The sequence below is a fragment of the Eubalaena glacialis genome, chromosome 7 (genome assembly GCF_028564815.1).
Source record: "Eubalaena glacialis isolate mEubGla1 chromosome 7, mEubGla1.1.hap2.+ XY, whole genome shotgun sequence".
NCBI lineage: Eukaryota > Metazoa > Chordata > Mammalia > Artiodactyla > Balaenidae > Eubalaena > Eubalaena glacialis.
Window position 1 is genome coordinate 63,955,471 of NC_083722.1, and position 121,896 is coordinate 64,077,366.

At 38.1% G+C, this 121,896-nt stretch overlaps 1 protein-coding gene and 1 pseudogene across 4 annotated transcripts; both read left to right on the top strand.

Annotated features, from left to right (window-relative positions):
- The first annotated feature begins 6,953 nt into the window (after positions 1 to 6,953).
- On the top strand, positions 6,954 to 118,217 carry GOLGA4 (golgin A4). Of its 4 annotated transcripts, XM_061196489.1 has the most exons (26): positions 6,954 to 7,311; positions 21,131 to 21,220; positions 32,834 to 32,932; positions 36,937 to 37,002; positions 45,524 to 45,838; positions 50,316 to 50,363; positions 51,645 to 51,701; positions 60,623 to 60,721; positions 61,669 to 61,798; positions 63,278 to 63,465; positions 63,754 to 63,837; positions 66,027 to 66,174; positions 77,013 to 77,191; positions 80,328 to 80,456; positions 82,986 to 83,141; positions 84,594 to 88,819; positions 89,380 to 89,501; positions 89,904 to 90,034; positions 96,119 to 96,232; positions 98,402 to 98,422; positions 98,602 to 98,670; positions 99,951 to 100,026; positions 102,372 to 102,475; positions 107,885 to 107,971; positions 114,656 to 114,718; positions 117,574 to 118,217. In XM_061196489.1, exons 1-25 carry the CDS (start codon positions 7,240 to 7,242, stop codon positions 114,683 to 114,685), a joined length of 6,840 nt encoding a protein of 2,279 aa, XP_061052472.1. In that variant the 5' UTR covers positions 6,954 to 7,239; the 3' UTR covers positions 114,686 to 114,718; positions 117,574 to 118,217. The 4 variants fall into 4 exon arrangements, with proteins under 4 accessions (XP_061052472.1, XP_061052473.1, XP_061052474.1 ...); XM_061196490.1 differs by lacking the exon at positions 114,656 to 114,718; XM_061196491.1 differs by lacking the exon at positions 63,754 to 63,837.
- On the top strand, positions 46,158 to 48,463 carry LOC133094901 (ATP synthase F(0) complex subunit C2, mitochondrial-like; annotated as a pseudogene).
- Positions 118,218 to 121,896: the final 3,679 nt, after the last annotated feature.

The following is a 121,896-nucleotide window of genomic DNA, read 5'->3' on the forward strand; positions in this document are numbered from 1 at the left end:
GCGGAGCAACTGAGCCCGTGCGCCACGACAAGAGAAGCCACCACAGTGAGAAGCCCGCGCACTGCAACGAAGACCCAACGCAGCCAAAAATAAAATAAATAAATAAATTTATAAAAAAAAAAAGAAAATGTCAGTAAAAAGTCTTTATTTTTTAGCTCTAATTTTCTTAAATCAGAAGTATGATCCTTGGACTTCCCTGGTGGCACAGTGGTTAAGAATCTGCCTGCCAATGCAGGGGACACGGGTTCGAGCCCTGGTCCAGGAAGATCCCACATGCCGCGGAGCAACTAAGCCCGTGTGCCACAACTGAGCCTGAGTGCGCTCTAGAGCCCGCGAACCACAACTACTGAGCCGGCATGCCACAACTACTGAAGCCCGTGCGCCTAGAGCCCGTGCTCCGCAAAAAAGAGAAGCCACTGCAGTGAGAAGCCCACACACCGCAATGAAGAGTAGCGCTACCCCGCTCGCCGCAACTAAAGAAAGCCCGCGCGCAGCAACGAAGACCCAACGCAGCCAAAAATAACTTTAAAAAAAGATCCTTTCAGGATTATCGATGACAGAAAAAGACTTAGTGTTTAGAATGTCCTCTCTTTCTCCAAAGGAGGCAGTGCCTAGTAACCACTTTTTTTGGCTAAGTGCAAAATCAACTTCCTGTCACAATTGCCTCTCCTGTCCAGGACAGACTTAAGTGATAGATGTGGGGATGGAAGACTGGGGAAGTGGGGCAGGGGAAGCGCTGCTTCAGGAAAGGAGAGACAGATTGCCAGAGGCCTTGGAGCTGGTGGAGGAGGGTGGGGTCAAACAAGGCTGAGGTCCACATGGGGAGATTAAGACACTGACCACAGAGCAGCAGGTAGGGTGGTTTGAGGAGAAAAGAGATGCTTAATAAGATTATTTGGAGTGAAATACCGTGCACTAGACAATGTAAACCATGACTTTTGTTCTCCCTAGAAAATCTAGACTAGAAATTCTAGATTCTGGAGTAAAATATCCACATCTTTGGTGCTGGGTGTTGTATATATTTTACATCTTAAATATTCAAAGCATGAAGAAACACACAAAGCAAAAAGCGATATTTGTACTTCCCCTGTTTTAATTAATCCCAGTGTTCAGAGTTCACCTATCCAAAGCTAATAGTTTGATGTGTATCCTTCAGTAGTTTTCCTAAGCATTTATGGACATGTACATGATTGATTAATAATTTGGCTCAAAAAAAATGAGATTGATGGAGAGAAGGGAACCCTCTTGCACTGTTGGTGGGAATGTAAATTGATACAGCCACTATGGAGAACAGTATGGAGGTTCCTTAAAAAACTAAAAATAGAACTGCCATACGACCCAGCAATCCCACTACTGGGCATATACCCTGAGAAATCCATAATTCAAAGAGTCATGTACCACAATGTTCATTGCAGCTCTATTTACAATAGCCAGGACATGGAAGCAACCTCAGTGTCCATCGACAGATGAATGGATAAAGAAGATGTGGCACATATATACAATGGAATATTACTCAGCCATAAAAAGAAACGAAATTGAGTTATTTGTAGTGAGGTGGATGGACCTAGAGTCTGTCATACAGAGTGAAGTAAGTCAGAAAGAGAAAAACAAATACCGTATGCTAACACATATATATGGAATCTAAAAAACAAACAAAAATATGGTCATGAAGAACCTAGGGGCAAGACAGGAATAAAGACGCAGACCTACTAGAGAATGGACTTGAGGATACAGGGAGGGGGAATGGTAAGCTGGGACAAAGTGAGAGAGTGGCATGGACATATATACACTACCAAATGTAAAATAGCTAGCTAGTGGGAAGCAGCCACATAGCACAGGGAGATCAGCTCAGTGCTTTGTGACCACCTAGAGGGGTGGGATAGGGAGGGTGGGAGGGAGGGAGACGCAAGAAGGAAGAGATGTGGGGATATGTGTATATGTATAACTGATTCACTTTGTTATAAAGCAGAAACTAACACAGCATTGTAAAGCAATTATACTCTAATTAAGATGTTAAAAAAAATGAGATTGAAAACAATTTCTCTTCAAAATTTCAAAGGTATTGCTCCATTGACTACTTTTTTTTTTTTTGCATGTTAAAATTAATTTTTGAATAGTAAATACATGTGTGGGGGATGAATTTGAAAGATAAAAAAGGATACCACTAATACTTCCAGCTGCCTTGTTTCCTTCACTGGTGGCAACAACTGTCACTGGTTTCTTATGTGTATTTCCAGATATATTCTGTAATATCTATGTGTTTACAAATATACATACACACATATGTTGAACCATATGAAATTGCCATTTTTGAAGTGAAAAATCAGCAACTTCACGCAATTTAACCTAACACAGATATATATGAATATAATTTTTAATCACACTAATGATAATGTGCTGTATACACTGTAGTGCACTTTGGTTTCTGACTTAATGAAACATCTTGAGATCTCCCCATAACTGTATGCATAGAGCTGCCTCATTCTTTTTTAATTTTGTGCCTATTTATTTGTTTTCATGGCAAACTGTTATCATTTTTAAATTTATATATAGTAAAATTGAATTTTAATTTTGATGTACAGTTCTTTGTGTTCTAACATCTGTGTACCCACCACTACAATCAGGAAACAGAAATATTTCAAACATATCTATGTCATCACCACCAATGACAAAGAATACTACTGGCAGGCACCTCAAACCTCCCTCCCGATTGTTACGCCTTTCCTACACCCCAAGACAATATTTCTCTTGACTTCTAACACCGTAGGTTAGTTTTGCCTACATGAAGTAAAGGAGTATACATTCTTTTGTTTGCCTTCTTTGGCTCAACATTATGTAAGATTCATCCATGTTGTTATGTGATTACTATAGAACAATGAATTACACAATATTTCATTATTTTATAGCATTTTTTTGGCATGCAGAATAAAAAAAAAAAACCTTTCATATAAACTTTTTTTTGTAATGGTTTCTGGATTTTGTGCTATACTTAGGAAGGCTTTTAGCACTCCAGGGTTATAAAATAAATCTTCCAATGTTTTCCTCTAGTAATTTAAAAATTTCATTTTTTCAGGTGTGAGGAATGAATCCAACTTCTTTTTTTCAAGATACTAACTTATTATCCAAATACTCATTTAATCTTCATGGGAAATTTATGATGGATACAATGACATGTCTTCATTTTACAGATGAAGAAACTGACACATACAAAAGTTCAGTCATTTTCCCCCATCACAGAACTAGTAAATGACAAAGATGCGACTTGAACCCAGTCAGCTGAGTTTAATGCCTTTGTGCTTATTCACTATACTACCCAGGCTTTCCACCCACACAGTATCTTGAGTATGAGGCAAGGATCCAAACATTTGCAAGAGTGAATTTGTTTACTTAGGAGACTGATTATCATATAGTTATTCAGTAGGAGCAGAGAATTTGACACTTCACCTCCAGTCCCTCAGCCCTTCTCTTTGTTACCAAGAGGCCTCATTCTTGAAATAAGAGTTTTTTTTTTCTCAGCCCAGTGTTGGGTTTTCCCTTCCAAGGACTCTTCTCATTAGATTGTTGAGTCATCAGCTGGGTAAACAGCCCTAGGACATGTGTAAACAATTACAAAACTGTTAAAAAATTGAGCAGGGTGTGTCTCAGAGAAGAGAAGGAAATGTGAAACATACTACAGTTGGAGACCAGGATAAAGGGCAAGAAGCCTGAGGTCAGTTTCCACTTCCATCACTGAGATCATATGACTCTGGGAAGGTCACTTTTTGGCTCTTCCTTTTGCGATAGCAATAATAATGTAGCCCTTCACTTTTCCTTAGTTTCCTTATTTCTGCCTACAATGGGAATTAAATTAAAAACAAAGATACCAAAAAAACCCAAACATTCTTTAAAGAGAAGGCCCCAGGCTGAAAAGTAAGCTAAATTCCCGGGAGAGTCACAAAGTTTAGACGCTGATGTGCAGACCTTTCTTCGATGGGAGGTCTTCCAACTGTTTTATAACTTTAATTTTTTTAGTAAGTTTTTGGCCGTGCTACGTGGCATGCAGAATCTTAGTTCCCTGTGGAGTCTTAACCACTGGACTGCCAGGGAAGTCCCCATATAAGTTTAATTTACGTAGCCATAAGATGTTCTTTTGCAAAGTAAATATTAAAAACATACTGTGTTTCAAAGTGTTCCGGTGAAGTACATTAAAACAGGATAGGAATACAACTATTTCAGTCCGCTCCAGATCTGTTACTTGCTATAGCCAAAATATGTATGCATATATATTATATACATATATATCCCCCCCAACCTTACAAATGTTGGCAAATCTGGTATGTGAAGAACAACACAGCTGTAGCACTTTCACATTTGTGGATAAGTGCTCTCAATGTACAAAATATTTTTTCTTTTCTTTCTTTCTTTGCAACCAGGAAAGAATATATGCTGGTGAGGACACTGGATATCAATCAGTAAATCATTTTGGAGCAAAGTATTGGAGAACATAGCGAAATCAATGTCAGTGGTAGTCTATGCCACCATGGTAAGGGATCCAGAGGCAGTGTGGGTGGGTTGTGTGGGCATGGGCTTTAGAGCCATGAAAGCTCTGGGTTCAAGTGCTGCCTCCACCATGTCCAAGCTGTGTTACTTTGGGTGAAATTCTCAACCTCTCTGAGCCTCAGGTTTTTAATTTCCATTTTAAAGTTTTCATACAGTGAAGTTTAGTGTTTGTGGTATATAGTTTTCTGGGTTTTGACAAATGCACACAAAGTTGTATATCTACCACTGTAGTTATGATATGAACTGTTTCATCATCCCAAAGATTCCCTCATCCTGCCCTTTTGCAGTTAACACCACTTCTACCCCAATCCAGTCCTGGCCCACTCAACTCCTAGCAACCACTGGTCCATTCTCCCTCCCTATAGCTTTGCCTTTTCATAATGTCATATAAGTCGAATCTGTTGGGCTGCATCCCACAGGCCTGCAAGCCTTGTACTTGCCCAGCTTCAAGACCAAAGAGAGTCCAGAGTCAGTGACAGAGACATCAATGGTTTAATGGATGGAGGATCTTACACGTCTGAAACAAGGTCCTGTAGCGACACCCCACGGTGTGCAGCAGGACACGGCACTAGTCTTTGCTTCCGGGCAGAGGGGAGGTTACCAGTTATAGGGAGAATTGACTTCCGGTTGGCTCATCGGTTACCAAGGAAACCAGCAGAGGAGCGTGCCCCTCACCTCCCCTTTGGTAAACTATCATAGTGGCGAGATTCTGATCTAAAGATGAGAACAATCACTAGTTGGAGCTGGGGGCAAGTATGCAGGCATTTACTGATGAAGATCTATGACTACGAGGGGAGGTCAGTCAAGTGAGTAGGGTGTAGGTGAGGCAGGGACTGTACAGAGAGCAAGATATATATGTATGGCTTCTTTTGGGTCACTCAACAAAACTTAAGGAGATCCATTTAGGTTGTTATGAATATCAATACTCTGTCCTTTATATTTCAGAGTAGCATTCCATGGTATGGAAGTACCACAGTTTGTTTATCCATTCACTGACCTAAGGGCATCTGGGTTTTGATAATTTGTGTTAGATATTCCCTTATAATATCTGTAGAATCTGTGGCAATAAGCCCTCTTTAACTCCTGATATTGATAATTACTGTTTTTCTTTCTATGAGTCTTACTAGGGGCTTACCAATTTTATTAATCTTTTCTAAGAACCAAATTTTAGTCTTGTTGGTTTTTCTCTATTGTCTGTTTTCTATTTCACTGATGTTTTGCTCAGTATCTTTTATTTCATTCCTTCTACTTACTTCGATTTTAGTTTTTTCTTCTTTTTCAAACTTCTTAAGGTGGAAGCTTAGATGATTGATTTTCAATCTTTATTTCCTTTGTAATACAAACACATAATGCTATTATTTTCCATGTAAGCACTGCTTTAGCTGAACCTCACAAATTTTGCTATGCTCTGTTCTCATTGTCATTCTTTTAAAATATTTTCTAGTTTCCCTTGTGCTTTGCTTTTTGGCCCATCAACTATTTGGAACTGTGCAGCATAATTTCCAAATATTTGGGGACTTTCTAGATATCTCTGTTATTGATTTCTAATTTAATTACTTTGTGGTCGGAGAACACACTATATGATATTAAGCCTTTGAAATTAACTGAGACCTGTATTATGAATTAGCACACGGTCTATCTTGGGGAATGTTCTATAAGTATTCCAAAAAAACCCGTGTATTCTGCAGTTGTTGGGTCTTTTCGAAAAAGATCAATTAGGCAAAGTTAGCTGATCCAAGTTCTCTATATCCTTACTAATTTTTTTGTCTACTTGTTCTATCAAAGACTGAGAGAGACCCCCAAGGACCTGGCACTTAGAATTAAAGATTTTTGAAGGAATATATGAAAATATACGCTTTCTGTGAAATAAAAAATAAATAAATAAAGGCGATGTCCAAAGGACTGAAATCTTACAATATCGGCCAGAAACATCTGGACCCTGGGAGACCCGTGTCAGGCACTTCTTGAACCCTGGAAGAGTCCAGCGAAGGGAAGAGGGCCCCTCGGGGAAGCAGCAGGAGTACGAGACACTGAGGGCAGAGAATCCTAACCACAAATACTGAACAAAACTACACTATCCTTCAGAGCCCTCGGCAGTCTTCTCGCACCCCGGACACCCACACATACGGTTCTTTGCGGCAGGATTGTCAGCCTTGCCGTCCTCAAAAGAAGCAGCACCCTCCCCACCAGACTTCGCAGCGCCGAAGCCCCGGTGTGCGTCAGCGTAGCGCTCCGACGAGCCCGGGCTCCGGATCTGAGGGCATCTAGGCACGCAGTGAGCATACACAGCGCAAACCCCTGGATTTTCCGGGAGCGACCCTGGAGCGCGCATGTGCGGGCCCGACTTCCAGCTTGTCCCCTCCGGCGCTCCGTAGCGCTCCCTCGGCGAGCTCCACGTAGGCCGCGCAGGCGCCTTGGGCACACGCTCACCTGGTGCCGTTGTTGTCGCCGCCGCCGCCGCCGCAGGGGCTGGATGGGGGGCCGAGGCCAACCGGTGGCACCCAGAAGAGAGAGACGCGGCGGCGGCGACGCCGACACCCGCAGGACGAGTGTGCCGACCCGCCCGCGAGGCCAAGGAGGAGAGGCGAGGCCCGGCCCCCGCGGTCCCTGGTGTAGAGAACCCTCCGTCGCCGCCGCGGCCGGGTTCCTGAGAGCACTCGCCCTCAGGTCTCATTCACATTCAGGAACCCGCGTTGCGCCATGTTCAAGAAACTGAAGCAAAAGATCAGCGAGGAGCAGCAGCAGCTCCAGCAGGCGCTGGCCTCTACTCAGGTACTATGGCCGCCGCGCTCCCCTAGTTCCCTGACCTTTGACCTCTAACCTGAGGCTTCCCCCAGACCCCGGACTGGGAAAGAGCTCAAGGCGGTCCAGGTCCTCCGTGACTCCTGACCCGGGTCCCCCATCCCAAAACTCCGTTCTGGTTGTGGGGGTGGCTGGATTTGTGACACCTGACCTCTGGTAATTTCCGCTAATGCCCAACTCGGTCTGAGAATAAGTGAGAAGGGCTCCGATCTTGCATGATTTTTGACCCATATCGAAGGTTCCACCAACCATCCGAGACCCCAACTCAAGAGTGAGGGCGGAATGGGAAAACCAGGGTCCCTTGTAACATCTGATCTCTCGACTTAAGTCCCCTCTCTGATCCCCGACCCGAGATTGAGTACGGAGGGGCCCCTGGCCCGTGACGAAGTCTAATTCCAAACCCTCGTCCAGGCGTGAGGGCCAGGGGTCGAGCCATTCCTGCCCAGGCTGCTTGCAGGAGGATTGGGACCTGAAAGAGGTGGCGGTGTGGCCGGCGTCCAGCGCCCGCGGCTGTCACGAGTTAGTCACTTCGCATAACTTGGTTGATCCGGGACGGGCGGAGGGGCTGACACTGTGCGGCCCAGCAGGGCTTGCGCCTGTCCACAGCTCGGCTCTGTTTCTTCAAGTCTCGTTAATATTTGTTTTTCACGAACGCTGTTGCTTCAGGAAATGACGGTTTTCAGGAAAAAGGGGGCGTGTTAGTAGTGTTAATTTAAAGAAGCAGAAGCAGTTTGCTAAGCAGCTGTGATCGTGTGTTTGGGTGCTGGCAGCACGTGGTCCCTTCAGCAGAGGGGAGGGCTTCTGCTAAACTCCTTCCCAGCCTTTCAGAGTCTCAAGAGATGGAGCAAATCTCTCTCTTAACTTTAGAGTTTCTACAAGAAATGCTGAGTTTTGACTAATTTGGAGGCATTTCTAAATATCTTTAACATAACATTTATCATATGCAACTTTTAAATATAGCTAACTAATTAACAACTACTAAATCAAACAACTATTGCATTTATTCTGAAACTGTAAATTGAAGTTGTTCTCTAAAAATGTAAAGCTCCCCTAGAGTGAAACAGTGGTTGAGATACATAGGTACATGGTACCGAAAGCTTGTTCATTCTCCCAAGTGAAACGTAAATAGTGATTAAGATTTTAGTACTAGAATTTTACTTTTCATACCATTTACCGCAAGCTTTTAAATTTTACAAAACACCATTATTTAAGAAACAAAGGAAAAACTAAAAATTGAGGTACAGATGAGGAATGTGGGGAAACAGGCGTGGTAGTGAATGTAAGGAACTCTATACATATCACTGATCCAGGATTCCACCTCTAGAAATTTATTCTAAGAAAATTTAGGATGTATTAAGCAGTTAGCCACATGGATTTTCACTTCAGTGTTGTTTTAATAGGTAAAATCTGGCCAAAAATGTTCAACGCTAGAAAATTGGTTAAACACGTTACATTAGATAGTTATTCCGCAGCCTTAAAAAAATGCCGTCATTTATTAGGTTCTTACTCTATGCTAGGCGTTTTGCTTGTATTATTTTGTTTAATTCTCACATAACTCTACAACTTAGAGAATCTTTCATACATGGAGTGAGGCTCAAAGGGGTTAAGTAACCTGCCTGATGTCACACAGCTAGAGTTAGAGCCTACAGAGACATAGGCTCTAACTTGTAGTAAAAGACAGATTGAAAAACAGTGTGTAGGGGTTTCCTTTGTGGGGAAAGTATGTATATAAGTGTGTATATGTATATACACAGAGAAATAGTGAAAATAGTTTAAGAAGAATATGCTCCAAGGTGCTCATTCTTTTTCTTATTTGTAATATTATCTTTTTTTCATGAGCTTTAACAAAGGGAGGATGTCTTTAGAATAATAGTAAAAGAGCTAGTTAAAAGATAATGTATTAGAGCTCCCAGTTTCTATGGGTTGATGCCTCTGGTGAGACAGTGCATGTGGAGCAAATAATATCACCTTGTATACAAAAGATTTAAAACAATCCTCTTTGATAATGTATATTTATTTATTCAGAATGCCAGAGTAAATTGTTAGTGATCAACTGCTGATAGAAACTTGATTATTTTCTGGTCTTGATCCTCAGCTATTCAGAACCCTTCAAGTTGAGAAGTTCTGGATTTATTTGTTTATTTATTTTGTTTATTTATTTTTGGCTGCATTGGGTCTTTGTTGTTGCGCGTGCGGGCTGTCTCTAGTTGTGGCGAGTGGGGGCTACTCTTCGTTGCGGTGTGCAGGCTTCTCATTGTGGTGGCTTCTCTTGTTGCAGAGCATGGGCTCTAGGCATGCGGGCTTCGGTAGTTGTGGCACGCGGGCTCAGTAGTTGTGGCGCACGGGCTTAGTTGCTCTGCAGCATGTGGGACCTTCCCAGACCAGGGATCGAACCGGTGTCCCCTGCATTGGCAGGCAGATTCTTAACCATTGCACCACCAGGGAAGTCCCGAAGTTCTGGATTATTGTTTTCAGAGTTAAGGATTTCTTTCAAGTATGAATTAAACAAATATTTTTTGATGGGACAGTCCTTTTATAACAGATTATGCATATCCTTGTTTTCTTGTGCAAAGGATCCTGAATTTGTATAATATTATCAATGTCTTCATTTTTGAGTATGAATTATTTTGTGATGAAGGCACCATGCCCTCAGGAATTTAATGGGGTGTGAAAGACAATTCCCTTTTACCCACTCAGGAGGATTTATTTGTTTTTGGTCTACTTTTTGTAATTACTTTGTAGCCTCCCTTGCTATCTGCCCAGTGTCGTTCTTCCAGCTTCTGAATTGTTTGGGCTTTAAAATCAAGACAAGACACTAAACTTCTAAAATTTTGTGTAAAATAAGGGCAAGTACCTAAGAGATTCCTTAGTGTATGTTAGTGTATTAACACAAATTTTGAGACATTTGTTTTGAGATTTTGGAGGCCTGTGTGTGCATACTTCCTGGTTCTTAGCTTGCTTTCCAGAGGGGAGATTGCCTGATAGGGATGTTTCAAGTAGAGTGAGTTGTCAGGTGTTCATAATAATGGGAGAAATGAATGATTTGCATCATAATATTTGCAAAACTTTTCAGTAATAGTAATAGTGATGGTGTTAGTAACACTGTAAGGGTCCCTTAAGTTTTTGAAAGCATTCAATAAAAAACAGCCTTCTGTAGTCCCCAGTCACTTCTCTTTGGTTGGTGCTAAGATTATTTGAATCCTTCTTTGGCAGATATTATTTTAAGTAAACATTTGTTCAATTCTGATGATGACGTGAAGCCTAATCACTAATTAAGAATAAAATTTAAAAATTTCAAATCAAGTTCCGTTTAATATATATTTTTTTAAGATTTATTTATTATTTATTTATTTTTGGCTGCGTCGGGTCTTAGTTGCGGCACGCGGGATCTTCGTTGAGGCATGTGGGATCTTTTGTTGCAGCCCGTGGCTTCTCTCTAGTTGCGGTGCGCGGGCTTCTCTCTAGTTGTGGTGTGCAGGTTTTCTTTTCTCTAGTTGTGGCGCGCAGGCTCCAGAGCGCGTGGGCTCTGTAGTTTGCAGCACACGGCTTAGTTACCCCGCGACATGCTGGATCTTAGTTCTCTGACCAGGGAGCGAACCCGTGCCCCCTGCATTGTAAGGCGGATTCTTTACCACTGGACTGCCAGGGAAGTCCCTCCATTTAATATTTTTTTAACAACAAATATCTACTTAGATTTTTAAATTCCTTACAGAATGAATGTGATAAAAATTATTAAAAAGTAATATAGAATACTTTCTAACTTCTTAGGATATATGTAGTGCCATGAATAAAAATATTTTTTTTAACATTTTCAGCCTTTTTCAAATATTACTGAAACTTAAAAATTATAAAAAGCACAGGCGCAAATGGACAATTGTATGATTCCACTTGTATGGGGTACCTAGATTAGTCAATTTCATAGAGACAAAAAATAGAATGGTGGTTGCCAGGGGCTGGAGAGGGGAGGGGGAAGTGGAGAATTACTGTTTAATGAGAACAGAGTTTCAGTTTGGGAGGATGAAAAAGTTTTGGAGATGGATAGTGGTGATGGTTGCACAACAGTGTAAATATAATTAATACCACTGAACTGTACACCTACAAATGTTTAAAATGGTAACTTTTATGTTATGTATACTTTACCACAATAAAAAAAAATTAAATTAAAAAGAAAGCAAAATGTGGGCCTACCCCAAACCTGCAGAATTATAGCTTTTTTAGAGTGGGGCCTCAAAATAATAGTTTATGTAATAGAAATTTTTTAAAAATTCCACAGACAGCAGAGGAAAGAGTCGCCTTCTGAAGGAACATAGGCTTTTTGTAAATGCCACTTGGCAAAATAATTAGCCTCAATCTAAAAAGCATAACTCCCAGAGAGAATATTTAGATCAGAAAAATCAGAATGTCTTGAGTGTTTATAAATCTGTATTTTGACCAGGGAGCATATAGTGGCTATTTGTATTACTTTATATAGAATATACATTAAGTTCTCATGTTTTAAATAATTTAAACATATATATAAACAAACTTGTTCATGTGATTTAAAAAATCTTTGTGAAACTTGAATAGGGTAAGGGCCATACGAAGTTCTCTCATCTGTTTCTTAGTTTGATAGGAAGAGCTGGAGGAAAAAATTCTGAGAGAGTCTTTGTCTCTGTAGCTTTTGGGATGAATTAACCCAATTTGTTAAACTGTGATGTTCAAAGACCCCAAGACATAGATGCAAATTATACATACCTTAACTTTACATCCCACGGAAGCTGTAGGCAGATTCAAAAGTGCATCCTCCTGGGCCCAGGTGAGAAAGCAGGGCTGGAAACTTTGATGTAGAAATTCAGTTAATGTGTTGATAAAGGTCAGGGCTCTTAAAAGTATAGGATTTTAACTAACAGCATTTGGCTTCTTCACCTTCTAAATCACAAAATATTAGGAAGACGTTCTCACTTAAACATTTATTTGGCTAGCTATTAAATTCCAGGTTGAAAAATTCCCCTCAGACCGTTGACTGTTTTTCTTCCTTATCTTCTAGCATCCTGTGTGCAGATGAAAAGTCTAATTCCAAATTGTTCTTTCTTTATTGGTAGTTACTTGATCTTTGAATCTTTTCTTTTTTCCTTGATGCTAGAAAATTTCCAGTTTTCTTCTTCTATTTTATTTTAGTCCCCCTCCTTTTTTAAAAAAATATTTATTGATTTATTTATTTACTGGCTGCGTTGGGTCTTCGTTGCTGCACTCGGGCTTTCTCTAGTTGCTGTGAGCGGGGGCTACTCTTCGTTGCGGTGCACGGGCTTCTCATCACAGTGGCTTCTCTTGTTGCGGAGCACAGGCTCTAGGTGTGCAGGCTTCAATAGTTGTAGCACGCGGGCTCAGTAGTTGTGGCTCGCAGGCTCTAGAGCACAGGCTCAGTAGTTGTGGCGCACAGGCTTAGTTGCTCCGCGGCATGTGGGATCTTCCTGGACCAGGGCTCAAACCCATGTCCCCTGCATTGGCAGGCGGATTCTTAACCACTGTGCCACTAGGGAAACCCTAATCATATATTTAATTTCCACAAATAATAACACTAGTCAACACTGGATAGTTATTTTTAGCCAGGTGCTTTCTTGGTGCATTGCATGTATTAACTAAATTAATACATGAAATAATAAAAGGTGTGGATTTGTATTATCCCCATTTTACAGATAAGAAATTGAGGCCTAGGGAGGTTAAGTAACTTGTCTTTGGTAGACAGCTAGTACGACACAGCTAAGTGGTAAAGTCGAGATACGAACCCAGGCAGTCTTGCTCTAAAGCCCATTCTCTTAACCAGAGTACTATGCTTGTTGCTTTGTTTCAGTTTTCAGTAGCAGCTTGTGTTTTAACGGAAACTAGAGCTTCTCAGAACTCTTGCAGGATAAGTGTTATATATTATATTTACATACATATTTAAGTTCTCTTCCTTGATTTATCTGATTGCTCTGGGTTACTTGTTATACTTGTATTTCTTCATACTTGTCATCGTTTATCTTTTTTCTTTTTTTTTGAGAAAAATGTCTTGTTATTATTGGTTGTTTGTTTATATTTATGAAGACCTAGTGGGTGGTTTATTTCGGTAGCTAACATGGGTTTTCTCTGCTCTTACCTGCTACTCTCCTGTGTGGAGGGCCAGCCAAAACACAGAGAGTCCTGCTTTGAAAGGTGACCATACGATTTATTATCCAAACGTTCTTATGAATGAACGGGGACGCTACTGGCAGTTATCTTGGAACATAAACTGGCATGAACTGGGTGGGACTGGGATTGCCTTGGTCAGACTGGGGCGTATTGTTACCCTGCTGCTTTGTGGTACCAGCCCCTGCTATTGGAGCGCTAACTCCTCCAAGGTGTTGCTCTTTATATTTGGCTGTTACTGTTGTCTGGAGATCTATTTGGGTTGGGGGAGGCTGACCCCACGTACCTGTTTGTCTTGCAGACACTTAACACATTGCTGAGAGCAGTAATCTCCCTTTAGAGTGTCTAAAACTGTGATTTTTTTTCTTCCTGTTGCAGAAAGTTGCTGCTGCCTCTCCCGCAGCCTTCTGTGCATGTTTAGGGTTATGGCTACCTTTGCCCTGATTTTTCCACCAATTTGAATCCTTTTGCCTTTGAGTCTTCAAAAATTTATTTTCTTTTTGCCTGTGGTGTTCTCTGTCTTGTTCTAGAGTGTTAATCTGTGTGCTTTTCTAATTTTTTTTAACCTTCATTTCAATGGGTTTTGGGTTTTTGGGAGGAAGAGAAGTAAACAGTGTTTATTATTGCATTGTGCTGGACACCCAGTGGACGCTTTAAGTGTGGTGACTCCTGTGCTTAAATTCTTGGAAACTTTTAGGTATTATTTCTTTGATAATTCCCTCCCCTTTGTTTTTTCTCTTCTGTCCTGAAAGTCCAGTTAGTTAGCTTTTGTGCCTTCAGGATAGATTCTTATTTATTATTTTTTACCCTTTATGGTCTATTTTTATTTTTTTGTTCTATTTTTGAGAGTGTGCTTCAGTTTAACTCTTCAGTTGAATTTTTTGTTTTATATATTTATTTATTGAAGTATAGTTGATTTACAATGTTGTGTTAGTTTTCTTCAATTGAATTTTTAATTTTGGCTACTCTATTTTTAAATTTCCCAAAGCTGTTTCTTATTGTCTTTTGCTTTTTCATAGCATTGCTCTTGACGTACTGCTATATCTTTTCTCTCTCTGAGAATAATGGGGATTTTTTTTCTTTTGTTTTCTTTTAATCTTTATTGTGGTAGGGTTTTTTTAAAAAAAGTTGTTTATTTATTTATTTACTTATTTACTTGGCTGCGCTGGGTCTTAGTTGTGGTGTGCGGGATCTAGTTCCCTGACCAGGGATTGAACCGGGACCCCTGCATTGGGAGCGTGGAGTCTTAACCACTGCACCACCAGGGAAGTGCCGTGTTTGTTTTTTGGTTTTGGGGTTTTTTTTCTTCTTGTTTTTGGCCCCCTCTTACATTGGAAATTTTCTTTATTGAGTGCTCTGGGCTATCTATTCATATTTAAGGGCGAGGCACTAACAATCTGATGCTATTTGGAAGTAGCATGTGATTGACACTGGGGCTCACTGGTGGGTGACAAGCTGTAAACTGGTTTTATTGTTGGGAGAAATATCTACATGTTGGTAACCAGAGGCCTAGCTGCCAACTTTCTGGAAGCAGGTCTGAGAAGGACTGCTGGAGGTTCCACTGTTCACTGTGCAGAATATCGCCTAATCTGCTCAGTTTAGTCACACACTTTGCCCTTCTCTCCTGTCTTACTGTGCTTGGTTTCACCCAGTTTGAAGCCTCATTGGCTCCAGAAAATAAACCTCTGTTTCTTCAGAGGCTGTATAAGGTGGGACAGGGGACCTGGGGACTCTTTCAGCCAATCTTTCTGGTTTTGATCCTGTCTCATCTTGCTTTATAACTTTTGCTTTAAGTCCTAAGTCTTTTTAGGGTTCTGGGGATGAAAATAGGCTTCTTCTCATCACTATTCCCTTCTCCATGGGGTTGTAGTGGTGTCAGCAGTACTGTTACTTTAGTATTCTTTCATTCACATCCAATCTTCTGAAAATTGGTTGAAATTTAACTCTTTGGGAGGGAGAGAAAATAGGAACATATGTAGCCAATCTACTATGTTTAACTAGAAGTCTCCTTAAATTACTTTTGAATGAGTGGATTTCGCCACATTAAAGGGCTGTTTTTGAGAGGTAAGCATTTATAACATAAACAGCAATGTTTCATTTCCGGCACTACTATTTAGATGTCAGGATGTGGAAGGTACTTTATTACAGACATAATAGAAAGCTCTAATAATTTTGGTAACTAGTATATAGAGGTTTATGTGACGCATTAACTCCCAGTTACTTTGGCCATTCCTTTATAGCTGGGATGTCGGATGGATTTGGCAGAGACTTTCAGGAGTGCTGTGGTGAGAAGGAGTCTATGGCTATGTCCTTGCCATGATTGATTACCATGGGTGTGGGAGGGAGAAGTGACGCCAGATGTTTGTTATGCTTGTGTAAGAATAACATCTCATCTATTGGGGGCATAACTTGAGAACTGAGTAGTGTCAAAAGGCCTCTAAGCAGCCAAAATTTTAATGTCACTAACTTCACATTCCATAGTTAATGTATGTTGTTCATAAGAATACTTTAAAAAATCCCTCACTTAGAGCTTCCTTATGCTTATTTTGTCTGCAATTCCAATAAATGTAGTTATCTAGCTTCTAAACTAGTAGCAGGCTAAAATGGACAGAGAAGATATACTACAAGTAGCATATTGACAGGAATGACAACTGACCTAGAAAATGTTAAATTATATTCAATTTCCTTTTATATTTGAAAACTAGAATTAGTTATTTTCGGAAAGGTGAAACCTGATTTCAGAAAAGTGTAGATTCAAAATGGTTAAACCTCATTGTTATCTCCAAACCCCTTCAGGTATTAGTGAGGTTTAACCATCTTGAATTTGTAACTTTAGATAGATATCTATCTAACAATTCAGCTATTTTGAGTAATTCTTTCTATGAAAACTCCCAGATAATAGAGCCCCTTATGGAATAAACTATGATTAACATAGTTTTGACTTTAATGTAGAACTTCCCAGTAATGTGAATGTCCAAAATTTGTGTTTTTGTTATCTTTAGATTTTGTTGTTCAACCTAGAATTAATGCTTTTTAATTTCTGTTTTGTGGTATATTTAAAATATATTAGATATATTTGTTGTATTCTAGATTTAATAGTTAGTGGCCATGTTTATCAACATTGTTCTTATACAGACAACATGGTATGATGAAAGCAGTTCAGGTGGGTTGTGGAATCTGTGGATTGGGATCAGCTTTTTTTTTTTTTTTTTAAATGAAAGACTAGGTTAGGTCAAAATGTGGCATCTTATGTTGTAAAGGTTAAGGTTTCGTAAAACTTTTAGAAGTGTCTGTGTGAAAAGGATGTTGTTTTTTTACTGTGGGTCCCACTGAGAAAAATTTGAGAAACAGTGATCCAAAGAATACTGGGGAAGTGGATGAGGGGCTCAGAAGACCTGTTTGCTAACCCAGATGTTGCAGTATGCAACCTGATCAAGCCACATAAGCATTGTGAGCTTCTTACTTTCTTGTCAGGAAATTGGGGATGATAACTGTCCTGTTTACCTTTCAGATTGGTTGTGAGAATCAAAAGAGAAAGTATTTGAAAGCATTTGTATTTATAGAACGCTTCTTTATTTAACAGAGCCTGCTAAGGTGCTGTGCTGGTGTTGCATTTGTCTTGAAGGGTAGATGTAGTCTCTGTACCATAGGGTTGAGAGACAGTTACTCCTGGTGTGGTGGGAGTGTGAGAGGATCAGGGTGACATCTGATAGAGTCTTGATGGGTAATGAAAAGTCATGGTGTTCAAGGCTTATTATTCCTAAAGGTGACTGTACTAGTTTCCTAATGTTACATAACGCATTACCACAACCTTGCTGCCTAATAACCCAGTTATTGTTTCACAATCTGTATGTCAGAAGTCTGGCATGACATGACTGGCTTCTCTGCTCAGGGTCTCACAAGACTAAGATCAATTATTGTCCAAACTGTGTTCTCATCTGGAGGTGAGGGTCCTCTTCCATGCTCATGTGGTCGTGGTAGAATTTAGTCCTTTGTGGTTGTAGGACAGAGGTCCTTATTTCTTGCTGGCTGTTGAGCGGGACCGCTTTCAGCTCCTAGGGCTGCCCACAGTTCCTTGCCACTTGGCCCCCACAGGCCTTTTGCTTTCTTTCAGGGTAGCAGGAGTACATCTCTCTGCTTTCTGCTGCTGCCTCTGCACTCTGGACTCATTTGAAGGGCTTGTGTGATTAGGTTGGACCCATCCAGACAATCTCCTTTCAGTTAACTCAGAGTCAACTGGTTAGTAACCTTAAATATACCTGCAGAAACCTTTTTGCTATGTAAGGTAAGATAATCAGGGCAGTGATAATCTCATATTCACAAGGTGAGGGTCATTTGGGGTCATCTTCAAATTCTGCATACCACAGTGACTAAAATGGGTTTTTTAATACTGAAGTTGAGGGCTATGGTCAATTAATAATCAGTTAGTTGGCAATAAAAATATTAATTGTGAGCCTGGTTATAGCCATCAGATTTTTTTGGTAAATAGCCATGAGAAATCTGAAGACAGATTTCTAAGCTATGAGAATTAATTAGACCAAATTTAGTTTGGAGGAATCTAAATCCTTATATATTTTGAAGTGAGGATAGCCTGTTAAAGATCCAGGACTTTGGGATAAACACTCAAGTACAGTTAGTTTTTTATGCATGTTTTATACTTTACAGTCATATCCATTCCCTCATGTGTTCCTTACTTTTGCAACTCCAGAGGAAGATCTACAAGCCATCAGGCCAAACCTTGCCACGTGGTACTACTTTTCGGAGGACAGTGTGTGTTAGAACCTATTCTTTAACTTTATAAACCCCAACATTTGATTTTGCCGGTTTATCCAGAGCTGATGAGGCTCCAATTACGATTAGGCTCACATGAGGCCAAAGTAAAAAGACATAGTGCCACTTAAAAAAATTCACAGTGGAGGTGTACTTTTCAAGTGATTTCAAGGTCCCTGTCTGAAGTAGCCCTGTCCTGGCATCTGGGCATTTGGAAAGCTGAGTTATTAACCCCCAAATTTTTTGGATATGATGGCATCACAACAGAGAGGGTTAGCTAAGAGCTATATCCTTTAGCCTAGTATTACTTCTCTAATCACTTTCCTAACTTTTTGCCCTCTCAGTGGCCCTTTTATTTTATTTATTTATTTTTTGGTCTATTTTAAAAAATATTTATTTATTTATTTATTTAATTTTTTTGGCTGTGTCGGGTCTTATTTGCAACGTGCGGGTTTCTCTCTAGTTGTGGCGCGTGGGCTCCAGAGCATGTGGGCTCTGTAGTTGGGGCACGCGGGCTTAGTTGCCCCGTGGCATGTGGGATCTTAGGTCCCCAACCAGGGATTGAACCCGTGTCCCCTGCATTGGAAGGCGGATTCTTAACCACTGGACCACCAGGGCAGTCCCGGTGGTCCTTTTATTAAAGGAGATATTACATACAACCATTTAAAAGTAGATACAAATGGAGTTTCTCCCGGTCATAGTGGTAGTGTTTGAAACATCTACAGCCTTTGAAGCTGGCATGGTTTGAAGTTTATGGCTCTAGGTGTGGGAAGGGTTATTGCACTTCCCTCAACTTCAGTGAGAACTGTTTCTGAAGTGCTTTGAATACTTGTGGTTTTTGTTTCAGTCCTGGGTAAACTCTGTCCAGTGACTGCTTTCCCTTCCCATTTTCTAAGCACAGTGTTGGCTTCATACATTTTCTAGACATTTAAAACATTGATAAGCTTCAGCTTTATTTCACATTCAACCATTTTGTTGCTTAAAATTCTAAGGCCTTACTGTTTCTGTTTTATCTTGATTGAGAAAGGGATATCTTATCCCCTAAGGTAACTGCTGCACATAGCTAATTCCTTCTGTCACATGTTGATTTTTCTGGTTCATCTTTTAGAAGGTATGTGTGTGCTGGAATTCTACGCTGTAAGCAACAGAACTCAGTCTAGCTAGTTAAGCAGAAAAGGGATCTATTAATGAATAGTTGGTGACTTACAGAATTTTCAGGAGGGCCTGAAAGTCTGGGCTGATTGCTCTGCTCAGCCACACTTGGGGGGCTGCACTAATAAGAATGTTGCAGCCGCCTCAGTTTGGCAGCATTGCATCTTGCACTGCACAGCTCTTGTGAACGACTGCATGAAGCTCCGTGTCTCCATGTTCACCAGCTGATGAACTTTATTAATTTTGCATGTCTGTTTTCTCATATTACCCACTTATGACTCAGAATCTCGTGTGGGTATGTTCATTGATGGAGTTCAGGTCACCTGCCTAGATGAAAAGAAGACTAGGGTGGTGAGTTTTCTGAATTCTGACTTAAGCACTTACAAGAGCTGTTTAGAAAAAAAGGTTATTAAACTTTGTCATGTTTTGTTGATGTTTTCCCCTCCTCCCAATTAATCTATTCCTTTTGATTTCTGCTTCTGACATAAAAATCTCTTTCGCATTCAGAGATTATAGAAATAGACTCTCATATTTTCTCTTATATTTCAATTAAAAATCATTTAAATCTTTAATATAGCTTAAGTATGAAGTGAGGATCTGATTGATATTGCTCCCCCATATGGATGGCCATTTGTCCCAGCACCGCTTATTGAACATCTGTCTTGAATAGAAATGTTAGACTTATTGTAAACTGAATATGTATATGTGTATGTAGAGTTTGTGTATGTGTGTGCAACATTCCTCATGACCTCTCTGTTCTAGCATAGCCACAGCAGTATGTACTGACTTGACAGATTAGCGTTCCATTTGTTCATTCAATCATTTATTGAACAAATATTTATTAAATGCCTTTTTAGGTAGTGCTGTACAGACTACAAAAGGGTAAGACATTGAGACATTTCTTTGTGGAGATGAGTTAAGATCTGTCTTGTTATGGGTGATGGGGGGTCTTGAAGTTTTGGTTTTACACTTTTTGGACTGTTTTTAGCTCACCTTAGAGTACACCTCAGACTCCTAGAGAGTTTTCATATACTTCTCACCTGGTTTCAGTTTCCCCTAATGTTATCATCTTTTAAATAAAAATTTATTTATTTATTTATTTTTGGCTCTGTTGGGTCTTCGTTGCTGCTCGTGGGCTTTCTCTAGTTGCGGTGAGCGGGGGCTACTCTTCTTTGCGGTATGCGGGCTTCGGTGGCTTCTCTTGTTGCGGAGCACGGGCTCTAGGTGTGTGGGCTTCAGTAGTTGTGGCACGCAGGCTCAGTAGTTGTGGCTAGCGGACTCTAGAGCGCAGGCTCAGTAGTTGTGGCGCACAGGCTTAGTTGCTCCGTGGCATGTGGGATCTTCCTGGGCCAGGGATTGAACCCGTGTCCCCTGCATTGGCAGGAGGATTCTTAACCACTGCGCCACCAGGGAAGTCCTAATGTTATCATCTTATGTTATCATCATGACCTTATTTTTGAGGTTAACGTTAGCCCTCAAAATGTTAATTTAGCTCAGATCATAGTTCTAGTTGGTGGCAGAATCAGACCAAGGACCCAGTAGGTAGCCTGGGTCTGCTAGTTGATTATGTTTCAGTTATCCTTTTCTGTTTTTCATGTATTTGCTCTTTTCCTTCCTTTCACTGAGTTCTTTGGGCATGGACTGTGAGAAGGACTACCTAGTACATACATAGCGCGCTCATCAATGTAGTCTTTCTAATTTGTGCAATAATTTTTAAATCTAGGCTTCCTCCAATTCTTCAACGCCAACGAGAACCAGGAGCCGGACGTCTTCATTTACAGAGCAACTTGATGAAGGTACACCCAATAGAGAGGTAAGTTTGGAATTTCTTCTTCAATAAATCTTTTATAAGAAGCTTATTAATTTAAAATGTAATGTTACTGTTGATAACAAAATGGGAAATTACTTAGTTCCTAGGTATTGTTTTTTTTTTAGTAACAATTTTTTCTTTTTGCAAACAGTAGTGTTGCTTTTGTAAAGTGTGTTTTCTTTGAATATCTTAATTTGAGAGGATAATATACTTTGCCTTTAATATTTGAAATTTTCAGAATGATTTGATAACAATTTGTTCAGCATAGCATTATGTGGGGAGAAGTCCTATATTTTCAAGCTAGTGATTGGAAGCTGTGAAGTAACTCCTAATTCCATGTGACTTGGAGCTGGCACTATAACTCAGATTAGATTTTTTTCCAACTTTTTTTCTTTCTGTGAAGGAATGTAAGAGTCATGCAAGTAAAACATAAGTACACAAATCAGGGTAAAAAGAGGGTAAAAGAAAAAAGGGTAAAAAATAAATGCATAAATCAGTGAATTATTATGAAGTGAATCCCTATGTGACCACCACCCAGGTCAAGAAAAGGAACACTGCCAGCACTAGAGTGCTGCTTCCCTTCCCCACAAAAGAGTACCATCATCCTGACTTCTTGATATTTGCTTCCTTCTTTTTTTAAATTTTTAAAATTTTTATAGTACCACTCAAGTATGCTTTCTGTTGTAAACCTTATAGTTAAACCTTTGGGTTGTCTAGTTTTTGGCTATTATGAATTATGCTGCTGTGAACATTATTGTATATTTCTTTTGCTACACATGTACCTGCATTTCTTTTGCTATGTACTTAGGAGTAGAATCACTGGGTTAAAGGGTATACATAGTTTTACCACTTTAGAAGGTAATGCCCATTGTTTTTTAGAATAGTTGTAGAATTTTATCTTCCCACCAGGAGTTTATGAAAGTTCTTGTTGCTCTATATCCTTGCTAGTCTTTAATTTCAGCCATTCTGGTGGGTGTGTAATGTTCTCTTATTATAGTTTTAATTTGCATTTCGCTGATGACTAATAAGATTGAGCATTTTTCATCTGTGTACTGATAACTTCTTTTGCGAAGTGCTTACTTAAGTCTCTTGCTCATTTTTCTATTGGTTTATCTTTGTCTTATTGATTTGTAGGAGTTCTTTTTTATTTAGTGTGGATAGGAGTTTTTTATTGGATACATGCCTTGCAAATATCTGCTTCCACTCTGTGGCTTGCCTTTTACTCTCTTAATGGTGTCTTTTGAACAGAAGTTCTTAGTTTTAATGCATTCCAATTTATCAATATTTTTTTTTTTGGCTAGTGTTTTTTGTTTTTTAGTATTCTTTTCTTACCCTTCAGAGTATTTCCCGTTATTATCCTGTTTTACCTTTCACATTTGGATCTATACTCCATTTGGAAAAGATTTTTTTCAATATGGTGTGAGGTAGGGATCAAGTTTCACCACCGCCCCCCTCCCCACATAGCTATCCAGTTGTTCCATTCTTTCCATACTGCTATACTGTGCTACCTTTTTTTCAGAAACTAGGTGTCCATATTTGAGTGGATTTCTGGACTCTTGTTTCTGTTCTGTCATTTGCTTTGTCTTTGATCTGATCCCACACTGTCTTCATAACTATAGTTTTATATTAAATCTTGCCCTCATTAGAGCAGGTCTTCCCTGTCTTAGTTTTAAAACCAGAATTCCATAGACTGGGTGGCTTAAGCAACAGACATTTATTTCTTAGAGTTCTGGAGGCTGGGCAGTCCAGGATCAAGGTGCCAACAGATTCAGTACCTGGTGAGGGCCCTCTTCCTGATTTGCACACAGCTGTCATCTCATGATGTCCTAGCATGGCCTTTCTTTGTTGCATGCACCTAGGGAGAGATGGAAGAGTGGGGAGGCAGCTCTCTTGTCTCTTTCTCTTTTATAAGGACAGTAATCCCATCATGAGGGCCCTGTCCTCATTACCTTTTAACTGTAATTACCTCCCAAAGGCTCTGCCTCCAAATACCATCACTTAATATCCTTGGGGGTTAGGGCTTCAATATATGGATTTTGGGGGACATACGCATTCCATAGCACTCCTACCCGGTTCTTCTTGAATGTCTTAGTAATTCTTGTACCGTTCCATATAATTCCATATAAATTTTAGAATCAGATTTTCAAGTCTTACAAAACAAACCCAAAACAAAACAAAATAAAATACAGCACTGACAACAAAGAAACAAACCTGTAGAGATTTTTACTGGGATTGCATTGACTCTATAGATTAGTTTGGGAAAAGTCTGAATATTATGAGTCAAATTTTATAATCTTTTCAATATTATACGTAGTACTGGACTGAGCATTTTACATAATGCATAAGTTACAATGATGTTATTCTTTAGGACAGATTTCTAAGAGTGGGATTGCTGGGTCGTAGGGTGTATGCAAATTAAAAAATTTGAAAGATTTTTCCAAACTGCCTTGATGTTACTTTAAAACATAATTTTTTAAAACCTTTATTTAATAGATGTTGATAGCAAAATAAACTTAAAAACTTCATAGTAGTTTTTGCATTCAAAGTTAATGGCATATATACTGTGTCTTTGGTTTATGTATTTAAATGATCTGACAAAGTACATAAGAGTATAAAGTATATGCATACTTTCTTTGAGATCTTATTTTCTTATGCATTATTTGCAATATTGCAATTCTTTAACTTTATGATTTCAAGTTTAATGTTGTTGGACTTAGTTTATATGTGTAACCAGTTGGAATGAAAGCTGCAGTACTGAGTAGTGAAAACACTTTTTGCAGTCAGTGTTAATGGCATCATTCCTACACTTACTATATTGGTTGATATTATGGTATATTGGTTTACATATAATATAGTAGAAACCTTGAAAACAACTTGTTGATTGTTACTGTTGCTTTTTAAAAAAAGATTTATCTAGGATGCTTTAAAACATTAAAATTGAATATATCTTTACAAAATAATCCTTTCTGAAAGGGATGGTTTGAGCATTCTTTTACAGCAGGCTAAGTAAGCTAAAGGTTAGTTTTTATTTCTTCCCAAATTTCAATACTAGAGGTCCTGTGCTTATAGGTATAGTTTAAGAAATGGTTTCTGATTGAAAGCCAAAGCAGTATCATCACTTTGTCTCGTTGCTTTTTAAGCATTTTCTAACAACTCTAAAAGATATTTTTGACCACAAAGTGAAGTGTAAACTTTAGTTCAACTTATTTTACAATAAATAAAGGACTTTTAAGTTTCATGATCAACTTATAGGTTAAAGGACATTACATAAAATTATCTTGTTATACAGAATGGACCTGAGGACATGCGGAGGGGGAAGGGTAAGCTGGGACGAAGTGAGAGAGTGGCATGGACTTATATACACTACCAAATGTAAAATAGATAGCTAGTGGGAAGCAGCTGCATAGCACAGGGAGATCAGCTCGGTGCTTTGTGACCACCTAGAGGGGTGGGATAGGGAGGGTGGGAGGGAGACGCAAGAGGGAGGAGATATGGGGATATGTGTATATGTATAGCTGATTCACTTTGTTATAAAGCAGAAACTGACACACCATTGTAAAGCAATTATATACTCAAATAAAGATGTTAAAAAAAAATAAAAAAGCTTGATGGATAAAGTCTAAGACAGATCCATCTTGTACCATAATCCACCTTAAGGTAAATGGTAAATACAGATGTATCATCTTAACCTAATGTAAAAATCCAGATTTACAAAACAAGTCAATGAAAATATAATTTTTTTTCCTGTTGCAAAAAAAAAAAAAAAAATTGTTAGTCACCATGCCTCACCCCCCCCACCCCCCGCCCCAGGTTTTTCATCTTGTTAAACCTCTAAGATGGAAGATACTCTGTCAGTGATGGGATCCTCACTTTTAGTTTTAAGTTTCTTTTTAGCAAAATGTGGAAGTTTAATTCAAATTATAAATATTTGTCCCATCTCTCCAGTAGGTACAGTAAAGTCTATGTAATCTAGAATGCTTGGGAAGTAGAATGGTTTCATTAAGTTGATATTTCCATCAGTTAAATGTTTTACCTTTTTTCAGCTATTGCTGAAAATCCTAATGTCTATTTTCCCATATTAGTAAATATTATATGTAAATCTAAATAAGTCTGTCTTTGATTGCAGTGCCTCAGGCTTCCTTATAGGGCTGTAAAAAATCATCTATATGATTGTAGACTTTAAAGGCAAAGGAGAGTAGGGTGATGTGCGCTGACCCTGAGGTCTGCGGGTCTCTGGCGCTCTTTCATCCTGCACAGATGGCATATCTGTCCAGTTGACCTGGTACTCTCTCCTGGGGGTCCTAGGCATAGCCTCATTACCCTCATCATAGGGCTTCCTTCCCCTTTGTGTTGCTTGAGATGAATCTTTTTTGCCTCTAGAGCTGGGTGCCTTTGAGCAATATGGAGTGTGGCATCATGTAAAAGACTAACTAGGCAAATGACACTAACTGTCCTCCTGCCCTCTGCTCCACTCTGGTTTTTTTTTTAACTGAGGTAAAATTCCTATAACATAAAATTTACCATTTTAAAGTGAACAATTAGGTGGTATTTAGTACATTCACAGTGTTGTGCATCCATCATATTTGTCTAGTTCCATGATGTTTTCATTACCCTAAAAGGAAACCCCCTACTCATTAAACAGTCACTCCCATTCTCCCTTTCCCCCAGCCCCAGGCACCACTAATTTGCTTACCTACTGTATGGATTTACCTATTTTAGATATTTCATTTAAATGAAATCACACTATGTGACTTTTTGCGTCTGGCTTCTTGCACTTAGCATCATGTTTTCAAACATCATGTTTTCAAGGTTCATCTATATTGCAGCATGTATCACTACTTCATTCCTTGTTATGGCTGAGTCTAATGATTTTTGTAAGAGAATGAGAATATGTTTATTTGTTTGGAGTAAGACCTGGAATAGACTAGTGAGAAGGGGTTGGTTTTTGGAGTCATCTGGATTTGCTGGCTGAAGGATCTTTGAAGGTTAACTTTTCAGTGACTGAGGTTTTCTCACGTGTAAGATGGGAATAATAATGCCTTCCTTGTGGTATTGCGGGGATTACCAGTAGTACAGCAGGTAACTCTCCTCACGTCGTGCCGTGCATGTGGTAGGTGCTTACTAAGTTGTTACTGGGGCAGCCACGGAAGACGGGAAGGGCTGCTCCACTTTCTCTGCGTAGGTCCCCTCACGAGGGGAGGGAAACAGATGTACCATTATGTGGATTGGGGCCCTAGTGGTGTTATTGCGCTGTCTTTGCCTGCTGAGCTTTCGAAGGAATGATATTTTCACTTTCCCTGCTACCCTGTTCTCTAGTTTGCTCTCTTGTGGAGGCACTTCCTCATAGATTGGGGGTCAAAGTAGGCATGTCCATTCTTTCCCTGGAAACTCATCTGTTCAAATTTTTCATATTATTTTAAAATTAAACTTTAGAAATCAGTTTATTTTCATATATGTATTTTGGCTAAAAAATGCATAGAAAGAAATAAACTATTCTAGTTAATCGATGGATTCTGTTCTGTTTAGTAGATGTCTGTTCATATATACTGTATGCTTTTTTTGCTTCCCTACATGCAGAGAGAGAGCCTGGAGTAGTAGAAGGATCCCAGGATTCCATCCCTTACCTGCTGTGTGGCTTTAGGCAGCTTTCTTTAACTTCTCAGAGCCTCAGCTCTCTCAACTTTAAAGTGTAGTGAAATGAATATCTACTCTCACAGGGTTCTTGTGAAGGGCAAGTGAATTCAGAAGTATGAAAATACTCATAATTTGTGTATCACATACAAAAGACCGTTATTATACAGAAAAGAAAAGGCTTCTTCTGTACTCACCAGCTCTTGAGCAGCATGGATACTGCATTTTGTGTTAAGAGTGACATTGTAGGGAAAGAAACAATGAAGCGTCAGGCTGCTTTGGAGTAGATGCTTTCCCAAGCTTCAAGAAAGGTGTCCCTTTTTCTTTTTTATTCTCTTAATCTGAGATATTTTTTAGAAGCAAAATGCTGCCTCTTACCTTAGTAGTTGTCTTTGTATTTCCAAGTCAATTTTCACTGTTCCGTGTGAGGGCCCCTAACAGGGATTCTTGATACTCTCCGATTTTGACAATTCTTTTTTTGAATTTTGTTCAGTTTTTTGGAATTTATTCTTTGTTTCAGGGCTTCTAAAGGCATCGTTCTTTAGGAATTATTAAGAAGTATCTTCAAAGTAATGGGTGAGAAATGTTTCTTCCTAAGTTTGGAATTAATTTTGCCCCTAAATGGATTGACTTACAAAGCTGGATATGCTTTTTTTTTTGTTAGATGTTAGATTATAACCTACCTACCCTCTGTCAGTTAATCAAAGTAAAAGCCATGCCTGTTAGATTGTCTTTGGTATCTATTCAATTCGCATATTTTTCCTTTTGATCTAATGATAGGATATGAATTATATTAATAGGTTTCCTAATATTAAGCCATTCGTTCATTCCTTAAATCAACTCTGCTGGTCAGAGTGCATTTTTAATATACCGTTGTTCTCTGATACTCATGTTATTAACATTTTCTCTGACTCTATTTGTAAGGAGAGGGGTTTAATAAATTGGAAACTTTCTATCTTCTCCTCCTGCTCCTTTCTTTTCCTTCTCCTCCTCCATTTATTTAGGTCTTCTTTAATTTCTTTCAACAAAATTTTATCGTTTTCAGAGTTTAAGTTTTGTACTACTTTTGTTAAATTTATTCCCAAATATTTTTTTCCTTTTAATGTTAACATAAGTTGAATTGTTTTCTGAATTTCATTTTCAGTTTTCTTGTTATTCTACAGAAATAAAATTGGATTTTTATAAATTAATCTTGTTATCCTGTAACCTTGCTGAACTCATTCCGTAGTTGTAACCGTTCTTTCGTGGATTACTTAGTTTCTTCTTTGTACAAGATCAAGTCATCTGCAAATAGAGGTAGTTTTACATCTTCCTTTAATCTGGCTGCCTTTTATTACATTTGCTTGCCTAATTTTCCTGGCTAGAACCTCCAGTTGAATAGAAGTGGTGAGAGCAGACATGCTGTCTCTCATTCCTGATCTTAGGGAAAAGGCATTTAGTCTTTTTGTCATTAAGTATGATGCTAGCCATGGTGTTTAATAGATTCCCTTTCTCTTGTTGAAGAAGTCCCCTTCTGTTCCTAGTTTGTTGAATGTTCTTAGCATGAAGCAGTGTTGGATTTTGTCAGATGCTTTCTTTGCATCTTGAGATTGACATTGTGGCTTTGTTTTACTCTGTTGATACGATGTATTATGTTAATTGGTTTTGGATGTTAAACCAGCCCTGTATAGGATAAATTCCACTTGTTCATGGTGTGTAATTTTATATTGCTGGATTTGATTTGCTGGGGTGTTTTTTGAGGATTTTTGTGTGTATATTCATAAGAGATGTTGGTCTGCAGTTTTCTTTTTTGTGTGTGTGTGATGTCTGGTTTTGGTGTCAGGAAAATTTTGGCCTTATAAAATGCGTTCGGAAGTGTTCCCTCATGTAATTTGTGGGAAAATTTTGAAGATTAGTATTAGTTCTTTAAATGTTTGGTATAATTTACCAATGAAGCCATCTGATCCTGGGCTTTTCTTTGTGAGAAGTGTTTTGATCACTAATTCAATCTTTTCATTTTTTATAGTTCTGTTGATATCTTCTGTTCCTCCCTGCATCAGTTTTGGTAATATGTGTCTTTCTAGGAATTTGTCTGTGTCATCCATGTTGTCCAGTTTGTTGGCATACAGTTGTTCGTAGCATTGCCTTATAATCCTTTTTATTTCTGTAAATGCAGTAGAATTTTTCCTCTTTTATTCCTGATATTAGTAATATAATATGAATCTTCTCTCTTTTTATTTTACTCTATCAAACAAAATATGAACCAGTGTTTGATTCCACTTTCTTGATGAGTGTAGTGAGCATTCTCAGGATTGGAGTGGCAAGCTGATCTTTGATGACTTATTTTTCTCAAGTCCCAGATTCCCTGGGACTTAGCAGAAATTACTTGAATCTGTTTTGTTACTTTCCTGGTTTTCTGGCCTGATATGTGTTTTTTACCATCTTTATATAGCCTTGGTCTTTTCAGTGCTCGTCGGTCCTTTTTTGCTATCTTTTTTGTTTAATGGCTTTGTATGTCTTTAATTTTATATATAGTGGAAATATCCATATAGACAAAATAGGGCCTTAATTCGTGACCTTAGATTTGATCAAAATGATTTAACCACAGTCTGTACTGCATATTTTCTCACCTGCTGCTACTACAGGCAGTTTTTTTCTCGTATCTTCTGCTGAGTATATTGTGTACTTCTTAAGGTATACATTATTGGGAATAAGAAGGAAGTGAATTTGACTCAAAAAAGTAAGTGTTGCTACTAACAGCTATATATAACAGTGTCTGGGAAGATAGAAACAGGACCTCTTCTCTTCAAGGCAGAGATACTAACAGATACTAAACTTTTTAGGGTCCCTCTCCTAATAGGAGGTACATTAGTACATAGGAGACATATTAATTCACTACATACAGTGGATGCTAGGTAGCAGATGCCTTTCGGCTGGCATTAGGATTTAATTTTCTCTTTGAACTCTGGTTGAGAAGGACTGGGAGGGTTCTGTGCTGCCAGAGTTTGATTTGGTGCTGCAAGGCAGAGGCTAAAGTGGGGCTCATGGCACTGGTGAAAGGAGGTTGAAAAAAGCGTTTCCCAGCTGATGCATAGAGCTCTCTGTGGCCCATTGTGAGAAGCTGCTGTCTCTAGGGAGGCTTCGTGACCAACAACTGAACAAACCTCGCATCAGCTTAGTGACTGAGTCTGTGATAACCTGTGTTGCGATAGGGCAGGAAACCCAAACTGGGGCCCAGGGAATCAGATTGACTGGATAAGGAGGGATGAGCACAGGAGGAAGGAGAAGGAAAATACCTTCCTCAAAATGAGCCTGTAAATGAAAATGCTAAAATAAATGCTAAGAAGACAGCCAATCAAAATAGGAATTGGGATATCAATTTATTCCAGGTGAAATTAGAATAATTAAAAGGGCAGTCTGGATAAGACTTTGAAACAAGTATTTTCAGTAGGATAAATGAAGTAATAGTTTTCTTAAAAAGAACAGAGAATTGTGGGGAAAAAACAGGCCAAAAAATAGACGAGGTAGATATGAAAAAGAACCAATTAGAAATCCTGGAAATAAAAAAAAAATGATATAAGAATGTAAATCAGAATAAAACTCAGACTGGTCCCAGTTCAAGGGAAAATTAGGGAATTTGAAAAGAATACTGAGTAATCCCACCAAAAACACAGAGATAGAGATAGATAATTATCTAAGAGTAAGAGACATGGAGGATAGATTGAAAGCTTTCACCACATATCTGATAGGAGTTTTAGGTAGTCGTCATGAATGTTGAGACACATAAAACTTTAGTCAATGTTAGTTCAACTGATGGGACCACACAGAAGAGGCGAATTAAATTCTTAGCAGATTTGGATTAGAATTTCAACAAAGTTTGAAAGAGTTGAGACAGACTTATTGAGGATTTTTGAGAACTGAATCTTGGGAGACTTTGATAGGCATAAGAAGCAAATGACAAGGACCACAAGTGGGGAGGAAGCCTCTTTAGGCTTTGAAATAGCTGTCAGTGGAAACTAATTTCGACACACTTTGCTTTTTTACTTGGGCTATGGCATGGAATGTAAATCGTTGTTTGGTAGCACCTTCTTTTGAAATGTTTGGTCAGCGTGTGTTTCTATACTGGTTTCTATACAGCTTTTGTGTTTTTCTCTTAAAATTCCAAATCTACTCTTAACTGTGAAATTTTAAATTATTTCCTTATGTGATATGAAGAGTGACTTCATTTCAAAAATTAACTTTGGAAGCCTAAGAAGAGTGAATTTGTATAGCATTTAACTTAAGATAACATCCACCTAAAAGATGACCTTTCTGAGTTTCCGGGAGTGTAAGATTTTCAGCAGGAGTGGAAACTTGAATAGAATGATACCCTAGAGCCAAACAGGCATCTAGTGTATTTTAGTATACTACTGACACTAAATTTTAGGGTTTAGTGTAAGATCGATTCTTGAATCCTACCCAAAGAGTACCAGTTATTAACATAACCAAAAAAGACTTAAAAAAATTTGTCTCATCTGTAAGGTGGGCTCTAATGTAGGACCAGATGAAGAGTTAGTGAAGGCTCTAGTCGTTATCCAGAACTCTAGAGCACTGAGATGAAAAGTGTCAGTTTTTAAACTTTTGCAGACATTTATTTTATGACATAATTCTTTATTATATATTATATAATAACATACATTAACTGCTAAGTTAATGTTTCAAAACTTTTGTTTTTTAAAGTTTTTATTTTGAAATAATCGGATTCATGGGAGGTTAAAAAATTTCTTTTTAGGGAGGCTCTGTGTACCCTTTATCCAGTTTCTCCCCAAGGTAACATCTTTTTTTTTTTTTAAACTTTTTTTTTTTTAATTAATTAATTAATTAATTAATTTATTTTTTTGGCTGTGTTGGGTCTTTGTTTCTGTGCGAGGGCTTTCTCTAGTTGCGGCGAGCGGGGGCCACTCTTCATCATGGTGCACGGGCCTCTCACTATCGCGGCCTCTCTTGTTGCGGAGCACAGGCTCCAGACGCACAGGCTCAGTAGTTGTGGCTCACGGGCTCAGTTGCTCCGCGGCATGTGGGATCTTCCCAGACCAGGGCTCGAACCCGTGTCCCCCGCATTGGCAGGCAGACTCCCAACCACTGCGCCACCAGGGAAGCCCCCAAGGTAACATCTTATATAACTATAGTACACTATCAAAACAAGGAAATTGACATTGGTAACCTCTGTGACATCCACAGAGCTTATTCAGATTTCACCTGTTTTATGTGTGTGTGTGTGTGTGTGTGTGTGTGTGTGTAGCTTTATGCAGTTTTATCACATATGTATGTTTGTGTAACCCCCACCATGAAAAAGTTCATTTTAATTATGATTTCTTTTACATCTAATTCATGATAACTAGTATTTTGGTATATAGTATACAGTTTCTGAAAGAAAATTGAAGCTCAGAAGAGAATATATATCAAAAGAGCTAGTATAATAGAATTTATCCTTAAAACTTATTATAAATTTGTTTCAAAAGTTTCTTCTGTACGTATTGGAGAAAACTGTATTTGTATATAAGTAGAAATAAATGATTATTTAAAGTTTTATGTGTTTATACTTCCCATAAATTTCCATGCTGTCTTTTTGAATATATAAAAATGAGTGGCTCAATATTTGTTATACTAAGGCTTTGTGTTCTTTACCATGTATTGTTCTTACTGGTATAGGCTCTCATACTGAATTGCCAGATGTGCTGTGTGCTGTGGTGCCTGTTGCATATATCATTTGTATGCCAATAAGCAAGTTGGTTAAAGTTGAGTTTTGAGATCCAAAACAGCTCACCTCATCTCCCTTCCTGACCTTTCCCAGCAACTTACTGTTTCTATGGGTGGAGTGATGGGTGGCAGCAGTGGTGGTAGCACAAGGCCATTATAGCGTTGTGTGTGCTGTGCGGTGAGAACACGTTGCAACATGCCCTTATGATTTGTCTTTCATCCTTTGTTTTATTTTTATACCTCTGCTCATTACACTGAATGAGACAGCTCCTAGCCGGGATGATAGCAGAGCCTGCTTTTCTCTCTGAGTATACTATCTTTGCTTTGGATTCCTCCAAGCAGCCTAAAACCCAGACTGACGGTGTGGTGAGTCCTTCCACCGCTTTCTGCATTCCCTTTGTGGGGAAGCAAAGTAATTTGGTAATTCTAGAAGCAGATCTCACGTTGCTTGTCACTTACCATCTCTCAAAGCATCTTCAGTGCCCTGTTGCTAACCTCGCTCTAAAAAATCAGAGAGTAAATTGCTGAATTCTGATGGCTGGTGTGTTTTTTGCTAGCTTTTTAACAGCAACAAAATAACACTGTTTTCATTAATGTAGTGCAGAATACTTTCACTTGGTCTAAACTCTTAAGTTTTCTCCCTAGGGAATGTTTGCTCATTAACTAAAAGAGGTACGCATTGCTAGGAATCTGTTGGTAGGAGGCCAAGAATATTTTGAGATGTGACTCACATTTTTAGGAAAGAAAAATGCATTGTATGTAAATCCGTAATTAAACAACATTGAGTAGGCAGGTGGAGTCTACTGTAACAAGTAATTGCATCTTATTTTGGGAGAGTACCAGTTTTCTGAGTATTCAACATTTGAAAGGAAAAAGTTACCTCTATTTTTCAACTGACTGAATTCATACAATTTTGAATCTTGTATATATTGATAATTTCACTTGGGGAAAGTAGACTTTCTTCATAAAGTATCTAAGTTCTTAATTTAGCAAATTAAAACTTAGAGATGTTTGATTGCCTAGTAAGGATAGCTTTTGTTGTTAGAATGGACACCGACTGAACTGGGATTGAGATTTTTTTAAACAGTGAGAATTGGTTTAATTTATTAAGTGGCTGGTAATGAAGTTAGAACATTTCTGTATTTATCCATGCAGCCAGTAAAGACTTGGTCTGCATATGGCCAGTAGCAATCTTATATTACATTCTAAACTTGGTTTTAGAAAAGGAGGCAGCTCAGAGTTCTCATAATGCCTTAGCTTGGCTCTCAGGTATAGTGGTCTCTCCTTGGTTCTGGCTACAAGTAACACCTCACTGTTTTCAGTACTGGTTTGAGAGGGAGACAGGAGTCCCAGTTAGAGATAACTTACCAACTTATTTTAAAAACATAAAAGGATATTACGCTTCATGTAGTAGTAATAGGGCCTAAAAAACAACAACAAAAAGGAGCTTCTCCCAGGCCCACTTCCGTTAGAACATAAAATGATTTGTATTGAGTGACTATCCTATTGTGAAAAATGCTAATAATTTTAAAATGGAGGCTTTAGAACTATTTAAAATAATTTAAGTAGGCTGAAAGTCTACGTTAATCTTATTTAAATTTTGTTTTGTTCCGATAAAAACTTATTTCTCCTCACATAAAACCATAGCATAACCTATAGTAGAATAAAAATTTAGTGAGCGTCTAATTCATTATTTTATTTCACCAACTGCTGACTTTTCCTTAATTCAGTTTTTTGAAAAATGCATCTCTTTACCCCAAATTCTAAAAGTTGCTGTATCCTTAGTGCTCGGTAGTCAAAAGTAGTTGTTGAAAGATTGAACAAAACTTAATTGAAGGGAATTCCCTGGCTGTCCAGTGGTTAGGGCTCAGCGCTTTCACTGCTGTGGGCCCGGGGTTCGGTCCCTGGTCGGGGAACTAAGATCACGTGAGCCACGCAGTGCGGCTGAAAATTAAAAACAAACAAACAAAAAACAAAAAAAACCACACATACACAAAACACCATAATTGAAGACAAATCTGGCAGGGAACCTGTGTGTGCTTTTAAGTTAAATGCACTTTAGAAATGTTTTCCTGTTATCTAAGAATTGCCTCCAGGAGAAAGTGTTGGTGACTGAGTAGTGACATGTGTTGAGCTAGTTCTTTAGGCTTCTTTCTTGAGGGAGGCCTTCAGAAGTCCCCTTACACTGAAGGAAGTAACTGTATAAAGATTTAACAAGCAATTACTGAGCCTCTACTACAGTCAGGCAAAATGTAGGGTTCCTGCCCTCTGAGCGTTTATAGTTTAGTATGGAGACAAAGATGTCAGAATACACTTAACAATGCAAAGGAATTAAGTCTTCATAGAAGAAAATACAGGCATAGGAAATGTGTTAGCCCCTCAGGCCAGCCATATGAAGCTTCACAAAATAAGGGGCATTTGAAAGTTGAAAGACAAATAAGAATTTGCTGGGCAGAAATGGAGAAGGCATTACAGGTAGTGATAAAATCTCTAATTTTGTTTCTAGAGATTCCTAACTTAGATTTACATGGTAACAGAGGCCAATACTTTCCTTAGCTGTCTTGCATTTATTTAGATATATAGTATAATAAGTAAATTGAAATATAGATGCAGAGATGAAAAGTTTTTAAATGTTATGCTGTTTGTTTGGTAGGGTGATATTTCAGACAATTGTAGAATAGCTTTTTTTGTATGGACCACAATCATGTGTCAAGTAATTTACTTCAAATAGAATATGGACTCTCTTGCCACTCTTCTTCCTAACCTAAATATTTTATGGAGCCCTTTGATTTGCTTTCTCCATAATTTAACAGTAACTTACTTTTCGGTATACTGCCTGGCAGAGAGACTTGCTGATTTCTCTGAAGTATGTTTTTTATTTTATAGTGTGTAGTGTAGGATATTTTTAGGGCTGGAAAGCATTAATTATGATGCTACACAAATAATATGCCACGTATACGACTTCTAATTCTTTGAAATGGCAGACAGCAGGAAGATAAAAGTTAATTCCTGTGTTCCCCCAACCGTTCTCCCCTATGTAACTTTAAGGAAGTGTCTTGGACTGATAAAATTTGATAACTCTTTTTATGTCAGAGGGAGAAGGTATTTAAACTTTTATGAGGAAAAAATTCAAATGTATTGCAAGAGTGAAAATAGTAATGAGTCACATAAGATTTCTTCCCCCTTCCCCAGTATCCATTATCCAGTGTCAACAATTAATAAGTCATGGCCATCTTATTACCATCCCCTCATACCTCCCTAACCACACCACTCCCACCCTCCCCACACATGCAGATACCCTCTGCCCATTCCCGTGGGATTATTTGAAGCAAATTTCAGATATCTTATCTAAATATTTTGGTATATATTTCTAAAAGATAAAGACTAAAAATATATAACCACAATACATTTATCACACCTAAAATTATTTCTTAGTATCAAATACCTAATGAGAGTTCAAAAATTTGAGAACACTTTTGCAAAGCTGAGTGCCTTCTCCACTTGTATTTAAGAATAAGAAGAGTCATATATTTGACCCTTTCTTGGTTAGCCCTAGAGTTGTAGGGGAAATGTATTTTCAAGTTACTGAAACATAGTGGCTAGTATTTGGTTGAATGCTTTTGTTTAAAACATGGAAGTTATTTTATCATGAGCTGCTTCTATAGCTTTAATTTTAGACACGTAGTGTATTATGAATGCAATGTAGAATTTTGAATCTCGAAGAATATCATCCACTATGGAACTCACGCCGGTATGATGTAATCAGTAGAATGTTGTGTAACTTGGAGCATTTGTCATACCAACAAAACAAAACAAAAAGCTTTCATATGTGGAAGAAATTATTTTTAATTATAAGTTTTTCTGAAAATTGTCATAACAATTTCATTTAGACTGCTGGCTTCAAATGAATGAGGCATTTCCATTTCTTGTTACCAAGATATTTTTCAGAGCTTAGCCCAAATAACTTTAAATATTATTTTACTGTAAGGAACAATTGACGTTACTTTTTCTGGATAGCTTTCTACTTGAATGAGTTTTGCTAATTGAATCGCTGATGTTAACTTCATATTGAGGGAAAAAACTGGGGAGATTGTAATGGGGAGAGGTATGTGATTAGCTTGAAATAAATTTGGCTGCATACTAATCTTTGCTATTTAGTTACAGATATTATAGCAAAATGAATTTTCTAAACTACTTACCATACTAGTTTTGCCTTGCATGAAAAATTCTAATAAGTGAACAATTACTAATTTTGTTTAACAGATAAATGTATCTAATAGGTTTTGGTACTTGGCCTTTCTTTGTTCTTAACAGTTTTAAACTTTTAGTTTTCTGATCCTTTCTTTACAATGTTTCTTTCTTTTTCTTAGAATGCATCTATCCAAGCCATGAAATCTCCCGACAGTGTTAATGGAAGTGAACCCACAACTCCTCAGGTCTGTTATTAATGTTATTTAAAAGAAAGAGCAAGTCATTTCAGGATGTCAGTCAATCTGTATTATTAGCATTTGACTTTACATTGAAACAGTGATGTCTGAACATTGATACAATGTCTACGGTAAATCCAGGTTTGTTGGTGGTTTCTTGGAAAAAGTTTAAAATGAAAGCAATACAGGTATATATATACCAGTCATGTAAGATTCCATTATTACTCATTTAAAAAACTAATGGCACTGAAGAGAAAACTTCGGGAAAAAAGACTCTGATTTTATAGTAAAAGATTATGGAGTAAGTCATATTGAAAGACATGTTGAGTTACATATTCTAGAAGGGAGTTGTGAAGAAAATGGGATTTCTTTTAAAGTTTGTTCTAATGCAGAATATCTTACTACCAGAGAATTTAGTTTATCTTTGATTTTAAAAAGTTATTTGGAGAGTGGGGCTCATGTAACATTCTTTTGACTCCTTCCAAAAAAGAAAGAAAGAATTTTTTTTAATTCATTAAAAAAAATCTTAATGATAGCAGTGTCTGAGATGAACATTTATTTTCTTTGGCTTTAGTGATTATTATCATTAACCTGGCTGTTCTCAACAGTCTCTGTGTAGAGCAATAACATTTCTGATTCTGTGAACCTGGAGCAGGAACATAGGCAATTTCTGAACTAACTCATGTAGATTAAACATTCTAAAGTATTGTCTAGCTTTCCAAACTCCATGAACAGGTTACCTGTGAGCTGAGGGTCTCATTCTTTTCAGGGAGGCCGGTCAGGTTCTGGGCATAGTCCACGTCCCTGGGCCTTGAGCAGCATCCCCTAAGTCCTCTACAAATAAATCATTTTCTATTAGTGCCTTGAGGTAGGGGTAAAATATTGGGAGGCACCAATTTAAATGGTACTGGACAGATCCAGTGATCTTGAAGGAATATTAATTAGATAACCAGCTTTATGATCAAATTCAGGAGAGATTTAAGTTTAATTAAGGTGAAGAATGAACATGGGTGATATTCAGGAAGTTAATTGTGTTTATTGAGTTTACTGTGTGTCAGGCATTGTTAAGCATTTTATGTATATGATCTCATTTAATTCTCATAACAAAAAGACACCTTCACTCAGAGTCTCTTTACTTTTATACAAATTCCTGACAAGTTGGTTGTTGGTTGTTGTTAGCAAATTAGGAACAGTGGGTATCCCCAAAGGGGGTAGAATGCTTACTGTGGTTGGGCAGCAGGAAATCAGAGTTGACACCAAGGTAGAAGAGATGGTGAAAAGCAAGCCCAAGAGTTTATAAAGTGTAGCTGCCCGTGACCCCCTTACTACTGGGTAGAACATCCTCTGTAAGCCAATAGATTTTGGCACACAATGTAATGATTGTGGTGGGGGTGTCATTAAAAAGGGTTACTCACTGTCCTTATTTAAGAAGGCAGAAAAGTGCAGTATACCTATCTCAGAAAAATTTCTGTTAAATAGTTAACTCTTAAATTGTTTAATGCAGTACACAAAATTCAGCTAATCAAAATGATTCTTCATTCATTTCCAAAGGAATCAGGTAGTTGACATTTTACCTCAAACAGACTTATAAAACTCAGATATTTGAAAATAGTGTATGCCACCATGTAATAGAGAAAAATATATTTTGCAAAACAGGTATGTATGAGCATTCATCCTTATCTGAGAAGCTGTGAAATAGTTTTATTGGATCATAGTTTTAGTGTTTTAGCAGTTTAGGATGAATCTAGGATCTAGTATTACCCTCTTATTGTGTAGATGAGCTATCAGGCATGAAACTTTAAATTATTTGCCCAAACACCAGTGGCTAGTTATTGATAGTGGGATTATCATAGATAGACAAAAACATCAGTCTACCCCGCTATAATTTTTTGCCATGTATTGCCTCATTTAAGTTTATATGCTGTTAAAACAAAATGAGAACAAACTAGTGGTTGCAGGAGCTGAGGAGGGTGGGGAGGATGGTGAAATAGGTGAAGGGGATTGAGAGGCACAAACTTCCAGCTATAAAATAAATAAGTTACAGGGATGTAATGTACAGCACAGGGAATATAGTCAGTAATATTGTAATAACTTTGGTGTGTAATCTATAAAAATATCGAATTACTATGTTTTATGCCTGAAATGAACATAACATTGTAAGTCAACTATACTTCAGTAAAAACAATAAAAAATAACAACTGAATTTTGTTAAATTGAATAGAGCAAATCATAGGGATTTAAATGACCATTCTCATATGCTATTAATTTTTTTTAACTATAGGAAAAAGTCTGGTTTTGAAAATCATTTATGATTTTTTTTTAAAAGCAAGTCAACCTCTGTCAATTTAAAAAAATTTTTTTTTATTTTATGTATTTATTTATTTTAATTTTTGGCTGCTTCAGGTCTTAGTTGTGGCACGCAGGCTTCTCTCTAGTTGTGGCGTGTGGGTTTTTTCTCTCTCTAGTTGTGGCATGTGGGCTCCAGAGCGCGTGGGCTCTGTAGTTTGTGGCACATGGGCTGTCTCCTTGAGGCACACGAGCTCAGTAGTTGTGGCACGCGAGCTTAGTTGCCCCGCAGCATGTGGGATCTTAGTTCCCTGACCAGGGATCGAACCTGTGTCTCCTGCATTGGGAGGCGGATTCTTTACCACTGGACCACCAGGGAAGTCCGTATGAATTTTTTAAAAAGAAATTATAGTAGTATAATTAAATTTTGAAATTTCTGTTGCCGTTTTTTGAATACTGCTTTTAACTTTAATTTTATTTTCAACAGTTTGTTATGAAAAATTTCAATCACACAGAAAAGTTGAAAGAACTTTATAAAGTGAACATCTGTATACCTACCACCTAGATTCTATCATTGACATTTTACTTTTCTTTTTTTTTTTTGGCTGCACTGCACGGCACGTGGAACTTCCCTGACCAGGGATTGAACCCATGCCCCCTGCAGTGGAAGCTCAGAGTCTTAACCACTGGACCACCAGGGAAGTCCTGTACTTTTTTTTTTTAAATCACAAATCTGTCCATATATTCATTCCTCTATTCGTCCCTCAATCCATTTTATTTTTTTGATGCCTTTCAGAGTAAGTCGCAGGCCACAGTACTAATGTTTTAGTATGTATATCATTATCTAGAGTTCAGTGTTTGTAATTTCTATTTTGAAGTGAATTTTATATAAAATGAAATATACAAACCTCAAATGTACATTGACTGATTTGTACATCGACACATACATTTGACAAATGTATGTGCCAAACCCATGCACAGGTTATAGAAGATTATCAACACACCAGAAAGTTCCCTTATGGTCCTCCCTCTCAGAGGCAACCTGTTGTAATTTTTTCCACCATACAACACATTAGTTTTGCTTATTTTAGAACTTTATATAAGTGACCTTATAAGTATGTGCTCTTTTGTGGAAGACTTCTTTCACTCAGCATTATGTTTTTGAAATTTCATCCATGTTGTGGTTATCAGTAGTTTGTTCCTTTCTATTGCTGTGTAGGATTCGTTTGAATGAATATTCTGCAGTTATTTACCTATTGATGGACACCTGGGCTGTTTCCAGTTTTCTGCTATTACGAATAAAACTATCATGAACGTTATTGTAGAAATCTTGTGGATGTATGTTTTCATTTTTTCCTTCTTGAGTGTTATTATGTATTAATGCTTTTTGATGATTTCTAGAATAAGATATGCTATATATAAAAAGTGATACATATCATTTTGATCAAGCATTGAGTATTTAAAGATCTCCCATTAGATCATCATTATCATATTGCCAGGTTAAGGTTCAGCTGAACAAATGTGTACTAACTACCTACTTTGTGGAAAGCACTGAGGCAAGACTACAGAGTTAGAGAATTTGAATTCTGTTCTAAAAGAGCATAAAGTCTGGGGTGAGGGTGTGTGTGGCAGATATAATGATAGGAAAATGTATTTAGTGCTTCCTGCATATGAGGCACTATTTTAAATGCTTTTACTCATTTAATCCTCATAACAACCTACTAGAGTAGTGTTGTTTTATAGATGAGGAAATTGAAACAAAGAGGTCCTAAAACTAGTAAATGGTAAAGCTGGGATTCAAAAAATGGAGTTCTGGTCAGAGTCTGAGTCTTAACCACTGTGCTGTATTGTCTCTGTAGTTGTTCTAAGGCATAAACAATTCAGTTAGTTGTTAAATCAGCAAGTAAGTAACTAATGGTGAGTCAGAATGCAGTATGTGCTCCAGTAGTGGTCCTGGTAAAGTGCTTAGGCCATTAAGAAGGGTTGTTTCTGATGGGTGAGATCTGAGGTTTCCTGGAAGAGCAGAAACTTGAGCTCACTTTTGAAGGATGTCTGAGTCTCCATGCGCAGGGAAAGTTTGGGTGATAGTACAGAGGCACACAAGGATGCATTTGTTCAGGGAACAGGAAGTTACCTGTTAGAACTCAAGTTTTTGTTACATGAAGGGGTGGTTTTACAGAGAAATGGGTCTTGGGAAGTGGGAACCTTGAGTATAAGCTAAGGATTTTGAACTTTATATTTAGTGGGAGTTCAGTTTAGGAATTGGAATGAAATGATCTGAATTATGTTTTAGGAAGACAATCCTGGTGACCATGTGGCAGGGGCAGATTGGTAGGTAAGAGATTTGAGGCAAGAGAACAGAAGGCTGCTACAGATATCCAGCTGGTAGAGGATAAAGGTCTGAACAACAACACTGTTGGGGAAATAAAAAGGAGGAATGCAAACAAGGTAAAGTGGGGGAGACAGAAAGGAGCTAAAAGTAACTCTGTGTTCATTTATTTTCATTTATACATTTCTCCTTCTCTAACCCCCATCAGCTTTTTAAAAAATGAGTTATAAATCAGTGAATGTCTTTGGTACCAGAAACCTGACAATAGTTGGAGCCAATGGGAGTTTAGTTTTTCACATAGCAGAAGGGCTAGAGACAGGCAGTCATTAAGGACCCTTCTCTGTTTGGCTTCTTGTCCCCCCCTCCTTTACCTTCTCATCCTCCCCACTGCCTTTCACCCTCACAGTTACAAGTTTGGCCTCCAGGAATTGCATCTCCATTGTTGACAGGACAAAAAGCATATTCCTTTTTATCAGGAAAAGAATATCTCTCCTAGAAGGTTCCATTCATTTTTTTTTTGGCCACACCATGCAGCTTGTGGGATCTTAGTTCCCCGACCAGGGATTGAACCCGGGCCCCAGCACTGAAAGCACGGAGTCCTAACCCCTGGACCGCCAGGGAACTCCTGAAGGTTCCATCCTTTAGATTCCCACTTGTAGTGTACATTATTGGCTGAACTTAGGCACATGGCCCACTCCTGGCTGAAACAGAGTCTGGAAAAAGCTAATTAAAAAATATCCTTTAATTGAAATGTAATATATCACAATGTAATAATGTATACAGAAAAGTATCATGTATTCCTTATACAGTTTACTGAATTTTCACAAACCAAACACAACTTTGTAACCAGCACCCAAAATCAAGAAACAGAAATTACCAGCACCCCGGAAGCCCTTGTGCTCCCCTCTGCTCTCTGCTCTCACCTCCCCCCACCAGGGGTAACCACTATCCTGACTTCTAACTCTATAGATTAATTTTGCCTGTTTCTGACTTTATGTAAATGGAATCAAAAGTGGTTATTCTTTTGTGTCTGGCTTCTTTTGCTTAATACTCTGTTAGTGTTAGTGAGATTCATCTATATTCTTGCTTGTGGCTGTAAATCTTTAATTTTCATTGCTATCTAGTATTCCGTTAGTGAGCGGATGACAGTTGACTTATCCCATCTGTTATTGATAGGCATCAGCTGTGGTTTCAGGTTTGGCGCTATTTTAAACAGTGCCGCTATAAACTTTCTAGCGTATATCTTTTGTTGAACATATTTATACATTTCTATTGTGTATATACTTAGTAGTGAAATTGCTGGTCTGGAGAGTACGTGTGTGTTTAGTTTTAGTAAATACTGGTAGTTTTCTGAAATGGAGTGCTCCACATCCTCACCAATACTTGGAATTTTCCATAGTTTTAATTTTAGCTATCCTGGTAGATATGTGGTAGTATCTCATTATGGTTTTTATTTGTATTTGAGAAGGTGAATGTTTTAACCTGGCTGTATTGTCACCCTGCACGAAACTGGCATCTGGTGGGAAGGAAGAAGGGAGGATTGGATATCAGGTGATAGATAGTATTGGTTGTTCAGCTCAAGCCAGTCATGATGCTAAGTGCTTCACATGTATTAATGTAGTACTCCTCACAAGCGCCCTACGAGGTGAGTGCTGTTGTTTTCCCCAATTAACTTATGAAGAAACAGAGGCACAGAGGGACTATGTAACTTGCCCAAGGTCATATTGCCGGTAAACCGTGGTAGGAAGACTTGAGCCCAAGAAGCCTGGCTGCAGAGCCTGTGCTCTTAGCTACTGCATCTTATAGCCAGAAGAGTCTGCCACATAAGCTTGCGTATAACATTCTTATTTGTATTTGTCTTTTGTTTTGTTTTAGTCTTCATTCTCTAATAATAATGATAATTGTTAACGTTTATTGAGTATTTGCTGCATTGTGAGCAATTTGCATGTACATATTAACTCATTCAGTCCTTGTGGCATCCATATGAGGTGGGTGGTATTATTATTACCATCATTATTATTTTTATCACCCTCATTTTAGAGAGGGGGAAACAAGACTAGTGAGGTTGAGTAACTTGGTCGGTGTCATGAACATCGTGGTGGAGCTGGGATTTAAACTTAGGCAGCCTTACTCAGCAGCCCACAGGCTGAATCACAACCCTCAAACTCCCAAGCAGAGTAGATGTGACAGTTACTCAGTTTATGAGCTTCTGCAAATACATGTCTTTGAAATTGTTCATTACCTCCTGGCTCACCCTAAAATAACAACTGTTTCTAGTGTTATTCAAACTTACCGCACTTGTTTCTCCTAAGGCAATGTACAAGGAGATTGTCTGTAAGAGCTGAAAAGCACTTTTTGCATGGGTCAGAAGTGGATGGTAATGGAATAGCGGTAAAGTGGTTCTTCAAGTTTTTGAGCATGAGGGTCCCTCCTCTCCCTTAAGACTTTCTCTACCCCATCCCAGTATAAAGGTAAAACTTGCACATTATGAAAGAAAAATTTTGGAAAGTACAGGAAAATAGAAAAATGAAAATAAAAATCACCTAAAATCTTACCACCCAGACCCACTCACTGTTAACTTTTGGTGTTTGTCCTTTAACAACTTGATTCTAAGGGTGTTTGTGTAAACATGCATACAAATTCAAAAGTATATGTAACTACGTTAAATCAAAATGAGTTCACAGTGTATGTGTTATTTTATAACCTGAGTTTTCCCATTAATAGTATGTCTTGAACCTCGTTACATACATTGTGGTTTATATAATGTATCCTCTAGTGGTGAACATTTGGGTTGTTAACCACTTTTTACTGTTATGAACGTCCTGTGATAAATCTGTGCGTATGCAGGGGGTGGGCCCCTCTTACTCCCACCTTGCCAAATACTATTATTAAATCTCTAAAATCTATGAATAAAGTATTCCTGGTCTGATTTTTTTTTTCTTGTATATTAAAGAGAATCTTTTTGTTTTCCTGTAATCTTTGCCTATACATGACCTCAGTCTCCCCTGAGCATTTCATTCCTGGCATCTTTGAGATCTTGCAGTGACCCTATTGCACTAATGAGAATGAGTTTCTAGGAAACACCTGAAGTACTGACTGCTGTCACGTGAACAAAAAAATGCAGCTTACAATAATGCAGGTTATTGAATTATATTATTTTCCATTGCTATTGTTCAAAATAATGCATCATTATTAATATTAATATTCTAATTAAGAGAACAGCTCTTGCTTATCACTGTTTCTAACATCAGACTTACTGATCCGTGTAGAGGGACTCTAGCTCAGACTTTTTAATGGTCCTCCATGATTTTTTAATGCTTATTTTTATTGCCGGTAGACAGTGATAAGTAGAGCAGAGTTGGATATCCCTAGTCAGCTCTGCCTGGCTTTCTGTTATTGAGCAAAATGGGTTCACTAAACATTACCCTCTGCCCGAGAAGAGTGATGAGGAATCTGCACAGGCCTTCATGCAGACTCCAGATGCAGCCACACACTTCACAGTACATACCCACATTTTAGGCACTGGGTGTATACTGGTGGTATAGATGACCACTGCCTCCAAGGGTCCTACAGTTTAGTGGACAGATCTCACAACACACCTGTGAGGTCGGCTGGGAAAGTATGGCTTCCTTCTTTTTACAGATGTGCAAACTGAAGGGAAGTGACTTAGTGAAGGTCATTCCACTGCTCGGTGACAGACCTGGGACCTACACCCCAGTCCTCTGACTCTAGGTCCAGCGCCTTTTCACAAATAAACAGGTGTCTCCTGTTTGTCAGAAAACAGTGTATTGTGTAAAATGTCAGGAATATAAATTAAATGTGTTAGCTTTCTATAGATTATTGCTGGTGATTAGGGAATTATAGAAGTCTAAATATGTATTTTAACCCACATGTTCTGATGCGTTTTGGTTGCAGTCAGGTGACATGCAGTCTTTTGCACAGAAGCTTCAACTCCGGGTGCCTTCCGTGGAGTCTTTGTTTCGGAGTCCAATGAAGGAATCTCTATTCCGATCTTCCTCTAAAGAGTCTTTGGTACGAACGTCTTCTAGAGAGTCCCTGAATCGACTTGACCTGGACTCTTCTGCTGCCACCTTTGATCCACCCTCTGATATGGAGAGTGAGACCGAAGATTCACTAGGGAATTTAGACAGTCTCAGCAAAGAACATTTGATCCAGTGGTTGCGAAGAATGGAACGAAGGTTGAATGGCTACAAAGGAAAATGTTCTGAGGTAGGAGCATGACTTTTTTTTTTTTTTTAACTCCCCGCTCCTGCCCCGCCCCCGCAGAGCTGCTCATGGCCCACTCGCGGCTGCGCCGTAGCAGCGTGGCACCCACCATCCCCCCTCGAAAGGGGGAGCCCTCGCCCCGCCCTCAGCCAGTGTTCGCACCTAGGCGGACAGAGTTCGGATTAAACTGGGGCACCTTAAACTGCAGAGCCGGACAGAATCCAGCCTTGGACTGTGAACAGGGATAGGTGTGGAATAGGGTCCCCTGCAATTCCTAGGCTGGTCGCGGTGCCTGGAAATGGCACGGAATTGATGCGGTGCCATGCCTGATGTAGTGGGATCCCACTTCCAGGGGAAACCTGTAGCCACCAACCCCTGGGACGCCCAGGGAGATGGCAAGGGTCATTGTGTGGAATCCCATGCGGTTTGGATTGCTCTCTGTGCCCCGGGCGCCGACCAGTACCTGCTGGAGATGCCTGCAGGCCGGAGCGCCTGTGCACCACAAGCACCTTGCGTCCATTGCCACTGCTCGCGCGGTGCATTCAGGAGCATGACTTTTTTGTTGGTATGAAAAGTTCCTCCCCGTATTCTCTAATTCATATTACTCTCTGGCCTTTATGCCTGTCGTTGGCTGAACTGTCGATTCCCTGGCTACGCTGGATACTGATGGTGGATAGTTTGTGGCAGTATCTAATTAAAGACCTTCAGTGGTACTGAGGCCCTTTGACAATACTCTTAGTAAAATTTTGGAGCAGATTGTTGCCCATTGCCTTTTGATTCTCACATGCTGTGCCCCTCTCTCCAGGGTTGCTTGGACACCCAGCTCAGAGTTCATTGTCTTTCCTCCTCACATCCCTTCCCTTGTTCATATTCTAAGTGTTGTGGCTCCAAAATGACCTCTTCTGCCAACCAGATTCCATTATTTCTGACCCCAGTTATGTGCACATTTGGTGCATTCTCATTGGACCTACATTTACAATTTGCCTCAAGTGAATCTTTTAACTGCTGGACCCCTTGATAATGTTTGGTCTAAGAGAGGAAGGAAGTGGTGCTGCTCCTTCACTCCTTTCGTTCCTTTAGGAACATGGCACCTTCCCTTTGGGCTGATTGTATTAGTTGCCCTCGCTGTCCTGTGCAGTTAAAACGTTCTTCCTCCGGAAAGCCTTTCTGGACAAAGTTGCCCGTGGCTTCCTTTTTTTAAGAAAAAAAACAAAAAACCCCCCAAAACCCCATGGGCTTCTCTGGTGGCGCAGTGGTTAACAATCCGCCTGCCAGTGCAGGGGATGCTTGTTCGAGCCCTGGTCCAGGAAGATCCCACGTGCCATGGAGCAGCTGGCCCCATGCGCCACAGCTACTGAGCCTGCGCTCTAGAGCCTGCGAGCCACAACTACTGAGCTCGCGTGCTACAACTACTGAAGCCTGCGCGCTGAGAGCCTGTGCTCCGCAACAAGAGAAGCCACCGCAATGAGAAGCCCGCGCACCACAACAAAGAGTAGCCCCCACTCGCTGCAACTAGAGAAAGCCTGGGCACAGCAATGAAGACCCAACAGCCAGAAATAAATAAAAAATAAATAAAATTTTAAAAAGACCCCATAATGTTTTATTGTCTTAATGCTGATAAATCAGCATTGTAGTTAATTTTAATTAATGAATAATAAAGTTCAAGGTTAGAGTATAAAGTTAGCTATTACTTCTATTTCCAGTTTGGCTGTAATATGGGTAGTTTTACCCTGCAGCCAAAAACAACAAAAAAAACTCCTAGATGAAATATCTTTTTTTTTTTTTTTTTTTAAGCAAGGACTCTCTTCTTTTTTTTTTTAAATTTTTATTTATTTATTTATTTATTTATGGCTGCGTTGGGTCTTCGTTTCTGTGCGAGGGCTTCTCTAGTTGCGGCAAGTGGGGGCCACTCTTCATCGCGGTGCGCAGGCCTCTCGTTATCGCGGCCTCTCTTGTTGCGGAGCACAGGCTCCAGACGCGCAGGCTCAGTAATTGTGGCTCACGGGCCTAGTTGCTCCGCGGCATGTGGGATCCTCCCAGACCAGGGCTCGAACCCGTGTCCCCTGCATTGGCAGGCAGATTCTCAACCACTGCGCCACCAGGGAAGCCCAAAATATCTTTTTAAAAGTACAAAGTGCTCCCCTCTCTGTCTTCTCTGCACTGGGACCAGCTCTCCTGCCGTGGCCTCTCATCCTCTGAAAACGTACTCTTGTGCCAAGTTCGTCTCCACACGCTCCTTGATCAAGAGAACCTCTCCACTACTGAGCTGATCACTGTCTACAGTGATGCTGAAACAGCAGGAGACACTGACAGATGAGAGCCACAGCAGCTTGGCAGCCCCGAGTCCCCTGACCACCTCACTTATTCCTAGCCGCACCTTCCAAACCAGTGCCATTTCAAGGGACATTGACACTGAAACCAAGTTCATTGGAGCTGGGGCTGCCACAGTAGGGGTGGCTGGCTCTGGGACTGGGATTGGGACTGTGTTTGGGAGCCTCATCATTGGTTATGCCAGGAACCCTTCTCTGAAGCAACAGCTCTTCTGCGCCATTCTGGGCTTCTGCACTCTCGGAAGCCATGGGGCTCTTTTGCCTGATGTTGGCCTTTCTCATCCTGTTCGCCATGTGAAGGAGCCGTCTCCACCTCCCATAGTTCTTTCTCCTTTGTCTCATCTGCCCTGTATGTTCCTTTTCCTGTACCTCCCCAGGCAGCCTGGGGAAAGTGATTGGCTCAGTGTTTGACAGAGGGAAGACAAATGAATACTGTATTAATAAGAAAAAAAAAAGTACAAAGTGCTGACAAAATAGGAAGGAATTACTAGGTTAAAATCTGTTGGCCAGCTGGAACCCAGAGATGTACACAGGGCATTAAGGCCATGTATCTCATAAGGCACATGTGGAATCAGGCAACTTTTTTCTTTAAATTTTAAAAAAAAATTTTATTTTTTATTTCTATCAAAGTTAATAATGGTCCTGAATTTTTTTGTTTAGATTTATGTTATTTTCACTAACCCATGGCTTTTAAGTTTGAAGCTTGGGCAGCCGTATAGTTAGTATTTAAATGTACAAGACACTGTGCATTTTATGTTTATGGTGTCATTTAATTTTGCACCATCTCTGTAAAGTAGATATTTATTAGCTCTGTTTTGCAGAGTAGAGATTATAGACTCATAGAGAGTTACTCATAGAGATTAAGTAACTTGCTTATAGTCACACAGGTAGCAGTTGACAGACTCTGCATGGATTCTGGGTCTTTCTGGTTGTTTCCGCTATTCTGTACTACCTCAGGTAAAGCTGTGAGGCTTTTTAGGGATGAAAAGAGCCCATCATCTTTGTCTCCACCTTTCCTTGCTACTGTAGGTACCTAGGATGGTAGTGCTGTAAGTGCCATTTGATTGTTGTGTTACTCTTCCACTCCCACTCCTCCCCCCACCCCTCACCCCGACGTTGAGTACCGGTTTCCTAACTGGTCTTAAGTAATAAGAAGGGGAGGATCCTGGTTTAAGGCCGAATTTTGGTTTTTTACATCCTTATCCCTGTCACTGGACTCGCCTTCCATTGCTGCCTGCCTCTTGACTCAAGACATCAGTAGACACATTCGATTTGAGGGCACACAGCAACCTTCCAAGGAAAATGGCAAGGCCAGAATCGGGAGTGCTTTCTCCTGAAGCTGCAACCTGTCTCTTCAGAGCCCACTAGCACCTCTAAAGTGGGTCCAAATAATGCGGTGGAGCCATGTGCTTAGCCTTCCGATGAGAAATGCTATATAATTTATAGGTTTAAAGGTTTATTACTCTGTAATTTCATCAAGTTTTGCTAGAATGTTTAAATATCAGTTTTAGGTTAAATGGTTAAATATGTCTTTAGGACCTGACATAGCAGTTTTCCTCTGTTGGTTGTGAGTTGCTTCCCTTCAGATTTTCATAGAGCCGCAGTCACAGGTCCTACACCAGAGGAACTTTTAGAGATCAGTTACATGGTCTGTTACGGCCCAAAGCAGAAAATCACCTGAGGAGCTAGTCAAAACACACATTGTTGTCTCTCCGCCCTCCCTCTGCTTCTCATTCAGTTAGTTTGGGGTGGGGCCCAAGAATTTCTGTTTCTAGCAAGCTCCCAGGTGATGCTTTTGCTAATGGTATTGATCTGTGACCACAGTTTGAGTAGCCTTTAAGCAAGTTGTCGCTAATCTCCACCTATAAATTAGGTACTGAAATTTAAAGAGGTGTGTGTGTAAGGTGAAATCAAATGGAGATTTAATATCTTTCTTTATAGAGTCATTACATTTTATTTTTTAGAAATATATTTCCTATGTTATTTAGTTTCAACCGCATATACGTCTAATTGGGTTGAATTGTCTATAAAAGGATTGCTTTGATTTATTTTCTGACTTTCATAATGAGATGTTTTAGCAGAGTTTAGAATAATTAATTGCATTTATGTAGGAATGACTGGTGTTACTAGTGACTTTTTCTTTATTTTAGCTTGTTACAGCTTATCAGACTCTTCAGAGAGAGAAGAAAAAGCTACAAGTAAGTGATTTGTTGGCTGTTATATTGATTCATATATAATTTTAAAAATAGAAAGGATCTTTTAATAAGATAGTTCTAACGCTCACTTTTAATAATTCTTCATATGACCAAAGTATTTAAGCTGTTTTCCCATTGGGGATTTTGATAAAGAGAATGAGTGAGAAATCTCAGATATTTAACCTCTGGTAGGGATGGGCTTCCTTGAGTTCTGGATCCCTGCAGTGTGTAAGAGGTTTGGATTTAAGGCATGTTTGCCTCTTTCAAGCATCTTTCCTGGTGTGCCAGTGTGCAGGCTGCATCTTTGTTTTAGTGGTAAAGAGATGTACAACTTCGAAGCTTTCCCTTCTACTTTTTAAAAACCTGCAGAGATCTCTGTTTCTTATTATATCAGGGTCCAAAAATAAGCATCCTCTCTACTTCCTGAGGCTGCTGCTTGTAAAGCCCTTGGTTAAGTGTGTGGAGAGAAGAAGCTATTATAGCTCTTCTGGTGACTCACCTCCACACCTCTATGTCATCCTGTTCATGACTGGAAATTTCCCAACAGGCACCTCAGGTGATAATTCACATGTCAGAGCTAAGGGGAAATACCCACTCCAGTTCACATGGTGCTGTGTTATTTATAAAATGCAGATAGTCTTATTTTTTACAATAAAAGTCATTTAAAACAGTTTAGCGTCTTGTCCCATTTAAAGACACTAATTATATAACCAGAAAGTTATTTGTAAAGTGAGATTTGGTAAAATTAATTTCCCCGTGTACATTATTTTAAAATACCGAATCTGCCATAACTATCAGTCTCCTTTGAGTACAACATTAAATTTTCTGGCTTTGGTCTGGAATATAATCAACTGAGAATGATAACACCAGTTACTTATTGCTGATTCAGTGTTCTAATTGTCCATAACAAGTGTGAAAATTAGATTATTACAAATAAAGTTTTTAGTTTAATATTTTCTTAAACATGTGGTCTATAGAAATTGGGGGTAGTTCCCATTTAATCCATTGTACTATTAATATTCCATAAATTCATTCTCAAAAGGTCATTTTATTCCTAAATTCTTTGAGTACCTTGCTTGTGTTTCTGTGAATTGTCTGATGGATTTTTATTTCGAGATGTACATAATTCTACCACTAGGTGGCAGTAGAGAGTTTTGGTTGCATAGTTGCAAAAGTAAAGGGTGTTGGAGATAAAATTCAATGATTTGTGATCTTTTAAACTTGCTTTTCACTACTATGTCATGTGATTGTTTGAACCAGCTTCTTTTTCCTTTTAAATTAAAGGATATATTAAGTCAGAGTCAGGATAAAGCACTTCGGAGGATTGGAGAGTTAAGAGAGGTAAGTTGTGACTAGTACTTTGAGAAGAGTAACTCAATCTCTCATATTTATCAGAACTATTGTATGTATTCGGATAGTTTCATATCTACTACGTTAGTTACAGTGAAAATTAACCAGTCTAAGCTACAAGAACAGGGATCAATTCTTTTAGTTTTTATTTGTGTGGTTTCCCTAACATCTGTTGGTGGAATTACAGGCAGACCTAGTTTTTTTTTTAACATCTTTATTGGTGTATAATTGCTTTACAGTGTTGTGTTAGTTTCTGCTGTATAACAAAGTGAATCAGCTACATGCATACGTATATCCCCATATCTCCTCCCTCTTGCGTCTCCCTCCCACCCTCCTTATCCCACCCCTCTAGGTGGTCGCAAAGCACCGAGGTGATCTCCCTGTGCCATGCAACTGCTTCCCACTAGCTATCTATTTTACATTTACACATAGTGTATATATGTCAATGCTACTCTCTTACTTTGTCCCAGCTTACCCTTCCCCCTCCTCGTGTCCTCAAGTCCATTCTCTACGTCTGTGTCTTTATTCCTGTCCTGCCCCTAGGTTCATCAGAATCATTTTTTTTTTTAGATTCCATATATATGCTAGCATACGGTATTTGTTTTTCTCTTTCTGACTTACTTCACTCTGTATGACAGACTCTAGGTCCATCCACCTCACTACAAATAACTCAATTTTGTTTCTTTTTATGGCGGAGTAATATTCCATTGTGTATATATATATGCCACCTCTTCTTTATCCATTCATCTCTTGATGGACACTTAGGTTGCTTCCATGTCCTGGCTATTGTAAGTAGTGCTGCAGTGAACATTGTGGTACATGATTCTTTTTGAATTATGGTTTTCTCAGGGTATATGCCCAGTAGCGGGATTGCTGGGTCGTATGGTAGTTCTATTTTTAGTTTTTTAAGGAACCTCCATACTGTTCTCCATAGTGGCTGTACCAATTTACATTCCCACCAACAGTGCAAGAGGGTTCCCTTTTCTCCACACCCTCTCCAGCATTTATTGTTTGTAGATTTTTTGATGATGGCCATTCTGACCGGTGTGAGATGATACCTCATTGTAGTTTTAATTTGCATTCCTCTAATGATTAGTGATGTTGAGCATCTTTTCACGTGTTTGTTGGCAATCTGTATATCTTCCTTGGAGAAATGTCTATTTAGGTCTTCTGCCCATTTTTGGATTGGGTTGTTTGTTTTTTTGATATTGAGCTGCATGAGCTGCTTGTAAATTTTGGAGATTAATCCTTTGTCAGTTGCTTCATTTGCAAATATTTTCTCCCATTCTGAGGGTTGTCTTTTGTTTATGGTTTCCTTTGCTGTGCAAAAGCTTCTTAAGTTTCATTAGGTCCCATTTGTTTATTTTTGTTTCTATTTCCATTTCTCTAGGAGGTGGGTCAAAAAGGATTTTGCTGTGATTTATGTCAGAGTGTTCTGCCTATGTTTTCCTCTAAGGGTTTTATAGTGTCTGGCCTTACATTTAGGTCTTTAATCCATTTTGAGTTTATTTTTGTGTATGGTGTTAGGAAGTGTTCTAATTTCATTCTTTTACATGTACCTGTCCAGTTTTCCCAGCACCACTTATTGAAGAGGCTGACTTTTCTCCATTGTATACTCTTGCCTTCTTTATCAAAGATAAGGTGACCATATGTGTGTGGGTTTATCTCTGGGCTTTCTATCCTATTCCATTGTTCTATATTTCTGTTTTTGTGCCAGTACCATACTGTCTTGATTACTGTAGATTTGTAGTGTAGTCTGAAGTCAGGGAGCCTGATTCCTCCAGCTCCGTTTTTCTTTCTCAAGATTGCTTTCTCTATTCAGGGTCTTTATGGTTCCATACAAATTGTGAAATATTTTGTTCTAGTTCTGTGAAAAATGCCATTGCTAGTTTGATAGAGATTGCATTGAATCTGTAGATTGCTTTGGGTAGTATAGTCATTTTCACAATGTTGATTCTTCCAATCCAAGAACATGGTATATCTCTCCATCTGTTTGTATCATCTTTAATTTCTTTCATCAGTGTCTTATAGTTTTCTGCATACAGGTCTTTTGTTTCCTGAGGTAGGTTTATTCCTAGGTATTTTATTCTTTTTGTTGCAGTGGTAAATGGGAGTGTTTCCTTAATTTCTCTTTCAGATTTTTCATCATTAGTGTATAGGAACGTAAGAGATTTCTGTGCATTAATTTGTATCCTGCTACTCTACCAAATTCATTGATTAGCTCTAGTAGTTTTCTCGTAGCATCTTTAGGATTCCCTATGTGTAGTATCATGTCATCTGCAAAGAGTGACAGTTTTACTTCTTCTTTTCCAATTTGTATTCCTTTTATTGCTTTTTCTTCTCTGATTGCTGTGGCTAAAACTTCCAAAACTATGTTGAATAATAGCAGTGAGAGTGGGCAGCCTTGTCTTGTTCCTGATCTTAGAGGAAATGGTTTCAGTTTTTCACCATTGAGAACGATGTTGGCTGTGGGTTTGTCATGTGTGGCCTATATTATGTGGAGGTAGGTTACCTCTATGCCTACTTTCTGGAGAGTTTTTATCATAAATGGGTGTTGAATTTGTCAAAAGTTTTTTCTGCATCTATTGAGATTATCATATGGTTTTTATCCTTGAATTTGTTAATATGGTGTATCGTATTCATTGATTTGTGTGTATTGAGGAATCCTTACATTCCTGGGATAAACCCCACTTGATCGTGGTGTATGATCCTTTTAATGTGTTGTTGGATTCTGTTTGCTAGTATTTTGTTGAGGATTTTTGCATCTGTGTTCATCAGAGATATTGGCCTGTAGTTTTCTTTTTTTGTGACATCTTTGTCTGGTTTTGGTATCAGGGTGATGGCGGCCTCATAGAATGAGTTTTGGAGTGTTCCTCCCTCTGCTATATTTTGGAAGAGTTTGAGAAGGATAGGTATTAGCTCTTCTCTAAATGTTTGATAGAATTCTCCTGTGAAGCCATCTGGTCCTGGGCTTTGTTTGTTGAAAGATTTTTAATCACAGTCTCAATTTCAATGCTTGTGGTTGGTCTGTTTATATTTTCTATTTCTTCCTGGTTCAGTCTTGGAATGTTGTGCTTTTCTAAGAATTTGTCCGTTTCTTCCAGGTTGTCCATTTTATTGGCGTATAGTTGCTTGTAGTAATCTCATGATCCTTTGTATTTCTGCAGTGTCAGTTGTTACTTCTCCTTTTTCATTTCTAATTCTGTTGATTTGAGTCTTCTCCCTTTTTTTCTTGATGAGTCTGGCTAATGGTTTATCAATTTTGTTTATCTTCTCAAAGAACCAGGTTTTAGTTTTCTTTATCTTTGCTATTGTTTCTTTCATTTCTTTTTCATTTATTTCTAATCTGATCTTTATGATTTCTTTCCTTCTGCTAACTTTGGGGTTTTTTTTTGTTCTTCTTTCTCTGATTGCTTTAGGTGTAAGGTTAGGTGGTTTATTTGAGACTTTTCTTGTTTCTTTAAGTAGGATTGTATTGCTATAAACTTCCCTCTTAGAACTGCTTTTGCTGCATCCCATAGTTTTTGGGTCATTGTGTTTTCATTGTCATTTGTTTCTAGGTATTTTTTGATTTTCTCTTTGATTTCTTCAGTGATCTCTTGCTTATCTAGTAGCATATTGTTTAGCCTCCACGTGTTTGTATTTTTTACAGTTTTTTTCCTGTAATTGATGTCTAGTCTCATAGTGTTGTGGTCGGAAAAGATACTTGATACGATTTCAGTTTTCTTAAATTTACCAAGGCTTGATTTGTGACCCAGGATATGGTTTATCCTGGAGAATGTTCCATGAGCACTTGAGAAGAAAGTGTATTCTATTGTTTTCAGATGGAATGTCTTATAAATATCAGTTAAGTCCATCGTGTTTAATGTGTCATTGAAAGCTTGTGTTTCCTTATTTATTTTCATTTTGGATGATCTGTCCATTGGTGAAAGTGAGGTGTTAAAGTCCCCTACTATGGTTGTGTTACTGTCGATTTCCCCTTGTATGGCTGTTAGCATTTGCCTTATGTATTGAGGTGCTCCTATGCTGGGTGCATAAATATTTATAATTGTTATATCTTCTCCTTGGATTGATCCCTTGATCATTATGTAGTGTTCTTCTTTGTCTCTTGTAACAGTCTTTATTTTAAAGTCTATTTTGTCTGATATGAGAATTGCTACTCCATCTTTCTTTTGATTTCCATTTGCATGGAATATCTTTTTCCATCCTCTCACTTTCAGTCTGTATGTGTCCCTAGGTCTGAAGTGGATCTCTTGTAGACAGCATATATACGGGTCTTGTTTTTGTATCCATCCAGCCAGTCTATGTCTTTTGGTTGGAGCATTTAATCCATTTACATTTAAGGTAGTTATTGATATGTATGTTCCTATTACCATTTTCTTAATTGTTTTGGGTTGTTTTTTTGGGTCTTTTCCTTCTCTTATGTTTCCTGCCTAGAGAATTTCCTTTAGTGTTTGTTGTAAAGCTGGCTTGGTGGTGCTGAATTCTCTTAACTTTTGCTTATGTGTAAAGGCTTTAATTTCTCTGTCAAATCTGAATGAGATCCTTGCTGGGTAGAGTAATCTTGGTTGTAGGTTTTTCCCTTTCATCACTTTAAATATGTCCTGCCACTCCCTTCTGGCTTGCAGAGTTTCTGCTGAAAGATCAGCTGTTAACCTTATGGGGATTCCCTTGTATGTTATTTGTTGCTTTTCCCTTGCTGCTTTCAATATTTTTTCTTTGTATTTAATTTTTGATAGTTTGATTAATATGTGTCTCAGCATGTTTCTCTTTGAGTTTATCCTGTATGGGACTCTCTGTGCTTCCTGGACTTGATTGACTATTTCATTTCCCATGTTAGGGAAGTTTTCGACTATAATGTCTTCAAATATTTTCTCAGACACTTTCTTTTTCTCTTCTTCTTCTGGGATCCCTATAATTCGAATGTTGGTGCATTTAATGTTGTCCCACAGTCTCTCAGACTGTCCTCAATTCTTTTCATTCTTTTTTCTTTATTCTGTTCCCTGGCAGTTATTTCCACAATTTTATCTTCCAGCTCACTTATCCATTCTTCTGCCTCAGTTATTCTGTTACTGATTCCTTCTAGAGTATTTTTAATTTCAGTAATTGTGTTGTTCATCACTGTTTGTTTGCGCTTTAGTTCATCTAGATCCTTGTTAAATGTTTCTTGTATTTTCTCCATTCTGTTTCCGAGATTTTGGATCATCTTTACTATCATTAATTACTCTGAATTCTTTTTCATGCAGGTTGCCTTTTTCATCTTCATTTATTTGGTCTTGTAGGTTTTTACCTTGCTCCTTCGTCTCTAACAACTTTTTTTGTCTTTTTTTTTTTTTTTTTGATGGCTGGTGCTGTATTCCTGTCTTACTGGTTGTTTGGCCTGAGACATCCAGCACTGGAGTTTGCAGGCAGTTGGATAGAGCTGGGTCTTGGTGCTGAGATGAGGACCTCTGGGAGGCCTCACTCTGATTGATATTCCCTGGGGTCTGAGGTTCTCTGTTAGTCCAGGGGTTTGGACTCAGACCTCCCACCACAGGAGCTGGGGCCGACCTCCAGCCTGGGAACCAAGATCCCACAAGCTTCGTGGCATGGTTAAAAAAAAAAAAAAGAAAGAAAGAAAGAAAGAAAAAAAGGAGCAGTACAATATCAAAGAATAGAAGACAAAATAAAATTAGAAAGATAAAAAATATAAGAGGAAAAATAAAACTATACTTGAAACAACTGCAACAAGGTAAAGTAAAACCACAACAGAACAAAGAAAAAAAAGGGGGGGGGTTACAAGCCAAAAGGAGAGATCACCGGTCCCTGGGGGTTCCTCCTGTCCCCTTAGGTGTCCATGGTCCCCAACCGGTGCCTGGTCAGTGCCCCAGTGGTGAGGAGACGCGAATTCTGTGTCCTCCTAGTACGCCGTCTTGAGTCCACCCCACCAGACCTAGTTTTATTGCACTTCACTTTATTACGCTTCAGAGATCCTGACTTTTTACAAATTGAGGGTTTGTGGCAACCTTGCGTTGTCAGATGATGATTAGTATCTTTTAGCAATAAAATATTTTTTAAATTAAGGTTAGTACATTTTTTAAAAAGCAGAATGCTGTTGCACACTTAGTAGATTATAGTGTAAACATAACTTTTATATGCACTGGGAAACCTAAAAATGTGTGTGACTTGCTTTATTGCAATACTTTATTGTGTTGGTCTGGAACTGCATCCACGGTATTTCCAAGGTGTGCCTGTAATGATCCAAGAATGTCTTATTTAGCTATAGAGTATCATTTGCCTGCATAAACAGTCAGTGGCAACTTCTAAGGCTAACCTGTCCCTTCTGTTAGGTATTTCAGGATCTTTTTGTTTTTCCTAACCAACAATCTTTTTGGTGAAGTAAAATGAAAATTATGTTCATTGTAATTTGGGGGTGGTTAACAGACTCTTGCAGCTATAGTGGGGGTAGGGATAGAGGTGGTGAGAAATGGTCAGGTTGCTATCTACTTTGAGGGTTTGCTGATGATTGGACATGGGGGAAAAGAGAGGAGTCAAAATTGACCCCAAGAATTTGGGCTTGAGTGATGGCGAATGGTGGCATCGTTTGCTGAGACAGGGTATAGTGGGAGAAGATTAGGTTTGTTGGGAGAAAAATCAGGGTTTGATTTTGCCTGGCTTCAGAGTTTGGAAGTACTATCACATGGAAGAAGGATTAGATTTGTTCTTAGTGACCCCAAGGGTCTAATCAGAACTTCCTGAAAGTGGAAGGTAACCCCAGATAGTAGGGTCTAGTTCTGGAGCTAGTGAAATCTCTATCATGGTGGTGTTGGACAGCTGGCTAGCTAGCCTGTGGGCTGTAGTCAGGATATAAGTTGACAGTTCTTAAGTTCCTTTATAACTGTGGTCTTTATTGTTTATGGAGTACTTATTGGTTGAATAGTCTAATGTAGCAGGAGGAGGGAGAAGGGGACATGATTAAAAGATGTTTCTGGGGAATTCCCTGGTGGTCTAGTGGTTAGGATTCAGCGCTCTCACTACCATGGCCTGGGTTCAATTCTTGGTCGGGGAACTGAGATCCTGCAAGTCGTGAGGCAAGGCCAAAAACAAAAAAGATGCTTTTGTTGTATCCAAGGACTTCTTAACCTAAGATGAGGAGATGAAAACATTCAAAACCGGAAAATCATAATATAAATTGAGAAGTTTTTGTGGGCTGGTAGGGATGCCATGTAACAGAGTCTAGTATGGTAGAATGTAGGAAATTATTTGGAAGAAATGAATTTTAAAGAAAGTAAAGGACTGCATTGCCATTAAGGAGATGTGCAGCTGGTCCTTACTAAAGAATTGGCCTGTGCAGAGTCATGGGTGGGGGGGACGGTGCTTTCCAGACTTTTGGATTTCAGGGACTGAGAAATTACCTTCCAGTTCCTTTCAGAAATGGGGGAAAGGAGACTTGTCATAGGGCTACTTTTATTTTTTTCAAGTGAGGACATTGAGAATAAGGAACCAGATTCTTTTATTGTCATTATTTCATGCAAGAAAGTTTTTTTTTTAATAATAAAAAGAATTAGGAAGGACACAGTCTCAGAATAAAGTACAGTTGTTTAGATGGAAGAAATTTAGATCTAAGAAAAACATGTCTTGATCTGAAGACCAGCATTTGGAGACTCCTACTGCCGGGGGAGGTCAAGCCAGGAGTCTGTAGTGAGAGGAACAGTAAATGTGCTGAGATCTTGGGACCATGTGGGTGTGGGGGAGAGTAGAGGACAGTTAGTACCTCAGTGTTTTGAGAATTAGTAAATTTGAAACAATTCAAGAAGAAGGCGTTGCTTATAAGTCCTTGAAAGTAGTGTTTGAGGAAAGTTTTTTAGCAAATGTGTGAGGGATGGATTAAATCAGAGGTAGACTTGAGGTAAGAATTCTCTCTAGAAGGCTACTGAAGGAAATTAATCATCAAGATTATTAGAGATTGGGATTATGGATTTGGATGTGGAAAAAGGACCTAAACATTGTAGAGAAAGTAATGAAAGAATTTGGTTATGTGCAGAGGTCAACAAAAGATAAGTAAAATGTGACTTTGAATATTTTGAGCTTAGAGAATTAGAAAAGTAGGAATCCCAGAAAAATTGTGGGGTTTTGATGGGATATCCACTATGTTCCAGGTGTTAATCTGCAACATTCTAATGGAGCAAGTGTAAGGGAGAAGCCCTGAGGACACAGAACTGAGCCCAGAGGGATATTTGCCGAGAGAATCAGTGAAGGGCACAGTGGAAACTCTGAGAGACAGGAATATAGGTAGGAGCCCTGAAGCCGCAGAAAGCAGGTACCTCAGTTGAGGAGGTGATTATTAGTGACTGGTGTAGTGGAGAGGTAAAGACCATTGGATTTAGTTAGGGAGGCTCATTAATGACTTAAGGAAAGCAGCATGTCAGGAAGTTGAAATTTCACTGTTTGGTGATCAACTAGGTCAACCTTTTCATTTGAGGAGGCTTCTGATTTTGACTGTTGATCACTTTCATGTATTGGGAGGAGGAAGGTTCTATTGATTATCTATTTAGTATATAACAATTCCATTTTAGATCAAGTGAATATAAGATAGCACAAGCAGTAAGATGTCTTAAAGTAGGATAAAATTTTACCTTTATCTTAAGTAACTAATTTTTTTAATCCTCTCTACGTAATTATCAATTCAGCAGTGATTACAGATCTATAAGTATACTTTTTCTTCTTGGATTTTCATATTCTTTAAGGAACAGAATTATTTGTTGGGGTAAGTACTAATGTTTTAAATGCTGATTATTCTTTAATTATTGTTGCTCTTACCTTACCTTAAGAGTAATGCAAATCTGGATTGATGAGTTTTTAAACTTTGAAAATTTCAGGTTTGTATTTTTTGTTTTATACTGAAAACTGCTTATGAATCGTTTACGTTTTAGGAGCTCCAGATGGACCAGCAAGCAAAAAAACATCTCCAAGAGGAGTTTGATGCATCTTTAGAGGAAAAAGATCAGTATATCAGTGTCCTTCAGACTCAGGTAAAAAAAGAAGTGTGGAATTTTTGGATAAAGAAAAATAAAGGGGTTTTGATGGAATATCTAATAGGTTCCAGATGTTTAAAAAATGGCCTTTTAAAACATTTATTTATTTATTTGGCTGCATCGAGTCTTAGTTGCGGCATGCGGGATCTTCATTGCAGCACGCAGGATCTTTCGTTGTGGCGCGCGAGCTTCTCTCTAGTTGTGGCTCGTTGGCTTCAGAGCGTGCGGGCTTAGTTGCCCTGCGGCATGTGGGATCTTAGTTCCCTTACCAGGGATTGAACCCGCATCCCCTGCATTGGAAGGCGGATTCTTAACCACTGGACCACCAGGAAGTCCCAAAATGGCCGATTTAAAAAACTCTTTGCTTTTCCTCAATTAATTTTAAGGATAATTTTTTTTTTTTTTTTTAAGAGCTAAGGGTCTGGCTTTTTTTTTTTTTTTAATTTATTTATTTATGGCTGTGCTGGGTCTTCGTTTCTGTGTGAGGGCTTTCTCTAGTTGCGGCAAGTGGGGGCCACTCTTCATCGCTGTGCGCGGGCCTCTCACTATCGCGGCCTCTCTTGTTGCGGAGCACAGGCTCCAGACGCGCAGGCTCAGTAATTGTGGCTCACGGGCCTAGTTGCTCCGCGGCATGTGGGATCTTCCCAGACCAGGGCTCGAACTCGTGTCCCCTGCATTGGCAGGCAGATTCTCAACCACTGCGCCACCAGGGAAGCCCCTTAAGGATAATTTTTGATTTATTGTATCGTCTGGCTAAGCTATCATTGAAAATAGCAAATATCAAAATCAGCAGCATTGGGAGTAAAGTTTTTATTTTGATTCCCTCCCCCCCCATTATAGCAAAAAGGGTATCTTTTACTCTATTCCTTCTCTGTTTCAAGGAAAGCACTACTGCCAAAGTTTCTCTTGGTTTTTTTCTAATGAAGGACATTTTTTTATTTTAGGTTTCTTTGCTGAAACAGCGGTTACGAAATGGCCCGATGAATGCTGATTTACCAAAACCACTCTCGCAGATGGAACCAGAGGCTGAAGGCGTCACTAAAGAGAACACAGATGGTGATGTAGAGCCAGTAGGTAAGCTTCAGCTTGTCAGAAGGTTACGTTAAAAACTAGAGGAGGATGGTGAGTGATTCTAGGGCAGGAAGTAGTAGACATGGACTGAGGTAGAAGTAAAGTGTCCCTGACCCTAATATTTCCAGAAAGGTTCAACTGAGTCAATTTTAAAGATCTTATTGACTTAATTAGACCATTCATGAATCAGGCAGTACCCCTTCTAGCAGATAGAAAAGAGCTCCTGGGAGCTGTACAAAATGAAAGACTTTCACAGGCAGAAGGGAGTGTGACAAGGAAGTTATAGTAGCAAAAAGTGGATTGATTGTGACAAAGTCCCTTTCCTTTAGGGGATGCAGGGGTCTGTCAGGCATGTGACCTCCCTAGTGTTGACCAGGTGATTCCTGATGGACTGGTTTCAGATTCCATTTCTGGGAGAGGCTGAAACTGTAATTAAGTCTCAGTTTGGTGATGTGGGGCTTAGCTTAAGCCTCCATTTTGGACCTGTTTTTAGCAGATGCAAGAGTTTTGATGGTTTTTTGGGCTCTTTGTTTATTGTTTTCCAGGAGAAAGTGAGTAATTGTTTTGACACTTGAAAGTCTGTGAGTAGCACCACATTTTCATTGTAATTGAAATTCATTATATTATACTGTTTTACTGATAGCAGTAGCTAGATTTCATACAAAAAGGTTAAGTCTGCTCAAGATTAAGGAATATGCTCTTTGTCACTATTTGTCTCTTTTAGTTTTTAAGTATTATTGCTTACGTATTTCTACATTCAAAGATGCCAATATTTGCCCTATTATTTGCTTTGTAATTGTAAAAGAAGGAATAGTTAAATTATGTTTTAAAATCCAATTGTAGCCCTCCCTACTCTTTGAGGCTTTGTGGTACCTATTTAGTAAACTTCCCACTTTTTATTTACTAGCTTTATCACAAAGAGATTTGTGATAAACTTTTGGTCCAGCCAGTGCCGGAGTAAGGTGCTGAGCAGCCATTTATCTGAGCAACCAACCTGTAAGGGCTCCTGAAACATCCCTGGGCTATGTCATAAATGTAAGGAGATGGAGAAAGCTGTACTTGCCAGAACTCCTCTCTGGATGAGATCAGAATGCTTTGGAAGGAATACTTTAGTGATCCTTTGGGGATTGGCGCTAAGACATGGGAGGCACTTGTAAATAGCAAAAGATGGTCATCAAACTGTCTTTTGAAGGAGGGTGGATTCAGTTAACGTTAGTTAACTCTTGAGTGTTTTGTGCCATTTGGGTTGGGGTTGAACCACAGAAGAAGAGGTGAATGTACTACACAGCTTCTTCAGCAGCAGATCACACAAATAGTGGCAGAGTAGAGGTTTGGAAGGGCACCTCTCTCTTCTCAATCTGACTCAGGGTATAGCAGAGTGTTGGAATGAGAATACAGTCCTGTGCACTAACAGAGTAGCTGTTCCCAGGGAGCCCTTAGATTCCTCACTGACTGCCCCTGCTTATGCTGCTTTATTAATAGTGGGAGATGGAGCTTCTGCTAAAACACTGGAAATACTTCAGCAAAGAGTTAAGCGTCAAGAGAATCTACTGCAGCGCTGTAAGGAAACCATTCGGTCGCATAAGGAACAATGTATGCTGTTAACCAGTGAAAAAGAAGCCCTGCAAGAACAACTAGATGAAAGACTTCAAGAACTAGAAAAGATGAAGGTAAAAGAGAAAATGATTGTGGTTTAACGCAGCCCTGTGATGCTAGATCCACAGGCCCCAGCGTGGCCTGCACCTCCTCTGGAAAGCCTTCCCCCTTCCTCCGTAGACAGCATGGAAAGGGCTCCTGAGTGCCCTGGGCTTCATAGCATTTACCATCCTTTTGACACATCCTGTGTTCTCTTCTCCTATTAGACTTGTAGGAGTATTCAAATTAGAGAAAATGTTTAGAGTTCTCATATGAGGAGAAGCTTTATTAGAGATGGAAATGAACTTTTAAAATTTTTTTAGGAGCTTCATATGGCTGAGAAGACTAAACTTATCACTCAGTTGCGTGATGCAAAGAACTTAATTGAACAGCTTGAACAAGATAAGGTAAAACAACATAACTTATGATACTAAAATTTGTCAAGGGGCACCCCAATTCATTTTTGGAAGCAATTGGAAGCATTCAGACTTCTGCTTTCCAAAATTATTACAGCTGCTTCCATGAAAAATCTTTTTGTTTTAATTTCTAGATTTATATAACCATTAGCATTAGTTTTGTATCATGTGAAGCTGAATCTGTGATTTCTTGATCCCAGTCAGCATTTTGATTTATAGATTAGAATACTGTTGCAAAAGAAATTTGTTTACAGAACATAACTACTTTTTAGAGAAAAGTTAAATTATTTACAGTTAAGCCATTGCTAAATGTGAATGATATAAGTATTGTCTTTCAAATATAATGGAAACAGATTAATCTCACAGATAAATTGCCTAAAAAGTAAAGAAGTAGTAATGTATACGTTAGCGTAAACAGAAATTTCTGCAAATAAACTTTAGAATGTGTAGGTGAGATTGGCATTTTAGAGTTGGAACAGAAACTTTAGCTATGGAAGCAAAGACAGCTAAAAAATTCATGGGCAAAACAGTTCTGACCAAAGCCTTTCAGCACTGGGTTCGTGGGTCCTTTTTTTAAAAGTAGCTTCCAGTTAGTTCCACACCATCCACCGTGTTCTTTAATATGGTACTTTATAGCTGCAGTATTTTAAGTGGCCATGTAATTAAGAACATGTTAGAGCTGTTCTGCTATTGAAATGTATTGGCAGTTTTTTCATCCTATTCATTTTGCTGGATTCTATTCCATAAACTTCATGAAGGCCCTCTTTAAAAAAAACAAACAAACAACTTTTTATTATGAAAAACTTAAAACATTTACAAAAGTACAAAGATTAATAAAAGGAATTCCTATGAACCCATCACCCAACTTCAACAGTTAACATCTCCTGGCTAATTTTGTTCATCTGTACATTCCCAGCCTCCAGTACCCTCATCCCAGGATTGTTTTAGAGCAAATCTAAGAAATCTTATCATTTCTTCCATAAGTATTTTAATGTATATTTAAAATAAAGGTCTTTTTTTAAATAAAAATATAACCACATTATCATGATCACATCTAAAAATTTAATAGCAATTCCTTAGTACAATCAACTACCTAGACAGTTTCAGATTTTCCCTTTTGTCTCATACATTTCTTTCCCATTTTTATGAATCAGGATCCAAATGAGGTTCTTTCATTACAGTCGGTTGATGTGACTCTTAAGACTTCTTTTAATCTATAGATTCCACCTCTCTCTCTCTCTTTTTTCCATTGTGCTTTGGTTTTTGAAGAAACTGAAGGCCCACAATTTTCTTTTGGAATTTTGTATAATAATGCCCCACTTACCTGGTTTTTAATCTGTTCATTAATATTAGCCATCTGAAAGAGTCATACCCTAAAGCAAGGGTTGACAAACCCTGGAAGTAAGGTAATACTCTGCTTAATATCATAAAATAGCTGTCACAGAGTCTTATGTTTCAAGAGACAAGTTGAACCACCCATTTTTTGTTAGTTGCAAATGACTGATTTAATATATACTATTTGATTATATTTTCCCCCTAGCGACCTTCATGTCTTGTGTAGATTATCCAGAGAGTGGGAAGACTGTAGCAATTAGCAAATTGGAGGAATGCCTCACTGACAGTAATAAGGAGTGGTGTTGGGACCAGAGACTGTCGCAAGAGGAAAGAGAAAAACCAGGTAGCTCTGTACCGCAGTCTTGGTCCATCCAGTGTGGCAGCAATAACCTTATACTCTCAGCAGCCTCTGGGGCTTTCCCCATGTTACAGTGCAGTTCAATAATTGTAGTTCATGACTGGTTCTGAGCCAAGTACTAATGGCTATATTTTGTTCAATGTAAACTGTTTACTAAGATAGGGAAAATTATAGTAAACATTTATAAAGATTATAAAATAAATCTTTTAACTAAAATGTGTTGTTAATAATTAAAAGATTAAAGTTATTATTAAAATAATTTTTTATATTAAGAATACGCTGATACGCCAGGTAACTGAAGTTATTGTAGTATATAGTGTAGTATATACACAGGACACAGACTTCAGTTTGTGAAATACTAAAATAATTCGTATGTTGTACTTAGTAAGAGACATTATGTTTTCTGCCCTTTAAAGTAAGTTTGATATATGCTATTGATAATGCAGTTTTGTTACGCAAACGCTTTAGAGTCTGCACTTCTGTTTAGGGGATGGTAATAGCAGAGACAAAACGTCAGATGCATGAAACCCTGGAAATCAAAGAAGAAGAAATTGCCCAACTTCGTAGTCGCATCAAGCAGATGACTAGCCAGGGAGAGGAATTACGGGAACAGAAAGAAAAATCTGAAAGAGCTGGTAAGAACTCAGGGGTTACTTGTTTTACGTTAGAAATCAAAAGTCATGTAAAGTGCTTGACCAACCAACATTTAGAAAAATTAGTTAAATATGGATAAAAATGTTTAACTGTAGAGACTCTTTATAAAGACACTGGGACTGTTCCTCAGAAGAGGCAGGGGTTGGTAAACTATGGCCTATGGGTAAAATGCAGCCCATGCCTGGCCTGTTTATGTAGAGCCCTGCAAAGCCTAAAGTATTTATTATCTGGCCTTTTATAGAAAATGTTTGCTGACCACTGCCTTAGACTATCAAAATTCAGGTTTACAACTTTGAGACTCCCAGGTAGGCACAGCATGGTACATATTAAATAACTGCTACCTTTTGGATGCTCTAGGGTAAATAAAAAGTATAAGATGTAGTCTGCTTTTTAAGAGAATGATGGAATAATTCAGTGTTATACATAACTGCATTATGTTTTGACCCAATAAATGCTAGACTGTAAAGTGTAGAGACCAGTATTCAGCAAGGTATGATACTGAATAATGCTCGGAAAGAAAGTAGAGATGCTAGAAAGAAGAGAGAGCAGGGTGAACTGGTGCCTTCAGGTTAGTGAGGATGTGAGTTGACTTGGGCCTCAGATAATGAATAGAATGGGCCTAAACAGAGAGATGGGGGCAGCACATATTTCAGATTTAAGATCATAAACGGGCCCAGTGACCATAGGGTGTGTGTGTGTCAACTGGAAACCATTCTTGCTGAAGTGGGAAATGAAGTTGGATTGTGAAGGAACTGACTGTTAAAGTCTGTAAAAGTGAGTAGCTGAGTTTAGACTTTGGTAAACAAGGAAACCAGTAATAGGAAAGCGTAATGTGATGGAAGCCAGTGTTGTATGTAGAAAAGAAATGAAGTGGAAAGTCAAACTTAAAGGCAAGGGTAGAAATACAGGCTTTGGGAACTGAGAGCTTTGGCCACCTTGACTAGGATGGTGAGTCTGGGAAGGAGAGGAAGAGTCAAATTTGCAGAATTTGGTATCCAGTTAACTTGGAGGGGCAGAAGAAAAGTAGGAGTCCAAGATGACGCCAGAGTTTTAAGGTTAGGAGACCGAATGAATCAGGTGAAGTCAGAATAGGAAGTCTAAATGGGAACGCTGAGGAATAGAGTGAAATGGTGAGTTTGCTTAGATTCTTTGAATTTGGGCCTATCATGAGGTTTCCAGATGGAATTGACCTGTAGGAATTTGGAAATAAAAAATCGGAACATCTTTTAGGAGTTGTTAGCCTAAGGTTGAAGCCTATGGTTCGATCTGTAGAAGAGGCTGATTTCTCTGAAAGATTGTTTTACTGGTAGTAGAAGCGGTGGTAGCCTTAGCGGCTGCTGCTACTAATAGCCAGCACTTACTTTATGCAAGGCTCTGTCATGAATGCTTTGCTCGTATTCACTTGTGTATGTATTTGTATTTAATCCTCAAATTTCTATGACTTGGGTATTACTATTATCCTCATTTCACAAATAAGAAAGGAGACAAGAAAACGTAGGAACATAGAAGTTAAGTAACTTGCTTACATTCACCCACAGAGAGTAAATGTATAGTCAGGATTTGAATCCGGGCATTTTGAGTCCAGAGCCTGTGCTGTTAACACAGAGATATTGAGTTTGGCAAAGAGACATAAATGAGAACAAAAAAAGTAACCTGAGAAGTCAGAGGAATTGCAGATACTTATGCTTCCGGGGGAATATAGGAGGCATTTCCAAAAGTGGGGGAGGTAGGATGAAGATTTTTTAAATGTCTTTTAATTTGCATGAGGATTTGATTCCCAGGATGCAGTTTCAGAAATGATTTTAGAAACCAGAGTGTAAGGTTTAAGGAAAGGAATGGGTCTGGATAAGAGAGGCAGTTGGTTGTGCTCATAAATATCTCCTCATCTCCTTATAGTTGTTTTATTTCTTTCTTTCTTTCTTCCTTCCTTCCTTCCTTCCTTCCTTCCTTCCTTCCTTCCTTCCTTCCTTCCTCCCTCCCTCCCTCCCTCCCTCCCTCCCTCCCTCCCTTCCTTCCTTCCTTTTTGGCTGTGTTGGGTCTTCGCTGCTGCACACGGGCTCTCCCCAGCTGTGGCGAGCAGGGGCCACTCTTCTTTGCAGTGCACGGGCCTCTCATTGCGGTGGCTCCTCTTGTTGTGGAGCACGGGCTCTAGAGCACAGGCCCGGCAGCCGTGGCGCACAGGCTCCGTTGCTCCGCGGCATGTGGGATCCTCCCGGACCAGGGCTCGAACCCGCGTCCCCTGCATTGGCAGGCGGACTCTCAACCACTGTGCCACCAGGGAAGCCCTAGTTGTTTTATTGACAAGTGGCTGGGAAATTTAGAAATTTGCTCCCGCAAAGCCTAAGATTTCCCTTCAGAGAGCATTAATAGGTAGACTCTCTCAGATTCTAATCTCTAAAGACTTCACTGAAGCAGCTGTAGACTGGTGAGACGCTGTTAAACAGGTTTGCTTTCCGTGAGCAGAAAACCTAATGCAGAGTCTCAGCTTCTCATGTCAAGCCTTTTCATTTTTAGGACTGCTTTTGTTGACTCTTGTAGCCAGCTGAGAGAAAATAATGCTGGTCAGGTATTACATTTCCTTTTAAAATTGAGGTGCATCTTGTGAGGAGGTAGAAACCCATGAATAACAAGTAAAAAGGGGCACATGATGAAAAGGCAGACAAAATATACAGTTAATTCATATGTAAGATAAAAATTTCCCAGGCTGCTGTTCCAGTCAATTCTTTTGTAATAGTCTTCCTTCTCTTGCTTCTCCAAAACACAGATGTATTTTGTCTTTATTTATTTATTTTTACAATTGAGGTATAGTTGGTGTACAATATTACATAAGATTCAGGTGTACAACATAGTGATTCACAATTTTTAAAGGTTATACTCCATTTATAGTTATTACAAAACATTGGCTGTATTTCTTGTGCTGTACAATATATCTTTGTACCTTATTTATTTTATGCATGGTAGATTGTACCTCTTATGTATTTTGTCTTTAAATGTGATTTTCATAAAACTATATTTTTGTAATATTTCATAGCCTATAAGTTGAGAAACTTATCTGTTAATAATACTGTCAAAATATTTAAAGTTAATAAATACTTAAAGAGAGAATTAAGATTTACAGTTATTTAATAGATATATTTATTTTGGAAAGTCTTTGGATAACACAGTTATGAGTGCTTTTATAGATATTTTCAAAATTATATTTGTAGTCATAATTATTGAGGTTTATGATAGAAAGTTGTAACAGACTGATTCCATATTGAAGATGTTGCCCTTTAAATCTATAATGAAAGTTAGTTTTGTGCATCAACTGAATTTCATCTAATGGCTTTAGTTGAGTCTGAACAGAATTGTTCTAATATAATGTGATTCTTAGTTCAAATATAAAATGCATATGCCAATTGACAGAAAAGTCCCAATTTAGTACTAAAAGTAAGAAAAGGTCTTTGTAAAGGAAATAGAGTTTTCATAAATTTTTATAAACATCATTTGGCTCTTGGAGAATTCAATTGCTCTGTTAAATGTTTGTCTTTCTCTTTCTTAGATTTAAAATTCAAAGGCTAAAAAACACATAAGAGCTGGCCATGTGAAGGAAACACTAACATTAAAGTTTGTGGTTGTTAAAGTTTTTAGAAATAAATGTGTCTACATAAAATAATTATCAAAGGATCTGAACTCTCCTAATGCATTTTTGATTGTAAAAAATTTAACTCATATATTTAGCAGTTCTTGACATGTGGCTATTAGTAGACAAATAGCTACTTTTGGGGGCTCACTTATTCTGGAGATCAAAATGCGGCTCAAATACATTCCTCACTACTTTTCTTAGAAAACAGTCTATTGCACTGCTTCTCATAGTTTTTCTAGACAAACTGTGATGCTTCTCATATGTTGGAGGACAAAGGAAATCTGAGTGTCTCTGATTTTAAAAAGAATAGTACTGTCATAAAATACCAAGACTATGGGAATATGGTAACATGCCTATTTGATGCTGTATCACCTTGTAGTACTTATTCTACTCTACAGTGGAACTGGTAGGCATGTTTTCTGAAGTACAATACTATAGCACTTTTGTTAAAATTATTTCAGTGAATAAAGAAAACCAAAAATAAATGTATTTGTTACAAGCATTTTACTACAACTGTTGATAGTATTCCTTTCTAGGTGTTACTTAAAAACAGATGGTCATATCTTCAAGTAACCAGATTTTAAATTTGGAGAATTCTGGTGATTCAGCTTAAGTATGTGATGGTGTTTTTTTAGGTACTAGGTATTATTACTGATTGTCTAGAATATTACCTCTTCAGTGCAGCACCCGTGCAGAATGTTAATGCTGCTAAAGTTCATGCTAGGTCTTGGGTATTCTTTGTGTGCATGTGTGTGTATGTTTTACCTGGGATAGGAGGGAGAGTAGCTGGCTAATCATTAATGTAGTATATTACCCAAAAATTGGAAAATAGAGGAAACGAAAGCACGTTGCTGTTGTTTCAGTACACTTCCATTTAGTCTTTTCTCAATCCTTATTTTATACGATTGTAATCATAATTGTCCATATAATTTTGTATGCTCCTTTTTCTTTATTTAACATTATATTAGGAGTAGTTTTACATGTTGCTAAAGTACTAACATTTTAATGGCTTTGTCAGAATGCATGTACATGATTAACCATCTCCCTATTGATCAGCACCTAGATTATTTTCTATTTTCACTTTTCTGAAGAATACTGTAACAACTTTGTAATACAGCTTATTCCATCCTTGAATTTTTTCTCCCGATAAAGTCTTACCCATAGACTTTTAGTCTTTTTTGTTAATTGCCTTTAAGAGATTTAAATATAGCCATTACAAAAAAGAACCCATTATCATAGTATTAATACCCTGTCCTTAAAATGTTCTTGCCCACAACTGTGCAAAATGAATAAAATATTCTGCTCGGATTAGGAAAGTTTCCAGAGTGCACTGACTTTTGTAAACCCTGTTTCCCTTTCATGTACCCTGTCTTTGCTGAAGTTCTGTGTTTTATATGATTGGCTGCATTTTAAAATGTAGATTAACTCACAACATTCTTTGCTTTTTTATTGTCATGTTGTGTTTGTGCAGGAAATAAGTTTCTTTTTCATTTGTATAGTACAGACCTGGTATACCAAAGACATTCAGTGGAACATTTATTTGAAGGACCCTTTAGAATAGAGTTTATTTTTAAATAATGTGTAAGATTTATGCATATTTATATAACAAACAAAAATCACATGTGTATTTAAGTGCTTTGTTAGTTGTTGATAATTTATGTAACAGAGTTTTCTTGGAGTCTTAAGTCTCACAAAACATCTTATTTTTGTGCATCCACACATGCCAATAAGTGAATCATGGTGCCTTTCCCAAGCCTTGTATGAACAGGACTGGGGTAAGGGCTGTTTTTTCTTATCATGGGTACTTAGAATAAGCTTTACAAAGAAAATTCCATGTTTCTCAGGCAAAAGAGTATGAATTAAAGTTGAATTTAAGTATGCCATGTTAGGTGAGTAGTATGTACACATTTTGGCACTGAATGAACACCTGATGGAAAATTTTATTATTTTAAATGGAATTAGATTTTAATTTAATATAGGTTTTTTATTTCATAGTCGTGTATTTGTAGGTGCTTGATACATTTCTACAATAGTAGCTGTACATACATACCTTTAGAAAGTCATTGTCAGCCTGCACTTATTTATGTCCCTGGAAATGTCACTGTTACTGGAAAGCACCAGCAACTAGAGGAACACATTTCTTTGCTACAGAATCATATTTTCCATTTAATTAAATTTACTTAGCTTTAGCCTAATATTTTTCAAGATCATCCTGATGTTTTCAAAGTATTTGATAGTTAAATTTGCATGGTTAATGTAAGGAGTGCATGAAATTTGGATAGATCTGTAAAAATTTTAAAGGTCAAAGCATAGTTAATCCTTAGAGTGAATCCTGTTACGTATTTTGGGAAGTGGCTTGAAAAGTAGATTTCCATTGCACATGTGATATTTATTAAATTTCTGAAGGCCCCAACTTATAAGTTTTGCAATATCTGGTTTATGCCACTGGGTGGTAGCATTATTTTATTTTCATTTATGTAAACTCTAGACCAGTGGTTTTCAAACTTTTTAATCACAGGGATCTCCTTACACTCTTAAAGCTTACTGAGGTTTCCAAAGAGTATTTGTTTGTGTGGGTTATATGGATTGATATTTATTATATTAGAAATTAAAACTAAGAAATTTTTTTAAAGTTCATTTTAAAATAACAATTATAAACCTATTACATATAAGTATTGAATACTTTTATGAAAATTACCCATATTTCCCAAAACACAATTTAGTGTGAAGAATGGCATTATTTTACATTTTTCCTTATCTTATTGTTTGGCTTAATAGAAGATAGCGGGATTTTCATGCCTGTTTCTACATTCAGTCTGTTGTGATATATTATCTTGGTTAAAATATATGAAGAACATCCGCCCTGATGCAGATGTGTATCTAGAAACAGGAGGACCTCATACACCCTCAGAAAGGGTCTCATGACCCTAGGATTTGTGGACCACACTTTGAAAACCGCTGCTCTAGACTTTTGCTTTTATTCACAAGACACTTGATGATTGGATGGGAATTCTGATAAATCTTCTTGTTGTTTTTTTCTGTTAATTTGCATTTCATTCATTTCATAGTACTAGCTGTGTTTTTTTGGTTTTATATCACATGCATTTTAGCAGCTTTTTTGCTGGGATAAAGAAATAAGCACTGGCTTACTTATTCATTCTTGATGTTATTAATTAGCTTTTTAATCTAGAGGTGGCAGCCTTTCCACATTTCTGCCTCTTTGCTTCTTCCCTGCAGGGGGAGTAGAGTGGGTCTTGTTATTTTTACAGTAAAGTGTCCCCTGGGACAGTGCAACAAAACAATAATGCTGCCTAGAATCTCAGAATTCCAGCATTTGTTATTTATTATGATTGGTTAGGGCGTTGAGGATGAGGAGGGGGAAAGACAGTGAAGTGGCAGAAGCAAATGCCACATTCTTCCTAGCTTAGCCTGACGATTAGTTCTTTTATACACCTCTCCCCCACCCCCCACCTGCCTTATTACTTCAACTGTCTTTTTGTGAAATATTTTCTTTATATCACCCAATGCCTAACATATGCTTGGCAGATGTCAAACATCTAATAAATATATGATGAATGAATGGTTGGATTATTGAGCTGTAGATTGCCACCCTTTCTCATGTAACTCATATAGTGAGCATTTGTCCATTTTCATAATTCCCATGGACGTGAGTAAACCTCATCTGAAGGGGAAAGTGATGAGCCAGCAATAAAAGGTCTGCCCTGTGTTCTTAACTGACAGAGGACCATTCTTAAGGTACATTCAATTTTTTCTAGAAATATTTTCAAAGTTTTTTTTTTTTTTTAAAGCAAAAATTGCCTGAGATACATTGAATTTTGCTTTGGAAGAACACAACGTGTTCTTGCAACATTTGGCGGCAGTTCGTGCTTAGCCTTCCTGTTGATGTGTGCTGTGACCATGGTTTCTCTGTGCACTCTTGCATGTTGGCAGAAGACTTGTCAGCTGGGGCTGATGCACGCTTTCTTTCTCCCCACTCACTTATCCTATGTTGGTAATTGGAAGACAAATTATGTAGACATTCAGAACGTACTTCTTTAGTACTCAACATTAAAATCCTAGCATAGTTTTATTTTGGAAAGAGTGGGGAATTCACTTGAGAATATTACAGGCTAAGGACACCACTTTACTATGTGTCGTGGTTGCAAGATCAGAAGGTGAGATGTTTCTGGTTAGTAAGTAAGCTCTCAGTATATCCTCCTTCAACATTGAAATGGGACTCATTGTTGGACGCAGACTTCCTGTAAGGAAGTGGCTTCATTTGTGGTAGAGTGTAGAGTGGGTTTGAAATAAGTTTTCTGTATGTGGATATAGAAATGTGTTTTATTGCCTCTTTAAAATTTTATTTTATTTTGGGGGGACTTAACATTTTCGTAAAGCAAGATGGAGATGGAAAGCAGTGAGTTTTTGTATGTCTGTCAGAGGTATAATAACATGCTGCATTTTGTTGAGAGTTAGAAGCCATCAGTAATTGATTGGTTCAGAAATTCTGGTTTAGTAAGGTATATTATTGGTCAGCTGAGCTTGATCAATGTCAGCATTCTTAGTTTTAAAAAATAATGCAAGTTAAGGATTGTTCCTTAAAACCTGTATATTTAAGTTGATTTATCATCTGAAGGAGAAGTTGGATGACTCAGTTCTTGCATTTGAATGAGGACATCTCAAAGGTGTCTTTTTAGGTATAAAATTATATGGTTCTCTGACAAGGTGGCAGAAAGTAGGAAGAAAGGATTAAATTTAGATGAAAAGAACTTTGGAACCAGATCTGTCCTACCTTAATCATTATATGATGGATAATCAAGTGACTTAGGAAAGCTATTTTGGAGGATTAAACACTAAAATTAGAATATAATATAGGAGAATATACTAAAATTTACTGAGTATGGTTAAAAAAGTTAACTATTGGAAAATTATATCCAAATAGGAACTTTGTGGCATAGATTTTTTTGTTGTTATTTGAGAAAGTGAGAGCACTACATCTATTTTTATACTATATTGGATTCTGGAATTTAAAGAAAACAATGAAAATTCACTTGGTATTGACTGTGTACAGTTTTGTTTTATTTTGCTGAATTGACAAAAGTTTTTCATTTAAAACTCTGTCTTGCTGGAAGAATATCAAAACTATCTTCAGGTTCTCTAGAGCCTGATTTAAGATACTTCTGTGAAGTGCTTAGAAGTGCTAATGTAAGTGCAATCTTACATGCCGAATATTAGCAGTAAGGAAAAGATTGTGATGACATCTAATAAGCATTTAAAAATATCGTCATTCCTTTTTTCCATGTTTTTCTTTCCCAGATTTAAACCTTCAGCTCAAACTAAGCAGTAAGCACTCTGTTACAGAATTTCTTTCCTGTAATTGATCAGTTTACTCCACTCATTTTTGAGAAATTAGGAAACTAATTTCTTATTCCTAGCAAGAGATGCTTCTTAATGCTCGACACCAGAATTTATAGTAAAAGAATATCTAACTAAAACAAAGAGCATTTCCCTTTAAATACTTTATTTACCAACGTATTTATGTCTAAGGATTATCATCTTGGTGTTTGCAGCCAAATATCAGTAAAGTTGGAGTAGGAATCTTTAAAAATAATTTCAGCTAATTAATATGCCTTTGATATTTAGACCTTATTTGAGCTATAGTTTTATACTTTGTGCATATAAAATGAATAAATTGGGTAGATTTTTTAAATATCAAAAACATGGTTGCCAGAGAAGTGTTTTTTTTTGTTTTTTTGTTTTTTTTAACGTAGTGAGCAAAGTAAGTTGTGTTTCCCGGTTGTTACCAGAATTCAACCTTTCTCTTGCCTTTTTCTATACCTACTACAGTTCATCATTAAGAAAATGCTTTAGAATACGTGTTTGCTTCAGGTATGCAATTCCTTTGCCCAAACCACTGTCTGTTAAGTCAAATTGTGGTTAATAAAGGGGCTTTTAAATGAGATATCATAGGTTGAAGTTCCACATTTCTTATACCACTGGGAGTGAAAATACTGCACATGTCAATGAACTGTCACCTCTGGATATATGTTTCTTAAAAGGATTAAAACCCATCTTGAAAATTGATGTTTTATTTATAGTTCATCTCTTTGGTAAAGGGAAGTCTGGTGTCTTCTAGTCTGTGAGGACTAAAGGAAATAGTCTAGGATGATAATAGCCGTAGGATTTTCACAGGATACTATTCTGTCAGTAGAGAGAGAAAGAAAGGGAGAGAGAGGGAAAGTGTATGTTTGCACACATATGCAGTGCACACATGCATACACAAATACATATATACACACACACGCATATACACACAAATATACATAAACACACACACATACATTTTTGGTGTCAAGTTACCCAGCTCTTGCACCCATCATATCTGATTTTGTTTGATACTGGGTGAGCTGTCCTTAAAGATCTTACTACTCTAGCCTAGATGATTGTTTTTTAAGGGCCTGAATTCTTACTTATTTCACCCAAGAACTCCCTGCTGGTAGTACCTTTTTATACACGTTGACTCAGGTAAAGATTTCTTTCTAGTTAACTACACTAATTCGAAACTTACACAAGTAGTAGGTTTCATATCAAAATACATTGTTTAAATATGTGATTCAGACAGTAAATATTAAAAAAAAACCAACCCTGCTGTTATCATATGGTTAAGAGGTTTTCAAAAATAAGATTAGTCAAAGAATAATTTTTTCATTCTTAAAAATGTCCTAGTGAGTATACAATAGTATTACCTAATTATTGATAATAATTAGATAATTATTAGATAATTGATAATAATTAGATAATTAGATAAGAACTGCATCACAAACAAAAAAGCAATTGGAATTATATACTACAGAAGTAGGTACAAGTCTTCATTTCTTTGAATTTGCTATCCATAAGGACACTTGTGGGGAGAGTGGGCAATCTTTAGTAATTTAATATTTTTTCTAACTTCTGAGCTTAAGTTCATATAAGCAGTCTTAAGATCTGAATCCAGAACTCAATGACAAATTGCTTTCAGTGACTGGACATTTCTGTGGCTTATAACTACTCAGATATCTCTTGGCTTAAAACAGTGATGAGTTTTTTAACCTCTTCTGCTACTGCTGCTCTTAGTTCCCATAAATTGAATGTAAAACACTTTAGCTCAATGATAGTATTTCTTGAGATACTTGTTTTCTGCTGTTTTCATTATAGCTTTTGAGGAACTTGAAAAAGCCTTGAGTACAGCCCAAAAAACAGAAGAAGCACGGAGAAAAATGAAAGCAGAAATGGAGGAGCAAATAAAAGCCATTGAAAAAACAAGTGAGGAGGAGCGTAACAGACTTCAACAAGAATTAGGCCACGTGAAACAGGAGGTGGTTGATGTAATGAAAGTAAGAATAATTCTGGATGGAAATGGGCTACGGCAGTGTTGAAACTTAAGTCTTATGCTTTTCCTACATCTTTGATAGTAAAGAAGAGTTAATTTGTATTTTGTTTGAGACCTTGATCATTTCGTGATGTTTAGGATATACATGTTTAGGATATACATATATGTATAGGAAAAAAGCACTTTGATAGAGAAATGAATGTGTACCTTTTTGGCTATACTTCCCAGAGATAGTCTCTGCATATAATTTCTCTCTTATGTTTTCTGATCCTCTCTTTAATTAATTAACTAAGTTATTTATTTGGCTACGTTGGGTCTTACTTGCAGCACATGGGATCTTCATTGTGGCGTGCGGGATCTTCCGTCGCGGTGCGCAGGCTTCTCTCTAGTTGTGGTGCGCGAGCGCGCAGGCTCAGTAGTCGCGGCACGTGGGCTTAGTTGCCCCGCGGCATGTGGGATCTTAGTTCCCTGTCCAGGGATCAAACCCACGTCCCCTGCATTGGAAGGCGGATTCTTAACCACTGGACCACCGGGGGAGTCTCTTTATTTTATTTTTTTTTAAACACAAACGATGGCATGTTATTTTTACTGATCTGTATTTTGCTTTTCCACTTAATAATCTGTCTTGGAGGTTGTTCTTTATTATTGAGTTGATAATGATGCCCCATTTGTTTTAAGGACTGCTCAGGACTTAATTGTATGAATAGCTCATAATTAAATCAGTCTTCTGCTGATGGATATTTAGCCTTTCAGTTTTTACTGTTGGAAATTGTGAATATCCTTATCGTATTTGCTCACATCTGTGTTTCTTTAGAATAGATTCCTAGAAGTGGAATCTAGGAAAAAATTACGTGTATTTATACTTATTGGATAGTTGCTACAAGCTCAATGGAGGACAGTTTATACTCATGAGCAATGTATTAGAATATGCTCCCCCCCCATGAGCAATGTATTAGAATATGTTCCCCCCCCCACAAAGATGGTATTACCTGAATTTTTTTATCTTTCCAAGCTAAGTTAAAATAATGACATCATTGTAGTTTTTTTTTTTAATAAATTTATTTATTTGTTTATTTATTTTTGGCTGCATTGGGTCTTCATTGCTGCGCGCGGGCTTTTCTCTAGTTGTGTCGAGCAGGGGCTACTTTTCATTGCGGTGCACGCGGGCTTCTCACTGCAGTGGCTTCTCTTGTTGTGGAGCATGGGCTCTAGGCACGTGGGCTTCAGCAGTTGTGACACGTGGGCTCAGTAGTTGTGGCTCGCGGGCTCTAGAGCGCAGGCTCAGTAGTTGTGGTGCACAGGCTTAGTTGCTCCGCGGCATGTGGAATCTTCCCGGACCAGGGCTCGAACCCATGTCCCCTGCATTGGCAGGCGGGTTCTTAACCACTGCGCCACCAGGGAAGTCCTGTAGTTTTAATATGCATATCTGTTACCAATATGACAAAGATGTTTTTGTATGTTTACAGGAATTTATAGTTTTCCTTTTTGAGTCGCCCGATCAGATCCTTGATTCATTTTCCTCTTGGGCTGTTGGTCTTTTTCTTACTGATTCATAGAAGCTTTTTACTTATAGTAAGAATTAGCCATTGGATATAAGGTGCGTTTATCCAAATAATTTTCTCAGTTTGTTATTTGTTGTCTTTGTTTATGATTTGCTTTTGTTTTGGGTTTTTTTTGGCTATGCAGAAAGTTTTCTTTTCCTTAAATGCTATCTGGATTTTTGTTCTGCTTTAAAAACACATTCTCAGTTGAGATTAAAAATTTTTTTTAATTTTTCTCATCTAACACTTTTTTTTTTTTTTTTTTGTATCCTTTGACCAACATCTTCCCATTTCTCCATCCCCAGACCCTGGTAACTTTGCCTTCCATCACACCAAGTTTGTTTTTTTTTTAATTAATTTATTTTATTTTATTTATGTTTGGCTGTGTTGGGTCTTTGTTGCTGTGCACGGGCTTTTCTCCAGTTGAGGTGAGCGGGGGCTACTCTTTGTTGTGGTGCGCAGGCCTCTCACTATGGTGGCTTCTCTTGTTGCAGAGCACGGACTCTAGGTGTGCGGGCTTCCGTACTTGTGGCTCACGGGCTCTAGAGCCCAGGCTCAGTAGTTGTGGTACACAGGCTTAGTTGCTCCGCGGAATGTGGGATCTTCCCAGACCAGGGCTCGAACCCGTGTCCCCTGCATTGGCAGGCGGATTCTCAACCACTGCGCTACCAGGGAAGCCCTCTCATCTAACACTTTTATGTTTTCATTTTTTATGGTTAAATCTTTGATCCAACTGAAATTTATTTAGTGTGAGGAGTGAGGTAGGGATCCAACTTAAATTTTTTCCAAATGACTACCTAGTAGCCTTAAAATCATTTCTTTAATAACCCATGTTTTCCCTTCTGACATGCCATACTACCTTTATTACATACTAAATTATTGTAGTGCTACATATGGACCTTCTGGATTCTCTGTGCTGTTCCACTGCTTTGTCTGACCATGTGCTGGTATTACACTAATACCAGTTTTATAATATGTTTTAGTTTTATAATGTTCTACTATTTGGTAGCCTCTCCTTGTTACTCTTATTTTTCAGAAGAGATCAGCTATTCTTGCATGTTTATTTTGTCCAGTGGGCCTTCCCTCATTTTGTTTTATTTGATTATATTAAATTTTTGAATATATTTAGGGTGATTTGACATTTTTGTAAGATTGAGTCCTCCTATTCAAGAAAGAACAAGGTCAATACTTTTTAATAAGTCGTAGTACATGCCTGGAAAGCTAGGCATAATTAGATGGGTGTAGCCAGAACACCTTGACCATGGTGGAGTGCCCCCTCTGAGAGCATCCTTATTCCCCCTACTGTGCTTCCCTATCCTGATTGGTGGGGAACATCTTTGTATGATGTGGAATTGGAGCTTCAACCCCATAGGACTGACCATTGCAGCTGCAGCTCTCCTTGTCTTAAATGAGGAGCAACACTTTACTGGTTTTTCTTTTAACTCTCAAGAGTTTGGTGACTTTTGATTTATGTGGGAAATGTGTTCCAATTTTTCCTCTTAAGAAACTATTAACTTGATTATAATAAGGTATTATTTAGTTGTAGAGTTACATATTTTATTCTGGGTGTCTCACTTTAACTATTTGGTTGCTTTTCAGAAATCCTCAGAACAAATTGCAAAATTACAGAAGCTTCATGAAGAGGAGCTGGCCAGCAAAGAGCAGGAACTGACTAAGAAGTTTCAGACCCAAGAAAGGGAATTTCAGGAGCAAATGAAAGTAGCTCTTGTAAGTACATATTTTGGTTTGGCCACATTATAAAGTTGTCAGCCCCTCACCCCTGCCTCCCAGCTTGAGGTCACGCTACTGGCAGCCTTGACATTTGAGTTTGCAGAGAGGGTTGGCCGTAGGCAGGAATGAGGCTTTCACAGCTTGTTAATTTAGTATTATCTGAAAATTAAATTTTCTCATCCAACAAGCTTTCATTAATCAGTTTGTTTATCATTCCTCTCACCCTGGCTGTAGGCTGTGATTAGGGAGAAGTAAAGGGGAACATAGGGTAACTGAAGCAGCGACTGCGTAACTTAGGAAGAATGTCTAAAAACTCACCAGACTGAATGTATCAGAGCTTAAGGTTCAGAGAGTTTGCCTGAATGCATTTTAAAGAAGGCAAAATGAAAATAACCAAGTAGTTTTCATTTTAAGTAGAATAATTTCAGTAATTTTCAATCCATGTGATGTTTAAAAAGATAAAGTAAAATGAGAAAACTGACTGAACTAACTAAAACAATAACCAGAAAAGCAAAGATAAGAAAGATTTGTTGGAATAATATAATTTGGAAGTTTAAAGCAAAAAATTTTTTCTCTTGAACTGTGAAGTGTTAATGCTGAAAATGTAGTTTACTGTGTTTATATGAAGCTATTATCCATGAGATATTGTGTATAATTAAAAAATGCTTTTAGTGTGAAAGGATGAGAAATAGTTTTTATAATTTTAATCTCCTTTTTTTTTTTTTTTTGGCTGCATCGGGTCTTAGTTGTGGCACACAGGATCTTTGTTGAGACATGCGGCCTTCTCTCCAGTTGTGCCGTGCGGGTTTTCTCTCTCTGGTTTTGGCGCGTGGGCTCCAACGCGTGTGGGCTCTGTAGTTGGCGGCACGCGGGCTGTCTTGTTGTAGCACGCAGGCTCAGTAGTTGTGGCATGCGGGCTTAGTTGCCCCCAGCATGTGGGATCTTAGTTCTCCGACCAGGGATCGAACCTGCGTCTCCTGCATTGGAAGGCAGATTCTTTACTACTGGCCCACCAGGGAAGTCCCTTTAATCTCCTTTCTTTTACACATTTTTTTTTCACTCTCAGCTGGACCTGGGGCTCTGAGGATTTCCAGCAGCTGTGATCCTTGAACTGAGTCAGGGAGTTCTCTAATCTCTGTGGGGCCAACAGGCACATGGTTTGACAGTGCTGTTGGCTGAGGTTAGCGGTTTAGTCCGTGGTTGTGAAATGTACACCTGTATGGGTACATATTTGTATTCTTTGTTGGTCCAAAAAGGATTTAAAGTTGTTTACAAGAGTACTTAAAAACTATAACACGATAGCATACATTTAAAATAGGGACAAGGAAATAAAGGAATAAAGCGGGACATTAAGGACCTAAATGAAGCTGGGAATGGTGCTAAAAATTCAAGTCATAAAGACCTGCTGTGGGTTTTCATGCAAGAGTAATTGGGGGCACTGAGCCTTGAACATTGGCCTTGTTAATACTGTGTTCTGGGAACTGATATATTCAGACATATTCCCACTAGCGAGCACAGGACACAGACACACGTAAAGTACACGTATGTGCACATGCTCTCGCCCCCTTCCACTCCCCTTCCTACCTAGTTTCTCAAAGGAGTTAGCTTGGAGTTGAGAATCAAAATTCTTCAGACTATTAAAATTTCCTCTTTTATATTTATGGATATATATAGAGATGCATTTAACATATAGTTTACATTAAACAATATAACATTTTTAAATGATGTTTTAAAATTGATGTTATAGAAACTAATATTTTCTTATCAATCTACTTATAATATGGTACAAAATCTTTACTTAAGGCAATATGCTTCACCAGAGTGAAATGGACTGAAAATATTACTGTTGGCCACATGAACCCTAAACAATAGGTATAGATAAGTATACTTAATTGGAGTCCAAAGTCACTAAATGTTAAAAGTGCTCTCTGGAGCTTCTCTTTTCAAAACAGTAAACAGTATTAATATGAATGCTGACATATACTAAGGACAGTCAAAGAAGAAGCTTGTCAGGGCCAGACCATCTGAAGAGTTATATAGGCTTTTATAAATATTTCCTTGATCTAATCCATATATTCACATGTAATCTTCTGATTTTGATTTGCTTTTCTGTGTGGGGTTCCCTATTATAGTGAGGTATTTCTCATAAATCATATAAATTTCTCAGCCTAGAGTTGAAATACCAAACTGGCATGCAGAGAAGAGGTAGTAACAATTGTGTGACCCTGCACATTCAGTGATATTTTGCAAAACATTTTAAGTAGTGAAAAAATAGCAGACATAGTAGGGTTACTGGAACAAAATTTTTCATATCAATAGTGATTGTGGCAAAGATTGGCCAGACCACACGGAAAAAGCCACAGTGCCTTATTTCTGCAGACCAGGGTGTGGGAAGAGAGGTAATGATACTGCCTACCTCGCAGGGCTGGTGTGCAGATCAAATGAAATGAATGATTCCTGTGGCAGTGCTTTGGGAATGCTGAAGATCTACGTGGGTCTAAGGTGGTGTTACTGTTTTTGGCACAGGAAAAAAGTCAGTCTGAATATTTGAAGATCACTCAAGAAAAAGAACAGCAAGAATCTTTGGCCTTGGAAGAGTTAGAGCTGCAGAAGAAGGCAATCCTCACAGAGAGCAAAAACAAACTTTGGGACCTTCAGCAAGAAGCAGAGACTTACAGAACTGTAAGTTTAAATACTCTTCAGTTTCCACAGCTGTGGAACTGCTTGTATAGGAAAACTGTTGTTATCTCTGCAGTCAATATAAGGTTGTAGAGAAGCTTTTGTTTTAGATTTACATATACGTACACTGCATTCATTATTAGGTAGTAAGAGCTGTTCATGGGAGTGGTTCTGATGTCTGCTACATGGTGCTCCTGACCTGCCTTTAGTTGGCTGTATTTCTGTCAGCCATTCGCTCCGATTCTTTGCCCTCAGGCTGTGCAGCATCTTTGCTCCACTGCTTATTCACCTTTCATCTTTAGGAAGTGGCCTCATTTTGTATGCAGCACTTGCCCTGACACCTTCCTGCCTGTTCAGCTTCATCTCGTGCCACGCCCTGGACATAATTCATTCTCTGTTTATATCACAGTTCAGTTACCCCATTGCTCTACTTTGACATTTAACTTTTCCCCAGTTTTCCCATATTAAAAATAGTCCTATGGTGAGCATGTTAGTATATATATCTCCATGTGCACATTTTTAAGGCCCTCTGTCCTTCCCCTGAACAGTGTATGAAATGTTCGACCTATTTTGAATAAACTGACTGATGTTATTTAGACTTTTTAGCCTTTTTGCTCTGATTTAGACAGTGACACAGTCACACTTCTTACCCCTGTTTCTAAACTGTATTTTATTTTCCCACTTCCAACATTTCTGTAAGGTGGCATGGTAGAGAGGAATGGGTACTCAGGAGGCCTAGATCTTTCACTTACTAGCTTTGTGAATTAATTATACCTTAATTTCCTTACCTGTCACCTGAAGAGATTGATATTTGGTAATTTCTTAAGACCTTTCCAGCTTTGACATTCCTTGGCTCTGCCGTACATTCCTTACAATGCCTTGACATTCCTTAGCTCTTTTCCTTTCAGTCAAGATTGATATTTTCATGAGATAATCATTTTACTATTACTTTTTGTAAATTACTTTGGTAAAATTTGTGTAAGTTCCTTCTTTTTGAAAAATATCTTCTAAGTAATAATTTTTGGGGTAAGAGCCAGATACGTTATTTTTCTTCCAAAATTAAGTTATGAAAGTAATAGAATACTATTATAGGCCTTTTAAAAAAACAGAAAAAATACTCATCTTTCTACCAGCAGTTACTATTATCTATGTTATGATTTATTTCTTTTTCACTATCCATTCAGAATATTCTTGAAAAAACAGGTAGTTGAAATAGCTACCCAAATAGGTAGAAAGAATCTGGTATTATGAGTTGTGTAAAAAATAGAATCTTTTCTTTATTATATGATTCGTTTAGGAATTGAGCACAGATTCTTTGTCCTTTCTAGTGTTTGGTAAGATATGTAAAGTCGTTTATTTAAATTTTAATCTTTAAGTAGGTGTAGACATCATGTCATATATATCATTGCTAACAAATATGTACTTTAATAAAAACACATCTGTTTTCATTAACAGAGAGTTCTTGAATTAGAAAGTTCTTTGGAAAAAAGCTTGCAAGAAAATAAAAATCAATCAGAAGATTTAACTATTCATTTGGAAGCTGAAAAAAATAAGCACAATAAAGAAATTACAGTCATGGTTGAAAAACACAAGACAGAATTGGAAAGTCTACAGCATCAGCAGGATAACCTTTGGACTGAAAAACTCCAAGTCTTGACGCAACAGCATCAGACCGAAATGGAAAAACTGAGAGAAAAGTGTGAACAAGAAAAAGTAACATTGTTGAATGACAGAGAGGTTCTCTTTCAGGCCCACATAGAAGAGATGAATGAAAAGACTTTAGAAAAGCTTGATGTGAAGCAAACAGAATTGGAATCACTATCGTCTGAACTGTCAGAAGTATTAAAAGCCCGTGACAAGCTAGAAGAAGAACTTTCTGTACTAAAGGATCAAGCAGATAGAGTGAAGAGGGAATTAGAGGCCAAGCTGGATGAACAGAAAAGTCATCACCAGCAACAGGTTGACAACATCATTAAAGAACAAGAGATGTCTATCCAGAGAACTGAGAAGGCATTAAAAGATGAAATTAACCAACTTGGGCTTCTTCTGAAGGAAAAGGACAAGCATTTAAAAGAGCATCAGGCTCATGTGGAGAATTTAGAGGCAGATATTAAAAGGTCTGAAGGGGAACTCCAGCAGGCGTCTGCTAAGCTGGAGCTCTTTCAGTCACTGCAGAGCACCACGCGTGAGCAGGTAGAAACATACGAGGAGCAGTTGGCCCAGTTGCAGCAGAAGTTGTTGGATTCGGAAACAGAAAGAATTCTTCTTACCAAACAGGTAGCTGAAGTTGACACTCAAAAGAAAAATGTTTGTGCTGAGTTAGATGCTCACAAAATCAAGGTACAGGACTTAATGCAGCAACTTGAAAAACAGAAGAGTGAAATGGAAGAAAAAGTAAAATCTTTAACCCAACACTATGAGTCCCAACTTAAAGATAATATAGAGCAGGAACAGACAAAGCAACTCTTAATGGAAAAGGAAAATGTAATTTTACAAATGAGAGAAGGACAGAGCAAAGAAATTGAAATACTCAAACAGAAATTATCAGCCAAGGAGGACAGTATTCGTGTTTTGCAAGAGGAGTATGAAACCAAATTTAAAAATCAAGAGAAAAAGATAGAAAAAATTAAGCAGAAAGCAAAGGAGATGCAAGAAACGTTAAAGAAGAAACTGTTGGATCAGGAGGCCAAACTTAAGAAAGAGCTCGAAAATACTGCTCTGGAGCTCAGTCAGAAAGAACAACAGTTCAATGCGAAAATTTTGGAAATGGCACAGGCTAACTCAGCTGGAATCAATGATGCAGTGTCAAGATTGGAGACAAACCAAAAGGAGCAAATAGAAAGTCTTACTGAGGTGCACAGGAGAGAACTCAATGATGTCATAGCAGTCTGGGAGCAGAAACTTAACCAGCAAGCTGAAGAACTTCAGGAAAAACATGAAATCCAGTTACAGGAAAAAGAACAAGAGGTAGCAGAACTGAAGCAAAAGATCCTCATATTTGGGTGTGAAAAAGAAGAGATGAACAAGGAAATGGCATGGCTGAAGGAAGAGGGTGCTAAGCAGGATGCAGTGTTGACGGAATTACAGGAACAGTTAAACCAGAAGGCTGCTCACATGGTTTCTGTCTCACAGAATGAAGCTAAACTGAAAGCTGAACTTGAAAAGCTGGAGGTTGACCTGAATCACTCTCTGAAGGAAAATACTTTTCTTCAAGAGCATGTAGTTGAACTGAAGATGCTGGCAGAAAAAGATAAGCTTAAGGTCTCTGAGTTGACTGAGAAGCTGAAAACCACAGATGAAGAATTCCAGAGTTTGAAATCTTCACATGACAGAAATAAGAAAAGCCTAGAAGACAAAAGCTTAGAATTCAAAAAACTGTCCAAGGAGCTAGCAGTTCAGCTGGACGTTTACTCCAAGAAAACGGAAGCCTTATTACAAGCTAAAACAAGTGAGCTCATCAACATTAGTAGCAGTAAAATTAATGGCATTCTCTCTAGGGTCTCCCATTGTCAACACCACACAACTAAAGTTAAGGAGGCACTACTAAGTAAAACTTGCAAAGTTTCTGAATTAGAAGCACAACTGAGACAGCTAACAGAAGAGCAGTACACACTAAATAGTTCTTTACAACGTGCTACACATCAGTTGGAAGAAAAAGAAAGTCAGATTAAGAGCATGAAGGCCGATATTGAAGGTCTTGTGACAGAAAAAGAAGCCTTACAGAAGGAAGGAGGAAATCAGCAACAGGCTGCCTCAGAAAAGGAGTCTTGCATCACTCAGTTGAAGAAGGAGTTATCAGAAAACATCAACGCTGTCACCTCGATGAAAGAAGAGATTAAAGAAAAAAAAGCTGAGATCAGCAGTCTTAGTAAACAACTAACTGATATGAGCGCTCAACTTCAGAATAGCATCAGCCTAACTGAAAAAGAAGCAGCCATTTCATCACTAAGTAAGCAACATGATGAAGCGCAACAGGAATTGCTGGATCAGGTGCGAGATTTATCTTTGAGAGTTGAAACTCTGAGTAAGGAGAAAACTTCTGCTATTGAACAGGCCAACAAATTCTCAGAATGGAAGAAGAAAGCACAGTCAAGATTTACACAATATCAAAATACTAGTAAAGAATTGCAGATGCAGCTTGAGTTAAAAACAAAGGAAACCAGTGAAAAGGATGAGCAGATAACTTTATTGAAGGAGGACCTTGATCAGCAAAAGAAGAGATTTGAATATTTAAAGGGGGAAGTGGAAGATAAGAAGAGCAAGATGGAGAAAAAGGAACGTAATTTACAGACGGAGTTAAAAACTCAAACAGCAAGAATTGTGGAATTAGAGGAGCATGTCACTCAGAAAACAATCGAAATTGAGTCCTTAAATGAAGTTCTTAAAAATTACAATCAACAAAAGGATATCGAACGGAAAGAAATGATTCAGAAACTTCAGCACATTGAAGAGTTAGGAGAAGAAAAGGACAACAGGGTTAAAGAGGCTGAAGAAAAAGTCTTAAGCCTTGAAAAGCAAGCATCTTCCATGAAATCTGAACTTGAATCTACGAAGAAAGTATTGGAACATGTGAATTCAATTGCGAAAAGCAAAGAAGAGGAGTTAAAGGCATTGGAAGATAGACTTGAGTTAGAAAGTGCTGCAAAATTAGGGGAACTGAAGAAAAAAGCTGAACAAAAAATTGCTGCCATCAAGAAGCAGTTGTTATCTCAAATGGAAGAGAAAGAACAGCAGTATAGAAGAGACAGAGAAAGCCATCTGAGTGAGCTAAATACAAAATTGCAGGAAAGAGAGAAGGAAATTCACGTCTTGGAAGAAAAACTTAAGTCGGTGGGAAGCTCACCACAATCAGAAACATCAGTTTCACCCAGATCGGCAGAAAATGAAGCAGCATGTACTGAGCAAGAAGAAGCAGATTCCCAAGGCTGTGTGCAGAAGGCATGTGAAGAAAAAATCCGTGTTTTACAAAGAAATTTAATTGAAAAGGAAAAGCTATTACAGAGGCTAGAGCAGGAAAAAGAAGACACAATTTCTTCTCATTCTGAAATGCAGTGCAAATACCAGGAGCTCTTAATAAAGACAGAACAGGCTGAAGCAAAGCAACATGAGGATCAAGTGATGATAAAGCATCTTCAAGAAGAACTGGAAGAAAAAAACAAATACTCCTTGTTAGTATCCCATCATGTGGAAGAAGAGGGAGGTAAAAATAACATAGGGGCAAAGCAGAACTTGGAGAATGTGGTTGATGGTGTGCAGAAAGCCCTCCAGGAGGAGGACTTGACCTGTCAAATCTTGGAGCAAAAGATAAAAGAGCTGGATTCCTGCTTATTGAGAGAGAGGGAAGGACACAGAGTTGAAATTGAAGTGTTGACCTCAAAACTTGAAGGATTACAGGCTCTACAACAACAGATGGATGGAAAAAGTAAACCCATGGAAGTTTTGGAAGAAAGTGCTGAAGAAAAGTCCAAATCTCATGTGGTCCAACCCAGCTTGCTTCGTAACATGGAGGCTGAGCACAATGACCTGGAGTTTCAATTGGCAGGGGCGGAGCAGGAGCAGCAGAAGCTGAGCCAGGAGGTGGTTAAGCTGCAGAAAGATCTTCGAATGTTGCGGAAGGAACATCAGCAAGAACTGGATATAATAAAGAAAGAGTATGAACAAGAAATGGAAGAGAAAATCAAGTAAGTTTTTTTCAGTATGAATATTTTTAAGGCAGTCCTCCTTAATGAAATCTCTCTTTTTTGTGTCTAATACAGTTAAGTTTCACAACCTAAATTTGTTAGTATCGAACATAAATATAATAAGTTAAATACCGAAGAGGAATAAAAACAATTTAAGGCAAGAGGCAGTGTTATCCATCAGTTTAAGGGGAAAAAAACCTTTTCTTGCCTATGAGATCATGGTTATTAGGTACATATCCCAGTAATTATTTTTAAAATTATTTTTATATTGTTATTATATAACATAGATATGTATGGTGAAAAATTTTAAGTCGAAAGTAAAAATTCTCAAATCCTCAGGACGATTCCCTACAGTTAATCATAGTTTACTTACCCTTCCAGAAGTTTTCTGTGCCTGGAGACACGCACACGCACACGCACACGCACGTGGACGCACACTCCCTTAAAAATGGTTGATATTGGTGAGGTCATACTTTATACACTGTCGTGAAGACCAGGTAACTCTTTACAGCTTGTTTTTTGTATGACAGCAGTTAGCTCTTCCTATTTTTGGTACTCAGACAGGAGCAGGAAGATCTTGAGTTGAAGCACAATTCCACACTAAAACAGCTGATGAGGGAGTTTCATACACAGCTGGCACAAAAGGAACAGGAGCTGGAAATGACCATAAGAGAGACCATTGGTAAGTAAACTTTTAAATTCAATAAAAAAACAAATCAGAATCAGCAGAGACTATTTATAATTTAAGCTTATTCTTTTCACACTGTGCTAAGTGCTTAAAGTAATTATAAACTGGAGAAAAAAATGATTCTTGCCCAAGAAAGTTCTCTGATGGGAAACTGTGCTGCCTGAAAGTGGCTTGCCTGTCAGAGGGGATGAGCAGGTGGAAGAACCTGAAAGCATTACCTGATTAATTACCTAATGAAGACACTTCTGCTCCGTGAGAAGGGTACATTTGGTCAGTTTGGTCACTTGATTTTAATCAAATTTAATTTGGAACAAGGGTTCTTACAGAAATTGGGATACAGATATTAATTCTTAACCTAATGTGTTTTCTTGTATGTGTCCATTTTTTATTTATTAGATAAAGCCCAGGAAGTGGAGGCTGAACTTTTGGAAAGCCATCAGGAGGAGACAAATCAGTTATATAAGAAAATTGCAGAGAAAGAAGATGATCTAAAAAGAACAGCCAAAAGATACGAAGAAATCCTTGATGTACCTTATTTTCTCTCTCTTGAAATTTAGCTGTAATAGATTTCATGGTAGTGCTAAAGAAGATTGGCTGTCAGATTTCCTGTTTTTTCTAGTGTAGAGGGTTTTTTTTGGGGGGGGGTTTCAATATTATTCAAATTAGTATTTCTCTACTGTTTGCAGATTTATAAGGAGTCTAATTGATTTCTGCTAGGATTGTAGTTTTCTGATCAGTTTCTGCTAACCAGGCATATAGGCCACTTGAAGCAACAGTGAGTTAGTAAGGGGAAGAATGGATTCTCTTCTATGTCTTTCTCCCAAATTCAGACCAAATTGTGAGAGCACCAGACTAAGAATTGAGAGCTTGTGCTTGGGACAGGTAGTGTGTGTATGAGCTTTAGCTGGGAACTTTCCAGGAGGGCCAGTTAACTTTATTTCATCCCTCCCCAATTTGCATAGGTTTTGTTGCTCTCAAGGGAGAAAAAAAGATAGAAAAAAAAAAAAAGAATACATCAGCCAAATCTTTTATATGTAGTTTGGAAGCTAAATTCAATGTACTTATTCTTCTAGTGGTGGATTAGTATTGTCATTTTTGTGTATGAAGATAAGCCATGAATGCTAGTGAGTATTTGGACTGCAGAACATTTTTTAATGTAAAGCAGTGTAAATTATTCTTTGCTGGATTACAGATTCTTTTTTTTTTTTTTTTTTAATTAATTAATTTATTTATTTTTGGCTGCGTTGAGTCTTCGTTGCTGCGTGCAGGCTTTCTCTAGTTGCGGCGAGCAGGGGCTACTCTTCGTTGCGGTGTGCAGGCTTCTCATTGCGGTGGCTTCTCTTGTTGCGGAGCATGGGCTCTAGGCACTCGGGCTTCAGTAGTTGCAGCACGTGGGCTTCAGTAGTTGTGGCTCATGGGCTCTAGAGCGCAGGCTCAGTAGTTGTGGCGCATGGGCTTAGTTGCTCTGCAGCATGTGAGATCCTCCCAGACCAGGGCTTGAACCCGTGTCCCCTGCATTGGCAGGCAGGTTCTTAACCACTGTGCCACCAGGGAAGCCCTGCAGATTCTTTAGTTACTGCAAGCCTTATTTCACTATGTGCTAAAAACCATTTGATGATTAGGAATGTATAAATTAGAGAATCATGCCTCAGCTGACTATGGCAGCAGTAGAAGTCTGAGCCAGGAACAGATTCTAGTAGTAATTATTTTATTTTATTTTATTTTTTTAAGTTTTATTTATTTATTTATTTTTGGCCGCGTTGGGTCTTCGTTGCTGTGTGTGGACTTCCTCTAGTTGCGGCGAGCAGGGGCTACTCTTTGTTGCGGTGCGTGGGCTACTCTTCGTTGCGGTGTGTGGGCTTCTCATTGCGGTGGCTTCTCTTGTGGCAGAGCACAGGATCTAGGTGCGGGGACTTCAGTAGTCGTGGCACACGGGCTCAGTAGTTGTGGCTCGCGGGCTCTAGAGCGCAGGCTCAGTAGTTGTGGCACACAGATTTAGTTGCTCCGTGGCATGTGGGATCTTCCTGGACCAGGGCTTGAACCCATGTCCCCTGCATTGGCAGGCAGATTCTTAACCACTGCACCATCAGGGAAGTCCCAATTATTGTAAATGTATTTGAAAAAGCTGAAATTACCTGATACATAAATCTAAATGTTACCTTCGTGTAATTTTTGAGCTTTAGACCTCACTGTGAAGGAAAATTTGAACGATTTCACATTTTCCTATACTTCCCTAGAGTATATTATGCGAAGCTTTAAAAAACACTGTTGTTTCTTGAATGCTTAGAGAATGTTGGGATTGGAAGATACATTACAGCTAGTTTAGGTTCATCTTCTATTTTTGTGTTTTTTGTGTGTGGCAGAAGCAGGAGAGTGAGTTCAGCATAGTCAAATGATCTCCCTAAAACTACACATGACGAGTGGTAGAGCACTGATTCTTCATTAGCTTCATATATTTTATAAAGGCTTCTCCCTAAGGAAAGAACTTGGATAGTTAAGTCAGGGAGCTTCGTTCGCAGGGGATAAACTGTGTCACGGCTGTAGTGTTCCCTTTTGTGAACTACTTCTGTCTCTGAACGTGTGTATATGGGGGTGTGGAGGTAGTACACAGTACACTTTCCAAGGTCACAACAAGCCTCTGTAGGTGGAGGGGTGAGTGAACAGGGAGACAGGTAGCAGTTAATCTCTGGTATGGTTCTTCCTGGAAGATCTGCTGTTTATTAGAAAATAAATGGTCCTCCCAGCTTCAGGCTTGGAGTAAGTAGAGCAAGTGGGCAGGAAGTGGAGGGTGGGCCAGAGGACTCAGGTGGACTCTTCCCCAGGCCCCTTCCTGTGCCTTAGACCAGCACTGTCCATTAGAAATACAATGTAAGCCACAAACGGGATTTAAAATTTTCTGGTATCCACATTAAAAAAAAAAAAAAAGAATCAGCTGACTTTAATTTTGATAATAATGTTAGCTGACCCGTTATATCCAAGACATTATCATTGCAAGATGTAGTCAATATAAAAATGATATATGTATTAATTCTCTGAGATTCAGTGTACTTCTACGTTGGCAGCCTGTCTCAGTTTGGATTAGTCACATTTCAAGTGCTTATAGCCAGAGTACAGAGTGGCCAGTGATTAAATCAGCAGTCCCCATCCAAACACCCCAAATATATACTCTGTCTTGAAGAGTTTTTTTAAAACAGCATATATTGCTAAAAGCGATATTACCAATTCTAGGTAAACACCATATTGCTTTGATTCTGAGACATATTCTTTTACCATTCTCCCATTTAAAATTTTCCAGATTTGGAGTTTTATATGGATTTGTATGTATTATGTAGTACTTTTTTTTCCCTCTGAAAAAGCTGTTATCAGATTGATGATTTGTCTTAATGATGACATTGTAGAATGCTATATTTTTCTCATCCATTAAAATAATTCCATGATTTGTTAATAGCAAAGTGGAGCACAGAGACATTTTCGTTTTCTTGCTTTCACTGTCTTAGCTCACATTCTTACCGTTGCTTGGAGGAAACTGAGAACTTTGTCATCCTCGATTCATGCCTCCCGTCTTCCTCAGCCCCTCACACATCCACATCCACACACTTCTTAGGACATGAAATCTGCTTATCTTCCCTGATTTCCTAGGCAGAGAAATCACCTTTCTCCCTTTAATTGTGGATCTCCAGCACATTCTCCAACATGTAACAGACTCTAAGCTGTAGTGTTTCATTGACTCCCATTGCCCGTTCCTCTCCTCTTAACTCCACTGCTTCTGCCATGGTCTAGGCTGCCGTATTCCATTTGGTCTGGCCTACTGTATTAATTTCCTGCCTGGTCTCCTTGCTCTTGTTTTTTTTCCCCGTAAAGTATTCGTCTCTTCCTGTCAGAGTTATTGTCTATCTGGAAACAAAAGTGGGATCATATCCCTTCTCCTGAACACCTGCAGTGGCTTCCCTTGTCCCGGTGCCCCCATCCTCCGGGTCATTCTGTGGTCTAGCTGAGCTCAGCTTTAGCTCCTTCTTCCCTGTATTTCACCTCTGCTCATGCTTTTCCTGGTGCTTCAAGAGTACATTCTCACACTTCATGAGTTAGTGCAGCTGTTGTCATCTCTTTTGGCAGTTTTCTTTAAAAGTTTTAAATTTATCTTGTATTCAGAAAAAAAAAATTTGAATCAAATGTATTCCATGGTTTAAAGATCAAAATAATATTAAAAAAAAAAGTATACTTGGAGAATGGTCTATCATGAGAATTGCATCCAAACTTTTCTCTGTATTCTACACCCTGTTCCCCTTCTCCCTCCACAGGTAACCATTAGTTTCTTATGTAATAATATTCCCGTGTTTCCTTATGCAAACAGAAACAAAAATGAAATATATTCTTGTTTTTTCCCTGTCCTACCCCAGAGTTAGCTTTTTGAATATGCTTTTCTGCATCATATTGTTTTCACTTAGTTTTTTTGAAACCCCTGAAAATAGAATTAATTGCACCTGTCTTCCTTTGGTACTTTATTACTTCACTTACGACATGTTACTTTTGTCATACATACATATGTGTGTAGGAATGTATTAATGTATCTGTCCTCTCCTCTAGACTATTAGCATCTTGTAGGCAGGGATCTTGCTGTTCATCTCTAGTCTTGAGGACCTAGCCAAATGCTTGGCACACACTAGACACTTGGTAAATTTGAAGGAAGTGACACCTGGTAGGGCAAAGGGAGCATTCATTCGGGGAGAGGGGCTGGTGACATCTGAAAGGAGTTGAGTCTCACAAGTAAGGGAGCTGACTGCCTTCGTCCCAACCTCAGAGCAGTCTCACTGGGAGGGAGTAGCTCCTACAGCTACGTTAGATACAAAACTGGTTTCTTTTTGACATTTACTGTATTTTAGTGATTTGGTTTTGGCATAATAGTCTTTAAAACATAACTTCCATGTATGTGCATAAATATTCAATTTAGTTTTTCTTACTGTTTTTACTTCAGAGCAAGCAGTATTGCTTTCTTTCCCTCTTCAAGAAGACAGAAAGCTTTTACAAAGGAAATTATAGAACTGTTTCTTAAATTAGAAACAACGCATCAAGGATTCTTTTCCAATTCTTAGAGGGCTTGCTTTCTATTGGTATCTCCCAGCTGTCAAAGGCGATGTCAGACATAGCTGATTGTCATATCAGAATCTGAACCTAACTGAATAAGTAGCTGTAAGAGGTGATCCTTTCAAACAAGGCTAGACCACATTGACACAGACATCCACACAGGATATGTGACGGTAGAATAAAAACAGTAAGTAAACCAGGATTGCAGGCAGTTACAGATTTACAGTAGTTTCTGATCAGTGGTGTTTTAGGGGTGGAGGCTGGGTTAGAGTGCCTTAGTGGGCAGATGTTGAAGGAGGCTATTTGCAAGAGACTTTGCTTATGTTGAGAGAAGGGGTTCGTTCTTTTTTAGTTGGTCTAAGTTTCATGACAAGTGGTATTTAAAGTTAGATTTTCGAGGTGTCTTATGGTTTGTTGCTTTATTTTGTGCCTTGGGGCCTCTTTTTGTTTTTGAGAATGATGTTTCTTGGTTCTGGCAAGTCAGCATCTGTTAAATCAGATAGCTGCTTGTGGCTCTTTTCCTGTTTAGTCTCTTACTTAGCAGATACTTGTCCTGTCTTCATTACTCAAATCTGATCAATATTCCAATGTCAAATGTTCTTTTAGCACAAAGGTTATTGCAAGATTTATAAGAACAAGGAGAGGTCTGGACTGCTTTGTACAACAAATAATGGCAATTATCAAGGCAAATGAAAAAATTTAAGAGTGGGCAACAGCCTTTTACCAGGGCAGTCAGAACAGAAGAGAGAAGGATTTGTATGCCAAATTTTATAAAAAGGATTTTTGAACCAGTAAGTCATGTATTACTTTTGCAGCCTTGTCTGTTTTCTGCAAAGTTCAGGGCAAATGGATACATTATGTTAGTTACCAATACATTGGACAGTAATTTTTTTTCAAAAATAGATTTTAGTTGAACATTTTACTCCAAAGAACCACTGGTATGGTTTGCAGGCAGATGTGAAGGGGACGTACAGGTTTGCTAACTAGGACAAAGAACCATCTTGATTTGTGCAGCCCTTCCCAAGGGGCTGAGGAAAAACCTCCACAACTTCTTGTGATCAGTAAGTTGCCAGCTGGTTGAGCAGTGCTTTGCATAAAACTAGTTTATATTGGATATTTTCTGGAAATCAAATCCTAGTGTAGAAAAGGCCAAAGTCTTAAAACAGAGATTCTGTTTTACAGTTCTGTCACAACGCTGTTATACACCTAAGTGTTGCTTAAACCTTGGAACCCTAGTTTAAGGGGAAAGAAACAGCTTGATGAGCTTTATGGGGTGGGGGCAGGAGGACTGAGGGTGGGAAAAGTCATCCTAGGAAGCGTGAGCAGCTTTAAAAAGGACTTGGAGTTAAAAGTGGGGCATGAAGGAAGGTGTTTAGAGCACAGTAATGAATTACAGTAAAAACAGTGGTTTGTGTTTCCAAAAATGTGTAGGTGTTGGTTTCTCCTACAAAGGTAGTTTTCTCTAGATCATGTTGCCTCTTTACTGCATACTTTTTGATACGTTTGTTAATATTTTTTTAATTCTAAAGGCTCGTGAAGAAGAAATGACTGCAAAAGTAATAGATCTACAGACTCAACTTGAGGAGCTGCAGAAGAAATACCAGCAAAGGCTAGAGCAGGAGGAGAACCCTGGCAATGATAAAGTGAGGGGAACTGGACTTGGCTCCATACATTCCTTGAAAACATTGTCGTTTTCATTGGCTCGCCTACTAACATGCCTACCTACCTCATCTAATCCTAACAAAAGCCTTTCAAGAGGGAGATTCCTGCCTCTCTTTATTTTATAGACAGTGAAACTGAGGTTCAAAGAGGTTAAATAAAATGTTGAAGCTCACACAATAAATATTCTATTGGGAATATAAACCCAATCTTCCAGACTTCAGAGCCTAGGGCGTTTCTGTGATACCAGTGCTTCTCAGTCTTTCCCATGGAAAGAACAGCAGAGGAGAGTTAACCTCATAGCCCTGGGGCAGAGCCAAAAATGGTCCATAGAAAGTATGATAATTTTAGATTTTTATAGTTTGAGCTAAGAATTCATATAAATTTTACATTCTCTATAACAGCAGTCCCCAACCTTTTTGGCACCAGGGACTGGTTTTGTGGAAGACAATTTTTCCGTGGGGTGGGGGTGGGGTGGGGGGAGGATGGTTCAGGCAGTAATGTGAGCAATGGGGAGCAGCAGATGAAGCTTTGCTTGCTCACCTCCTGCTGTGAGGCCTGGTTCCTAAGAGGCCATGGACCGGTCAACGGCCCGGGGGTTGGGGACCCCTGCTCTATAATATATCTTTATTTGTAGTCACATAAAAATGTTTTTATTTGTATACCTTTGAGAAAAACAATGTCTGCTTTTCTCCTTGGTTAACGGACCAGTTGTAGATGCAATGGGATTATTTTGGAAAATTGCACTGAATTCAAAGAGATCTGGCACTCCATATCCAGGCTTTTTTTTTCTTTCTTTCTTTTTTTAATAATCCCAATCTTTAAGTAAAAATGATGCTATGAAAGGCCATGTTTACCTTGTGGCTTCCTGTCCTGCTGTGCACCCCAACAAGTGCACACCCACAGGGCTTGTGGGCCCCCATTCAAGAATCCGGGCAGTGTACCGTTGTACGTCTAAAATGTTCTCACTCATTCCAGTTTGGTCTTCATAGCTCTGTCATGAGGGTCTTGGGAAAGGTGGACACATTCATGGCTTCATCCTTTAGTTATAGAGGATTCATTAGAGAAGTCAGTGACCAGATAGCAATTTTCTAGACAACCTATTACATGGATCACTTTTCCAAAATGGAGAGAAGAGGACTTTATAAAAGGCTTTGCTATGCTGTGCTGCTTGGTACATATATCTTGATTATTAGCAATGAGCAAAGCTGAGTAGACTCTTTCTCTCTTTCTTTACTAGCTACTAAGTTAGTTCTATTGTTTTAGTTTTTTTGTTTTTTTTTTTTTTGCCATTTGGTCACAATATGAATATACTTGGTGCTACTAAATGTTGCTTCCTATGAGCCAAATAAGTGTATTCTACTCTGTAACATGTTCTTTTCCTTAGTATCAAATTAAGTATTAATGTTGCATAAAGTGGCACTGAGGCCTGTGTCAAGATGCCATAGAGTATTGAAACATTATGAAATTAATATTCAGGAGGTCTTTTGAGTCCTTTACCTTGTAGCATAAAAAAGGAGAAACTATCCTTAACTTTTATTTCTACTCTAAAAAATATTTTTCTATTTTATTCTTTATGAATTTTTATTCTTTTCCTTTTTGAGCATCTTTTGGTGCTTCTGGGATATCTTGAACTACATGTAAGTGTTGAGTTCAATGAAAAATAATTTGTGATTATTGTGTAGAGTGGATTCCCAGAAATGATCCTTTAGAATTTTCCCTAAAGGGCCCATATGCTATAAATAGATGTTAATATGTTTAATTTTTTGAAATTGCACAAATAATAGATGAATATATTCTTGTTAAAAAAAAAAAAAAAGTCAGATAATACAGAAGTATATAGATAAACCCTTCCTGGTGGGTACCTCCTTTTCCCAAGTGGTAATCATTGTTAGGAGTTTGGTGGGTGACCTTCCAGTCATTTTTCTTTGTGTTTACCTATCTTTATGTATATTTACATTTTAATAGTTTGTATAGCAACATAGACCAGGTTTAAAAGCAAATATTTAAAGTTGTCTCATCTCAAATCTAACCACTCTCTTAAGACTGTAACACTAAATTTTTGTTTCATTGTAATTTCATATTGCTCCATTTTATTATTTCTTGTAGATTTTATTATATGCACTAATTTATTTTTTCTTTTCCATTTTTAGGTAACAATTATGGAGCTACAGGTAAGACTAGTTTTTCATTGAATTTGAGTGAAGGTAGTCCATTTTCAGGAGCATTCTGTACTTTAGGTTAAAACATAAAGAGACTTGTTCTCAGGAAAAATTTACCAAGCAGTATAGAAATGTGTCCAGGCAATGATGAAACCCATATGCATCTCAGATCTGACTTCTTGTTCTTTCAGACACAACTAGCACAGAAGACTACTCTAATCAGTGATTCAAAGTTGAAAGAGCAAGAGTTCAGAGAACAGGTACAGGTCTAATTGGTGCCTTTTATTTTGAGATGACTTCCTTGATTTCTGTTCGTATGTTCTTGGAACTCATTTAGCTAGTTTTTAAAAAAGAATGGATTTAATACTCATTTATTAATTGACTTTGCAATCTTGTCTTACACAGGAAATTTTATTCCCAAACCTGAAGGTGCTAGAGCATATCTTTATAAATTTGTGATCATGTATATTTAAACAAGAACATTTGCATTCCTATTATCTAGTTCCAGAACATTCCATCACCCCCAAAAGGAAACCCTATACCCATTAAGCCGTCACTCCCTATTACCTCCTCCCCCCAGCCTCTCACAACCACAAATCTGCTTTTTGTGTCTGTGGATTTACCTATTCTGAGTATTTTATATAAATAGAAATAATACATGAGCTTTTTAATCTGACTTCTTTCACTTAGCATGATGTTTTTAAGGTTCATCCATGTTGCAGCATATATCAGTACTTCACTCCTTTTTATGGCAGATTAATATTTCATTGTATAGATATACCACATTTTGTTAACTCATTCATCAGTTGATGTATGTTTGGGTTGTTTCTACCTTCTGCCTATCGTGAATAGTGCTGCTAGGAACATTGTTTACAAGTTTTTGTTTGAATACCTGTTTCCTTCTTTGGGTTATGTACTCAGGAGTGGGATTGCTAGATCATATGGTAATTATATGTTTAGCTCTTTGAAGACCCATCGAACGGTTTTACATTGTGGACACCATTTTACATTCTGACCACAATGTATAAGAATTTCAACTCTTCCACATCTTCCCCAGCAAGTGTTTTGATTATAACTATCCTAGTTGGTATGAAGTGATATCTCATTATGGTTGTAATTTGTACTTCCCTAGTGACTAATGACGTTGAGCATCTTATTATTTGTATATCTTCTTCGGAGCAATGTCCTTTGCTCATTTTTAAGTTGGGTCATTTGTTTTTTGTTGTTGAATTATAAATGTACTTTATATATTCTGGATATAAGTCCCTCATTAGATATATGATTTGCAAATATTTTCTCCCATTCTGTGGGTTGTCTTTTCACTTTCTTGACAATGTCCTTTAAGGCACAAACATTTTATATGTTTTTTCTTTCGTTGTCTCTGCTTTTGGTGTCATATCTAAGAAACCATATGTTTTAATTTTTTTTTTTTTGCCTGGATCCTGTATTCAGCATTAAGAAAATCTAGTGGCTACAGCAGTCTTTTTTTTACATATGATTTCCATATGAATCTTATGATTGGAATATTTGTTATTTTTAGATTCACAATTTAGAAGATCGTTTGAAGGAATATGAAAAGAATGTATATGCAACAACTGTGGGGACACCTTACAAAGGTAGGAGTGATCTCTCATCATGTTATCTATGGTTACCTTGTATTGGTGGACTTCTGGATGATTTTCATTTTTGTCTTTGCTAATCTCATTCTTTACAAGGAATATATTTTACCTTTGTAATTCACCAGTAACAACTAGTTTTATGGAAAGAATGGTAGTAATCTAAAACAAAATTAATGCGTATTTGTTGTTAAAAAAAAATGCTGCCATGTTTAAGTGAAACTGCAAGTTCCCACTTCATTGTCCACTCTCCAGCTGAACCTAGTTTACAATTTACATATATTTTTCCAGACTCTTCTGTGTGTATCCAGACATTTATGTAATCCACTACATGTACCCATACAAACTCAGAGTTACATATTTTAGATGCTTCTGTTTTTTACTATTACAATAATGCTGTAATTGCTATTTTTTAACCAGGATTTAAGGAGAAAATAATTCATAAAGATATTTATTTCAAGGTGGGGAAGGATGATTTGGAAGTATTACTCTGTTGACTTAAGTTATGTATGCCACTTACAAAGGATTCTAAAGATGAGCTTAAGTCTTTATGTAGTTGTTCCCTTGAAATAGTCATAACTTCGAATAATCTCTGAATAATCTAACAATTTCCCATTCTCAGTTTCACTGCCTCACTGCATTAAGAATAGTTTTATTTTGCTAAATGTTTTGTAAACTTTTCTGCTTTTTCATGGAAGGCACTGGGGCATGAACCTAAGCCATTTCACATTCTTTTGTGTTTTTGAAAGCTCTTATTGTTGTGAAATAACATAAGATATTATACAGTTTTTAATTAAACAAGGACTTTCTTTAGATTCTTTCCAAAACACACTTCAAAAAGAAGAGAAGGGGGCTTCCCTGGTGGCGCAGTGGTTGAGAATCTGCCTGCCAATGCAGGGGACACGGGTTCGAGCCCTGGTCTGGGAAGATCCCACATGCCGCAGAGCAGCTGGGCCCGTGAGCCACAATTACTGAGCCTGCGCGTCTGGAGCCTGTGCTCCACAACAAGAGAGGCCGCGATAGTGAGAGGCCCGCGCACCGCGATGAAGAGTGGCCTCCGCTTGCCACAACTAGAGAAAGCCCTCGCACAGAAACAAAGACCCAACACAGCCATAAATTAATTAATTAATTAATTAAAAAAAAAAAAAGAAGAGAAAACCAACTTGGAAGTTTCCTATGGCTCATTGCAGAGAAAATTCCTGCTACAAAGACTGTTTGCCGTAGCTAAGTCAACATATGTGATTCTTAGCATAGAACTGCTAAATCAGTGCCCAGCAGTGCATAGGGAATAGTATTGATTCTTTTTTTATTTTTTAGTTTCAACTTAAGAATTTCATACTTAATTTTCCTTTTTTCTCAGTTTTAAATTGTAAAATGAACACATATGTACAGTTTTTTAAATAACTGACACATATATAATACTAAGTGTCAGGCACTGTTATTAAACACATTTTGTCTATCAACTCATCTAATCCTGTCAACAATCCAAGCAGTCTGTTTGAATTTGCACATTAATCTCTTTGCTATGCTTTTAGATGTTTCTTGGTGCAGAAGGCTTTTCAGATTACCTAGTGTGCCATACTTCTGGAAGTGGATGCAAGTATAGACTTCACATAATGCATAATTATGAATTCATTCAAATTAAAGTTTGTCACAGTGTGACTTCATATACCTGAACTGTATTTTTTCTTTATTTTTAGATTGAAATGGAGCTTGATTAATAGATGAACTGTAAATTTTATGACAGTCTTTTTAAGATGTTGAATCAAAGTATTTGAAAACCACTATATTGGCATTATTATTTCATGCATTTTCAAGTTATTTTATCTACCTTGTGTTTCAGAACTGTTTAGAAAACTTGATTTAAACTTCAGTGCTTTCAGGTTTGGAATACTAGAAAATCTAGAATACTATTCTGAGTTACTAAACTCTTAAACAAAATAAAAATGATTGTTCATTTTAGTCATTGTAGGATATCTGAAGCCAACCACATAATATTTAGGAAAGAAATAACAGTTCTGAGGAATCTTTGTATTCCCTATGTCTAGTCTTTTTAAATTGCCATGCCAGAAAGATGAAGAAGAAGAAGTTTGAGGATGGGGGGAATGTGAGAAATAAAATTGCTATAATAATTCTTGTTTTCTCTTCCAAGGGAAAAATACCAATTGGAATGCTTAGTGTGTATGTAATGTAATGCAGTACAGTACATACAATATAATACAATTAATACAATATTGAAGCCTCTCTCTTTGTTCCTTTGATTGTCTTTTAGTTTGTCTTTTTCTAAGTAATAAGTAGCTTATCTGGTTTTGTCTTTACAGCTTGATCTGTTTTTTTATTGACAGGTGGCAATTTGTACCATACTGATGTCTCGCTCTTTGGAGAACCTACCGAGTTTGAGTATTTGCGAAAAGTGCTTTTTGAGTATATGATGGGTCGTGAGACTAAGGTATAAATCATGTCTGGTGATTTGGCATGTGGTTTAATTTAAAAGGAAATATGTCCCATTTTTAATACACATATTGATGTTGTATGTTTACTATTAGCAGACCATACATGCTGATAGTAGGCAATAGGTAATTGTGTTATTGCTCTTTGTGTGCAAAAGTGAATTGGCAGATCTTGCTTACATTTGTTACATTTATAAAATATTAATTTAGAAAATACTGGTGGATGATGCTAAAAAATAAAAATCAAAATTTCATTAACTTAATACTTTGTGAAGCATGTGCCTATTTTTTTGACTTCAAATCTTAAAGGTAGGAGAATAGATGGAGGCTATTTCATGGAAACTTGAGGATAGCGTGGCTAGTATTGGAAGTGGTCCTAATTAAGAATGACTATGTAGGGATATTTAGAAATATTTTACTTTAGTCACTGTAAGAAAGTTACTCTTGCACATATGGAATATTGACTGTTTAAAAATAACCACACTAAAAAAAAAACAAAAAAAAACCGCACTGTGTAAGTAATAATGCTTGGTTAATTTGTTTTCTAGAATGTTAAATTTATTATAAGGTCCTTGAGTATAGAGTCTTGTCTTACTGTTATTTGTATCCCCAGCAGTGTTTTTAAAAGAGCCTTATACCAGACATTTTGTAAATATATCTTTAATTGAATTGATTGCATTTAGGGAAATTCATGAGCCTTTTCTCAAAGTTTTTCATTTGAAGCAATTTCTGTTTCTGATATTGTTTCAACTTTTTACCTTCATGAACTTTTACATTGTCCTTATATGTTGGCTGAGAATGGGATAATGAGTTTTCTAAGAAATTATCAGTGTTTTAATTTATGGGTCTGTGGGGGTTACTGAGTGCTAAGCCAGTTCAGGGATTGATTTGGTAAATATATTTAAGACCTAAAAATTAGGACATAAGAAAATCTCTTAAGAATGTTATGGGGACTTCCCTGGTGGTGCAGTGGTTAAGAATCCGCCTGCCAATGCAAGGGACACGGGTTCGAGCCCTGGTCTGGGAAGATCCCACATGCTGCGGAGCAACTAACCCCGTGCGCCACAACTACTGAGCCTGCGTTCTAGAGCCCACGAGCCACAACTGCTGAGCCCACGTGCCCCAACTGCTGAGCCCACGTGCCCCAACTACCGAAGCCCACGCGCCTAAAGCCCATGCTCCGCAACAAGAGAAGCCACCATAGTGAGAAGCCCGCGCACCGCAACGAAGAGTAGCCCCTACTTGCCGCAACTAGAGAAAAGCCCGCACGCAGCAACGAAGACCCAACACAGCCAAATAAATAAATAAAATTTATTTAAAAAAAAAAAAAATGTTATGAATCGTAGATTCAGCTAAACACCAGGAGCTATAGGGCTAGAAGTCGTTTGAATCCTTGACACTATAGAAGTCTAATTTCACTGTATCAGATAGTTCAAATTAAAGTAATATCTAGTGTGATCCTGAACATGAATCATAGGTGGGATATATATATATATTTTTAAAGTGTATGTCTGTATTATTTTAAATTTTTATTTTTTTATTTATTTATTTTTGGCTGTGTTGGGTCTTCGTTTCTGTGCGAGGGCTTTCTCTAGTTACGGCAAGTGGGGGCCACTCTTCATTGCGGTGTGCGGGCCTCTCACTATCGCGGCCTCTCTTGTTGCGGAGCACAGGCTCCAGTCGCGCAGGCTCAGTAGTTGTGGCTCACGGGCCTAGTTGCTCCGCGGCATGTGGGATCCTCCCAGACCAGGGCTCGAACCCGTGTCCCCTGCATTGGCAGGCAGATTCTCAACCACTGCGCCACCAGGGAAGCCCGGCGGGATATATTAATTCACAGTAATTCAGTACCTTTTTTTCTTAAGGACTTTTTTTTTTTTTTTTTAATTCAGAGGATAGCTAAAACTCATTTTCTCCTTGTCTTTAAAAAACAAAGCCACTGAAATGTAACTTTCTCTTACTATGCCCTGATTGGATAGCAGCCTGTATTTGAGGTGGGGTAGATAGTTTAAAGTTACCTTGTTATTGCAGGGAAGGGAGAAAGGCATTTCTTTACGAAAAATAGCCTCTCAGGAACTTCAGCTACTCTGGTTTATTCGTTGAGTCTAAGGCTATCATCCCAGAGTTGTTGCTAAATAAATTATTTAGTCTTTTCTCGATCTGCAAAATGAAGAGAGTGTGACTGCCTCAGCCTGTGTCTTCTGGATGTTGTGAGCCTGTGTGGGGTGAGATCCCTACAGAGTTTGAGTCCTGGAGAAAGGCCCAGCCCAGCATGAGATACGTTCTGGGGTGGTACCAGTTCAGCCAGGTCTCAGGGCTCTGCATTTCCTCCTAGGCTGTGACTTGGGAGACAGCTAGAAGGGACGCTCTTGAGGCACGGGCGGCCCCAGCTAACACATGGCTGGGAATCTGTGTTGAGGCGGCTCTCTCTGATCTTTATCTTCAGCATTCAGTGTGCTTTTCTGGTTACTAAGACTGAGTAGTCTTTTATTCTGCCATCACATTTTATAAGTCAATATTGAAAATTGACAGTAGATATTCAGTTTAATTTACTGCATATTTATTGAGCACTTACTATATGTGGTCCTTTGTTTATCACCATGATGGATAAGGAGATGAAAATTGACACCATCCCTAACTTTAAGGTGTTTACCATATAGTGAGGAAGTGGAGCTGTTTACTAAGCACAGTATGATGCGGACTGTAGCACAGTGTCCTCATGTTTACTTGTGGGAAGGTCAAGGACATCATGGAGAAGGAGATGTATATACAGGCCTTTACAAGGGGGCATAGATTTTGATAGATGAGCTCAGACAGGAGGAAAGCCCAGACAGAAAGTCCAGGACAGGAAATTGAGTGTGGGCTTTGGAATGACAAGTAGTCCGCTCCAACTAAAATACCAGCTCTATGAGGTGGAAGTGACTCTGCTTAGGGCTGCAGGGTGTGGAGGGCCTGGAGTGTTCTCAGAGTTTTACCTGTAGGTTGTTGGGGGGTAGCCCTGAAAATTTTTGAGCAGGGGTTGACACAATCAGAGCTATTTTTAGACATTTCTTTTGTTGATTTGCCTAATTTCCATACATTCACAAAGAGTTTGAAATGGAGACCAGGTTGTGGTTTTAGAACGAGCCGGAGTATATTGTGGCCTTTGTGATTTGATCACCATCTGCCGTTGTTTCTTGTCCAGTAGGATCTGTATGTCATCCCACCTGTCTTTCTTCATCTGCTTTTGCACACAGTGTTCCCTATTTGATGAGGCAGATGATTTTCTTAAGACCACATATGTGATACACATTCTTATAGTACGAAGTTAAGTAAACTCCCCTTCTTTCTTCTGTCCTTGCACTTTCTTTTTCTTGGGTTTTGAGCCTCCATGCTATTTTTGATGCTTAAATTCAGCCTGTTCTCCTTTTCAATAGAAAGTGTTTCTCATTCTACCCTTTATTGACTCCTCTCCCTAAAGAAAACATGGCAGGAGAGACCACTTCTAAACCAGGTGGCTCATTTGAACTTTTCCTTACTTCCCAGGACCTAAGGATATTGTATGTAGAGTAGACAGTCTGATTTCTTTCCCAAGATTCAGCAAAGAGCCTGGGCTTTCCATTAAAGTGTTTTCTGACAAGCCAGGGAAGAGCTTTTAAGTCTTTACTAGGTAATCAACTGCAAATGCGGCATCAGTGATGAATTTAGAGGTGGGTTTCCCATTTAACGCTGTCTAGAAATGTGAAGAGGCAACTAGCCACAGTTGGTTTTATTTTTGTTTTTCTTTGTTTTTGTTTTGACAGACATGTTTGTGCATAGATGTGCACTATGCAGTTTCATAGTGAATATAAATGGGCTTTTGGGTTTCTGAACTTGATAAGCTATTGAAATGAAAGAAATGTTCCCTATAATTGTGAATCCCTGAATTTTAGATTTTTAGTACTTCCTAAAAACAGTCTTCATAGATAGTATACCAGAAACCATTTAAAATTTCCAGAGTGCTAATAAAAAGAATATTGAAATAGTTACTACTTCATATTTCTCTTCCCATTTCATGCCACATATACGCTTGGTTTCTAGACTTCAGTTTAGCACAGAAGATTCTGTTCTATCTAGGCAATACAATTTAAAGGATGAGGGTTTTTGTAAAATGCCTTTGGAATTCTCCAAGAACTAAGTTGTTTTAAAGGTATTTTTTTAATCATCAAGCTGGCAGAGGCAAAGATAAAAGGAAGGAAGGAGGGCTGAAACTAAAATCTTGCTCTTTGTGGGGTTTGTGGTTGAGGAATAGTATTAGTTGATCTGTTAGTTGAAATAAGTATTAGAAATATGTAAAGTGCCTTGCCTAGGCTTAGCACATAATAGGAATTTTTTAAAATGTTAGTTCTTTTCCTTCCTGGAAGTAATTGTACTTTTTTTCTAATGATGTATGTTCCTAAAATTTTGGTTAACTCTATTACGTCATCTTTTGCTCAGTGACCTTCTGCAGTCACACACTCTTCCCCGCCCTGCCATACACACACACAGTCTTGTAACTATGAACAAAGAATGTTAGAGTCAGCTTTCTGGTGAGCCTCCCATCCTCTGTAGCACTACAGTAAGTAGTACTACTACTAATCCTCAGGAGAGCACTAGTACCTGAATTTGTATGTAAGCACTGAACTTGTTATCCTACTTATTTCATAAGTGGTATCTTCTTTCCTCTCTGTCTCCCTCAAACCATCTCATCTTGATACAAAATAGGGAATTTCAACCTTTGAGGAGAATTTTCCACGAGCTTATGGGTGACAGTCTGAATTACGGTATATTTATTGAGATCTGCACAGTTTATGATCTTGTTTGCAAGCCACCATGTGTAATGTTTTGATTCATCCTGTTTTCTACCAAACAAAACATCTTGTGTTTATTTAAAATGTAATTTGTATTTCTATTAGGCTGATGTGCTGCATGTATTAAAAAATACCTATTAAGCATGTTCATGTTCATGCAGTAGCCCGTGTTTATGAGATATATGATGTGATTTAGTTCAAGCTGAACTTGGGAGTCTCTAAATCTGATTGTTTAGAGCATATGTTTTGGCAATACATCACTTACTAGGTAGATTTCTACAAATAAAAAGCCTTATAAAATGAATGAGTAATAAAGTTTCATTTTAATAAGACAAAGGGCCAAGAGCATTAGAACTGTGTATAGCTTCATGCTATTGTAAATACATCTTCTTAAAATAATATCAACCCAGACCTTGTGAGGGATCCTTTCAAATTGAAATTCTAGCGTTGGCTGTTATTTCCTTGACCAATACCTTCACATCATACTTCTTTGGTCGTGGCTTCCATTGAGAGCACTAAAGAATTCCACCAGCAGAACATGTCAGAATTCGGTGAGACCCATCTGCTCCACTGTCTAGTGATCGTCTCTTGTCTTTCTTGTAGACCATGGCAAAGGTTATAACCACTGTACTGAAGTTCCCTGATGATCAGACTCAGAAAATTTTGGAAAGAGAAGATGCTCGGCTCATGGTAAGCTTTAAGAATAGGCTACAGATAGAAGATAACTTTATCTCATCTGTTTACATTCTGTCTCATATACAAAGACTTTGAGTTGGTAAGAGAAATTTAAAAGTTTTCATCTTTATTGTACTATAGCCTGAAAAATGAGAGTGAAACTACATTAAGAAAATTAAACTGAGAGCAGATCTGAATGGATGCCCTCAAGGAAAGAACAGTCTTATTTAATAGTATATATGAGGTTGACACCAGTATGTGCTATATGAGATTTCTGGAACTTGAGCTCTTTATGGAAAGGATCGAAAAGGCGTTTGTTCTGGTATATCCAGTAATAATTTTTTAAACCGAATTATATCATGATGTTAGGTATTTTGTAGATTACAATTCCTTATTCTACTTCAATTGATTTCTAAATAACAATAATTCTGAGTGTAAGAGTTTAAGCATCTTTTGAGCTTTTGACATATACCCTGCAAGGGAAATGTAGATAACTGAATTCTTAGAAACCTTTGTGTGAAGTCAGCTGTGACTGAAATGAAACAAACACACACTTCATAAATTATGCAAAATTCACTTTGCCTAACTTCTTTTTGTGCTGAACCAATAATACAGTAAGAAGATCCATTCTAAGTACAGTATGAAATTTGTGCTGTTTTCCTGTCTGGCCCTTAACTGTCTCTTTCTGCTTCCTTTTCTTGTCTTGCTAATAGCCTGTAGCTCTTCCACATCTTCCCCCCAATTTCTTTACCTATTTCATGATCCCAGTACTGCTGTTTTTTTCACTCTCCTGTTTAAAGCAAACAAAGATCTACTCTTTAGTGATGGGTTAGCCCATGTCTGAGTATCTCCAGTAAGAAGGACTAAGTCAATAAGTAATTACCCTTAAGAATCCTATCTTATCTCTACAGACTGTGTGTTTCTTACAAAAATTCTGGCTTATCTTGATCCCAAGTCTCCCTTTCTGTTGTGGTCACCAACCTGTTCTGGTTCTAACCCATGGAACTCAACCAAGAACCCACAGATGGCCTGGATGGAGGGCTTTTACCTTCCAGGCTAAATAACCCCAGCACTTATCAGCCATCTATGAAGTTCCTCTCCTTTGACCCATTGCATGTTCTGACCTCTTTCCGGCTTCCTCTGAGGTCATCCCAGCATCCCTGACTTTTGTCCCAATACTCCATTGTATACTGTATTATTTACCTATTGTATATTTTCTGGGACAGTTGCAGTTATTTTGGTTAGCCTTTAATTGTTTTTTTGTGGTGAAGCATTTCTCCCTGGTATCTAGTGGTCTGAAAAATACTGTCATACCTCTGTAGTTATTTCTGGTTATAGATATTTTTGATAAAGAAGTATGTAACTATAATGTATGCCCTTCATCAGTAGAGAGAATGTTGTTTTAAATTATAGCAAACATCCAATTCTATAATCTATAGTCCACTCAGAGTGGTCTTCCTCTTCACTGAGTAAACAACTGTGTCTTTGTGAAAATAAAAATCTCCAATGCAGTTTGAGCCCGTTGACACAATTCTGTCATTATAGTCCAGTTTAAGAAAATATTTTAAAATGATGGATGTAAATAGAAAGCTTTTATTATCTTTGTCCATTCTCCTGTAGCCTCTTTTTTATCTTGATGTTGGGATATAGCCAACCTCTCATCTTACCATTGGGCTACATTTTGTCAGGATTTAGAATATAATATAGACTCATCCTAAGTCACTGCTTTGGCAAATGTGGTAGGAAACATTCCCCCTCACCCCACACACACATACAGGCTTAGATTGGTTTGTCTTGAAGGAAACTAATCGAATTGATTACATGTAAATAGTGAACCATCTAAAAACCTTTTAAGGTGGATGGAAAAGTTTCTTTCTTAAGTTTAATTAAAAAGAAATCTTTGAAAAACTTAACACTCCTCTTCCATGAATAAAATGGTATTCATTCTAGATAGGGATGAAGTGGTGACTGACTTCCTGAAATAATCCTTCCTTATCCCAGAGGCTGACCTGCCCAGAAAGAAAGTCCCACTCTTTCCACTACTTTTTTTTTTTTCCCCTGCTATTTTAAGCAAAGTCTCATCCATCATTATCTTTTGCTTAATGAATGAGTTCAGTTGCCAGTCACCTACTGCTCTTCTGTTGGGTTGGCCAAAAAGTTTGTTTGGGTTTTTTCTGTAACATCTTACTTGTTATGGCAAATGTGGGAAAATTGAAGACATGGATGATACGATTGTTGACCCTGTGGAACCTTTAATTTTAGGGGGAAGGGGTAGCATCCATTCATTCATACACGAATAAAAGATATGCTTAAGTAATGTAATTCAAATAATAAAAATAGATGCTTAGGAAAGATGAACTAAGTTATAGTGAGCATGAAGTGAGGGAGATCCAAAGATGACTTATCAATTTGAGTCACCTTTTGTCAGCATAAAGAGATTTTTGGTACAGGATAGAGTGACTCATGATTGTTTCCTTATTTGATGGAAAAATTAAGATTACTGTTGATTGAGAAAGTTGAAACGTAAGTCACATTTGCCTTAAGATTGCTGTCATTCATAAAATAAGTGGTAAGAATCACTGTCTTTGAACAAGCCTCCTAAAGAAATTATAACTTGTTTCATACCCCAATGAACTGTAGCTGATTAGAGCAAAACACTGCTAAGAATAGTGACTTCTCTTTTTCTATGGAAGTATCCAATAGGAAGATATCTATATGTGTAGAAAGCAGAGCTTTTTAGGGTTTTATTAAATAATTGTTTAAAAGCTATTTAGTCACATTAGCTTTAAATATATGTTCTAGATGGACCATTTCTGTAATTTGTTGTAACTGCAGCTACAGTTTCCCCTCTGTTAAAAATCAACAGTATTGACTATTTTGTTATTTTAGGTTTGGGGGCTACAAAGCTGGTATAAGTAAACCAAACAAACCCCGTCACATTGCAGAGCTCCCTCCCCTGTCCGTTAGTATTTGGGATGCTTGAGAGAGCGTGGATTGCACTTTTTGCTGAGAGTGTGCAGCCACGTCAGCATTTATGTTATTTAGCAGGTATGAGAGGAGGAATACATTCTAAAAACTTTGCTTTATGACCCTAATGATTATACGTTTGCTTTGTGGCATTGATTGAAAACTGTCCATGACTGCTGGTAAGGTATTTTTCAGTATGTCCCCTCTTTACCGTATCTCCCCTCTCCTTAGTGACTTTTATACTGTTTATTTGAAAAACCCCACTACAGAATACAACAGTTATTATTTAATAAGTGGTTTCAGAGTTTAACCTAATTTGAAGAATGTATTTCATAGATGAGAAACCATTATCTGTCAAGTAAGAGTAAATTATAGAGCATGAGTAAAAGTCTGGTTTATTTGAGGGTCCCAATGTGTAGAGAAGGAATCCTAGTCCTTCATTTGACAAGTCTCAGAGCCTCTATTTCTTCACAAAAGTATGTTGGATTATTCTATCTCTAAGGTTCCTTTTCCTCTAAAGTATTAAATTAGTTGTAAATTTTAAAGTTTTAGATTTCTTTCAAGTGGGAAAAAATTGTCTTCTGTGCAGCAGGTAGAAGTTAAAGGAAGTGCACACACAAGTCTCAGAGCCTCTGTTTCTTCACAAAACTAACGTTATCTTGTTAGGATTGTTGGAGAACCAAAGTATGTATAGTGCCCGCCCTAGGGTTTTGTGATCATGGTGGGGCTGGTGGTGGTGGTTCCTGAGCCACCATGTAGTGATGAGTAGAATGAATCTTTCCTAGAAGGTGAGACTTGGAAAGGTAAACTAATAATGTGTGTAAGATACATCATGAAAGACCTCACTACAACAGTCAGGTCACTTTATAGGAATGAAACCAGCTCAAAACGTGTCCCGTCTCCAGTTTCAGCACCTCTGAGTGCCACCACATTTGAGCTAGCTCTCAACAGCTCAGCCCCTGTGTAACTTTGAGCAAACCTTTTTCATATTTCTGGCCCTTATTGGTAAAACAAGTATGTTGGATTATTCTATCTCTAAGGTTTCTTTTCCTCTAAAGTATTAAGTTAGTTGTAAATTTTAAAGTTTTAGATTTCTTTCAAGCGGGAAAAAATTGTCTTATATGCAGCAGGCAGAAGTTACAGAAAGTGCACATACCAAATGCACATACCTTTGTGTTCCCTAGAGCAGCCTTTTCCGTCCTCTCAGTTTTTAGCTTATTGTGCCTGGTTTGTGATGGTTTAGGTAGTGTAAATGGCCAGAGTAGACTGGATGTTTGAGTTTCAGGGTGGGAGCAAGAGTGAATACGGAAGTCTTTTTTTTTTTTTTTTTTAATTAATTAATTAATTAATTTTATTTATTTTTGGCTGTGTGGGGTCTTTGTTGCTGCATGCGGGCTTTCTCTGGTTTTGGCGAGCGGGGGCTACTCTTTGTTGCGGTGCGTGGGCTTCTCATTGCGGTGGCTTCTTCTGTTGTGGAGCACAGGCTCTAGGCGCACAGGCTTCAGTAGTTACGGCATGCGGGCTCAGTAGTTGTGGCACTCGGGCTCTAGAACGCAGGCTCAGTAGTTGTGGTGCACGAGCTTAGTTGCTCCGGGGCATGTGGGATCTTCCTGGAACAGGGCTTGAACCCGTGTTCCCTGCTTTGGCAGGCAGATTCTTAACCACTGCACCACCAGGGAAGTCCCAATACGAAAGTCTTTAGCTTGTCTAATTGAATAAGACTGCCCTGGAAGTACACCATCAGATTTTTTTTTTTTTAAAGAGAGTGTTATTTATTTAGGATAATTACAGTAAGAAAGTTTATTTTAATCAGGTGCTAAATCATTTCTTGGAATTGAGAGGTTCTTTTGTTATATAGCAATCTTTTTTAAAATGTGTTTCTAGGAATATACTTTTCTCTTTAGAGTGTTAGCAAACTAAATGACGTGTTTAAACTAGATAGCTATTTTCTTGGTGACTCCATTAAAAGAAAATTGTTCTATTCTGATGAGAAAGATTTGGCTTGTTTTCATTTCTCATCCACTCTAGTCATTTTTGAAGATTGATCTTCTATTGACTTTGTTATTGCTTTGCTTTCATGCTGATCCTTTGTGTTGTGTCAAGTTCTTGATCAGTCCTTACCCTAGACCAGTCTTGTACTTAAGTTAATGTTTCTGACTTCTCTCCCTTTGGCTGAAATTTTAAAAATCTCTTCCAGATTAATAAAATCATCAGAACTTTTCAGCATCGTTAGGTATAAAAGTTCTCCATTCTAGTTGAGGTTTACCTTTCCCTTTGCGTGGGCTCAGTAGACGCATGCAAGGTGGATTCAAAAAACAAACGCACATAAAAATGATGCATAGTGAAAAACAATGCACATGTAAAACATACATTTGTTATCTTAAAAGTGGTTTTACCTCTTGATTTTGTTAGAATTACATGATGTGTGATCATTGCGAAAAAACATTGCGAACAGTTCAGAAACATTACATAGAAAGGGAGATAGATCTTCATGATTTTCAGCCTCCCAACTGTCTCCACCTTGCCAAGGTCATGTTTGCTAATGGTGTGGTGAACACCCCCAGCTTTATAATTATGTATTTATAATTATTTCTTTATCATTTAAGTATTTTATTTTATAAAAATGAGAGTATGCAATGGCTTGCCTTTTTCACTTATTTTTATATAATTCCACCTCATTACAAACTGATTTACCTTATTCTTTTGATTGGTTGATTATATGGATGTCCTACAGCTGAGTTCATCAATTTCCTATCCATGGAGACTTAGATTATTTCAGTTTTTCAGTACTTAACAAGCATAGACACAGAGAGCATACATATATTTCACATGCTTCTGCCAGTTTTCCAATAGGATGTTTGCCTTATGGTGTTGTGTGTTGCAGATATTTTCTAATTTGTCTTTTGATTTTGCTGCTCCTTACTAACTGTACATTAAATATAAAAGATAAATAAAATGATGCTTCTGAGGTTGGTTACACTAAGAATAGACTCAGATTTTATAAACAACTGTTTTTGCTGATGCTGTTTTAAAGCAAACCAGGAAGCTAATTAATAATCTTGGTTTATGACCATGTTAAATAGGACATAGAATTTATTTAAGAAGGTTGCTACAGTAAAACTGTGTTTGCAGAGATTGGGTCCCCTTGAATAGAAACTTTGGTTTGGGTTATCATTCCTGAAACCAGTCCTGATGTACTGTTGATATACAAGAGTTATTCATTGATAAAATTGACATATTTTAGGAATGATGATTCAACATACAGACACACTGTATTCACATTCATCAACATTTCCCCCCAAATTTTTGGTGGTGTTCACATTCATCAACATTTCCCCCCCAATTTTGGTAAATTGAAATTATGTAAATCAAATTGTAATGTGTGCTTTAATGGAATTATGAAAGAAATCCTTTTATAAACCAAATAATCATGACTTAATTATGTCTAGCATATAAATATGTACTTAAAGTGTAAAGTACATCTATAATTGTGTTGTTTAAACTTTTAAATTAAAGTTCCAAGTAAAATCTCCACTACATAGTGTTATATTTACTTAGGATGGGAGGGAGCTATTACAGATTCCTTAGCCTGTCCTCCCTTGATTTGGGGAGATGTTAGAAAAATTTAAGTACATTCTGTTTAATCCTTTGAAGTTCATATACACATATAATCTCTGTGTTATGTTGTCTTAAAACTAATCCAATAAGCTTTTTTTCTTCCTGGCTTTGTAGTATACTTCACCTCGCAGTGGTATCTTCTGAGTAAACCGTCAGTCTGTGCTTAGTTAGCATGTGGTGAGTGAAGAATAATACGTCTTTGTGTCTTTTGTGCAAAAATTAAATGTATTGCATGATACTAACCATTATGCTGGAGTTCTTTTGCTCTTTTGTTTAATGAAAATATGATTATGCTATGGGTTAATATAGGGATTTTCTGTTAATTTTGCTTTATAGATTAATAATCACCACCAGTAAATGTTACGTAATTCTAGGAAATTTTAGTTCTTTAAACAGTAGTTGAAAGTTTAAGAATTGCTCTTTGAAAGTTTGCTAAAGAATCCAAAAAAATCTTTATGTATTTTACATTCCTTTTTGTTTTTTATTTCTCAAGAATGGTCTTTGAAGTTAATAAAGATTGTGAGAGGAAAATGAAAAATCATTTTCTAGATAAAAGTGATGTATTTCACGAATCCAGAATGTAAAATATTGTAAAGCCTTCTTAGAGTCAAGGCTAATCTGAAATAATGAGCACTAGTAAAATTGATTTTAAAATAAATGACAGTTTTATTACTTCCTGGGATCATGCAGTATAACAAAGTAGCACATTTGTCCTGAGGAGACCCTTAGGCAGCCGGCTCTAATTGAATGTGGCTGTTTCTAATTAACATATTATTACAATGAGGGGGAGGCATCTAAAATATTTGGACACAGTTGGCTGTCCTCACATTTAAACACCCCTCCCATCACCTCCACATATTATCCATGCTGTTAGTGTGATTTAGCACCCCTAAAAATTTAGGGTACGTCTTTACCTCAAACTTTGCAAGAATTTTCACAAGTGACAAATAAGCTGGATCACAATCTATAGAACTTAATTATAATTAAATTAAAGGTTCTCTGATTATTAAGCTAGTGTTCAACTAACAGTATCAAGTTTTAAAATGTTAATATATAACATTTTTTTAACCTTTTTGCTTTAAATATCCTTTCTGCCTATATTTGAATCTCATTTTTATTTTTAATATGTCAGTTGCCTTAGTGATTATCTAAAACTGTCATTAGTCTTGTAAATCCCAAATCTAATTCAATAAGTCGTAACATTTACCTTTGTTTATAATATTATAAATACTGTACCATGCTTGTTATTGCATTTAAATAGTATCATTTATCACTTGAAAGGTATACTCTGTAGCATTTCCGTTGATTGTCTCCTCAACTTTTAGTTTGAAAAATTTCAAACAAAATTTGTAAAAATAGTACAATGAACATCCATATACCCTCCACTTACATTTACCAGTTATTAACATTTTGCCACATTTTCTCACTTGCTGTCACTCTTGCTTTCTCTCCATATATATTTTTCCCTCTGTGACATTTGACAGTTGCTTGCAAACATTGTGCTTGCAAGCATTTGACAGTTACTTGCAAACATAAACTAAATACTTTACCAAGTATCTTTAAGAACAAGGGCCTTTTCCTACATACTCACAATACAGTTACCACTCTCAGGAAATTTAATATTAACACAATGCTGTTATCTAATATATAGTAAATATCCACATTTTCCCAGTTTTCCAAATAATGTCTCATAATTTTTAAAATTCCAGGATCCATTGAAAGATTGCACATTGCATTTTGTCGTCATGTTCTTCAGATCTCTTTTGAACTAGAAAAGTTCTCCCAGCCTTTTTTGGGTCTCTCATGACATTGACATTGTGCAGCATTATTGAATCATGCATGAACTTCTTTTCCTGCAACAGTGCAAGCTAACGTTTGAAAATAATAATAATAATTAAATGTCATAGGAGATCTTTTTCTTATCTTCTCTACGTTTCTAGGACTAACATGAGTGTTGAACAAGTTTTATAAATAGTAAACTCTTGGAGATAGATCATGAGTGGTGGATTATATTGTTCATTTACAAGTTGAGAAGACTTTGATACTTTCTCTAGAACTAAAATATATTTGAAAAGTTTGTCTCTATTACTTAATCTTTTTTGGTATTTTATTTTTATGCATTTTTAACCTCATACTTGATTTGACCACTGGCTTTTAGCATCAATTAGAGAAACCTTTTTAGGAAGGTTTAGCATCATGTTTCATAGCATATTACGGTTTTAAAATTAAGTTTGTTAATTTCACGAGGCATACATAGCTTTTTCACACCAAAATGCTGTTGTCCTCTGCCACCATGCCTGGCATCCTGGGAGAACTGCAATATGTAGAAAAATCATTACATTAGGGAAAAAGGAAGAACCTTTTGTCCTCTTAAATCCAGTCTGCATTCTTGTGAGATTCTGCCATGTGAGCACGTTTACTCCTGGCTTTCTCTAATCATGACCTGGTAGCCTTCAATATGTGCTGAAAGGTTGCAGTTCCAGATTTCACTTAAAAATACTGCTTTCCAGGACTGCTGTCAGGTCATTCCAAGAAGAGTAATTTTTAGAAGATTCCTTTAGGATTTAATATTTAGAATATTTCTGCTTCAGTCCTCAGACCATAGAATATAATCTTGATATAATTTTACTTTAACTTGAAAAAATAAATCTCACAGAAAGTTAGCTTTAAAAGTTAGTTTTTTCTTTCTCCCTCCCTTTCTTCCTTCCTCCCTACCCTCCTTTCTCCCTCCCTTCCTTCCTCCTTCCCTCCTTCCCTCCTTCCTTCCTTCCTTTCTTTCTTTTTAAATTTTTATTGGAGTATAGTTGCTTTACAATGTTGTGTTAGTTTCAGGTATACAGCAAAGTGAATCAGTTACACAGATACATATATCCCCTCTTTTTCAGATTTCCTTCCCATTTAGGTCACTACAGAGCATTGAGTAGAGTTCCCTGTGGTATACAGTAGGTTCTTGTTAGGTATCTATTTTATACATAGTAGTATACATATGTCATTTTCTTTCTTTCTTTATCCTCACCCTTTTTCTTTTCCAGTCATGGCTCCGACCTTCATCTTGAAGAAGTGGGGAGAGTGATGTTGGGCAGGCCTGGAAAACTGTGCACGTTTGCTGTTCTTAGAGAACGAAGCTGTTGTTCAGGGCCCCTCATGTAGCCAGAAGACCAAGAAAAATCTGACATTGGCCACAGAAAGATTGCAGACTGCTTTTAAAATAGATTATATCAGTGGAGAAACGGTGATAATTTTTTTGGGGGGGGATTCTTCAGTTTTTCTGTTGGGAAGAGTTTTGTGTTGTTTAAAAGATACCTTGAATAACTTGACCTGATTTATGGGCTCATTTAATGTTCCTTTCTTTCATTCTTTTTGTCCCTCTTTTTAAAGAACTGCTTGCCTTTCCTATTTATTTCTAGGGTGATTTTTTTAAAAGACTTGTGCAATACATTTTGAGGTGGAACTTAGTGGATTTTTTTCCTGATATATTAGAGCATTTAATTGACTATTTTATCCAGATTGATTTGTTGAATATTTGCTAAAGACTAGTTCTTTAAGCTATGACATATGATAAATCCAAATGGCAGTACCTCATTGTTTACTTAGCTTTTGTACTTATATTTTTCAGAGGAAAAAATACTACTGTAAATTGTAAATAGTCAATACATAACTGTATCGTATGCAAATCTGTGACTGTTGGCAGTGTCATCTCAGAAGAACAGATAAATAAAGTTTATTTACTATATAAAATGTGCTTATTGTGTTTTTTCCTAAATTGAAATCTATTTCAAAACAGTTAAGAATTTATGGTGTATCTGGGTGAATATAATGAGGAACTATTTGTCAAGAGAGCTGAATGGCTAAGCATTTGGAAAGATTTTTTTTTTATGCATTTAATTATTGAGTATTTTTCTGATGTGTGAATGGATGTACGGAAGGATAGGCCGTGTGTGTGTATACACATAACTACATTTATAATTCTGTTTATATTAAGGCCCATTAAAATTTCTGTGGAAACATTTTTAATTGCCTAATATTTTACCCTCAATATTCCATCATTTAATGCCATGTTCTCTACTGTTGAACATTTAGGTTGTGTGTAATTAGTCACTTTCATTCAGTACTCCATGACGGTCTTGCTATTCATATTGTAAGCACACTGGAAAGAACAATACAGGACCAACCTGTCTTTCTCTCAACAGCCTTTGGTTGCCAAACACGGACACACTTCAGAAGACTGTGTGCCAGGTTTGTCTGGCACCCTTTCCCCAAACATTCCAAAGATGTGACGCATGGGTGAGCATTCAGAGTCAGTACACTCTTAGAACATTACGTTTCAAAACTGGGCTTCATCCATATTTGGTTAAAGTGTTAAAGCTGCATTGAAATAGCTATGCCTGAAGCATACTCTCCGTGGTGGCAGTGGGGGGGCAGGTGAGGGTGCAGGCAAGGCCGCGACATTCCTTCCATCCTCTGGCCATTGTAATAATAACAATTTCCTGGTGCCTTCCTTTGGGATCCTCTTTAGTCAGGCTTTGTTGTTGTCATTATGTTCTTCAGAAGTGTCCAAATGCCAAACATATGTGAACCTATGACAGTAAACAATATGGCCATTTAAAATTTTACTCTGACGATTAAATGCAGTTAAAATGCAGCTATGGGTACATCTCTTATAATTTTCCAATTGCTTATTCCCCTGCTGCAGGCAGGCGGCTTCTTGCTTATCTCACACCCAGATTGGGCTGCCCTCCCCTTTTAAATGGGGAATGTGTAGTGTGTTTCCATGTCTGTCATTTCTCTTTCCACTACTGTATGTTGGGAGTGGGTAGGACAGATCATTTGTCTTTTTCATTCCAGGTTTCCAAGAAAAGTTAACTCAGGATCCGGTGTGGCTCATGAGATCCTGGACATTATGTCTGATGCTATGATTGGGTGAGACTTTTGGGAAGTCTTTGGGAGCATTAATTAATGTAATGTAATTTACGGGCAACCAGGAAGGAAATGAATCCTTATGACCCAGTGAGCAGATTGTGGTAGATTGGATCGTTGTTTCCAATTCTTCTCTCCCTCCCTATATTTGGATTATGCATCCACATACTTCGTTATCTGACTTTGAAGTACCTACTATTGGAGTGGGTGGAAATACATTTCTCCACCAACACTGAGATTGGCTGTGTGACTTTAGTCAATGAGTTTTGAGTGGACATGACTTTGCCACATCTGAGCGGCAGTTTTAAGAGCCCTTGCATAGTTCAGCTATTGCTGTTTTATCGCTGCCATGAGACTGAGATAATGGGTTCTCCCTTAGCTTGGACACTGGGATAGTGACACATTGACCAGACGTGTAACAGAGTGAGAAATTATTATTATAAGCCACTGAGATTTGGGAATCATTTGTTACTGTAGCATAACTTAGTGAAAACTGACACATGCAAAAAAAAAATCATTTTTGCAGGATAAAGTGATGTCTTTAGTTTTTAGAAGTTTGACTATGTAGTGTCTTGGTGTGGATTTCTTTAGGTTTATCTTAGGGTTTGCCCAGCTTCTTGAGTCTACAGGTTTATGTCTTTTGCCAAATTTGGGAACTTTTCAGCCATTATTTCTTTCCTTTTTTTTTTGGTTTTTAAAAAATATTTATTTATTTATTTATTTATGGCTGTGTCAGGTCTTAGTGCGGTATGCGGGCTCTTCGTCATGGCATGCTGGCTTCTCTCTAGTTGTGGCGTGCAGGCTTCTCTTTAGCTGTGGCATGTGGGCTTTGTAGTTGTGGCACATGGGCTCAGTACTTGTGGCATGCGGACTTAGTTGCTCCGGAGCATGTGGGATCTTAGTTCCCCGACCAGGGATTGAACCCACGTCCCCTGCATTGGAAGGCGGCTTCTTAACCACTGGACCACCAGGGAAGTCCCAGCCATTATTTCTTTGAGTATTTTTTTAGCCCTACCCTCTTTCTCCTCTCCCTGCTTTCCTTCTGGGACTCCAATGACACGTTAGATCCTTTGTTATAGTCCCACATGTCCCTGAGGCTCTGTTCATTTTTTTCCCTCCAGTCTAATTTCTCTCTGTTGTTCAGATTGAGTAATTTCTCTTGTTCTATTTTCAAGTTCACTGACTCTTTTCTCTGTCCCCTCCCATTCTGCTGTTGAACCCATCCATTGAGTTTTTAATTTCAGTCATTGTATTTTTCAGTTCTAAAATTCCCACTTGGGTCTTTATATCTTCCATTTCTTTGCAGAGATACTCTGTTTCTTTGGTGAGACCTTGTTTTCTCATTTATTTCAAGCACGTTTGTAATGCTCATTGAAGAATATGTAGGCTGGCTGCTTTAAAGTCTTTGTCAGATAAAGGATGGGATAGAAATCCAGATTCTCTACTAGGTCTTCATTGACACCCGAGGTGGGGAGGGTCTCCTCATCACTGCTGGGTGGGGATGTAGAGTTAACAGTTGCCCACTAGACCTCCACTGAACCTTGGGAGGGGTGGTAGGGAAGGAGACCTCTTTACCTTTGGGTGGTAGTGAAAGTCCACTCTCCCCTGGGCCTCCTCTCCCTCCACCCCAGCAGGAAAGGGGAGGGGACCTAGTTGCTGCTGGTGGGGGTGGAAGTCCAGGCTTCCCATATGGTCTCCACTGACATCATGGGGATGGGTGGGATTGGGAGGTCTCACTGCTACCCACAAGGGATGAAAGTCCCTGCTTCCTGCTCAGCCTTCTCTGACATCACCCTGCATGAGTTTTGGGTCCTTCCTGATAGCTTGGCAGTTGTTAGAGGTCTAGGCTCCCCACTGGGCCTTTGCTGACAGGGTGGGAGGGGGGGTCACATTGTTTTTTGCTGGAGGTTTTTTTTGGTCTGTGGCTGGAGTGGAGCGGTGGTTGTCTAAAAGCTTTGTGTCTTGCCAGGCTGCCCCTTTCCTGGTCCTTTGCTACTGGTTTCCAGGTAGCCGGTTTCTTCAGGTCCAAGTCTGCCGTATATGAGGCAGAGAAAACCTTGGTAACTCATGGCATGTCACTCCTCAGGTCCCAAGCGTCCTGGCCAGTCTGCCTCCTCCTCTCTACCTTTCAGAGTCTTCTTAGGTTTGTTTTATATACAATGTCCAGGGTTTTCAGTTGTACTTGGGAGGACTAGGGAGAAGTATGTCTACTCCATCCTCCCAGAAGCAGGTCTCCTATGCACTGTGATTATATTTAGTATATAGTTATTACATATTGTTCCAGATACACATATTTTTTTAAAATTAATTTATTTATTTTTGGCTGATTTGTATCTTTGTTGCTGCACGTGGGCTTTCTCTAGTTGCGGCGAGCAGGGGCTACTCTTGGTTGTGGTGCGCGGGCTTCTCATTGCGGTGGCTTCTTGTTGCAGAGCATG

Excerpts from the sequence above, each read along its gene's own strand:
- GOLGA4 (XM_061196489.1), top strand. The coding sequence starts at position 7,240 with ATGTTCAAGAAACTGAAGCAAAAGATCAGCGAGGAGCAGCAGCAGCTC. Across the intron at positions 50,364-51,644 it reads GAGAGAAGAAAAAGCTACAA|GATATATTAAGTCAGAGTCA; the intron begins GTAAGTGATTTG and ends TTTAAATTAAAG. Across the intron at positions 66,175-77,012 it reads AGAAAAATCTGAAAGAGCTG|CTTTTGAGGAACTTGAAAAA; the intron begins GTAAGAACTCAG and ends TTTTCATTATAG.